Raw genomic sequence first — 144,179 nt, 5'->3', positions numbered from 1 at the left:
TCCCAATAGGGATGGCTGAACGAACCAGAGGTAACTCATTTCCGGGTATTAGGACTACAAGCTGGCTAGCTCTATGGAGGTAGAGGCTACAAATGAAGATTGCTCCTGGCTCCCTTTTCTAAATGGTAAAGAGAATCAGCTGCTTTTAAAAAATTGTGCATGTTCTCATAGCTCGCTAACGTTAGTTTGGCTGCAGTCCAATCACGTTAATTTACCCCTTCAGCTCTCGCGCCAGCCACTTTCCCTCGGGGGAATCCCTGTCGAAACCAGATGCAGTTTGATTGCCATCTTAAGTGGAGGTCCAATTCACAAACGTTGTCATCCCAAAGGGGTTCGATGGGGTTGAAGTCAGGGCTCTGTGCAGGCCAGTCAAGTTCTTCCACACCGATCTCGACAAACCATTTCTGTATGGACCTTGCTTTGTGCACGAGGACCTTTTTAAACTGTTGCCACAAAGTTGGAAGAACAGAATCGTCTAGAATGTCATTGTATGCTGTAGTGTTATAATTTCCCTTCACTGGGACTAAGGGGCCTAGCCCGAACCATGAAAAACTGCCCCAGACCATTATTCCTTCTCCACCAAACTTTACAGTTGGCACTATGCATTCAGGCAGGTAGCATTTTCCTGGCATCCGCCAAACCCAGATTCGTTCATCGGACTGCCAGATGGTGAAACGTGATTCATCACTCCAGAGAACGCGTTTCTACTGCTGCAGAGTCCAATGGCGGCGGGCTTTACATCACTCCAGCCCATGCTTGGCATTGCGCATGGTGATCTTAGGCTTGTGTGCGGCTGCTTGGCCATGGAAACCCATTTCATGAAGCTCCAGACGAACAGTTCTTGTGCTGACGTTGCTTCAAGAGGCAGTTTGGAACGGTAGTGAGTGTTGCAACCGAGGACAGATGATTTTTACACGCTACGCGCTTCAGCACTCGGCGGTCCCTTTCTGTGCGCTTGTGTGGCCTACCACTTCGCAGCTGAGCCGTTGTTGCTCCTAGACGTTTCCACTTCACAATAACAGCACTTACAGTTGACCGGGGCAGCTCTAGCAGGGCACAAATTTGACGAACTGACTTGTTGGAAAGGTGGCATCCTATGACGGTGCCACGTTGAAAGTCACTGAGCTCTTCAGTAAGGCCATTCTACTGCCAATGTTTGTCTATGGAGAATGCATTGCTGTGTGCTCGATTTTATACACTTTTTATTTCACCTTTATTTAACCAGGTAAGCCAGTTGAGAACAAGTTCTCATTTACAACTGCGACCTGGCCAAGATAAAGCAAAGCAGTGCGATAAAAACAACAACACTGTCACGGTTTCGGCCGAGGCTGCTCCTCCTCCTTGCTCGGGCAGGCTTCGGCGGTCGTCGTCCCCGGAGTACTAGCAGCCACCGTTGTATGTTATCGATGTTTGTTTGGTTTTGTCTTCCTTCCTTCCTTTTAGTGTTCATTATGTCCCCTATAAGTTTCTCGTTTTGTTTGTCGTGTGTTGTGTGTAATTGTTCCGCCTGTCATCAGGTGCCGTTGATTTTTGCTCCATTGTTTTGAGTACAGACGCACGATTTGCGTAATCTGTTTGTATTTTGGTGTTTTGCGCACTGTTGCGTAATCGCTCGCCTCCGGGTTAGTAGAGGCCCGTTAGTTTGTATTTTGTCGTAAAGTAAAGTCTGTTGGACGAAGCTTCTGTGTCCTGCGCCTGACTCCTACACCACATCCACATCAGCATCTGACAAACACAGAGTTACATATGGGGTAAAAAAACATAAAGTCAAAAAATACAACAGAAAATATATATACACAGTGTGTGCAAATGTAGCAAGTTATGGAGGTAAGGCAATAAATAGGCGATAGTGCAAAATAATTACAAATAGTATTAACACTGGAATGTTAGATGTGCAAGAGATTATGTGCAAATGGAGATACTGGGGTGCAAAAGAGCAAAATAAATAACAATATAGGGATGAGGTAGTTGGGTGGGCTAATTTCAGATGGGCTGTGTACAGGTGCAGTGATCGGTAAGGTGCTCTGACAACTGATGCTTAAAGTTAGTGAGGGAGATAAGAGTCTCCAGCTTCAGAGATTTTTGCAATTCGTTCCAGTCATTGGCAGCAGAGAACTGGAAGGAATGGCGGCCAAAGGAGGTGTTGGCTTTGGGAATGACCAGTGAGATATACCTGCTGGAGCGCAGACTACGGGTGGGTGCTGCTATGGTGACCAATGAGCTAAGATAAGGCGGGGATTTGCCTAGCAGTGATTTATAGATGGCCTGGAGCCAGTGGGTTTGACGACGAACATGTAGTGAGGACCAGCCAACAAGAGCGTACAGGTCACAGTGGTGGGTAGTGTATGGGGCTTTGGAGACAAAACGGATGGCACTGTGATAGACTACATCCAATTTGCTGAGTAGAGTGTTGGAGGCTATTTTGTAAATGACATCGCCGAAGTCAAGGATCGGTAGGATAGTCAGTTTTACGAGGGCATGTTTGGCAGCATGAGTGAAGGAGGCTTTGTTGCGAAATAGGAAGCCGATTCTAGATTTAACTTTGGATTGGAGATTCTTAATGTGAGTCTGGAAGGAGAGTTTACAGTCTAACCAGACACCTAGGTATTTGTAGTTGTCCACATACTCTAGGTCAGACCCGTCGAGAGTGGTGATTCTAGTCGGGTGGGCGGGTGCCAGCAGCGTTCGATTGAAGAGCATGCATTTAGTTTTACTAGTGTTTAAGAGCAGTTGGAGGCTACTGAAGGAGTGTTGTATGGCATTGAAGCTCGTTTGGAGGTTTGTTAACACAGTGTCCAATGAAGGGCCAGATGTATACAAAATGGTGTCGTCTGCGTAAAGGTGGATCTGAGAGTCACCAGCAGCAAGAGCGACATCATTGATATACACAGAGAAAAGAGTCGGCCCAAGAATTGAACCCTGTGGCACCCCCATAGAGACTGCCATAGGTCCAGACAACAGGCCCTCCGATTTGACACACTGAACTCTATCTGAGAAGCAGTTGGTGAACCAGGCGAGGCAGTCATTTGTGAAACCAAGGCTATTTAGTCTGCCAATAAGAATGCGGTAGTTGACAGAGTCGAAAGCCTTGGCCAGGTCGATGAAGACGGCTGCACAGTACTGTCTATTATCGATCGCGGTTATAATATCGTTTAGGACCTTGAGCGTGGCTGAAGTGCACCCATGACCAGCTCTGAAACCGGATTGCATAGCGGAGAAGGTACGGTGGGATTTGAAATGGTCGGTGATCTGTTTGTTAACTTGGCTTTCAAATACTTTCAAAAGGCAGGGCAGGATGGATATAGGTCTGTAACAGTTTGGATCTAGAGTGTCACCCCCTTTGAAGAGCGGGATGACCGCGGCAGCTTTCCAATCTCTGGGGATCTCAGACGTTACGAAAGAGAGGTTGAACAGACTAGTAATAGGGGTTGCGACAATTTTGGCGGCTAGTTTTAGAAAGAAAGGGTCCAGATTGTCTAGCCCAGCGGATTTGTAGGGGTCCAGATTTTGCAGCTCTTTCAGAACATCAGCTGTCTGAATTTGTGTGAAGGAGAAGCGGGAGGGGCATGGGCAAGTTGCAGCGGAGGGTGCAAAGTTGGTGGCCGGGGCAGTGGTAGCCAGGTGGAAAGCATGGCCAGCCATAGCAAAATGCTTGTTGAAATTCTTGATTATTGTAGATTTATCGGTGGTGATAGTGTTTCCTAGCCTCAGTGCAGTGGGCAGCTGGGAGGAAGTGCTCTTATTCTCCATGGACTTTACAGTGTCCCAAAACTTTTTGGAGTTAGTGCTACAGGATGCACATTTCTGTTTGAAAAAGTTAGCCTTTGCTTTCCTGACTGCTTGTGTATATTGGTTCCTAACTTCCCTGAAAAGTTGCATATCGCGGGGGCTATTTGATGCTAATGCAGTACGCCACAGGATGTTTTTGTGCTGGTCAAGGGCAGTCAAGTCTGAGGAGAACCAGGGGCTATATCTGTTCTTAGTTCTGTATTTTTTGAATGGGGCATGTTTATTTAAGATTGAGAGGAAATTACTTTTAAAGAACAACCAGGCATCCTCTACTGACGGAATGAGATCTATATCCATCCAGGATACCTGGGCCAGGTCAATTAGGAAGGCCTGCTCGCTAAAGTGTTTTAGGGAGTGTTTGACAGTGATGAGGGTTGTTCGTTTGACCGCGGACCCGTTACGGACGCAGGCAATAAGGCAGTGATTGCTGAGATCCTGGTTGAAGACAGCGGAGGTGTATTTAGAGGGTAAGTTAGTCAGGATGATATCTATGAGGGTACCCATGTTTACGGATGTAGGGTTGTACCTGGTAGGTTCGTTGATAATTTGCGTGAGATTGAGGGCATCTAGTTTGGATTGTAGGATGGCCGGGGTATTAAGCATATCCCAATTTAGGTCACCAAGCAGTACGAACTCTGAGGATAAATGGGGGGCAATCAATTCACATATGGTGTCCAGGGCACAGCTGGGGGCTGAGGGGGGTCTGTAGCAAGCGGCAACAGTGAGAGACTTATTTCTGGAAAGGTGGATTTGTAGAAGTAGAAGCTCAAACTTTTTGGGCACAGACCTGGATAGTATGATAGAGCTCTGCAGGCTATCTCTGCAGTAGATTGCAACTCCACCCCCTTTGGCAGTTCCATCTAGATGGAAAATGTTATAGTTGGGGATGGAAATTTCAGAATTTTTGGTGGCCTTCCTAAGCCAGGATTCAGACACTGCTAGAACATCAGGGTTGGCGGAGTGTGCTAACGCAGTGAATAACTCAAATTTAGGAAGTAGACTTCTGATATTTACATGCAGGAAACCAAGGCTTTTGCGATTACAGAAGTCAGCAAATGATAGCGCCTGGGGAGTAGGAGTGATACTGAGGGCTGCAGGGCCTGGGTTAGCCTCTACATCACCGGAGGAACAGAGGAGGACTAGAATAAGGATACGGCTAAAGGCTTTAAGAACTGGTCTTCTAGTGCATTGGGTACATAGAATAAAGGGGGCAGATTTCCGGGCGTTGTTGAAATGATTCAGGGCATTATGTACAGACAACGATATGGAAGGATATGAGTAAAGTGGAGGTAAACCTAAGCGTTGGGTAACAATGAAAGAGATAGCATCACTGGAGGCACCAATTGAGTCGGTCTCCACGTGTATGGGGGGTGGGACAAAGGAGCTATCTAAGGCAGGTTTAGCTGGGCTGGGGGATCTACAGTGAAATAGTACAATTAGAAATAACCAAAACAACAATAAGCTAACCATATTGAGATGGGAGAGAGGCATAAAGCAATCACAGGTGTAATTTGAGAGAGCTAAGACAACAGCTGGTAATGACGACACAGTTTGGGCTGAGGCTAAACATAAACAGGATGCGGTACCGTAAAAGGAACAGTCCAGCAGACATCAGCTGTATAGCTGAGTTATCATAAGGTCCGGTGAACAGCAATAGGATAGTTCGGAGGTAGTTCGGGGGCTGCTAAAGCACTAGCGAGCAAGAGGCCACGGCTAGCGTGTGCTAGCGGGCCGGGGCTAGCAGATGGAATCTTTGTGGTCGACGTCGTAATGGGAAGCCTGTTGTAACCACATCAGACGATTTCGTCGGCAGACCAGTCGTGTAGGATCGGCGGGGCTCTGTGTCAACACTAGGTGGTCCCGACCGGTTGACAGAGAGGAAGATAGCCGGGAGATGGGCCTAGCTCAGGATGATTAGCCAGACCACAACGTCCATGTTGTTGCAGCTAGCTGGTAGCGATGAATCCGGAGTTAAAGGTCCAGTGATTCAGTGATTCCGGCAGAAAAACTGATATGTTCTCGGTCGATAACGCGCTGTGCAGACAGGCCGAATAATAGTCCAGACTAGAGCTGGCTGGTGGGTGGTGCAGGCCACGGACAATGGTGAAAAACCGCTAACGGTAGCTGATAGCAAGTAGCTAGTTAGCTGGCTACTCCCGTCCGGTAGACCTAGAGGTAGATATGAGCCTGGCTCTAGGCTAGCTCGAGGCTAACTGGTGCTTGCATCGGGGGAAGTGGTGATTAGCCAGACAGCAACATCCATTCGGTTGCGGCTAGCTAGTTGCGATCCGGTGATTAATGTCCAGTGATTAAATTATTCCCGCAGAAAAATCCAATGTTCTGGGTGAAATACCGCTAACTGTGGCTAATAGCAAGTAGCTAGTTAGCTGGCTAGCTAGTTTCAACTGGAGATTCTAGATAAAAGGTAAGTCAATAATAGAATCCGTTCCACATTGAGTGAGGCAGGTTGCAGGAAAGTATATTTTGTAGAAGGATGAAAAGTCTGATAGGGAAATATGTACGAAAAATACAAAGAAACTGGGTATTTACAGGCTATTTACAGACACACGACAAAAACAGGACTGCACTACTATGCCATCTTGGGTACGTAAGTAACGGGTGTGGCTGAAATAACCAAAGCCACTAATTTGTATATATAGTGTATGGTGTCATTTCATGGGGCACTGAATAATACGGAGTGTTGCTGGACTTTTACTGTTGTCAAACAGCTTAAAATAAATGACTGGATACTATACGGTACAAATATAGCACTGTACAGGAAAAACGTTGTTTTCATCAGAATTCCAAAAGTTATTTGCGCCTTGTTCAGATGTCATGTTTCTCAACACTGATGTATCTACTCCAATGCCACTACTGTTCTGAGTTGCCAAACATCGGAGGTCGGCATTGGCTATTAATTCCCTGTGCACCTTCTATGGGACAGTATTATGTAATGACAATGCAAGTTGCTCCCTCTATGGAGCTTGAGTTTTTTATATATATGTCCTTTTCTGAGCGACTGAAAATGTATGATATCGAAAATGCACTACACAGCAAGGATTGCACTCTTTAATATTTCCTGCAAATAGGCCTACCCATTTGAAATACCTACCACTTCTCTCCGAATGGACCCTCCCCCATTCATCACGAGTCAATGTATTACTCCATTATTTAGAGTGGTATGCCTGAACCCTCCAAAATGTGCCTAATCTGACAAAACGCATTTCCTCACTTATTTTTACGTTAACCATTCCACTTACATGCTGCTCATCTGATTCAGTTTTCATAGAGCTTACGATTTCCTCATCTGATAAACCTCTACCACAACTTTCTGTCTCTAAGTGGTAGTATTCATTCCCAATATCTTGGGTTTGTGAGATTTGATTGAGCTGCACAACTGACACTTCCTCATACGAACTCTTGGCTACATGAGGATGAAAATCAGAAGCAGGTTCTTTTATCCTCAAAAGTTTGTACATGTTGCATATTAAGTTGACAGTCTGAGGGTCTTCTCTGAGCAGTTGACATTCCCTCATTTAAACTCTCCACAGGCAATACGTTTTGAACCTGAGCCTCACTTACATTCTCTGTTTGTACCATTTTGTTTATTTTCAGCTTGTTGTCACTAGTAATCGAATGTGTAAAAGGTGTTTTGTTTTTCTAACTGATATTCAACACAAAAACAGTCAATTCATTTATTGTTTTGGAATTAATATAACCTGCAGGATTAAATGTAGGCATTACAAGCAAGACCGAGTAATAACCAGCAGGCTGTTCGATACAGCCCCCCTGAAAAACTGAACATATTTGATGAGTACAACCCCAACTGAGTATTTTACACCCCAGTTTATTTGAGACAGGTAGTAACGTTTTTTTTAAAGATTTTTTTGTGTGTGTGGTCTAGCAATGACTAAAATACGAAGTCACGTGAATATGCTTTGGGCCCACATATTTACAAGATGTTTGGAGCAAGGCTGACAGTGACAACGTAACATTCTAAAATGGTATCTGTTTATGGTGCTGATATGCGTCTCACTGTTCAAATGTCAACATAAAGCTTCTTATGACCTAGCTTTTTGTTCAAACTCACCTGTTTTGTATTCTAGGGACTCTAGCGAGTAGTATGGACACACAATCAATCGTTTATTTTCCAGCACAGTGCTATATGGGTACTGTAAAGTGTCCAGTCACCCCACTTTAAGCTGTTTGACCACAGTAATAGTCCAGCAACACACCGTATTATTCAGTGTCCCATGATATGACATCATATATGGATTCTACAGACCCTCCTTAGTATTTCCTACAACACTTTTACTGTGGCACCTAGAATAGTTTTTGCTCTATAAGCCAATATGTATTCCATATACAGTGATTTGCATTGTGGCCAATGGAATGGGTGGAGTAAAAGGCCAGCAACACTCCGTAATATTCAGAGCCCGATGAAATGACACCATATATACATTCTACAGACCCTACTGAGTACTCCCCAGCCCACTTTTACATCAGCACAATGACTCCTTCTTCCTGTAGAGTGCTATATTTGTACCATATTGTCCAGGCACCCCATTTTAAGCAGTTAGACCACAGTAAAAGTCCAGCAACACTCCCTATGTCAAGGGGTGCTGAAGGTGGGTGTGGTGCATGAATCAAGCGCAGGACCCAGAAGCTCAGTCCAAAAGACTTTAGTGCAATAATCACGTAGAAAATAAGCACAATAAGCCCGAAGGCTAAATCACGGCGCACACAGGCGTCAAACAAACGGCGTACTAACATGTGCGAAAACCCTCTCCAAAACACTGGAGGGAAGTATGTAGCTCCAACACGAAAACAGAAGAGCAATCACACACAAAGACAAACACAACCAACGAGAACTAAATAGGACACTAACGAGGACTAACAAGACACAGGTGTACAACATAAAGACAAAACCAAACGAACATGAAACATCGATCGATGGCAGCTAGTACTCCGGGGACGACGACCGCCGAAGCCTGCCCGAACCAGGAGGAGGAGCAGCCTCGGCCGAAACCGTGACACCCTATGACCTAGCTTTTTGTTCTAACTCATCTGATTTGTATTCTATGGACTCTAGTGAGTAGACCTTATAATACTATTTATCTTATAAAAAGTAGTAATACTCTTTAGTTTAGATTTTTTCCCCCATGTAGTTACACATTTATTTCGTTACATTATTTTAACATTAGGCAAAAATGCAAAAAATATTTTGTATCCTAGACATAGCGTTTTACCGCAGACTTTTATTTTGAAGGCAAAATCCAAAAACCGGAAGACTTAATGTGGATAGGATCCAGCTAGTGTTGCTGTCATGACGATAATGTTAGGCTACATTCGGCTTGCTGATGCTGGAGGAAGGCTGGGCTCAGCATTAGCAAGCCGCACGTAGCACCCTGGACCAGAGCTACATCTTTAAGCCAATCACACTTCACAATGAACTACTATGTTGCCTAAAGTGTTACTGAAATCTCTTCTCCCTCTCTTTCTAACATCATGGACAGCGGTGGTATGGATGTGAACCAGGAGCTGACCAAGCTAAAGACTGAGATCCAAGACACCAGGGAGAAGATCCTAGCCATGCCTGAGATAGAGTCCAGTACCCGGGAGCAGCAGGAGCAGCAGGAGCAGCAGAAGCAGCAAGAGAGAGCAGGTGGACACCAGTGGAGGCAGGTGGAAACCAGTGGAGGCTGGTGGGAGGAGCTATAGGAGGACGGGCTCATTGTAATGGCTGGTATGTGATAAATGGAATGGAGTCAAACGTGGTTTCCATAGATTTGATGTGTTTGGTACCGTTCCATTGATTCCATTCCATTGATTCCATTCCAGCCATTACAATGAGCCCGTCCTCCAATAGCTCCTCCCACCAGCCTCCTCTGGTGGACACCATGACACAGGTCTTACAAAAATACAAGGGCCTCTGTGGACAACATTATGGTGAATGGATTATCAGTGCTGGACTGAAAAGGCGAAGCATGTCATCCAAACTGATTTCACTAGATTTCACTGTTGTTTCACAAGTGAAATAATGGTATGTGCAGTGTTCCGTCTGATTTAACAAGGCTACAAAAGACTGAGCTTATGATGCCAAATGTGTTCATCATTCAGTGAATTCATAGCCTGGCTGCTTTCGATTTAGTTACACACTGACTGCTTAATAAACAGTGTTTCCCAACTCCAACAGTGCACATTTCTGTTGCAGCCCCGGACAAGCAAACCTGATTCAACTTGTCAACTAATCAACTAATCATCAAGCCCTCAATGAGTTGAATCAGGTATTTTTGCCTGGGGCTACAACAAAAATGTGTGCTGTTGGTGGACTGGAGGACTGGAGTTGGGAACCACTGTAATATAGGGCAGTTAGAGAACAGAATTATCATGAATAACAGCTGATAAGAGGTGTTAAATAGTATATATTTTGCAGATTGTATGGTTGTATTTATGACATATTGTAGAAATAAACATTCTTATTGTGAAAATATTTGTTCTTCTCAGTCTTGTATGCTATCTGAAGTATTCGCTGATAACAATGATTGATAGACATACCAAAGCAAATTCCTAGACAGGCCTAGCCCATTGAAGTATCCTTATTGTTCAGGTGCTGTACTATATGCATAATGCCCGGAATTCACACCCATCCATATTTACAATGTGACGCTGGTGCCTTGTGTCATTTCTGTACAAATGGGGGTGGGGGCTGTGAAATTCGTCCCGGAATTGTTCATATTGTGATGTTACATTTTGGGACACCGTGGTCTTTGGAATATTTCAGTAAGATCTATTTAATACAGGATGGTACATGGCCTATATTGGTTCTGGGCAGTTGGCCAATAGTACAGCCTGCTTGTGTCCTATGATAAGGCTTCATAGAGCGCTAAATAATATTGGCAAACACAAAGCAGTCACCTGCAAGACAGAACAGTGCATATTAATCAGCGTTGTAATAATGTATTTCAGCCATTAAACCAGAGGGATGAACAGAATGTTACAGAAGGCAGGGGGATTATTTTGTTGGAACGGTTATAGAAGATCATGTCCCAGTCTTCATAGGATAATCAATACGTCACCGTTCTTTTGTATGAATTTACAGGACACACAGGATCAGGCTGAATTTGAAGTGTTGAGATGTTTCTGGTTGGATGTCAGTTTAGAACAGGACTACAGTATGTGCTTTAATCTGGTAGGAAAGTCTTGTTTCTGTTCTTTTGTAGGAGATAACATGTACCTGTTATGTTTTCTGTGCCATGGTGTGGGCAGTGGCATGTAGGTCCAGGCCCCTCAAATTCAACTCTGGACCTTGAAGCCAGTTCCACTCTTTTTATTTTCCCATATCTAATAAGGGACTGATTTAGACCTGGGACACCAGCAGGGTGCTACTCAGGTAGACAGGAGCCAGCAGGCTCCGGACCTCATTGGGTAAGAGTTGAATTCCGCTGTTCTAGGCTTTATATTATTTCCATGCTTTATTGTGTGAAATTTCACGTTTGTGTTTGGCCCCAAGGAGAGAGCCATCTGCACAGTGCAAAGTTCACCTTTGAACTCAGAAGTCTATAAAACATATATATTTATTGTAGTATGTAGGCCTATACAAAATATACAGTGCTATGAAAAAGTATTTGCCCCCTTTCTAATTTTCTCTACTTTTGCATATTTGTGATACTGAATGTTATCAGATCTTCAACCAAAACCTAATATTAGATAAAGGGAACATAAATGGACAAATAACACAACAATTACATACTTATTTCATTTATTTCATAAACAAAGTTATGCAACACCCAATTCCCCTGTGTGAAAAAGTAATTGCCCCCTTACACTCAATAACTGGTTGTGCCATTTTTAGCTGCAATGACTCCAACCAAATTGTTACTAACCCCGTGGCTTTAAACGTCTAGGGTGGATGGACATGAGACCCGTAACATAATTCATGCAAATTATAAGCGTGACATGGAACAATGAGAACAAAAACTACACGACAACCATAAACTACCGTCAAATATAAAAGGTTTATTTTTGAACACACAGTAAAGGTTTGGGAAAAAGGGCTGAGCAGGACCCAAGAAATGAAACAATAGTGTAAAACACCCCTAAACTGATCTTGCATGCCTCAAGAACTGCTAAGCTACTGCTAATCATACAAAAATTACAGTGGGTGGTCCGCTCAGGTCTAACTAGTGTTTTTAGACAGTTTTCTTCCTACGGGTAATGTACGCCCAAGGGCAACTTGCTTAAATTCCCCTTTTCCCAGAAACACACAAAGTTACCAAACAGATTAACCAGCAAATTAGTGAGTAAACAAAACACAGGACACCACAGTATCCATACTCACATACAGAAAATAGTCTCTACTAACAAACACAACTGACCGGCTTTTAAACAATGGGATGTGTGATTGAAAAACCAGAAACAGGTGGTGCAATGCAGAGGAATGTTCACTGATTGGTCCACCTTAGCAATCAGGAACATACAGGACACCTGTGATCAGGGCAGAAGGAGAGGAAAAACACAAAAAGACACAGGATACTTGTATCCGTAACACTCCCACCCTTAAAAGAGCAAACCACAATGGTTTGCGACACACGTACCATCACAACACCCAAAATTCAAAGATCAACAGCATCCTGACGGGATAACAAAAAAAAACTAGATCTTTAAACACGAGACAAAGCATCTGCCAACACATTATCCGACCCCTTTTTGTGGCGGATCTCCAAATTATAATTTTGCACTACAAGTGCCCAACGCATAAGGCGTTGGTTCTGGTTGTACATCCGGTGGAGAAAAACTAAGGGGTTATGGTCAGTATACACTATCACTGGTAATGCACTGGAACCAACATAAACTTCAAAGTACTGCAGAGCTAACAACAAAGCTAGAGCTTCTTGTTCAATGGTGGAATAGTTTGTCTGACATTTGTTAAATTTCCGTGAAAAATAACAGACAGGATGGTCCACTCCACTCTGGTCCTGCTGCAGTAGAACAGCACCAGCACCTCTGGCACTTGCATCTACCTCCAGTTTAAACGGTTGTTCAAAATCTGGCGCAGCAAGAACAGGAGTACTACATAAGAGTGCTTTAGCAGTGTTGAAAACAGTACGACAATCTTCAGACCATACAAATGTTCTCGCCGGACTGAGCAAATCCGTTAATGGAGCAACTACCGCAGAGACATTTTTACAGAAACTACGGTAGTAGCCAACCATCCCTAAAAAGCGGCGTAGCTCTCTTCTGGTGGTAGGTGCGGGAAATGCATTTATAGCGGAGACCTTGGCATCTACAGGGCGCACCTGACCATCAATCAATCAATCAATTTTATTTTATATAGCCCTTCTTACATCAGCTAATATCTCGAAGTGCTGTACAGAAACCCAGCCTAAAACCCCAAACAGCTAGTAATGCAGGTGTAGAAGCACGGTGGCTAGGAAAAACTCCCTAGAAAGGCAAAACCTAGGAAGAAACCTAGAGAGGAACCAGGCTATGAGGGGTGGCCAGTCCTCTTCTGGCTGTGCCGGGTGGAGATTATAACAGAACCATGCCAAGATGTTCAAAAATGTTCATAAGTGACAAGCATGGTCAAATAATAATCAGGAATAAATCTCAGTTGGCTTTTCATAGCCGATCATTAGAGTTTAAAACAGCAGGTCTGGGACAGGTAGGGGTTCCATAACCGCAGGCAGAACAGTTTAAACTGGAATAGCAGCAAGGCCAGGCGGACTGGGGATAGCAAGGAGTCACCACGGCCGGTAGTCCCGACGTATGGTCCTAGGGCTCAGGTCTCTCAGTTGGCTTTTCATAGCCGATCATTTAGAGTTGAAAACAGCAGGTCTGGGACAGGTAGGGGTTTCGTAGCCGCAGGCAGAACAGTTGAAACTGGAATAGCAGCAAGGCCAGGCGGACTGGGGGCAGCAGGGTGTCATCATGCCCGGTAGTCCTGACGTATGGTCCTAGGGCTCAGGTTCTCAGAGAGAAAGAGAGAACGAGAGAATTAGAGAGAGCATACTTAAATTCACACAGGACACTGGATAAGACAGGAGAAGTACTCCAGGTATAACCAACTAACCCCAGCCCCCCGACACATAAACTACTGCAGCATAAATACTGGAGGCTGAGACAGGAGCGGTCCGGAGACACTGTGGCCCCATCCGAAGAAACCCCCGGACAGGGCCAAACAGGAAGGATATAACCCCACCCACTCCGCCAAAGCACAGCCCCCGCACCACTAGAGGGATATCCCCAACCACCAACTTACAATCCTGAGACAAGGCCGAGTATAGCCCACAGAGGTCTCCACCACAGCACAAACCAAGGGGGGGGGGGCGCCAACCCAGACAGGAAGATCACGTCAGTAACTCAACCCACTCAAGTGACGCACCCCTCCCAGGGACGGCATGAAAGAGCACCAGCAGGCCAGTGACTCAGCCCCTGCAACAGGGTTAGAGGCAGAGAACCCCAGTGGAGAGGGGAACCGGCCCGGCAGAGACAGCAAGGGCTGTTCGTTGCTCCAGCCTTTCCGTTCACCTTCACACTCCTGGGCCAGACTACACTCAATCATATGACCTACTGAAGAGATAAGTCTTCAGTAAAGACTTAAAGGTTGAGACCGAGTCTGCGTCTCTCACATGGGTAGGCAGACTGTTCCATAAAAATGGAGATCTATAGGAGAAAGCCCTGCCTCCCGCTGTTTGCTTAGAAATTCTAGGGACAATTAGGAGGCCTGCGTCTTGTGACCGTAGCGTACGTATTGGTATGTACGGCAGGACCAACTCGGAAAGATAGGTAGGAGCAAGCCCATGTAACGCTTTATAGGTTAACAGTAAAACCTTGAAATCAGCCCTTGCCTTAACAGGAAGCCAGTGTAGGGAAGCTAGCACTGGAGTAATATGATCAAATTTCTTGGTTCTAGTCAGGATTCTAGCAGCCGTATTTAGCACTAACTGAAGTTTATTTAGTGCTTTATCCGGGTAGCCGGAAAATAGAGCATTGCAGTAGTCTAATCTAGAAGTAACAAATGCATGGATTAATTTTTCTGCATCATTTTTGGACAGAAAATTTCTGATTTTTGCAATGTTACGTAGATGGAAAAAAGCTGTCCTTGAAACAGTCTTGATATGTTCATCAAAAGAGAGATCAGGGTCAAGAGTAACGCCTAGGTCCTTCACAGTTTTATTTGAGACGACTTTACAACCATCAAGATGAATTGTCAGATTTAACAGAAGATCTCTTTGTTTCTTGGGACCTAGAACAAGCATCTCTGTTTTGTCCGAGTTTAAAAGTAAAAAGTTTTCAGCCATCCACTTCCTTATGTCTGAAACACAGGCTTCTAGCGAGGGCAATTTTGGGGCTTCACCATGCTTAATTGAAATGTACAGCTGTGTGTCATCCGCATAGCAGTGAAAGTTAACATTATGTTTTCGAATAACATCCCCAAGAGGTAAAATATATAGTGAAAACAATAGTGGTCCTAAAACGGAACCTTGAGGAACACCGAAATGTACAGTTGATTTGTCGGAGGACAGACCATTCACAGAGACAAACTGATATCTTTCCGACAGGTAGGATCTAAACCAGGCCAGAACTTGTCCGTGTAGACCAATTTGGGTTTCCAGTCTCTCCAAAAGAATGTGGTGATCGATGGTGTCAAAGGCAGCACTAAGGTCTAGTAGCACGAGGACAGATGCAGAGCCTCGGTCTGACGCCATTAAAAGGTCATTTACCACCTTCACAAGTGCAGTCTCAGTGCTATGATGGGGTCTAAAACCAGACTGAAGCATTTCGTATACATTGTTTGTCTTCAGAAAGGCAGTGAGTTGCTGCGCAACAGCTTTTTCTAAAATTTTTGAGAGGAATGGAAGATTCGATATAGGCCGATAGTTTTTTATATTTTCCGGGTCAAGGTTTGGCTTTTTCAAGAGAGGCTTTATCACTGCCACTTTTAGTGAGTTTGGTACACATCCGGTGGATAGAGAGCTGTTTATTATGTTCAACATAGGAGGGCCAAGCACAGGAAGCAGCTCCTTCAGCAGTTTAGTAGGAATAGGATCCAGTATGCAGCTTGAAGGTTTAGAGGCCATGATTATTTTCATCATTGTGTCAAGAGATATAGTATTAAAACACTTAAGTGTCTCTCCCGATCCCAGGCCCTCGCAGAGCTGTGCAGATCCAGGACAGCTAAGCCCTGGAGGAATACGCAGATTCAAAGAGGAGTCCGTAATTTGCTTTCTAATGGTCATGATCTTTTCCTCAAAGAAGTTCATGAATTTATCACTGCTGAAGTGAAAACCATCCTCTCTTGGGGAATGCTGCTTTTTAGTTAGCTTTGCAACAGTATCAAAAAGAAATTTTGGATTGTTCTTATTTTCCTCGATTAATTTGGAAAAGTAGGATGATCGAGCAGCAGTGAGGGCTCTTCGGTACTGCACGGTACTGTCTTTCCAAGCTAGTCGGAAGACTTCCAGTTTGGTGTGGCGCCATTTCCGTTCCAATTTCCTGGAAGCTTGCTTCAAAGCTCGGGTATTTTCTGTATACCAGGGAGCTAGTTTCTTATGACAAATGTTTTTCGTTTTTAGGGGTGCAACTGCATCTAGGGTATTGCGCAAGGTTAAATTTAGTTCCTCAGTTAAGTGGTTAACTGATTTTTGTCCTCTGACGTCCTTGGGTAGGCAGAAGGAGTCTGGAAGGGCATCAATGAATTTTTGTGTTGTCTGAGAATTTATAGCACGACTTTTGATGCTCCTTGGTTGGGGTCTGAGCAGATTATTTGTTGCGATTGCAAACGTAATAAAATGGTGGTCCGATAGTCCAGGATTTTGTGGAAAAACATTAAGATCTACAACATTTATTCCATGGGACAAAACTAGGTCCAGAGTATGACTGTGGCAGTGAGTAGGTCCAGAGACATGTTGGACAAAACCCACTGAGTCGATAATGGCTCCGAAGGACTTTTGGAGTGGGTCTGTGGACTTCTCCATGTGAATATTAAAATCACCAAAAATTAGAATATGATCTGCTATGACTACAAGGTCTGATAGGAATTCAGGAAACTCAGAGAGGAACGCTGTATATGGCCCAGGAGGCCTGTAAACAGTAGCTATAAAAAGTGATTGAGTAGGCTGCATAGATTTCATGACTAGAAGCTCGAAAGATGAAAACGTCATTTTTTTTTTTGTAAATTGAAATTTGCTATCGTAAATGTTAGCAACACCTCCGCCTTTGCGGGATGCACGGGGAATATGGTCACTAGTGTAACCAGGAGGTGAGGCCTCATTTAACACAGCAAATTCATCAGGCTTAAGCCATGTTTCAGTCAGGCCAATCACATCAAGATTATGATCAGTGATTAGTTCATTGACTATGACTGCCTTTGAAGTGAGGGATCTAACATTAAGTAACCCTATTTTGAGATGTGAGGTATCACGATCTCTTTCAATAATGGCAGGAATGGAGGAGGTCTTTATCCTAATAAGATTGCTAGGGTGAACACCACCATGTTTAGTTTTGCCCAACCTAGGTCGAGGCACAGACACAGTCTCAATGGGTATGGCTGAGCTGACTACACTGACTATGCTATTGGCAGACTCCACTAAGCTGGCAGGTTGGCTAACAGCCTGCTGCCTGGCCTGCACCCTATTTCACTGTGGGGCTAAAGGAGTTAGAGCCCTATCTATGTTGGTAGATAAGAGGAGAGCACCCCTCCAGCTAGGATGGAGTCCGTCACTCCTCAGCAGGTCAGGCTTGATCCTGTTTGTGGGTGAGTCCCAGAAAGAGGGCCAATTATCCACAAATGTTATCTTTTGGGAGGGGCAGAAAACAGTTTTCAACCAGCGATTAAGTGCTGAGACTCTGCTGTAGAGCTCGTCACTTCCCCTAACTGGGAGGGGGCCAGAGACAATTACTCGATGCCGACACATCTTTCTAGCTGATTTACACGCTGAAGCTATGTTGCACTTGGTGACCTCTGACTGTTTCATCCTAACATCGTTGGTGCCGACGTGGATAACAATATCTCTATACTCTCTACACTCGCCAGTTTTAGCTTTAGCCAGCACCATCTTTAGATTAGCCTTAACGTCGGTAGCCCTGCCCCCTGGTAAACAGTGTATGATCGCTGGGTGATTCGTTTTAAGTCTAATACTGCGGGTAATGGAGTCGCCAATGACTAGGGTTTTCAATTTGTCAGAGCTAATGGTGGGAGCCTTCGGCGTCTCAGACCCCGTAACGGGAGGAGTAGAGACTAGAGAAGACTCAGACTCAGACTCCGACTCGCTACATAATGGGGAAAACCGGTTGAAGGTTTCTGTCGGCTGAATGAGCGACACCGGTTGAGCATTCCAACAGTATTTCCCTCCAGAAGCCATGAGAAAGTTGTCCGGCTGCAGGGACTGTGCGGGGGGAGTTATACTAACGTTACTGTCTGTACTTACTGGTGGCACAGACGCTGTTTCTTCCTTTCCTACACTGATAATACTCTTGCCTAACGATTGCGTCTGAAGCTGGGCTTGTAGCACAGCTATTCTCGCCGTAAGGCGAGAATTCTCCTGTATATTATGAGTACAGCGACTGCAATTAAAAGACATCATGTTAATGTTACTACTTAGCTTCGGCTGTTGAAGATGTTGATGAGCCATGTCCAGATAAAGCGTCCGGAGTGAAAAAGTTGAATAAGGGAAAAAAGTTGCGATGGAAAAACGGAAAATAACGTAAAGTTGGCAGCTAAAACGCACAGGAAAATGACTCTTCTGTCTCGGGATAAACGTCCGGGGTGAAAAAGTTTAACGAAAAAAGATGAGTGAGGACAGAACTAAAAAGTTGGTAAATTTGTTGAACACAGAGATTGATTAAACGTTTATTAAAAGTAAAACGTGAATAGTTTGGCAGGTAGCCAAGTAGCAACAAACAGCAGAGCAGCACGGAGACAATGCGGAAGCGAGACGGAAGTCACGTGTCACTCACTAGATAGAACAAAATTCTTTTGTAGGAGATAACATGTACCTGTTATGTTTTCTGTGCCATGGTGTGGGCAGTGGCATGTAGGTCCAGGCCCCTCAAATTCAACTCTGGACCTTGAAGCCAGTTCCACTCTTTTTATTTTCCCATATCTAATAAGGGACTGATTTAGACCTGGGACACCAGCAGGGTGCTACTCAGGTAGACAGGAGCCAGCAGGCTCCGGACCTCATTGGGTAAGAGTTGAATTCCGCTGTTCTAGGCTTTATATTATTTCCATGCTTTATTGTGTGAAATTTCACGTTTGTGTTTGGCCCCAAGGAGAGAGCCATCTGCACAGTGCAAAGTTCACCTTTGAACTCAGAAGTCTATAAAACATATATATTTATTGTAGTATGTAGGCCTATACAAAATATACAGTGCTATGAAAAAGTATTTGCCCCCTTTCTAATTTTCTCTACTTTTGCATATTTGTGATACTGAATGTTATCAGATCTTCAACCAAAACCTAATATTAGATAAAGGGAACATAAATGGACAAATAACACAACAATTACATACTTATTTCATTTATTTCATAAACAAAGTTATGCAACACCCAATTCCCCTGTGTGAAAAAGTAATTGCCCCCTTACACTCAATAACTGGTTGTGCCATTTTTAGCTGCAATGACTCCAACCAAATTGTTACTAACCCCGTGGCTTTAAACGTCTAGGGTGGATGGACATGAGACCCGTAACATAATTCATGCAAATTATAAGCGTGACATGGAACAATGAGAACAAAAACTACACGACAACCATAAACTACCGTCAAATATAAAAGGTTTATTTTTGAACACACAGTAAAGGTTTGGGAAAAAGGGCTGAGCAGGACCCAAGAAATGAAACAATAGTGTAAAACACCCCTAAACTGATCTTGCATGCCTCAAGAACTGCTAAGCTACTGCTAATCATACAAAAATTACAGTGGGTGGTCCGCTCAGGTCTAACTAGTTTTTTAGACAGTTTTCTTCCTACGGGTAATGTACGCCCAAGGGCAACTTGCTTAAATTCCCCTTTTCCCAGAAACACACAAAGTTACCAAACAGATTAACCAGCAAATTAGTGAGTAAACAAAACACAGGACACCACAGTATCCATACTCACATACAGAAAATAGTCTCTACTAACAAACACAACTGACCGGCTTTTAAACAATGGGATGTGTGATTGAAAAACCAGAAACAGGTGGTGCAATGCAGAGGAATGTTCACTGATTGGTCCACCTTAGCAATCAGGAACATACAGGACACCTGTGATCAGGGCAGAAGGAGAGGAAAAACACAAAAAGACACAGGATACTTGTATCCGTAACACTCCCACCCTTAAAAGAGCAAACCACAATGGTTTGCGACACACGTACCATCACAACACCCAAAATTCAAAGATCAACAGCATCCTGACGGGATAACAAAAAAAAACTAGATCTTTAAACACGAGACAAAGCATCTGCCAACACATTATCCGACCCCTTTTTGTGGCGGATCTCCAAATTATAATTTTGCACTACAAGTGCCCAACGCATAAGGCGTTGGTTCTGGTTGTACATCCGGTGGAGAAAAACTAAGGGGTTATGGTCAGTATACACTATCACTGGTAATGCACTGGAACCAACATAAACTTCAAAGTACTGCAGAGCTAACAACAAAGCTAGAGCTTCTTGTTCAATGGTGGAATAGTTTGTCTGACATTTGTTAAATTTCCGTGAAAAATAACAGACAGGATGGTCCACTCCACTCTGGTCCTGCTGCAGTAGAACAGCACCAGCACCTCTGGCACTTGCATCTACCTCCAGTTTAAACGGTTGTTCAAAATCTGGCGCAGCAAGAACAGGAGTACTACATAAGAGTGCTTTAGCAGTGTTGAAAACAGTACGACAATCTTCAGACCATACAAATGTTCTCGCCGGACTGAGCAAATCCGTTAATGGAGCAACTACCGCAGAGACATTTTTACAGAAACTACGGTAGTAGCCAACCATCCCTAAAAAGCGGCGTAGCTCTCTTCTGGTGGTAGGTGCGGGAAATGCATTTATAGCGGAGACCTTGGCATCTACAGGGCGCACCTGACCATGGCCGACCTGTTTACCGAGATAAGTAACAGTGGCCTTCCCAAACTCGCACTTTGCTAAGTTCAGGGTTAGAGAAGCGGCTGCTAGACGTTCACACACTACCCTTAGAGTGTTAACATGATCAGACCACTCAGTTGAATAAATTACCAGATCATCAAGGTAAGCACTATAATTAGGAACTCCAGCCAGTACTGTGTTAACCAGGCGTTGGAAAGTGGCTGGTGCGTTCCGCATCCCAAATGCCATGACAGCATATTGTAGGAAGTGATCTGGGGTCACAAAGGCAGAGATGTCGGAGGAACGTGAGGTTAACGGCACCTGCCAGTAACCTTTTAGAAGATCTAGTTTGGTTACATAAGTAGCAGCACCAACAGTATCAATACAGTCATCCAATCTGGGTAACGGGAACGAGTCGGGCACTGTGACAGCATTGACCTTCCGAAAGTCCGTACATAATCTGGATGTACCATCAGGTTTAGGAACCAGAATGCACGGAGAACTCCAAGGACTTGAACTTGGCATAGCCAGGTTATTCTCCAGCAAATAACCGATCTCATCCCTCATTATCTTTCTTTTAGAGACGTTGACACGATAAGCATGTTGCTTGATAGGTGCAGCGTTTCCAACATTAATGTCATGTTCTAACACATTTGTGCATGTAGGAACATCATTAAAAAGACATGGAAAGCTGTGTAATAGTCTCACAATATCATCTGACTGTCCGTCCGTTAAATGAATCAGGCTTGAAGGGAGAGACAGCAGCATCTCTGAATTGGGCAACCTAGCACACTGCTGCTGAGTATTGCGCAACTCCAAACCATCTCCGTCCACATCAGTAACATGACCTCCCACTACAGCCGAAGCAGCAATAGAGACAGCCGACTCGGCCAGTTTCTCTGGACAGTCTATCTGAGTGACGGGTCTGGTGTGGTATGTCTTCAACATGTTAACGTGGCACACACGAGATTGGCGTTTTCTATCAGGAGTCTGTATCACGTAGTCAGTTTCACTTAGTTTCTTTTCAATTACATAAGGACCAGAGAAACGTGCTGACAATGACGCTCCTGGCACCGGCAACAATACAAGAACTTGGTCACCTGGCTGCAGTGAACGAGAAACAGCCTGAGTGTCATATTGTCGTTTAATCCGTCTCTGTGAGGAAGACAGCGCTTCCTTTGCTAGAGCACAGGCACCATGTAGGCGCTCACGAAAGCGACTAACGTAGTCCAACCCATTTTCTTTCACACACAACTCTTGTGATAAAAACTGATCCTTAAGGACTTTCATAGGTCCTCTCATGGTGTGTCCAAACACCAGTTCAGCTGGGCTGAACCCTAAGGATTCCTGTACTGTCTCACGGACAGCAAACAAAACTAGAGGAACTCCCTCATCCCAATCCTTCTCAGATTCCAAGCAATATTTACGGAGCATAGACTTCAGTGTCTGATGCCAACGTTCAAGCGCACCCTGAGACTCTGGGTGATATGCGCTTGACACATGGTGTGTAACTGACAAGGATTTTAACACTTGTTTGAAACGTTTAGAAAGAAAATTCGTACCCTGATCAGTTTGTATCACCTTAGGTAACCCAAAAGTTGAGAAGAAATTGATCAATGCTTTACTCATCACCGGAGCAGTAATCCTTCGCAGAAGAATGGCCTCTGGGTACCTGGTGGCCACACACATAATCGTCAACATAAACTGGTTACCAGATTTTGTCTTTGGTAATGGTCCAACACAATCAACCATCACATGTTCGAATGGTTCACCTATGGCCGGTATGGGACAAAGAGGCGCGGGGGAAATAACCTGGTTCGGTTTCCCAGTTACTTGACAGGTGTGGCAAGTCCGACAGAACTGAGCCACATCTTGTTTTAAACCAGGCCAAAAGAAATGTCGCAAAACTCGATCATAAGTCTTGGTGACTCCCAGATGTCCGGACCACTGGTGATCATGAGCGAGGGATAAAACATTTTGTCGAAAGGCTGTAGGAATCACTATTTGGTAAACAGCATTCCAATCTCCGCCAGCGTCAACATGGGATGTCCATTTACGCATGAGGAGATTACCATCAATGAAGTATGCCATGTTTTTCTTCTTTAGCTCCTCCTCTGAGACAACACTAGAAAAACATTTAGCCAGGCTAATGTCAACCTTTTGGTTAGCGATCAGCTGCTCACGAGTGACTGGTAACTGTATTGCCTCAGCAACAAGTTCCACATCCTTCTTCCTTTCTCTGGACTGTTGGTCAGACTGCACCAGCTTACCAGAGGTAGCACCCGAACTATCCTCTGGGTCACACTCTCTGAATAGAATCGTGTTCAACAAATCTATCACTTCACCCACTTGTCGTGCTTGAGCACGTGTGACAGCACAAGCGGGGAACACATCTGGATAACCCTGTGCCAGCTGATATAGAAACAAACCCCTCAAAAATGAACGGTTCATAACTGTGATCTGGGACTGGGACAGGGACTTTCAAACCACATTCACTATGAGGCCTCTGTCTTGATTCCGGCCTTACAACCGTACGAATCAGCCCAACACCCGTTGGCGGCCTGGCGTGCTGAGGCATCCCCTGTTTGTGTTCAAGCAGAATCAATCATTAACCATATGTCCCACCTTATGGCAATAGAAACAGTGACGCACATCTTTTGGGCGTGCTGGATGTACTGCTGGTTGACTAGGACTAAAAGTTAGCAACTCTGCGGCCCTGCTCTCCGTACGAGCCGAAAACACGCTCTTCTGCGTCAACACAAACTCGTCTGCCAATACAGATGATTCCGACAGTGAGGATACTTTCTGTTCGTTCAGATAAACTACAATGCGTTCGGGTAAGCAATTTTTAAACTCTTCTAACAAGATTAACTCCCGTAGAGAGTTAAAATCAGTTACCTTACTAGAGCTGTGCCATTTGTCAAACAGATTTCCTTTGTCTCTAGCCAACTCCACATAAGTCTGTGTAGAAGCCTTTTTATGAGACCTAAATCTCTGTCGATATGCCTCAGGAACAAGCTCATAGGCACGAAGAACAGTAGCTTTGACCACGTCATAAATCAAGCTGTCTTCAAGAGGTAGCGCTGCCAGAACCTCTTGGGCTTTACCTGTTAATTTACACTGAAGTAATAGGCACCATACCTCTTCGGGCCATTTCAATGCTACTGCTATACGTTCAAAAACACTGAAATAGGAATCAACCTCTGACTCCCTAAACACAGGTACCAAGGTGATCTGTCTACTAATATCAAAAGTAGCAGACGACACAGCTGGTGAGGACGGCTCACTAGCAGGCATAGTATGAGCAGAGACTATCCTCGCTGTTTCTGCCTCCAGTTCCATTTTACGCATCTCCAGTTCTTGATCAAGCCTACGCGTCTCCTGTTCTGCCTCTAGCTTACACGTCTCCTGTTCTGCCTCTAGCTTACGCGTCTCCTGTTCCATCTTACGCGTCTCCAGCTTGTCTAGCCTGATTTGTGCCCGCTCTTCCGCCTCCATTTGGAGCCGTGTCGAGCGGACATCCATCCTGGCATCACTGTCAGTCAGTGGGGAGAGTGGGTCAAAATGGGGAAATGTGGCTGGAGCCTTAGCCTCATCCTCAGACACCGATGGGCTTACAGGAGCAGCAACCATGGAACAGTGAGAACAAAAACTACACGACAACCATAAACTACTGTCAAATATAAAAGGTTTATTTTTGAACACACGGTAAAGGTTTGGGAAAAAGGGCTGAGCATCACACAACCACCACCATGCTTGACCTTTGTTATGATGTTCTTACTGTGGAATGCAGAGTTTGGTTTTCGCCAGGCATTACTGGAACCATGTCGTCCAAAAAGTTATACTTTTGAATCATCTGTCCATAGAACATCTTGATGATCATCCAGGTGCTTTTTGGCAAACTTGAGTCAACTTTTTGGACGAGATGGGTCCCATTATGCCTGGCAAAAACCAAACACTGCATTCCACATTAAGAACATCATACCAAAGGTCAAGCATGGTGGTGGTGGTGTGATGGTTTGGGGATGCTTTGCTGCCTCAGGACCTGGACGACTTGCCTTAATAGAAGGAACCATGAATTCAGCTCTGTATCAGAGAATTCTACAGGAGAATGTCAGACCATCCGTCTGTGAGCTGAAGCTGAAGCGCAGCTGGGTCATGCAGCAAGACAATGACCCAAAACACACAATCAAGTCTACATGAAAATTGCTAAAAAGCAACAAATTTGAAGTTTTGGAATGGCCTAGTCAAAGTCCAGACCTAATCCCAATTGAGATGTTGTGGCAGGATTTGAAACGAGCAGTTCATGCTTGAAAACCCACACATCACTGAGTTAAAGCAGTTCTGCATGGAAGAGTGGGCCAAAGTTCCTCCACAGCGACGTGAGAGACTGATCAACAACTACAGGAAGCATTTGGTTGGAGTCAATGCAGCTAATGGTGGCACAACCAGTTATTGAGTGTAAGGGGGCAATTACTTTTCACACAGGGGAATTGGGTGTTGCATAACTTTGTTTATGAAATAAATGAAATAAATATGTAATTGTTGTGTTATTTGTTCACTTATGTTCCCTTTATCTAATATTTGGTTTTGGTTGAAGATTGAACATTCAGTATCACAAATATGCAAAAGTAGAGACATTTTAAAAAGGGGCAAATACTTTTTCATGGCACTGTATTTATTGTTGTATGTAGGCTTATAAGAAACATGTAGTTATTGTAGTATGTAGGCCTATAAAAAATATATATTTATCGTTGTCACGTATACTCCCCCTCTGGCCTCTAGGTCACCAGGCTGCTCTTTATTACGCTCACCTGTCACCATCGTTACGCGCACCAGCGCCTCATCAGACTCACCTGGACTCCATCACCTTCCTGATTACCTCCCCTACATATGTCACTCCCTTTGGTTCCTTCCCTAGGCGTTATTGATTCTGTTACTCTGTTCCTGTCTGGACGCTACTCTTGTTTTGTTCCATGTTTATTTATCATTAAATGCACTCCCTGTACTTGCTTCCCGACTCCCAGCGTACATTGTTACAATTGTAGTATGTAGGCCTATAAAAAACATATATTTATTCTAGTATGTAGGCCTATTTTTTTTTTAAAAGCAAAAGGTGAAAAAAGCTGGGAAAGTGCATGTCCCTTTAAAAACACTTCAAATTAGTGGATTTGGCTATTTCAGCCACACCCGTTGCTGACAGGTGTATAACATCGAGCACACAGCCATGCAATCTCCATACACAAACATTGGCAGTAGAATGGCCCGTACTTAAGAGCTCAGTGACATTCAACGTGCCACCGTCATAGGATGCTACCTTTCCAACAAGTCAATCAGTCAAATGTGTGCCCTGCTAGAGCTGCCCCGGTCAACTGTCAGTGCTGTTATTGTGAGGTGGAAACTTCTAGGAGCAACAACGGCTCAGCGGCGAAGTGGTAGGCCACGCAAACTCACAGAACGGGACCGTTGAGTGCTGAAGCGCGTCCCGTGTAAAAATCGCCTGTTTCCATAGCCGAGCAGCCGCACACAAGCCTAAGATCACCATGCGCAATGCCAAGCGTTGGCTGGAGTGGTGTAAAGCTTGCCACCATTGGACTGTGGAGCAGTGGAAACACATTCTCTGGAGTGATGAATCACGCTTCACCATCTGACAGTCCGACAAACAAATCTGTGTTTGGCGGATGCCAGGAGAATGGTACCTGCCCGAATGGATAGAGACAACTGTAAAGTTTGGTGGAGGAGGAATAACAACTAAATCATTTAATGAATAATGTGGAAATTGAGCAAGTTGAGACTAAATTGCTTGGAGTAACCCTGGATCGTAAACTGTCATGGTCAAAACATATTGATACAACACTAGCTAGCTAGGATGGGGAGAAGTCTGTCTATAATAAAGCACTGCTCTGCATTCTTAACAGCACTATCAACAAGGCAGGTCCTACAGGCCCTAGTTTTGTCGCACCTGGACTACTGTTCAGTCGTGTGGTCAGGTGCCACAAAGAGGGACTTAGGAAAATTGCAATTGGCTCAGAACAGGGCAGCATGGCTGGCTCTTGGATGTACACAGAGAGCTAACATTAATAATATGCAAGTAAATCTCTCCTGGCTCCAAGAAGAGGAGAGATTGACTTCATCACTACTTGTATTTGTGAGAGGTATTTACATGTTGAATGCACTGTTTGAACTACTGGCACACAGCTCGGACACCCATGCATACCCCACAAGACATGCCACCAGAGGTCTCTTCACAGTCCCGAAATCAAGAACAGACTATGGGAGGCACACAGTACTACATAGAGCCATGACTACATTTAACTATATTCCACATCAAGTAACTCATGCCAGCAGTAAAATTTGATTTAAAAAACAGATAAAAACACACCTTATGGAACAGCGGGGACTGTGAAGCAACACAAACATAGACACATGAATACAAACACACGATAACATATGCATGTACACATGGATTTTGAGTTATAGATATGTGGTAGTAGAGTAGAGGCCTGAGGGCACACACTTAATATGTTGCGAAATCTGTTATGAATGTATTGTAATGTTTGAAAATGTATATCTGCCTTAATTTTGCTGGACCCCAGGAAGAGTAGCTGCTGTCTTGGCAGCAGCTAATGGGGTTCCATAATAAATACAAATACAAATGGTCTGGGACTGTTTTCATGGTTCGGGCTAGGCTCCTTAGTTCCAGTGAAGGGAAATCTTAATGCTATGGCATACAACGACATTCTATACGATTCTGTGCTTCCAACTTTGTGGCAACAGTTTTGGGAAGGCCCTTTCCTGTTTCAGCATAACAATGCCCCAGTGCACAAAGCGAGGTCAATACAGAAATGGTTTGTCGAGATCAGCGTGGAAGAACTTCACTGGCCTGAACAGAGCCCTGATCTCAACCCCATCGAACACCTTAGGGATGAATTGGAACGTCGACTGCGAGCTGTTATAGCAGCAAATGGGGGACCAATTCCATATTAATGCCAATGATTTTGGGATGAGCTGTTCGATGAGCAGGTGGCCATATACTTTTGGCTATGTAGTGTATGTTCCATCACTGGGTAATTATAGTTCTGACATCAATTAGGCTAAATTCTTCATCAATCAGTAAACATGTGGTATGGAAGGGGACCATTTGGCTAGCAATAGTCTTTAACGCTAAACTGCTCATTGAAGCTTATGTCATTAATTTATGCTTAGCCTAGGTAGTTTCCCTTGATCTCTAGACCTACTACTAGGTGTAGGGAGTGATGAGTGGGCCATTTCAAAACACTTGTAAGAAAAACATGAAGAAACGGAAGATTAAGATTATTTGTATTTATTTATTTCAGTTATTTTCTTTTTTTTGCAAAAGTTGACTGACACAAAATATACATTCACAATATAAAATTGTTCAGATTGCAACATTCAAGTTTAATTATCTGTTATAAAATGTATAACATAATGTAAACAATAGTATTAACATTGTACACGCCAAGAGTCTCGTTTCTCGCCAGTCTGTAAAGGTAGATGTCAAAACAACACATTTTACGCATCTGTGAACAATATCACAAGATTTTAAGCCACATCACATAAGGCTCTTAACAGAACAAAGTAACATTCTTAAAAGTCTCGTGGACATGCACTTCCACGTGTGCGGAGTGTCTGAATCTAGACAGTGTCATTGCGCCCGGAGCACATCGGCTCTCGGCATCGCTGTCTCAAGTGTCCCCACTACCGAGCGACGGTAAGCCGCATGGGCAGCCTTGCGCCCCCAAGCCCCGTCTGTCAGGTGCATCACAAATGAAGCACATCCTTTTCGGTTTCAAGATATTCTATAAGATTCATCTCACAGTCTTAGCTGATAGTACATCTCTCTTTATCCTTTCCCTGCCCACCGATCGCCTTCTCCTTTATGTACATCAAGTCACTGTGGACGCTCGGGCGCCGAGCTAATGGCGCCACGACGCCGTACGCGTCTCCATTGTTCTTCTTGTTCTTATTTTTCAGGGACTTACTGCGAAGCATGTCGCAGTACTGCACCGAGACCTTACGGTGGAGGTCCGGGCTCATCTCATTGGGTAGCTTGGCCATGGTGAATAGGGTCTGGAACATTTGGTCCACGTTGGTGTTGCGCTTGGCTGAGATCTCAAAGTATGCGCAGTGCTCGTCTCCCGCCACCAACTGCTCAATCTCTTCATTCTGCACCTCCCGGTAAAACTCCCGGTCGCCCTTGTTTCCGCAGATAACCAGAGGAACGTCAATCTTCTCCTTGGTCTTGTTTTTCAGGCACGACTTGGTCTCAACTATCTGTTGCTTGAGCCTCTGCACCTCCTGGAAAGAGTCTCTGTTGTCTATGCTGAATACCAGGATAAAGACATCACCTGAAGGGAAACAAGAGGAGCAACGCATTTAGTATCAGAGCTTCTAAGAAACACATTGACATAGGCTACAGTATTTCCATGCGTAATGGCACCTGTGGCGCGTTGTGCAGCCAATGCAAAATGCGCGCACAGTGCACACACCCTTGAGGTTACTAAAATGCACGACTGCAGATTGCTATTGGACATGCACGCTTTGAGTCGCAATAACTGGAGATGGAATATTTACCTGTCAGTATGGATAGTCTCCTCATAGCAGGGAACGGGTGGTTGCCTGAGGTATCCAATATGTCCAGTTGGTATACATCTCCCTTAATGCTATACAGTTTCCTGTGAAAGTCCTCGATGGTCGGCGTGTACTGCTCCTCATCGAATCTACCGTTCAGAAACCGGGACACGATGGCTGTTTTGCCCACCTTGGTGGATCCCAAAATCACCATCCTACAGCAATTCTTCGCCGGGATATCGAAATCGTTATCGGAAGGGGACGTTTTCTTGATCATGATTATAAAGTAGCCTAAACAGTTGCTTAGAGTGAGTCCAATGTGTGCGGACTCTTCGTTTCGTTTGATAGATTCAGCCAAAGTTGGATTCAACAGTAGGCTATCGTTCAGTATTTCTCAGTGCGCTCTGTTGCGTCTGTCTGAACTACGGAGAGCGCCGGATATTTAAGCTGAAAGCTGAGCCCTCCCTCTCAGGACGTCACGGTACTCAGTGCCTCATAGAGCAGAAGGTAAAATGTCATAGGTGCCCGCTGATGCATCAGTCAGTTCCAGTCGGAGTCTATGAGAACGGCTTTATCAACTAACTACCTTGGGGACTCGGACAGCTAAGCATTGTAGCTTAAAGCACATGAGAAAACGGAGATAAACAAAGCATGGACTCGACTATGACAGTTGGGTATCCGCATATTTATCTATATACAGTGGGGGAAAAAAGTATTTAGTCAGCCACCAATTGTGCAAGTTCTCCCACTTAAAAAGATGAGAGAGGCCTGTAATTTTCATCATAGGTACACGTCAACTATGACAGACAAAATAAGAAAAAAAAATCCAGAAAATCACATTGTAGGATTTTTAATGAATTTATTTGCAAATTATGGTGGAAAATAAGTATTTGGTCAATAACAAAAGTTTCTCAATACTTTGTTATATACCCTTTGTTGGCAATGACACAGGTCAAACGTTTTCTGTAAGTCTTCACAAGGTTTTCACACACTGTTGCTGGTATTTTGTCCCATTCCTCCATGCAGATCTCCTCTAGAGCAGTGATGTTTTGGGGCTGTCGCTGGGCAACACGGACTTTCAACTCCCTTCAAAGATTTTCTATGGGGTTGAGATCTGGAGACTGTCTAGGCCACTCCAGGACCTTGAAATGCTTCTTACGAAGCCACTCCTTCGTTGCCCGGGCGGTGTGTTTGGGATCATTGTCATGCTGAAAGACCCAGCCACGTTTCATCTTCAATGCCCTTGCTGATGGAAGGAGGTTTTCACTCAAAATCACACGATACATGGCCCCATTCATTCTTTCCTTTACACGGATCAGTCGTCCTGGTCCCTTTGCAGAAAAACAGCCCCAAAGCATGATGTTTCCACCCCCATGCTTCACAGTAGGTATGGTGTTCTTTGGATGCCACTCAGCATTCTTTGTCCTTCAAACACGACGAGTTGAGTTTTTACCAAAAAGTTATATTTTGGTTTCATCTGACCATATGACATTCTCCCAATCCTCTTCTGGATCATCCAAATGCACTCTAGCAAACTTCAGACGGGCCTGGACATGTACTGGCTTAAGCAGGGGGACACGTCTGGCACTGCAGGATTTGAGTCCCTGGCGGCGTAGTGTGTTACTGATGGTAGGCTTTGTTACTTTGGTCCCAGCTCTCTGCAGGTCATTCACTAGGTCCCCCTGTGTGGTTCTGGCTCACCGTTCTTGTGATCATTTTGACCCCACAGGGTGAGATCTTGCGTGGAGCCCCAGATCGAGGGAGATTATCAGTGGTCTTGTATGTCTTCCATTTCCTAATAATTGCTCCCACAGTTGATTTCTTCAAACCAAGCTGCTTACCTATTGCAGATTCAGTCTTCCCAGCCTGGTGCAGGTCTACAATTTTGTTTCTGGTGTCCTTTGACAGCTCTTTGGTCTTGGCCATCGTGGAGTTTGGAGTGTGACTGTTTGAGGTTGTGGACAGGTGTCTTTTATACTGATAACAAGTTCAAACAGGTGCCATTAATACAGGTAACGAGTGGAGGACAGAGGAGCCTCTTAAAGAAGAAGTTACAGGTCTGTGAGAGCCAGAAATCTTGCTTGTTTGTAGGTGACCAAATACTTATTTTCCACCATAATTTGCAAATAAATTCATTAAAAATCCTACAATGTGATTTTCTGGATTGTCTGTCATAGTTGACGTGTACCTATGATGAAAATTACAGGCCTCTCTCATCTTTTTAAGTGGGAGAACTTGCACAATTGGTGGCTGACTAAATACTTTTTTTCCCCACTGTATATTGTTAGTATTATTGTGTGTAATGCCCGCTTTCTGCAATAATACTTTGTTAATAAATTATAGTCTTTCCGTCATTTAGACTACTCTGTGACATTCTGTTTGGAATGATGTTGGACCTTGGACAACTTTAGTAATACTAAATCTACAGAACGGAAATGAGGACTTGTAGATAATGTGACTTAAAATAACCCTCTCCATACCAGGCATTTCCTATGCTTCAGAGCAGTGTGTCTACACAATCTGTCCTTTACCATTTAACTGTTTTAGGTCGTTTATTTGATTATGCACATTCAGACAGGTGGAAATTAAATTGTAATTCCAGACATTTCACTGAAGTAATTTAATTCAAGTGTAACAAAACGTAGCCTAGTGTTATTCAACAGTGCACTCAGTTGATTACTATTAAGTTAACACTAATACGTTTTGTTAAAGGGACATATTGATTTCCTTACCCTGTAAGTAGTCTATGGATAAGGTATGACAGCAATCCATGCTTGGGTTTTGTTTACCTGGCCACTGTTTCAAATGCTAACTGTTTAGCATTTGTGGCACAAATCCAATGCAAGTCAATGGTACCTATAATAGTATTTTCGGGCTTCATGTCCAATTCATCCTAAAAGTATCAACAAATGTAATAGCTCTTAATTCAAGGCACCAGTTGAAAGAAGCCTGTCATAAAAGTGGTGTTATGCACAGAGAACATGTATGTGTATTTACAATATCTACCAGAAGGGGGCACTCATGTTTTGACCCACACAGGGGCTTTGGCAAACACATGCTTTGTGTGATCATTAATCATAGAAGCAGTATTTAGAGATGGTTCCCTCAGTGTGTGACTGCATAATGCATAGCCGTTGTGTGCACACACACATCTGCATTCTTGTATATAGGGGGTGCTTATATTTGCATAAGTGTGAGGTGGAAATGTGTTTTTTGCATATCCCAACTCCCTCTGAGACTAGGGTCACAGCCAAGAATCAGCCATTGTTGACAGCAACCCTGGTGTAATTAGGGTTAAGTGCCTTACTCAAGGGCAGATCAACAGATTTTGTTTCACCTTGTCAGCTCAGGGATTCGAACTAGCAACCTTTCAGTTACCGGCCCAACATTCTAACTGCCCCCCAGTAAGCAAGCATGTACCTGTGTCCCCATGACTATTTAAACCTGCACCTGCTCAAGGAAATTGTGTACTAATGTTTGAAAACCCTATAATCATCGACTGACAGATTGCTATAACATATGATGTGGTTAGCTGATACGTAAAATAACTATCAAGGCATTGTAAGATCTGGCATGCGTCAGCAATGCCTGGGCAGAGGAACGCGCCCAAAGCATGGGCCAAATATACCCTCCTCTTTCCAAAATTCAAAATATGCGAACACCAAATCGTGATTGTCCAAATGATCAATGGTGAAAAAATCTGCACACCGGAACAAAGTTCTTTGTTAGTCGTAGCTACAATACCATCCTGTTACGTACGTCGGTCCACGAGATATTAGGTATAGGCTAATGGCAAGGCCCCCACATTTTTTTGAAACCCCTACCTGAGGTAGAACAAAACACAACCATGTTTTTTTCACATCTCTAATGTCTCCCATATATGAAATGGATGGTTGTGTAGAAATATTTTATGCAAAAGTGGTTCAATTGGTAGATATTGTGACACACCCCCTAAACTCAAAAAGTGCAGATTATGCCTGGCTCGAGAAGGGATGGGCCACATAAGCTCATGCAAGCCAATACTGCCGAAAATGTTGACTAGTGGAGTGAGCCTATCATGGACAGGTGTTTTTGATGATTGGTCACTAGCCTAGTAATCAGTATGTAACTTCAAGCCTCCCTGAGGTGGAGTGGGGTGAGAGGCAACCCCGCTGGCTGACTCACTGAAGTGGACTTCCAAGTGGGACGTGTGCCGGCATCGCAGAGAAACCCCTGGTGGGTTGTGAAACAGAGAAAAGCCAGAGGTACTGTGACCCAATGTACCCACGATCTGTTCGTGATGACTTACCCAGGGTCTCTCTGACCCTGAGCTTGGTGCACAGGGCTCTAAATCAGGCACGTCACTTGCGGAGGGATGGGGGTCATGACCAAATATGACAAAACAGGTCAATTTGACCCCCCCCCCCCCCATGATGAGTTTGATTGATTGAAAAAAAAATCCCCACTGTAAAGCGTCAGGCAGCTACTGGCTTAATGTGGCTTCGCACCAGAGTGCTCCTCAGTTCCTCATTTTATGATTTGTTTCCCCCCCCCCCCCGCTGCCAAATAGCTTTTGATTGTGCCCGGTCCCCAGAGGCAGACGGCCGGTTCGTGGTAAAGGGGAAAATAGTTGAGCACAGCTTGTAAGGAGAACGGGAAAAAGGAATTGAACCTCTCTTTCCCTGCAATTTATCCTCGCTTTCTCTTTTCATCGGTCTGCGATGTATTGCTCTGGTCTGCAGTAACAGCGCACTAACCGCTATCACTATTTCTCTTTGTGGTGTTTGCTGAGGAGAGGTAGCTACAGTGCATTCGGAAAGTATTCAGACCACTTCCCTTTTTTAAACATTTTGTTTGTTACAGCCTTATTCTAAAATCCTCACAATACTCCATAATGACAAAGCGAAAACAAGTTATACGGGGTTGCACATATAAAAAAATAAAAAAAACGGAAATATCACATGTACATAAGTATTCAAACTCTTTGATATGAGACTCGAAAATGAGCTCAGGTGCATCCTGTTTCCATTGATCATCCTTGAGATGTTTCTACAACTTGATTGGAGTCCATCTGTGGTAAATTCAATTGATTGGACATGATTTGGAAAGGCACACACCTGCCTATATATGATCCCACAGTTGACAGTGCATGTCAGAGCAAAAACCAAGCCATGAGGTCGAAGGAATTGTCCGTAGAGCTCAGAGACAAGATTGTGTCGAGGCACAGATCTGGGGAAGGGTACCAAAAATGTCTGCAGCATTGAAGGTCCCCAAGAACACAGTGGCCTCCATCATTCTTAAATGGAAGAAGTTTGGAACCATCAAGACCGGCCAAACTGTGCAATCGGGGGAGAAGGGCCTTGGTCACGAAGGTGACCAAGAACCTGATGGTCACGCTGACAGAGCTCTAGAGTTCCTCTGTGGAGATGGGAGAACCTTCCAGAAGGACAACCATCTCTGCAGTACTCCACCAATCAGGCCTTTATGGTAGAGTGACCAGACGGAAGCCACTCCTCAGTAAAAGGCACATGACAGCCCGCTTGGAGTTTGCCAAAAAGCACCTAAAGGACTCTCAGACCATGAGAAAGAAGATTCTCTGGTCTGATGAAACCAAGATTGAACTCTTTGGCCTGAATACCAAGCGTCACATCTGGAGGAAATCTGGCACCATCCCCACGGTGAAGCATGGTGGCAGCATCATGCTTTGGGGATGTTTTTCAGCGGCAGGGACTGGGAGACTAGTCAGGATCGAGGGAAAGATGAACGGAGCTAAGTACACAGAGATCCTTGATGAAAACCTGCTCCAGAGCGTTCAGGACCTTAGACTGGGGCGACGGTTCACCTTCCATTGCCAGAAATCCCATGCAGCCTTGTTTACAAACACCGGAATGTCAGATGTAACCTACAGCTCGATTAGGGTGACAGAAATCCTAATTATTTCATTTAATGATTTTTCAATTTGAGCGTCATTATTTCTATATAGCCTACACTTTCTCGTTCTGAACTAATAACAGGAGTGGGGTGGGTGTAGCTTCGTGACATTGATCGCGAGAGCAGCTGCTCACCGATTGGAAGGCTCCAACGTCTGACACTGCCAAAACATTAGACACTGCCAAAACATCCGGGTGTCTGCTATTACTGGTTAAGGCTTGATCTGATTGGATCTAGGCCTACATGTATAAAGATGGGGTGTGGTGGGGACTTTCTGAACTGTTAAAATATATTTTTTTATATACTTTTTAGCCAGTAGTTCTGAAAGTAGCGCTCATGAGCCGAAAGTGGTCCCCGAAAATTGCGTATTGTCACATATGTTCAGATATGTGCACCAAGTCATTGCTCGCTCTCTCGCACTTCTGTTTGTGCATCTTGCTAGATGTCATTCAAATGGCGAGGGGCTGAAGCTCATTGGCTGAAACTGGAATTGCTAGGGGGCTGGCCTACGTGGGGGAAAATATAGGGAAAATGGCGCAGCACAGCTTCCAGAAAAACAGTCGCTTTTAAACTAGGGATTTTGTGGCTAATTGAGGTAAGACAGTCATTCTGCTCATAGATTATGCAAGTATGAACTACACATTGACACATCCAGTCCAAAGTGGGAGGTTTAAAAAATATTTACTAGTTGCCAAAGTTCTGGAGCATGTCTTTAAAGGCTCAATGCCCCGTTTTTATATGAATATCAAATCATTTCTGGGTAACAACTAAGTACCTTAAGGTAATACTTTTCCAATAAAATTGACAAAAATAGCTTTTTAACAAAAAACAATTTCTCAAGCAAGAATTTTGCTAGGACTGTCTGGGAGTAGTCTGAGTGGGGAGGGGAAAACTTAAAACTAGCTGTTATTGGCAGAGAGGTTTGGAACTCTCTTTGTTGTTGGTCTATTAACCAATTTTCCGCCTGGTGATGTCACCAGGCAAGCCAAAACTCCCGCTCATTCAAACAGGCTGATTAGAAGGTCCTGTGTAGATTGCATTTTCAACCAGCAACTATCAGGAAATAACAATGATAAAAAAAGATTTAAAATGACACACTTTTACAGTGTTAGGGCTCTATTCAATCTGTAAAGTTAAAGCTTTACAGATTTCACAATATAAATTGAAAGTTAATTTCTGATTGAGCGTTTACAGTGAATGCAGTCTCCGCTAAAGCGGGAACATTGCCTTTAAATTTAAATCACGCTGTAAAGCTGAACTTCCGCAATGCGGATTCAATAGAGCCCTTAGTTTCATCAGCTGTTGTACAATATTAAACAAAACACAGGAAAAACAGAATTTGGGCCTTTAAGAGTAAGAACACAGATTAAAGTAATATATAAAATATTGGTATTTCAGTTGTGATTGGGGTATATTGACCAAATTATCAGGACATTTTGGATGTTTTTTCCCTTAAAAATGCACCAGAAACAACCCTCAAATTGCAATAAAATGTCACGCCCTTGTCTCTAAAGCAGGGCTGCCCAACCTCTTCCTGGAGATCTACTGTCCTGTAGGTTTTCAGTCCAACCCTAATTTAGCATATCTGATTCAGCTAGTTAAGGTCTTGTTGAGCAGCTAATAAGTAGAATCAGGTGTGTTAAATTAGGGTTGGACTGAAAACCCACAGGATGGTAGATCTCTAGGAAGAGGGTTGTGCAGCCCTGCTTTAAAGCAATACAGGCACATAGCAATGGAACACACTCAGTGCCAATGGCTCCAAGGAAACAGCAGAAGAAAGTAATCATGATGCATTATACATGTTTATTTAACACAATAGACTTTATATCTACTGTACAAATATGATATTGTGTGTGTGAGAGAGGCTGCAGAAGAGATATTCAAGCTAAATAAAAGATCAATTTACGATAGCACGGTGAAGGATTTCCAAGAAATGACAGTGAATGCAGACAAGACATGACACATTAAAATGGAGTTAAAAATAACTGTTATAACCGGTTAGGTAACGGTGGACACAGAGGGCCTTTACACAGAGCTAAGACAAAGGGATGAGATGGAACATCGACACAGAGAGAAGGAGAGAGGTGATCTCTAACACTGTAGGAGGGAACCAGGGCAGGAGACAGTGCCCAGACATGAAAGACAGGGTCCAATTTCCCACTGCTGCATCCATCCTTCACCTCACACCCTCGTTTTACATTACCAATACATTTACTTTCCCTGTGATTGTGAAAAAACGCAGGGAGCGAGACCATGAAACACACATATAAAAAATAATGGCTATTAGGCCATTTTAGTGTCAGATAACGATCTGTGATAGGGGAAGACAATGATGCAGATAACTGGTTACTGGTCCAGAGGCGACAGAGGAGAACAATGTGGAACACCAAAGCAAATAGAGGACTTCAAACAGCCGGGTTACAAAGGACTCTGGATGTGTGTGGGACTGAGAGAGAAGCAGAGGCAGGCAGGGGACACACAGCTTGGTGCATCAGCAGCTGCAGCCATGCTGGAGGATTGCTACACAGACAGTGATGGGAATACAACACTCATACTGGGAAGTTGCTCTGTACAAACATGGTTCCCACAAGCTGCAAAACATGGTGTCCAGAGTGCATGTTAAACCTATTAACATTGGCCAGCTGCTGGATGCAGGTGTGTTGTTCTGGTGTTTGAGACAGTTCTTTGTAAGCAGATGTCATTCTGTAAGTCACAGGGCTCTCCAACCCTTTTCCTGGGGAGCTACCCTCCTAGTTTTCACATCAACCCCAGTTTTAACTAACCTGATTCAGCTGATCAACCAGCTAATTATTAGAATCAGGTGCGCTAGATTAGGGTTGGAGTGAACAGGAAAAGGGTTGGAGAGCCCTGGTGTAAGACAACTTACACAATCAGTTTTGTAATGTTCAGCAGATGCCACTAGATTATAGTGTCTGCTATACCTTCTCTGCATTCACCTCTTCCAGACATGTTCAAACACCTTAAGGCCATTGGTTACGTGAACGTTCATGCATCTAGTAGTTTTTAGTGTCTAGTTCTAACCCCAAACAATGACTGAAGGCATGCTAGTATATATCTGGTAGTTTCTAGTGTGGTTATACCTTTTTGGTAGTTTTTAGGGTCTAGTTATACCTTCCCTGCACCCACACATCCCTTCCAGCCAGAACCCGAGACCATGACTCATGGCAGTGCTGCTGTTTCATCAATGTTTATTAAGGGTTTGCATAGCAACGAGTCTGACTGTGTGTGACTACCTGGTCACACTCGTAACCCAATGAACTAAATAACAAGCAGACTAGTAATAATATAACAATATCAATCAAGCAATCAATCTTGTAAGTGTGCTTAAGAGCGTCTGGGAGAGCCTTCATTAATCAGACTTCCTCAGTGTGATTGTAGACAGACTGGCTAACAAATGGTCTGGTATACTTGTTTCGGAGGTGTCGGAGGCGTAACTGTGTTGGAGCTGTCAAATCAGTGACCAGCTGCTGTTGTGGTCATTGTCACGGAAACCACACCTGTCCTTATATCCCACCCACGTAAGAAGTTCGGAACGACTCGGTGCATCCAATGGCAATGTCAACTCCCCCAGGGATCCAGTGCTGCACCGCAGGGGAACTACAGCTCTGTAAATGGTCAATTTTAAATGTACATTTTCTCCTCTCTTTCTCTCTCGCTCCCTCCCCATCTGTCACTCTCTCTTCCAGAGTGAGCCTGAATTGGCCACAGTAAAAGTCTCTCCATCCATACTTGAGATGAAAAAGCAGAAACATCTGTCTGACCACAGCCTCACATTGACCTAACTATATGACTTTGCCCTTTAATCAGTGGCCGCTTTACACAGGTCCATTTAAAACCTCTATGAGTAAGTGAGCTTCTCACCGATCCTAGCATTGGTAGGCTAAATATAAGCAACAAAGGTCTCTGGTCAAAAGTAGTGCATTAAATAGGAGATATGGTGCTATATAAAACATATACTTCGTTTTTAATGGAGAGGGTATGTGGATCAACAACACAGAACACTGACACAGAACACAAGACAGACAAGCGATGAAACATCAGTTAAGAGAGTTATGGGATCAGATCTGTATTTACAGTTTCATTAAGATACATGGGAATCTGCAAACATAGCCATGCAGAAGATTTTATGGAATGATTGTCATCGGCTTTTGAGATAATAGCTACACGCTAGCTACGTAAACTCTCAGAATATTGTTGGACTAAATAGTGTGAAATATGAAAACTACAGAGCATTCAATGGGCCCTTTAAAAGCTGAAAATGATTGATCCAGCCCTTGCTTTGTTAGGACTTGCTATTAAAATACTGCAAGCAGGGATCAAAGTTTTTAAAAAAGAGAAGTAGAATATCTTGGAATTGGGCCAGGAGGAAGACTGTGTACTTGATCTTTGCAAGAAAGGCAAAAACACCCCCAATCCCCTCTCTCTCTCTCTCTAGCCCACCCTCTCGTGCTCTGTGTAGCAGGCTGACGTGGTGTGGCCTGGTAGTCAGTCTGGTAGTCTCTGATCTGTAGATATGATCCTTGGACAAACACAGTCCGTCCTTCCTCTTTATTTGTGCTTGCAGCACTGTGCTCTCTGTCGATAGATGTCCTCTGTGAAAGGTCTGCAAAAACCAGAGAAAAAAAACACATAAATGGGGGAAGAGCATATTATGGCCCCTCCACCGTACCAACCCGTGCATGGAGCCCTGTGTGTGTCTGTAAAATGTGTCCCTCATCCTGCCTGTTATCCATTGATGTACAGTTTTCTGCACCATTGAGCCTCCCTCTAAAGCCACGTCCTGTACAAAAAGCTGACTGCTGGGACACTCTCCCTCTCTCCCTCCCTACCAATGGACTGGCAATAGGTAGGTGGAGACTGGAGAGGGATATGTTTTGAGTGGGAAAGACAGGGGCAGGTACAGTAAACAGAGCTACCTATTTTTTTTACTAGTCTGTAAAGGAGTGGGAGGAGGTAGGACATCAAATATTGAGGGATGTTTGGGATGAAAGTTGAGCTTGCAAATGTATGTTAACAACAATGCTTATTTAAATTCAATGTGATAACACAAATATCTGTGAACGCCTTGAGAGGGAATGCAATGGGTTTTTCTAGATTTTTACTATTTTCTATATTGTAGAATAATAGTGAAGACATCACAACTATGAAATAACATATATGGATAGTATTGCATAGTATCTACAGATTGTAAGTTAAAGATAGGCCACACTTAATGGCGGAAGAGAAGACTGTGTGTGGGTTGAACCCTTTACCTCTCACCATCCTCCCCTATTACATTTTACATTTGAGTCATTTAGCAGACACTCTTATCCAGAGCGACTTACAGTTAGTGAGTTATTTTACATTATTTTATTTTTTTTAATACCCCCGTGGGATTCGAACACACAACCCTGGCGTTACAAACGCCATGCTCTACCAACTGAACATCCCTGCCGGCCATTCCCTCCCCTACCCTGGACGACGCTGGGCCAATTGTGCGCTGCCCCATGGGTCTCCCGGTCGCGGCCGGCTACGACAGAGCCTGGATTCGAACCAGGATCTCTAGTGGCACAGCGCCACTCGGCAGGCCTTAATGATGCGCTCGGAAAGAAAACACACTTGTTTACTTTATTCTCACCTCCCCCTCTTCTCTCTCAACTACCCCTCTCCCTCCTCTCACCAAGATTAAGGTCTACGAAGTAGTTATAATGAACTGAGAAGAAAATAATTCCTTTAATTCCCTCTCTCTCTCTCTCGCTCCCCCCTCTCTTTCTGCTCGCTCCCTCTCTCACTAAGATAACATTTAAGAACATGTGTGGGGGAGTTTGATAACAAGAGAGACAGGAAGACAAATCTTTCCATCCCAACTTTTCTCTTTATCCTCACTCAGCAATCCTTTCATGTGTGCCGCACAAGGGAGTGTGGATTTGTATGGGCTTGATGTGACTCAGCCCTCATAGACAGACCTTGGTCTACTAACAGTGTAAGAACTGTTAGAGAAACACTTCTGTCACTCGTAACTCTAAACTGTGACTGTAAAGTTAAACTTCTGTCATTGTAAGCATTGAGGACAAACCCCATAGGGAGGCTAGATTTAAATCACATCGATCTGATGCAACACATGCTAAGAAACAACCAAACTTAACAAGGCCAAGGCCAATCAAGGAGATCAACATGTAACTTCTTATCATTTAGCACAGTGATTCTCAACTGGTTTTGCTTCGGGACCCAAATTGAACTAGGTTGTTTCGTGGAAAATAATTGCCAAAATATGGAAAATAATTTGTTATGCTATGTTGATAGTAAATGTAGCAATTATATGACAAGAGAACAACATCCCCACCTCTTTCATTGTCAATAATACAATTTTGCTCATACTCTTGATGAACATTTTTAATAAACTCACTGGCTTGAGACCACAAAATCAACCAAAATAGTGCTGCTAATAGCGCTATATTGAAAATACTGTGATTGAAGAAACACTTTTCTAATATTAAATTATTAAAAAATGTAAGTTCATTTTAATTTCTACACACTTTCTACCTGGTTTAAGTTGTTTAAGTTCAGACTGGATTATTTCTTCACCAGATGTTTTTATAATAATTTTTTACTCAAGACACCCGCGACCCATTCAAAAATGTGGGTCGCGACCCACCACTTGAGAATCGCTGATTTAGCAGACGCTCTTATTCAGAGCGACTTACAGGAGCAATTAGGGTTAAGTGCCTTGCTCAAGGGCACATTGACAGATTTTTCAACTAGTCGGCTCGGGGGATTTGAACCAGAGACCTTTCCATTACTGGCCCAACACTCTTAACTAGGCTACCTGCCGCCCTGTACGTGTTAGTCCATTTAACTGGATGTGATCTGATAGTGTCTGCATTGACGCAGCCAGCTTTGTTCAACGCCTCTCAAGGCTACTAACCCCATTCACCGCTGAGACAGAAGAGTGTGATAAGATCTCTGCAGTGAACAGAAAGGAAACAAGACAGATGCTTACCCCTCAAAGATGATGGCCACTTGGTATGAGATGGCTACCACTGCTGTCAGCACCAACCCCACCGGACTGGCATTCCTGGAGGAGGGAGAGGAGCATTATAATATGTTTCACAGTATGTATATTTATTCATAAAGTAAATATATTATTCCACTGGAAAATGATACAATCTGATTATGTAGATGATACTTTAATGATAATAGCTGATTATATAAAGTGTTTTTAAAGGGGGAGTGTGAATGTATGGAGTTGTAGGATCATTGGGACGACAAACAACAGGACATGATCAGGCTGGATTCAAGCCCTGTGTTTTGTAGTCGGATGTCAATTTCAGGTGCTTGTGAGATGGGCAATTATAGTAATTATAGAGGATATGGACAAAGCTGAAAGAAATCGTAACGAGCTGGACAACAAGAGAGGAAGTGAGAGAGACATACAGCGAGATAGAGATTGAGAGAGAGAGTTACTAGGGCTTACATATCCTCTATTTATAAGATACAGTGGGGGAAAAAAGTAGTTAGTCAGCCACCAATTGTGCAAGTTCTCCCACTTAAAAAGATGAGAGATGCCTGTAATTTTCATCATAGGTACACGTCAACTATGACAGACAAATTGAGAAGACAAAAATCCAGAAAATCACATTGTAGGATTTTTAATGAATTTATTTGCAAATTATGGTGGAAAATAAGTATTTGGTCACCTACAAACAAGCAAGATTTCTCGCTCTCACAGACCTGTAACTTCTTCTTTAAGAGGCTCCTCTGTCCTCCACTCGTTACCTGTATTAATGGCACCTGTTTGAACTTGTTATCAGTATAAAAGACACCTGTCCACAACCTCAAACAGTCACACTCCAAACTCCACTATGGCCAAGACCAAAGAGCTGTCAAAGGACACCAGAAACAAAATTGTAGACCTGCACCAGGCTGGGAAGACTGAATCTGCAATAGGTAAGCAGCTTGGTTTGAAGAAATCAACTGTGGGAGCAATTATTAGGAAATGGAAGACATACAAGACCACTGATAATCTCCCTCGATCTGGGGCTCCACGCAAGATCTCACCCCGTGGGGTCAAAATGATCACAAGAACGGTGAGCAAAAATCCCAGAACCACACGGGGGGACCTAGTGAATGACCTGCAGAGAGCTGGGACCAAAGTAATAAAGCCTACCATCAGTAACACACTACGCCGCCAGGGACTCAAATCCTGCAGTGCCAGACGTGTCCCCCTGCTTAAGCCAGTACATGTCCAGGCCCGTCTGAAGTTTGCTAGAGTGCATTTGGATGATCCAGAAGAGGATTGGGAGAATGTCATATGGTCAGATGAAACCAAAATATTACTTTTTGGTAAAAACTCAACTCGTCGTGTTTGGAGGACAAAGAATGCTGAGTTGCATCCAAAGAACACCATACCTACTGTGAAGCATGGGGGTGGAAACATCATGCTTTGGGGCTGTTTTTCTGCAAAGGGACCAGGACGACTGATCCGTGTAAAGGAAAGAATGAATGGGGCCATGTATCGTGAGATTTTGAGTGAAAACCTCCTTCCATCAGCAAGGGCATTGAAGATGAAACGTGGCTGGGTCTTTTAGCATGACAATGATCCCAAACACACCGCCCGGGCAACGAAGGAGTGGCTTCGTAAGAAGCATTTCAAGGTCCTGAAGTGGCCTAGCCAGTCTACAGATCTCAACCCCATAGAAAATCTTTGGAGGGAGTTGAAAGTCTGTGTTGCCCAGCGACAGCCCCAAAACATCACTGCTCTAGAGGAGATCTGCATGGAGGAATGGGCCAAAATACCAGCAACAGTGTGTGAAAACCTTGTGAAGACTTACAGAAAACGTTTGACCTGTGTCATTGCCAACAAAGGGTATATAACAAAGTATTGAGAAACTTTTGTTATTGACCAAATACTTATTTTCCACCATAATTTGCAAATAAATTCATTAAAAATCCTACAATGTGATTTTCTGGATTTTATTTCCTCATTTTGTCTGTCATAGTTGACGTCTACCTATGATGAAAATTACAGGCCTCTCTCATCTTTTTAAGTGGGAGAACTTGCCCAATTGGTGGCTGACTAAATACTTTTCCCCCCCACTGTATCTACAGGGCCTCCCGTAGGTCAGTTGGTAGAGCATGGCGCTTGCAACGCCAGGGTTGTGGGTTCGATTCCCACGGGGGGCCAGTATGAAAAATGTATGCACTCACTTAACTGTAAGTCGCTCTGGATAAGCGCGTCTGCTAAATGACTAAAATGTAATATCTTTTGACCTGGTTTGGGAACAACCGAATACTTTTTTTCCGCACGAGCAATTACTAAGGAAGCAAATGACCACTCCGCTTTCAGATGGAGTCTGGCCATGCTTCCTGTGTACTCTATTAGGCACTAATCACACTCATATTGTGCAGCAGTAGCATTTACAGTGAGGTATGAGATATGGAAGGCTTTTGGGAATGAAATGGAAGAAGCACACACACACACACACGCTGTCTAACTTCTCTTGACGTGGTTCAAGGTCTGGTGGGGGCTAAACGAAACATGGGCATTGTTGGTCAAAGTGCCTTTTTGCATTGTATTTTATTCAGAGACAACTGTACTTTTTACTGTAGAGCCCCCAGTCCCGCTCAACCTGCCTCTTATAGCTCATTTGTCCCACCCCCCACACACGCGGAGACCGGCTCAATCGGTGCCTCCAGTGATACTATCTCTTTCATCGTTACCCAACGCTTAGGTTTACCTCCACTGTACTCATATCCTTCCCTATCCTCGTCTGTACATAATGCCCTGAATCTATTCTACAACTCCCGGAAATCTGCCCCTTTTATTCTCTGTACCCAACGCACTAGAAGACCAGTTCTTAAAGCCTTTAGCCGTATCCTTATTCTATTCCTCCTCTGTTCCTCTGGTGATGTAGAGGTTAACCCAGGCCCTGTAGCCCCCAGTATCACTCCTACTCCCCAAGCGCTATCATTTGTTGACTTAATAATAATAATAATAATAATATGCCATTTAGCAGACGCTTTTATCCAAAGCGACTTACAGTCATGCGTGCATAAATTTTTTGTGTATGGGTGGTCCCGGGGATCGAACCCACTACCTTGGCGTTACAAGCGCCGTGCTCTACCAGCTGAGCTACAGAGGACTTATGTAACCGCAAAAGCCTTGGTTTCTTGCATGTTAACATCAGAAGCCTCCTCCCTAAGTTTGAGTTATTCTCTGCGTTAGCACACTCCGCCAACCCTGATGTTCTAGCAGTGTCTGAATCCTGGCTTAGGAAGGCCACCAAAGATTCAGACATTTCCATTCCCAACTACAACGTTTTCCGTCTAGATAGAACTGCCAAAGGGGGCGGAGTTGCAATCTACTGTAGAGATAGCCTGCAGAGCTCTATCATACTATCCAGGTCTGTGCCCAAACAGTTTGAGCTTCTACTTCTAAAAATCCACCTTTCCAGAAATAAGTCTCTCACTGTTGCCGCTTGCTACAGACCCCCCTTAGCTGTGCCCTGGACACATTTACATTTTAGTCATTTAGCAGACGCTCTTATCCAGAGCGACTTACAGTTAGTGAGTGCATACATTTTCATACTGGCCCCCCGTGGGAAACGAACCCACAACCCTGGCGTTGCAAGCGCCATGCTCTACCAACTGAGCTACACTGAGATCGCCAGAGATTGGAAAGCTGCCGCAGTCATCCCCCTCTTCAAAGGGGATGACACTCTAGATCCAAACTGTTACAGACCTATATCCATCCTGCCCTGCCTTTCGAAAGTATTTGAAAGCCAAGTTAACAAACAGATCACCAACCATTTCGAATCACACCGTACCTTCTCCGCTATGCAATCTGGTTTCCGAGCTGGTCATGGGTGCACCTCAGCCACGCTCAAGGTCCTAAACGATATTATAACCGCGATCGATAAAAGACAGTACTGTGCACCCGTCTTCATTGACCTGGCCAAGGCTTTTGACTCCGTCAATCACCGCATTCTTATTGCCCGTTTCCCACGGGGGGCCAGTATGAAAAAAACAAAAAAACTAACGTATGCATTCACTAACTGTAAGTCGCTCTGGATAAGAGCGTCTTTTAAATTACTGAAATGTAAATGTAATGTTAATACTAAATTGTATTTATTTTGCACTATGGCCGATTTATTGCCTTACCTCCATAACTTACTACATTTGCACACACTGTATATAGATTTTCTATTGTATTATTGACTGTATGTTTTGTTTATCCCATGTGTAACTCTGTGTTGTTGTTGTTTTTATCGCACTGCTTTGCTTTTACAATTGTAAGACACAGCGTCACCATGAGTAATCCAGCCTAACCAAAACAGCTGTCATCATTTATCAAGTGTTATGCTTCTGTGGAAAGTCTGTACTCATTATTTTGCAGTGGGTATAAAACATAGCTAAAAGTTTGAACAAAAGGTGAAATAAAGGTGAAGTTTAAGGGATACTTCAGGATTTTGGCAATGAGGCCCTTTACCTACTTCCCCAGAGTCAAATGAACTAGTGGATACCACATTCATTATACAGATCAAATAAATATGCCTCTATTCTTTGCAGCTGACAAAACCCACTCGCTAATATGGGTCACTAACTATAGTTTGACATCCCCATTGCCCTACATCCCACACTGTCCTACATTACATGGGCCGTGAATTGGCCGTGCAGAGCCAGACACGTAAAGTACTGTAACTAGAGCTTTTCACTGACTCAGAACAACAGCATGTGTCAGACTCACCCAGTCTGGATGTGACTAAATGGCACACAACATGGCCTGCATATTCGTATGAGCTGTTTGTCGGGCCTCTACAACAGACTGTGGTTACATGTCAAATGACATTCCCTATAGTGTACTACTTTTAGACTATCGCCTTATGTGACTTTGGTCAAAAGTAGTGAACTTTTATAGAGAATAAGGTGTACTGGTGTGTATACAATCTTTAGACAACTTTTGCCTTTTGTTGTCATATCATACAGTCAGAGTTATGGTCAAAGTTGGCTAAAACACATATGAATCATAATACCCATAAAACCTAGTGGTCAAACAAGGAAATGGTTCCAATCGTTTTTCCACCATTCATTTATCCCATAGGGGATTTTAGAAACACTTAAAATAAGGGCTGTGTTTCATGTAGGCTTACCTTTGCGTGACGTTTTGATAACCGTGAAAATCTCTCTAGGAAAAGGTGACTTTTATCAATATATTCACCTGTATTTACCCCCCAAACATGAAACGCTAATTAGCTGCTAATGTGGCTATCATAAAGAACTACAAATGCCATGATGATCTGGACGATACTACAAAATTGAAGCAAGGGTAAGAATCTCTGGATTAACTAATGTTAGCTAAATTTAGTAATGAATAAATTGGCTACATTTCTTTAAATTGACAATTCTGTGAACTGTCTTGAGCAAGTTTTAAATTGACACAATGCCTGTTAGCAAAGGTATCAGCTAGAGATTATGTGCAGGAGCTTGCAGGGATTTGTAGTCTTGCATGATGTCTACTTTGATGCTAATTATCATTTTCTGATCTGAGAGTAAATAGAGCCGAATATATTGAAGTCACCTTGTCCTTGTCCAAGAGAGATTTACATGGTTATCAAAATGTTGCCAGGGTAAGCCTTATTTAAGTCTTTCTAAACTTCCCAATGGGAAAAATGAATGGTGGAAAAACGATTGAAACCATTTCGCTGTTTGACTGCTAGGTTTTATGGGTATTATGACACTGTGGGGCTCTATTCAAATAAAATGTTTAGCAGATGTTATTGCGGGTGTAGCGAACTTCTAGTGTTCCCAGATCCAACAGCTAAGTAATATCTAACAATACACAGCAATAGACACAAATCTAAAAGTAAAAGAAAGGAATGAAGAAATATGGAAATATTAGGACAAGCAATATCGGAGTCCGGAGTATAAATATACAGTGCCTTTGGAAACTATTCAGACCCCTTGACTTTTTCCACATTTTGTTAGGTTACTGCCTTATTCTAAAATGGATTAAATCGTTTTTTTCCCCACATCAATCTACACAAAATACCCCATAATGACAAAGCAAAAACTGGTTTTTAGAAATTTTAACGGAAATATGACATTTACATAAGTATTCAGACCCTTTACACAGTACTTTGTTGAAGCACCTTTGGAAGCGATTACAGCCTCGAGTCTTCTTGGGTATGACGCTACAAGCTTGGCACACCTGTATTTGGGGAGTTTCTTCCATCCTCTCAAGCTCTGTCAGGTTGGATGGGGAGCGTTGCTAAACAACTATTTTCAGGTCTCTCCTTAGATGTTCGATTGGATTCAAGTCCAGGCTCTGGCTGGGCCACTCAAAGACATTCAGAGACTTGTCCCGATGCCACTCCTGCGTTGCCTTGGCTGTGTGCTTAGGGTCATTGTCCTGTTGGAAGGTGAACCTTCGCCCCAGTCTGAGGTCCTGAGCACTCTGGAGCAGGTTTCCATCAAGAAACTCTCTGTACTTTGCTCCGTTCATCTTTGCCTTGATCCTGACTAGTCTCCCAGTCCGTGCCGCTGAAAAACATCCCCACAGCATGATGCTGCCACCACCATGCTTCACCGTACGGATGGTGCCAGGTTTCCTCCAGACTTGACGCTTGGCATTCAGGCCAAAGAGTTCAATCTTGGTTTCATCAGACCAAGGAATCTTGTTTCTCATGGTCTGAGAGTCTTTAGGTGCCTTTTGGCAAACTCCAAGCGGGCTGTCATGTGCCTTTTACTGAGGAGTGGCTTCCGTCTGGCCACTGTACCATAAAGGCCTAATTGGTGGAGTGCTGCAGAGATGGATGTCCTTCTGGAATGTTCTCCCATCTCCACAGGGGAACTCTAGAGCTCAGCGTGACCATCAGGTTCTTGGTCACCTTCCTGACCAAGGCCCTTCTCCCCCGATTGCTCAATTTGGCCAGGCGGCCAGCTCTAGGAAGAGTCTTGGTGGTTCCAAACTTCTTCCAATTAAGAATGATGGAAGCCACTGTGTTCTTGGGGACCTTTAATGCTGCAGAAATGTTTTGGTACCCTCGACACAATCCTGTCTCGGAGCTCTGCGGACAATTCCTTCGACCTCATGGCTTGGTTTTTGCTCTGACATGCACTGTCAACCCTGGGACCTTATATAGACAGATGTGTGCCTTTCCAAATCATGTCCAATCAGTTGAATTTACCACAGGATGATCAATGGAAACAGGATGCACCTGAGCTAAATTCCGAGTCTCATAGCACAGGGTCTGAATACTTATGTAAATAAGGTATCTGTTTTTTATTAAAAATAAATTAGCAAAAATTCTAATAACCCGTTTTCGCTTTGTCATTATAGGGTTATGTTTGTAGATTGTTGAACAAATTGTTTATATAATCCATTTTAGAATAAGGCTGAAACGTAACAAAATGTGAAAAAAGTAGAGGGGTCTGAATACATACACTGCCAGTCAAAAGTTTGGACACACCTACTCATTCAAGGGTTTTTCTTTATTTTTACTATTTTTTACATTGTAGAATAATAGTGAAGAAATCAAAACTATGAAATAACACATATGTAATCATGTAGTAACCAAAAAAGTGTTAAACAAATCAAAATTAATTTTATATTTCAGATTCTTCAAATAGTCACCCTTTGCCTTGATGACAGCTTTGCACACTCTTGGCATTCGCTCAACCAGCTTCATGCCTTCTTAAAAGTTAATTTTTGGAATTGATTTCCTTCTTAATGTGTTTGAGCCAATCAGATGTGTTGTGACAAGGTTGGGGGGGGGGGGGTATACAGCAGATAGCCCTATTTGGTACAAGACCAAGTCCATATTTTGGTAATTACTTTAAGACATGAAGGTCAGTCAATACGGAACATTTCAAGAACTTTGAAAGTTTTATCAAGTGCAGTCGCAAAAAAATCAAGTGCTATGATTAAACTGGCTCTCATGAGGACCACCACAGTAATAGAAGACCCAGAGTTACCTCTGCTGCAGAGGATAAGTTCATTAGAGTTACCAGCCTCCGAAATTGCAGCCCAAATAAATGCTTTACAGAGTTCAAGTAAAAGACACATCTCAACATCAACTGTTCAGAGTAGACTGTGTGAATCAGGCCGTCATGGTTGAATTGCTGCAAAAAAAACTACTACTAAAGGACACCAATAAGAAGAAGAGACTTGCTTGGCCCAAGACACACAAGCAATGGACATTAGACAGGTGGAAATGTGTCCTTTGGTCTGGAGTCCAAATTGGAGATTTATGGTTCCAACCGCCGTGGTTTGTGAGAAAAGCATTCCAGGTGAAGCTGGTTGAGAGAATGCCAAGAGTGTGCAAAGCTGTCATCAAGGCAAAGGGTGGCTATTTGAAGAATCTCAAATATAACATATATTAGTTTAACACTTTTTTGGTTACTACATGATTCCATATGTGTTATTTCATAGTTTTGATGTCTTCACTATTATTCTATAATGTAGAAAATAGTAAAAAAAATAAAGGAAAACCCTGGAATGATGGGATGGTGTTCTTGGGGTTGTACTCATCCTTCTTCTTCCTCCAAACACGGCGAGTGGAGTTTAGACCAAAAAACTATATTTTTGTCTCATCAGACCACATGACCTTCTCCCATTCCTCCTCTGGATCATCCAGATGGTCATTGGCAAACTTCAGACGGGACATGCGCTGGCTTGAGCAGGGGGACCTTGCGTGCGCTGCAGGATTTTAATCCATGACGGCGTAGTGTGTTACTAATGGTTTTCTTTGAGACTGTGGTCCCAGCTCTCTTCAGGTCATTGACCAGGTCCTGCCGTGTAGTTCTGGGCTGATCCCTCACCTTCCTCATGATCATTGATGCCCCACGAGGTGAGATCTTGCATGGAGCCCCAGACCGACGGTGATTGACCGTCATCTTGAACTTCTTCCATTTTCTAATAATTGCGCCAACAGTTGTTGCCGTCTCACTAAGCTGCTTGCCTATTGTCCTGTAGCCCATCCCAGCCTTGTTCAGGTCTACAATTTTATCCCTGATGTCCTTACACAGCTCTCTGGTCTTGGCCATTGTGGAGAGGTTGGAGTCTGCTTGATTGAGTGTGTGGACCAGAGCATATGAGCGGAGTGGAGCGGTGAGAATCTCAGCTCCTCGCTCACGGAGCTGTTCACCCCTCCGCTCAAAGCCACATCAGGCCAGTCCGCTCATTATCGCTCAGCGCTCAACGCAGTTTACATCGCGCTCCACTCAAATCGCCCCCCGCTCACTCCAAAAAAGGAACAAAATCTGCATGTATTTCACTTTTAGCTTAAACCACAGCCTTACTTTATCTCCCCGAATTTGTTGCATACAGACTCATCTCGGATTATCCATTCTGTCTTGAAACGGGGATCTAACACTGACGCTAAAAAGAGACGTTAATCAGTATAGTATATTCCATAGCGAATTGACACGTTGTTTGCCAATGTTTCTGCAAAAGCTGCGATGCCCATTGGAAGTGCAGCGTGAGTGTAATCGGTGAGCAGGGATTTGATTTCTGTGACAGCAGGGAGGATCATCCCCAGGTTCCCCAGCTCCTTCTGCATTTTGTCTGTGAGGTCTGCTAGTGGTGTCAGCACACTGACAAGGTGCGTCAGCTGCCGTACTTGATTCAGGGTGATGTTAGCAACATTAGACTTGAGTTTGTTTTGCCATAATGGGTCTTTTTGGAACAACCAGATGAACGACTGAATCATCCGCAGCTGGCTGCTCCATCGAATGCCGCAGGCATTTGTGGGGCGGACACCTAATTGGTCGGTTGCCTCTGTGCTCTTGCGTACACTTTTCACCAGGTGCCCGACTTTCACTAACAGCCTATTAATGTTGTCGTGCTTGTTAACAGCGTTTTTGATCGCCAGCTGAAGCATGTGAATGGGGCATCTCAGATGTAAATTTGACAAAGTAAAGTACTGATTTATCATAGTTTCTTGGGGGGGGGTGTAGCCCGGTTAAGCTGCGCTGGCGAAGTGTTGCATCCCTTCGCGTTCTCCTTTACTCAGCGGTTCAAAGTCCATGAAAATCATTTCAAAAAATGCTACATCCAGCTCTCTTTTTCTCTCCCTTGTTATGGTTGGGCCTTTGCGTGCAGTGAATAAACTTTTGAATTCCTCAACCCTTTTCTCTTGTTGCTGCTGCTGCTCCTCTCGCTCTATAAAATACAAATTCATGGACGACACAAATTAAATTAAACAGATGGATTCTGGGTCAGGCTTGAGCATGCTTCAGACTCGTGGTGTGAGCGAGCGAAATTGGAGCGGGACATAGGGCGACGCTCCGTCCTTTTAAAAATGGCGCTCTGCGCTCTGTTCAAAATCCGTCCGCTCACGCTCCACGCTCGCTCCCGCTCCACTCCGCTCATATGCTCTGGTGTGGACAGGTGTCTTTTATACAGGTAACAAGTTCAAACAGGTGCAGTTAATACAGGTAATGAGTGGAGAACAGGAGGGCTTCTTAAAGAAAAACTAACAGGTCTGTGAGAGCCGGAATTCTTACTGGTTGGTAGGTGATCAAATACTTATGTCATGCAATAAAATGCAAATTAATTACTTAAAAATCATACAATGTGATTTTCTGGATTTTTTTTGTGATTACGTCTCTCACAGTTGAAGTGTACCTATGATAAACATTACAGACCTCTACATGATTTGTAAGTAGGAAAACCTGCAAAACCGGCAGTGTATCAAATACTTGTTCTCCCCACTGTATTTATAAATATACAGTGAGGGAAAAAAGTATTTGATCCCCTGCTGATTTTGTACGTTTGCGCACTGACAAAGAAATGATCAGTCTATAATTTTAATGGTAGGTTTATTTGAACAGTGAGAGACAGAATAACAACAAAAACATCCAGAAAAATGCATGTCAAAAATGTTATAAATTGATTTGCATTTTAATGAGGGAATTAAGTATTTCACCCCCTCTCAATCAGAAAGATTTCTGGCTCCCAGGTGTCTTTTATACAGGTAACAAACTGAGATTAGGAGCACACTCTTAAAGGGAGTGCTCCTAATCTCAGATTGTTACCTGTATAAAAGACACCTGTCCACAGAAGCAATAAATCAATCAGATTCCAAACTCTCCACCATGGCCAAGACCAAAGAGCTCTCCAAGGATGTCAGGGATTGTAGACCTACACAAGGCTGGAATGGGCTACAAGACCATCGCCAAGCAGCTTGGGAAGAAGGTGACAACAGTTGGTGCGATTATTTGCAAATGGAAGATACACAAAATAACTGTCAATCTCCCTCGGCCTGGGGCTCCATGCAAGATCTCACCTCGTGGAGTTGATATGATCATGAGAACGGTGAGGAATCAGCCCAGAACTACATGGGAGGATCTTGTCAATGATCTCAAGGCAGCTGGGACCATAGTCACCAAGAAAACAATTGGTAACACACTACGCCGCGAAGGACACAACACTTTCACCCAGTTCTCCTCTGAATCATTCAGATGTTCATTGGCAAACTTCAGACGGGCCTGTATATGTGCTTTCTTGAGCAGGGGGACCTTGCGGGCACTGCAGGATTTTAGTCCTTCACGGCGTAGTGTGTTACCAATTGTTTTCTTGGTGACTATGGTCCCAGCTGCCTTGAGATCATTGACAAGATCCCCCGTGTAGTTCTGGGCTGATTCCTCACCGTTCTCATGATCATTGCAACTCCACGAGGTGAGATCTGGCATGGAGCCCCAGGCCAAGGGAGATTGACAGTTATTTTGTGTTTCTTCCATTTGCGAATAATCGCACCAACTGTTGTCACCTTCTCACCAAGCTGCTTGCCGATGGTCTTGTAGCCCATTCCAGCCTTGTGTAGGTCTACAATCTTGTCCCTGACATCCTTGGAGAGCTCTTTGGTCTTGGCCATGGTGGAGAGTTTGGAATCTGATTGAGATTGATTGCTTCTGTGGACAGGTGTCTTTTATACAGGTAACAAGCTGAGATTAGGAGCACTCCCTTTAAGAGTGTGCTCCTAGTCTCAGTTTGTTACCTGTATAAAAGACACCTGGGAGCCAGAAATCTTTCTGATTGAGAGGGTGATCAAATATTTTTTCCCTCATTAAAAAATGCAAATCAATTTATAAAATTTTTGACATGGGTTTTTCTGGATTTTGTTGTTGTTATTCTGTCTCTCACTGTTCAAATAAACCTACCATTAAAATTATAGACTGATAATTTCTTTGTCAGTGGGCAAACGTACAAAATCAGCAGGGGATCAAATACTTTTTTTCCCTCACTGTAATTGTGTGTGTGGGGTACAGAGATGAGGTAGTCGTTCAAAAATCATGTTAAACACTATTATTGCACACCGGACCCTGAACAGCTTCTACCAAGACATAAGACTGCTAAATAGTTATTTAAATTGTTAACGAACAGCTACCCGGACTATCTGCATTGACCCTTTTTGCACTAACTCTTTTGACTCATCACATACGCTGCTGCTACTGTTTATTATCTATCCTGTTGCCTAGTCACTTTACCCCTACCTACAGTATACGTACATATCTAAACACAATTACCTTGTACCCCTGGACATCGACTCGGTATTGGTACCCCGTGTATATAGCCATCCCCTAGCATATTATCTAGGTTTTATTTTGGTCTTAAATCCCCTAAATGTAGGTTTTATTTTGGTCTTAAATCCCCTAGTATATCATCTAGGTTTTATTTAGGTCTCAAATCCCACAGGTAGCCCTTCCATTCACGTCTCAATCCCTCTGTTACCGTCTCCTCCTTCCTAACCGCTCCTCTCTCTCCTGTGGTCGTCCTGGAGCCCTGACGTTGCTATCCTAGCCAGCTGTCCCTGACTGTGGCCTTTCTCCCTGCCTGCCTGCCTGCATGGTGGATGGACAAGTATTGAACAGAATGGAGAATAGGTCCTTATTGAGCGTTAGCATGAGTCACTCAGCCAGCAATCTGGTCTGCAGCGACAACACAGACAACCTGTCGCCCTGTTCCCTCGCCCAAATCTCATTGACCTACTTTCTGCTGTTCAATTTGTGATGACTCCACTTTCCCTAGGTGACGGCCATTGTGTGTGTGGGGGAGCTGTGTGTGTGGGGTGGGGGGGGGGTTCAAGTGTTTGCACTCGCTTTTCTGTAGTGATAGTACATGTGAGTGCAAAGGCGTTTGTTAGATTAGCTCTTGTTCTGAATTTTGAATCTATATTCTTTGTCATTTTGCCACAATAAGTTCAGTATGTTTTGCAAAATGGGTAACTTCAGTAGGTTGTGAAGCAAAACAGAGGACCAAAACAATTCCCAAGTAGTCACCAGCTATGAACGTTTGAACATCTTGGAGAAAAATCTGGCCTTAATGGCCATGTACTGTTATAATCTCCACCCGGCACAGCCAGAAAGGGACTGGCCATCCCTCAGACCCTGGTTCCTCTCTAGGCTTCTTCCTATGTTTCTGCCTTTCTAGGGAGTTTTTCCTATCCACCATGTTTCTACATCTGCATTGCTTGCTGTTTGGGGTTTCTGTATAGCACTCTGCTGATGTAAATTTATTTATAGATTAATTTGGTTGATTGATTGATTGGTTCTCATACAGTTATTCTGAATTCACCTCTGTGTGTGTGTGTGTGGGCGTACACATGAATTTGCAGTTAGTGAGTATGTGAGGATATGCGAACTGTATATGCATACACGTTTGTTGTATTCAAGAGGTGGGTGGCTTGGTCACATGTCATCGGACAAAAAGTTTCCTTCAGGTGTGTCGTGGTCACCTTGACCCAAGAATCCAAACCTCCTACTCATTTACCCACTGACTTTCATTCACTCTCATCATCTCTCCCTCTTATTTTGTCTCCACCTCTCTCCTGGCCCAGAACAGGACGGCGGGAATGAAATTAACATTGATCCCACTGCTCCAATTAAGAAAAGTAATCAGATAACAGGAGATATAAAGATGAATGGAACTCAATTAAATACAGAGGAGGGATCCTCTCTTGGGTGAGAACTAGCCTGGTTGCATCTGCCGGCCTGGTTGCATCTGCCGGCCTGGTTACATATGCCGGCCTGGTTACATCTGCCGGCCTGCTTACATCTGCTACAGTGGCAGCCATACCAGGCCAGGTCCTTTACCGTCTAAAGCAATAATAATGTATCCTTTCGTAACGGAAAGAACATTGTACATCGTTTGTTATCCAACCCACATACTGTATATGTAATGCATTGCCTAGAAGTACAGAGATACAACTTTGAAAATGGAGAAGGACAAAAAGTAATCCTCTTTTCCTATAGGTGGGAATGAGAACATCTATTGTCATGTCCTCACAGCGATGACCCCAAAGTTACACGAGAGATAAAGGATTACCTTTTTTTAACCTTACATCACATCACAAATGTCATATTTCTCTGGGCGGAGATTGGGGAAAAGGGTTGAACATCAACAGGAAGAGCGATTTCAAATGGTCACACCCATATTAATCAGGCCACACCTCACACCACCCACCAAATGGGAGAAAATTCCCTTCAAAGGCTGTTGAAGAACGGTGTGCACCGTTTTGGGGAAACGTGTTGTTCAGTACAAACCGACACGCAACGTAGCAAAACGTTGAGGCGAATTGAATTGCTTCACGATATCCACCATTGTTCATGTACCCAAGAAACCGAAGGTAACTGAACTAAATGACTTTCGCCCCGAGGACTCACTTCTGTCATCATGAAGTGCTTTGAGGGGCTAGTTAAGGAGCATATCACCTCCACCTTACCCGACATCCTGTAACCACTGCAATTTGCGTACCCGCCCCAATAGATCCACGGGTGATGCAATCCCCATCGCACTGCCCTATCCCATCTGGACAAGAGGAATACCTATGTAAGAATGCTGTTCATTGATGACATCTCAGCCTTCAACACCATAGTACCCTCCAAGCTCATCATTAAGCTTGGGGCCCCGGGTCTGAATCCCGCCCTGTGCGACTGGGTCCTGGACTTCCTGACGTGCCGCCCTCAGATGGTGAAGGGAGGCAACAACACCTCCACTATGCTGATCCTCAACACAGGGGCCCCACAAGGGTACGTGCTCAGCCCCCTCCTGTATTCCCTGTTCACCCATGACTGCGTGGCCATGCACGCCTCCAACTCAATCATCAAGTTTGCAGACGACACAACAGAGGTAGGCCTGATTACCAACAATGATGAGATAGCCTACAGGGAGGAGTTGAGGGCCCTGGCGGAGTGGTGCCAGGAAAATAACCTCTCTCTCAACGTCAACAAAATTAAGGAGCTAAGACAGCAGAGGGAGCACGCCCCTATCAACATTGACGTGGCCGCAGTGGAGAAGGTGAAAAGCTTCAAGTTCCTCTGCATACACCTCACTGACAATCTGAAAGGGTCCACCCACACAGACAGTGTGGTGAAGAAGGTGCAACAGCGCCTCTTCAACCTCAGGAGGCTGAAGAAATTCGGCTTGGCCACTAAGACCCTCACAAACCTTTACAGATGCACCTTTGAGAGCATCCTGTCAGGCTGTATCACCACCTGGTACGGCAACTGCACCGTCAGCAACCGCAGGGCTCTCCAGAGGGTGGTGCGGTCAGCCCAACGCATCACCGGGAGCACACTGCCTGCCCTTCAGGACATCTACAGCACCCGGTGTCACAGGAAGGCCAAGAAGATCATCAAGGACCTCAACCACCTGAGCCACAGCCAGTTTACCCCGCTATTATCCAGAAGGCGAGGTCAGTACAGGTGCATTAAAGCTGGGACCGAGAGACTGAAAAACAGCTTCCTTCTCAAGGCCATCAGACTGTTCAATAGCCATCAGTAGCCGGCCTCCGCCCAGTACCCTGCCCTGAACTTAGTCACTGTCACTAGCCAACTACCACCCGGTTACTCATCCCTGCGCCTTAGAGGCTGCTGCCCTATGTACAGTTGAAGTCGGAAGTTTACATACACTTAGGTTGGAGTCATTAAAACTTGTTTTTCAACCACTCCACACATTTCTTGTTAACAAACTATAGTTTTGGCAAGTCGGTTAGGACATCTACTTTGTGCATGACACAAGTAATTTTTCCAACAATTGTTTACAGACAGATTATTTCACTTATAATTCACTGTATCACAATTCCAGTGGGTCAGAAGTTTACATACACTAAGTTGACTGTGCCTTTGAAAAGCTTGGAAAATTCCAGAAAATGATGTCATGGCTTTAGAAGCTTCTGATAGGCTAATTTACATCATTTGAGTCAATTGGAGGTGTACCTGTCGATGTATGTCACGCCCTGGCCTTGAGAGGCCTGTTGTCTTTAGTTGGTTTGGTTAGAATTTCTATGTTTAGGATCTAGATGTGTAATTCTAGGTTTGGCCGGGTGTGATTCCCAATCAGAGGCAGCTGTCGCTCGTTGTCTCTGATTGGGGATCATACTTAAGTAGCCTGTTTGCCTACCTTAGTTGTGGGATCTTGTTCCGTGTTAGGCTTGTATGTGTTTAGCCTGAGGACTTCACGTTACGTTGTTTCTTGTTTTGTTTATGTTTATTGAGTTTAATAAACATGTTTGCATATCACGCTGCACCTTGGTCTGACCCGTCTCTCAACGATCATGACAATGTATTTCAAGGCCTACCTTCAAACGAAATCAAAAGAAATTAGCCAAGATCTCAGAAAAAATTGTACACCTCCACAAGTCTGGTTCATCCTTGGGAGCAATTTCCAAACGCCTGAAGGTACCACGTTCATCTCTACAAACAATAGTACGCAAGTATAAACACCATGGGACCACGCAGCCGTCATACCACTCAGGAAGGAGACGTTCTGTCTCCTAGAGATGAACGTACTTTGGTGCAAAAAGTGCAAATCAATCCCAGAACAACAGCAAAGGACCTTGTGAAGATGCTGGAGGAGACAGGTACAAAAGTATCTATATCCACAGTAAAACAAGTCCTATATCGACATAACCTGAAAGGCCACTCAGCAAGGAAGAAGCCACTGCTCCAAAACCGCCATAAAAAAGCCAGACTACGGTTTGCAACTGCACATGGGGACAAAGATTGTACTTTTTGGAGAAATGTCCTCTGGTCTGATGAAACAAAAATAGAACTGTTTGGCCATAATGACCATCGTTATGTTTGGAGGAAAAAGGGGGTAGCTTGCAGGCCGAAGAACACCATCCCAACCGTGAAGCACTGGGGTGGCAGCATCATGCTGTGGGGGTGCTTTGCTGCAGGAGGGACTGGTGCACTTCACAAAATAGATGGCATCATGAGGAAGGAAAATTATGTGGATATATTGAAGCAACATCTCAAGACATCAGTCAGGAAGTTAAAGCTTGGTCGCAAATGGGTCTCCCAAATGGACAATGACCCCAAGTATACATCCAAAGTTGTGGAAAAATGGCTTAAGGACAACAAAGTCAAGGTATTGGAGTGGCCATCACAAAGCCTTGGCCTCAATCCTATAGAAAATATATGGTCAGAATTGAAAAAGCGTGTGCGAGCAACGAGGCCTACAAACCTGACTCTGTTACACCTGCTCTGTCAGGAGGAATGGGTCAAAATTCACGCAACTTATTGTGCAAATCTTATGGAAAGCTACCCGAAACGTTTGACCCAACTTAAACAATTTAAAGGCAATGCCACCAAATACTAATTGAGTGTATGTAAACTCCTGACCCACTGGGAATGTGATGAAAGAAATAAAAGCTGAAATAATTCATTCTCTCTACTATTATTCTGACATTTCACATTCTGGTGATTCTAACTGACCTAAGTCAGGGAATTTTTACTAGGATTAAATGTCAGGAATTGTGAAAAACTGAGTTTAAATGTATTTGGCTAAGGTGTATGTAAACTTCCGACTTCAACTGTACATAGACATGGAACACTGGTCTCTTTAATAATGTTTACGTACTGTTTTACCCATTTCATATGTAATACTGTATTCTAGTCAAGGCCAGCCTATTAAACTATTGCTGTACATATACTATTCTATCCACGTATTCTTCACATATACTATATATTCTATTCACATACTGTCCATAATGTCTATACATCCCATCACACACATACTGTGTGTATATATATATATATATATATATATATATATATGAGGGGAAAAAAGTATTTGATCCCCTGCTGATTTTGTATGTTTGCCCACTGACAAAGAAATGATCAGTCTATAATTTTAATGGTAGGTTTATTTGAACAGTGAGAGACAGAATAACAAAACAAAAATCCAGAAAAACGCATGTCAAAAATGTAATAAATTGATTTGCATTTTAATGACGGAAATAAGTATCTGCAAAACATTACTTAGTACTTGGTGGCAAAACCCTTGTTGGCAATCACAGAGGTCAGACGTTTCTTGTAGTTGGCCACCAGGTTTGCACACATCTCAGGATGGATTTTGTCCGATGCCTCTTTGCAGATCTTCTCCAAGTCATTAAGGTTTCAAGGCTGACATTTGGCAACTCAAACCTTCAGCTCCCTCCACAGATTTTCTATGGGTTAAGGTCTGGAGACTGGCTAGGCCACTCCAGGACCTTAATGTGCTTCTTCTTGAGCCACTCCTTTGTTGCCTTGGCCGTGTGTTTTGGGTCAATGTCATGCTGGAATACCCATCCACAAACCATTTTCAATGCCCTGGCTGAGGGAAGGAGGTTCTCACCCAAGATTTGATGGTACATGGCCCCGTCCATCGTCCCTTTGATGCGGTGAAGTTGTCCTGTCCCCTTAGCAGAAAAACACCCCCAAAGCATAATGTTTCCACCTCCATGTTTGACGGTGGGGATGGTGTTCTTGGGGTCATAGGCAGCATTCCTCCTCCTCCAAAGACGGCGAGTTGAGTCGATGCCAAAGAGCTCCATTTTGGTCTCATCTGACCGCAACACTTTCACCCAGTTCTCCTCTGAATCATTCAGATGTTCATTGGCAAACTTCAGACGGGCCTGTATATGTGCTTTCTTGAGCAGGGGGACCTTGCGGGCACTGCAGGATTTTAGTCCTTCACGGCGTAGTGTGTTACCAATTGTTTTCTTGGTGACTATGGTCCCAGCTGCCTTGAGATCATTGACAAGATCCCCCGTGTAGTTCTGGGCTGATTCCTCACCGTTCTCATGATCATTGCAACTCCACGAGGTGAGATCTGGCATGGAGCCCCAGGCCAAGGGAGATTGACAGTTATTTTGTGTTTCTTCCATTTGCGAATAATCGCACCAACTGTTGTCACCTTCTCACCAAGCTGCTTGCCGATGGTCTTGTAGCCCATTCCAGCCTTGTGTAGGTCTACAATCTTGTCCCTGACATCCTTGGAGAGCTCTTTGGTCTTGGCCATGGTGGAGAGTTTGGAATCTGATTGAGATTGATTGCTTCTGTGGACAGGTGTCTTTTATACAGGTAACAAGCTGAGATTAGGAGCACTCCCTTTAAGAGTGTGCTCCTAGTCTCAGTTTGTTACCTGTATAAAAGACACCTGGGAGCCAGAAATCTTTCTGATTGAGAGGGTGATCAAATATTTTTTCCCTCATTAAAAAATGCAAATCAATTTATAAAATTTTTGACATGGGTTTTTCTGGATTTTGTTGTTATTCTGTCTCTCACTGTTCAAATAAACCTACCATTAAAATTATAGACTGATAATTTCTTTGTCAGTGGGCAAACGTACAAAATCAGCAGGGGATCAAATACTTTTTTCCCTCACTGTAATTGTGTGTGTGGGGTACAGAGATGAGGTAGTCGTTCAAAAATCATGTTAAACACTATTATTGCACACCGGACCCTGAACAGCTTCTACCAAGACATAAGACTGCTAAATAGTTATTTAAATTGTTAACGAACAGCTACCCGGACTATCTGCATTGACCCTTTTTGCACTAACTCTTTTGACTCATCACATACGCTGCTGCTACTGTTTATTATCTATCCTGTTGCCTAGTCACTTTACCCTTACCTACAGTATACGTACATATCTAAACACAATTACCTTGTACCCCTGGACATCGACTCGGTATTGGTACCCCATGTATATAGCCATCCCCTAGCATATTATCTAGGTTTTATTTTGGTCTTAAATCCCCTAAATGTAGGTTTTATTTTGGTCTTAAATCCCCTAGTATATCATCTAGGTTTTATTTAGGTCTCAAATCCCACAGGTAGCCCTTCCATTCACGTCTCAATCCCTCTGTTACCGTCTCCTCCTTCCTAACCGCTCCTCTCTCTCCTGTGGTCGTCCTGGAGCCCTGACGTTGCTATCATAGCCAGCTGTCCCTGACTGTGGCCTTTCTCCCTGCCTGCCTGCCTGCATGGTGGATGGACAAGTATTGAACAGAATGGAGAATAGGTCCTTATTGAGCGTTAGCATGAGTCACTCAGCCAGCGATCTGGTCTGCAGCGACAACACAGACAACCTGTCGCCCTGTTCCCTCGCCCGAATCTCATTGACCTACTTTCTGCTGTTCAATTTGTGATGACTCCACTTTCCCTAGGTGACGGCCATTGTGTGTGTGGGGGAGCTGTGTGTGTGGGGTGGTGGGGGGGTTCAAGTGTTTGCACTCGCTTTTCTGTAGTGATAGTACATGTGAGTGCAAAGGCGTTTGTTAGATTAGCTCTTGTTCTGAATTTTGAATCTATATTCTTTGTCATTTTGCCACAATAAGTTCAGTATGTTTTGCAAAATGGGTAACTTCAGTAGGTTGTGAAGCAAAACAGAGGACCAAAACAATTCCCAAGTAGTCACCAGCTATGAACGTTTGAACATCTTGGAGAAAAGTGAAGTTGTCCTGTCCCCTTAGCAGAAAAACACCCCCAAAGCATAATGTTTCCACCTCCATGTTTGACGGTGGGGATGGTGTTCTTGGGGTCATAGGCAGCATTCCTCCTCCTCCAAAGACGGCGAGTTGAGTCGATGCCAAAGAGCTCCATTTTGGTCTCATCTGACCGCAACACTTTCACCCAGTTCTCCTCTGAATCATTCAGATGTTCATTGGCAAACTTCAGACGGGCCTGTATATGTGCTTTCTTGAGCAGGGGGACCTTGCGGACGCTGCAGGATTTCAGTATTCCTCCTCCTCCAAACACGGCGAGTTGAGTTGATGCCAAAGAGCTCAATTTTGGTCTCATCTGACCCCAAGAACACCATCCCCACCGTCAAACATGGAGGTTTGGGGGTGTTTTTCTGCTAAGGGGACAGGACAACTTCACCGCATAAAGGGACGATGGACAGGGCCATATACCGTCAAATCTTGGGTGAGAACCTCCTTCCCTCAGCCAGGGCATTGAAAATGGGTCGTGGATGGGTATTCCAGCATGACAATGACCCAAAACACACGGCCAAGGCAACAAAGGAGTGGCTCAAGAAGAAGCACATTAAGGTCCTGGAGTGGCCTAGCCAGTCTCCAGACCTTAATCCCATAGAAAATCTGTGGAGGGAGCTGAAGGTTTGAGTTGCCAAACGTCAGCCTCGAAACATTAATGACTTGGAGAAGATCTGCAAAGAGGAGTGGGACAAAACCCCTCCTGAGATGTGTGCAAACCTGGTGGCCAACTACAAGAAACGTCTGACCTCTGTGATTGCCAACAAGGGTTTTGCCACCAAGTACTAAGTCATGTTTTGCAGATGGGTCAAATACTTATTTCCCTCATTAAAATGCAAATCAATTTATAACATTTTTGACATGCGTTTTTCTGGATTTTTTTGTTGTTATTCTTTCTCTCACTGTTCAAATAAACCTACCATTAAAATTATAGACTGATCATGTCTTTGTCAGTGGGCAAACATACAAAATCAGCAGGGGATCAAATACTTTTTTCCCTCACTGTATCTGTAAGGTCCCTCAGTCGAGCAGTGCATTTCAAACAGATTCAACCACAAAGACCAGGGAGGTTTACTAATGCCTTGCAAAGAAGAGCACCTATTGGTAGATGGGTAAAACAAATTAAGAAAGCAGACATTGAATATTCCTTGGAGCATGGTGAAGTTATTAATTACACTTTGGATTGTGTATCAATACATCCAGTCACTACAAAGATACAGGCATCCTTCCTAACTCAGTTGCCGGAGAGGAAGGAAACCGCTCTGGGATTTCACCATGAGGCCAATGGTTACTTTAAAACAGTTACAGAGTTGAATGGTTGTGATAGCAGAAAACTGAGGATGGATCATCAACATTGTAGTTACTCCATAATACTAACCTAATTGACAGTGTGAAAAGAAGGAAGACTGTACAGAATACAAATATTCCAAAACATGCATCCTGTTTGCAACAAGGTACTAAAGTAATACTGCAAAAACTGCAGAGGAAAACCTGGTTCAGTCTGCTTTCCACCAGACACTGGGAGAGGAATTCACCTTTCAGCAGGACAATAACCTAAAACACAAGGCCAAATCTACACTGGAGTTGCTTACCAAGAAGACAGTGAATGTTCCTGAGTGGCCGAGTTACTTTTTAAAACTTAAATCTACTTTAAAATCTATGGCAAGACCTGAAGATGGTTGTCTATCAATGATCAAGAACCATTTGACAGAGCTCGAAACATTTTGAAAATAATAATGGGCAAATGTTGCACAATCCAGGTGTGGAAAGCTCTTAGAAACTTATCCAGAAAGATTCATAGCTGTAATCGCTGCCAAAGGTGCTTCTACAAAGTATTCACTCAGGGGTGTGAATACTTACGTAAATTAGATATTTCTGTATTTCCTTTTCAATAAATTTGCAAACATTTCTAAAAACATGTTTTCACTTTTCATTATGGGGTATTGTGTGTATATGGGTGAGAGAAAAAAAGCAATTTAATCAATTTTGAATTCAGGCTGTAACACAACAAAATGTGGAATAAGTCTTTCTGAAGGCACTTCGGAAGGTATTCAGACCCCTTGACTTTTTCCACATTTTGTTACGTTACAGCCTTATTCTAACATGGATTAAATACATAAAATCCTCAGCAATCTACACACAATACCCCATAATGACAAAGCGAAAACAGGTTTTTAGAAATGTTTGCAAATGTATTAAAAATAAAAAACAGAAATACCTTATTTACATAAGTATTCAGACCCTTTGCTATGAGACTCAAAATTGAGCTCAGGTGCATCCTGTTTCCATTGATCATCCTTAAGATGTTTCTACAACTTGATTGGTGTCCACCTGTGGTAAATTCTATTGATTGGACATGATTTGGAAAGGCACACACAGTTGACAGTGCACGTCAGAGCAAAAACTAAGCCATGAGGTCGAAGGAATTGTCCGTAGAGCTCAGAGACAAGATTGTGTCGAGGCACAGATCTAGGGAAAGGTACGAAAAATGTCTGCAGCATTGAAAGTACCCAAGAACACAGTGGCCTCCATCATTCTTAAATGGAAGAAGTTTGGAACTACCAAGACTCTTCCTAGAGCTGGCCGCCCGGCCAAACTGAGCAATCGGGGGAGAAGGGCCTTGGTCAGGAAGGTAACCAAGAACCCGATGGTCACGCTGACAGAGCTCTAGAGTTCCTCTGTGGAGATGGGAGAACTTTCCAGAAGGACAACCATCTCTGCAGTACTCCACCAATCAGGCCTTTATGGTAGAGTGGCCAGACGGAAGCCACTCCTCAGTAAAAGGCACATGACAGCCTGCTTGGAGTTTGCCAAAAGGCACCTAAAGACTCTCAGAAACATTATTAGAAACAAGATTCTCTGGTCTGATGAAATCAAGATTGAACTCTTTGGCCTGAATGCCAAGCGTCACGTCTAGAGGAAACCTGGCACCATCCCCATGGAGAAGCATGGTGGTTGCAGCATCATGCTGTGGGGATGTTTTTCAGCGGCACGGACTGGGAGACTAGTCAGGATTGACAAAGATGAATGGAGCAAAGTACAGAGAGATCCTTGATGAAAACCTGCTCCAGAGCGCTCAGGACCTCAGACTGGGGCGAAGGTTCACTTTCCAACAGGACAATGACCCTAAGCACACAGCCAAGACAACGCAGGAGTGGCTTCGGGACAAGTCTCTGAATGTCCTTGAGAGGCCCAGCCAGAGCCCAGACTTGAACCCAATCGAACATATTTGGAGAGGCCTGTAAATAGTGACGCTCCCCATCCAACCTGACAGAGTTTGAGAGGATCTGCAGAGAAGAATGGAAGAAACTCCCCAAATACAGGTGTGCCAAGCTTTCTGCGTCATACCCAAGAAGACTCGATGATGTAATCGCTGGCAAAGGTGCTTCAACAAAGTACTGAGGAAAGGGTCTGAATACTTATGTAAATGTAGTATTTCCGTTTTTTCTTTTTAATAAATTAGCAAATATTTCTAAAAACCTGTTTTTGCTTTGTCATTATGGGGTATTGTGTGTAGATTGATGAATAAGGCTGTAACGTAACAAAATGTGGAAAAAGTGAAGGGGTCTGAATATCCTTCCTGCAGAGTCAGGGAGGATATTAGGAGTGGGAGGGAAAAGGAGAGAGAGGAGAAGGAGGTGTGAAGGATGTTATACGGTGATGATGGCGAGAGTGTATTTGGGGTTGACAAACACAGGTGGACGGTTTCCAGGTGCTGGTGAATGAGGGAGAGCCAGATGTATATGGAGAGCAGGTAAAGTGATAAGGCCTACTCGTGACAATACTGCATCAGTCTCAATGTATCTGCTCATCTCCTTCAGGTCATGGGATGTAGGGATGGACGGAGGTAGAGTAAGTGGATGTGTGTGTGTTTGTGAGGAGGGGGGGGGGGGGGGGTGCAGTTGGGTGTGTGTGTGTGGAGGGGCACCATGCACCTGTTAAGAATGATCCTAGGAGATGCCTGTTATGAAGCTTCATAACTGTAGAACGGTCATGTCACGTTATGAAATGAATGAACATGCAGTAATGCAATATATGCAGTACTGTATCAGTCTGCATCATTGATGCAATGGTACAGTGCTATAGGTTGTGTGACTAAACAGCCTTTCGAATCCAGTATCTGACCACTGAGCTACATGTGCACCTCACGTGCATGTGGGGGTCACCAGTTCATATATGAGTGGCCGGCACACCTCATGGTCCGACTGTAGCACTTTCATCACTGGAGGGGGGGGGTTGCTGGAACGGCACATGGGCGATACTACTGCCTAGCAGCTCAATCCATTTGAAAATGGAGGGAAAGAGAGGGAGTGCAGGGGGAGAAGTAAGGAAGAAAGGGAACTACAGGAAAGAAGGATAATAGTTTGTAGCGATAGGCTACTCTCTCCTGCTGTGTCTGCCCAGCAACAGCGCCAAGCCACTCACCAGTGGTTTGGTCACTGTTGTCATGGAGACCAAACACACATACAAACACACAGTTTTCCGCTCTTGAAGGAGAAGTGATTCGAAACTCGTAAACAGTAATACACGGAGAGTGACGTTTGACATGTGCCCGTCATCATTCACCAGCTCCTAAATGTACATCTAATCGAGTCTTTATTTATAAAGATTAGAAGCAATTCCCTCAAGGTTTTGAATCCCTATGTTTAATCATCTACCGAAATGCAAATTGTTTCTTTCCTGCAGGTAGAGTTTTTTGTGTCCTGCACGGACACTCTGAAATAACATCCTAATGACAGGAGAACAAACCGTTTATCGCATCATCAAACTAATTCCATCTAATGAGAGTACAGGACAGTGTGCAGGAACGAACGACAGCGGAAAGAGCAAGAGCAGAGACTATGTTGTATTTTAGGCTGAGAGTGCAGGCTGATTTGGAGCTGCAGTCTAGGTTACCAACTGAGCCCTAGTACACACGGAGACCTCCATTAGGGGTAATTTTGGCCTTCCTGCTCTGGCTCTTGAGTGGAGAAGATGTTGCTTCCTGTACAATTTTCATACATTTACATCTGATTCAATTAGCAGATGCTCTTATCCAGCGACTTACAGTAGTGAGTGCATACATTTTCATACTGGTCCCCCGTGGGAATCAAACCGACAATCCTGCCTTTGCAAGCGCCATGCTCTACCAACTGAGCTACACAGGACTACACCTGGGGCTGCATAGCAAATGGCCCAGGAACACAAGGACAATGCTTGAGGGCCAGTCAGCCCTTCTCCCATCAAGAGGAAAGAAATGTCTCTCTCACCTGGTTAATGCCTTGTAACTTAAGCTTATACCTTGTATGTGAAGCATTCATTTTACAATGTCATTAAATTGGTATTACAAGCATACCAATGCCATTAAATACTTGCATTTAGTAGTCAACTCTCAGCCCTTTCTTGATAGCCTATTTCTGTAACTCAACAATAGTCCTGCTTGCATATTGCTAACTCATCTTTATGGAGTCAGATAAACGTTTGAATACACTTTGTTCATATTAATTCCATAGTCTTATTACAGATTGCAAGTGAGATATATACACTTTATATACAAAATGTATGTGGACGGCCCTTCAAATTAGTGGATTCGGCTATTTCAGCCACACCTGTTGCTAACAGGTGTATCAAATCAAATCAAACAACGGCTCAGCCACGAAGTGGTAGGCCACACAAGCTCACAGAACGGGACCGCTGAGTGCTGAAGCGCGTAAAAAACGTCTGTCCTCAGTTGTAACACCCACTGCCGAGTTCCAAACTGCTTCTGGAAGCAACGTCAGCACAATAACTCTTTGTCAGAAGCTTAATGAAATGGGTTTCCATGACCGAGCAGCCTAAGCCTCAAGCCTAAGATCACCATGCGCAATGCCAAGCGTCGGCTGGAGTGGTGTAAAGATCGCCGCCATTGGACTCTGGAGCAGTGGAAATGCGTTCTCTGGAGTGATGAATCATGCTTCACCACCTGGCAGTCCGACGGACTAATCTGAGTTTGGCAGATGCCAGGAGAACGCTACCTGCCCCAAAGGATAGTGCCAACTGTAAAGTTTGGTGGAGGAGGAATACTGGTCTGGAGCTGTTTTTCATGGTTCAGGCTAGGCCCCTTAGATCCAGGGAAGGGAAATCTTAACGCTACAGCATACAATGACATTCTAGTCGATTCTGTGCTTCCAACGTTGTGGCAACAGTTTGGGGAAGGTCCGTTCCTGTATCAGCATGACAATAATAATAATAATAATAATAATAATAATATAATAATTTGCCATTTAGCAGACGCTTTTATCCAAAGCGACTTACAGTCATGTGTGCATACATTTTTACGTATGGGTGGTCCCGGGGATCGAACCCACTATCCTGGCGTTACATGCGCCATGCTCTACCAATTGAGCTACAGAGGACCACAATGCCCCCGTGCACAAAGTGAGGTCCATACAGAAATGGTTCGTCAAGATCGGTGTGGAAGAACTAGACTGCCCTGCACAGAGCCCTGACCTCAACCCCATCGAACACCTTTGGGATGAATTGGAAAGCCGACTGCGAGCCAGGCCTAATCGCCCAAAATCAGTGCCCGAGCTCACTAATGCTCTTGTGGCTGAATGGAAGCAAGTCCCCGCAGCAATGTTCCAACATCTAGTGGAACGCTTTCCCAGAAGAGTGGAGGCTGTTAGAGCAGCAAAGGGGGGACCAACTCCATACTAATGCCCATGATTTTGGAATGAGATGTTCAGGTGTCCACATACTTCTGATCATGTAGTGTATATTATACATATATGATGAATATTACTTCACTACAAAGTGAAGTGCTGTCATTATGTCTGGCCAATCAGACAGTGTCAGTGAGTTTGGGATAGACAGGCTGAGACAGGAGAATTATGGGTGTTCAGCTAGCCACAAACAAACCAACGCACACACCTAGCACGCACACGCACAGATAAACATATACTCAAATTCTCTCTCTCTCTGTCTCTCTCTCTCTCTCTCTCTGTCTCTCTCTCTCTCTCTATCTCTCTCTCTCTCTCTATCTCTCTCTCTCTCTCTCTCAAACACATGCACACACACAAAAATACTTACATGAGTGCGATACCCAGGTAGTTGGCAGTGCTGCCCCAGTACATAGGGTTCTCAGTTACATTAAAGGGGAAACCTGTCACCTTCTTTTCCATCAGGATCCCAAAATAGTCACCTGGAAGAAACACACATACATAACAAGATATTCAATACATCTCACTACAGGTGACTAGATACATTACCCACCCCTACCCTCACAAGGCACACTGCATTAATGTCATTATGTCCAAGAGAAGTGATCATTCATTTATAAAAAAAATCTGGGGGGGAGGGGAGTGTAGATCAGCTTTAATATTGCAGATAGATAGTGGCTTCTATCAATCTAATTGTCTGCATAATTTCCAATCCCCCATATACACTGAACAAAAATATAAACGCAACATGTAAAGTGTTGGTCCCATGTTTCATGAGCTGAAAAAAGATACCAAAAAGTTTGCGCACAAATTTGTTACATTCCTGTTAGTGAGCATTTCTGCTTTGCCAAGATAATCCATCCACCTGACAGGTGTGGCATATCAAGAAGTTGATTAAACAACCGTATCATTACACAGGTGCACCTTGTGCTGGGGACAATAAAAAGCCACTATAAAATGTGCAGTTTTGTCACGCAACACAATGCCACAGACGTCTCAAGTTTTGAAGGAGTGTGCAATTGGCATGCTGACTGCAGGAATGTCCACCAGAGCTGTTGCCAGAGAATTGAATGTTCATTTCTCTACCATAAGCCGCCTCCAATGTCGTTTTAGAGAATTTGGCAGTAGGTCCAACCGGCATCACAACTGCAGACCACGTGAAACCACCCCAGCCCAGGACCTCCACATCCGGCTTCTTCACCTGCGGGAACGTACGAGACCAGCCACCTGGACAGCTGATGAAACTGAGGAGTATTTCTGTAATATAGTCCTTTTGTGGGGGAAAACTCATTCCAATTGGCTGGGCCTGGCTCCTCAGTGGGTGGGCCAGGCTCCCAAGTGGGTGGGTCTATGCCCTCCCAGGCCCACCCAAGGCTGCGCCCTTGCCCAGTCATGTGAAATCCATAGATTAGGGACTAATTAATTTATTTGAATTGACTGATTTCCTTATATGAACTTCAACTAAGTAAAACATTGAAATTGTTGCATGTAGCGTTTATATTTTTGTTCAGTATTTTTTTTGTAAATATATTTTGTACAAATATATTATTTTAAATACTGTATATATATATTTTTAAAATATATGTTCCTTCTTTATTATTTTCCACTAACCCTACCACCCTTCCCCTAATTGGAGTAAACAAATTAAATATATGTTCCTTCTTTATTATTTTCCACTAACCCTACCACTCCTCCCCTAATTGGAGTAAACTAATTAAATATATGTTCCTTCTTTGTTATTTTCCACTAACCCTACCACCCCTCCCCTAATTGGAGTAAACTAATTAAATATATGTTCCTTCTTTATTATTTTCCACTAACCCTACCACCCCTCCCCTAATTGGAGTAAACTAATGGACAACAATACTTAGGTTTCTACTTATAAATACTATATACATTTTTTGTTTGTTTTTAGTCCCAGCCTTCAGCTACACTCAACCCCTCCCTTCTATCTCTGAAATTTTGATTTCTAGCTGCCATACACGTATTTTCCACTGGGCTGTTTCACAAAAGTTCTGAACCTTTCTTTTCTCATAGTTTCTACAGATTGTAAATTAAAGATAAATATTTTTGCTAAGAGTAGTATTATATTATTGATCGATTGACTATGACTTTTCAAATCACCCAACAGTGCTTTTTGCAGAGTTAGCTACAAATAAATGTTTAATAATTTTTTGCCATTACTGAACCTGCGACCAAAAACAAGCTACATATGGGCAGTACCAAAACAAGTGATCTAATGATTCTGTCTCTTTTCAGCAAAATCTGCAGAGGTTGGTGGTTGTATCCCCTGTATATACAGTGGGGAGAACAAGTATTTGATACACTGCCGATTTTGCAGGTTTTCCTACTTACAAAGCATGTAGAGGTCTGTAATTTTTATCATAGGTACACTTCAACTGTGAGAGACGGAATCTAAAACAAAAATCCAGAAAATCACATTGTATGATTTTTAAGTAATACATTTACATTTTATTGCATGACATAAGTATTTGATCACCTAACAACCAGTAAGAAATCCAGCTCTCACAGACCTGTTAGTTTTTCTTTAAGAAGCCCTCCTGTTCTCCACTCATTACCTGTATTAACTGCACCTGTTTGAACTCGTTACCTGTATAAAAGACACCTGTCCACACACTCAACCAAACAGACTCCAACCTCTCCACAATGGCCAAGACCAGAGAGCTGTGTAAGGACATCAGGGATAAAATTGTAGACCTGCACAAGGCTGGGATGGGCTACAGGACAATAGGCAAGCAGCTTGGTGAGAAGGCAATAACTGTTGGCACAATTATTAGAAAATGGAAGAAGTTCAAGATGACGGGCAATCACCCTCGGTCTGGGGCTCCATTCAAGATCTCACCTCGTGGGGCATCAATGATCATGAGGAAGGTGAGGGATCAGCCCAGAACTACACAGCAGGACCTGGTCAATGACCTGAAGAGTGCTGGGACCACAGTCTCAAAGAAAACCATTAGTAACACACTACGCCGTCATGGATTAAAATCCTGCAGCACACGCAAGGTCCCCCTGCTCAAGCCAGCGCATGTCCAGGCCCGTCTGAAGTTTGCCAATGACCATCTGGATGATCCCGAGGAGGAATGGGAGAAGGTCATGTGGTCTGATGAGACAAAAATAGAGCTTTTTAGTCTAAACTCCACTCGCCGTGTTTGGAGGAAGAAGAAGGATGAGTACAACCCCAAGAACCCCATCCCAACCGTGAAGCATGGATGTGGAAACATCATTCTTTGGGGATGCTTTTCTGCAAAGGGGACAGGACGACTGCACCGTATTTTTGGGGCGTATTTTTGGGGCGTATTTTTTTGCACCGTATTGAGGGGAGGATGGATGGGGCCATGTATCGCGAGATCTTGGCCAACAACCTCCTTCCCTCAGTAAGAGCATTGAAGATGGGTCGTGGCAGGGTCTTCCAGCATGACAACGACTTGAAACACACAGCCAGGGCAACTAAGGAGTGGCTCCGTAAAAATAATCTCAAGGTCCTGGAGTGGCCTAGCCAGTCTCCAGACCTGAACCCAATAGAAAATCTTTGGAGGGAGCTGAAAGTCCGTATTGCCCAGCGACAGCCCCGAAACCTGAAGGATCTGGAGAAGGTCTGTATGGAGTGGGCCAAAATCCCTGCTGCAGTGTGTGCAAACCTGGTCAAGACCTACAGGAAACATATGATCTCTGTAATTGCAAACAAAGGTTTCTGTACCAAATATTAAGTTCTGCTTTTCTGATGTATCAAATACTTATGTCATGCAATAAAATGCAAATTAATTACTTAAAAATCATACATTTTGATTTTCTGGATTTTTGTTTTAGATTCCGTCTCTCACAGTTGAAGTGTACCTATGATAAAAATTACAGACCTCTACATGCTTTGTAAGTAGGAAAACCTGCAAAATCGGCAGTGTATCAAATACTTGTTCTCCCCACTGTATGTCTCACATGCAGTTAACAAAAATATATGGAAATGTCTGCTCTATCCAAAGTTACAACCAACTGATTGCAGCATTACCACAAAAATGGAGGAGGCAAGTGGAAAGGGGAGAAGGTTAGATTCCGTCTCTCACAGTTGAAGTGTACTTATGATAAAAATTACAGACCTCTACATGCTTTGTAAGTAGGAAAACCTGCAAAATCGGCAGTGTATCAAATACTTGTTCTCCCCACTGTAACTCCACAAGTTCTATTTATATAATTTACAAAGATTATACAGTTTTTAAAAAAATATCATCAATTTGTATATTTGAGTTTAACCATAATATTTGTTCTAATATTTATTCTGTCTTTTCGGGTGGATTAAACTGAAATTGCAACCAGCTGTCTATGGCTTGTTTTAAAAATAGCTATATTTTGTAGAGAGGTTGTAATCTGAATGAAGGGAAAAAGGCCATTCTTGAACACCGGGTGAGCCATCCTTGCTAATCTGCTAGAGAACCAGTTCGGATTTAAGTATAGTTTTTGTATGACTGAAACCTTTAGTGAGAGGTCCAATGCATGAATACTTAATATTTTATGCCCTCCGAATTCATATTAATTATATAAATAGGCCAGTTTAATTTTGTCTGGTTTGGGTTCCAAAGAAAGTGGAATATTTATTTGCTCATATACAGTGGGGGAAAAGTATTTAGTCAGCCACCAATTGTGCAAGTTCTCCCACTTAAAAAGATGAGAGAGGCCTGTAATTTTCATCATAGGTACACGTCAACTATGACAGACAAAATGAGAAGAAAAAAATCCAGAAAATATGAATTTTTTATGAATTTATTTGCAAATTATGGTGGAAAATAAGTATTTGGTCAATAACAAAAGTTTCTCAATACTTTGTTATATACCCTTTGTTGGCAATGACACAGGTCAAACGTTTTCTGTAAGTCTTCACAAGGTTTTCACACACTGTTGCTGGTATTTTGGCCCATTCCTCCATGCAGATCTCCTCTAGAGCAGTGATGTTTTGGGGCTGTCGCTGGGCAACACGGACTTTCAACTCCCTCCAAAGATTTTCTATGGGGTTGAGATCTGGAGACTGGCTAGGCCACTCCAGGACCTTGAAATGCTTCTTACGAAGCCACTCCTTCGTTGCCCGGGCGGTGTGTTTGGGATCATTGTCATGCTGAAAGACCCAGCCACGTTTCATCTTCAATGCCCTTGCTGATGGAAGGAGGTTTTCACTCAAAATCTCACGATACATGGCCCCATTCATTCTTTCCTTTACACGGATCAGTCGTCCTGGTCCCTTTGCAGAAAAACAGCCCCAACGCAAGATATTTCCACCCCCATGCTTCACAGTAGGTATGGTGTTCTTTGGACGCAACTCAGCATTCTTTGTCCTCTAAACAGTTTTTTACCAAAAAGTTATATTTTGGTTTCATCTGACCATATGACATTCTCCCAATCCTCTTCTGGATCATCCAAATGCACTCTAGCAAACTTCAGACGGGCCTGGACATGTACTGGCTTAAGCAGGGGGACACGTCTGGCACTGTAGGATTTGAGTCCCTGGCGGCGTAGTGTGTTACTGATGGTAGGCTTTGTTACTTTGGTCCCAGCTCTCTGCAGGTCATTCACTAGGTCCCCCCGTGTGGTTCTGGGATTTTTGCTCACCGTTCTTGTGATAATTTTGACCCCACGGGGTGAGATCTTGCGTGGAGCCCCAGATCGAGGGAGATTATCAGTGGTCTTGTATGTCTTCCATTTCCTAATAATTGCTCCCACAGTTGATTTCTTCAAACCAAGCTGCTTATCTATTGCAGATGCAGTCTTCCCAGCCTGGTGCAGGTCTACAATTTTGTTTCTGGTGTCCTTTGACAGCTCTTTGGTCTTGGCCATAGTGGAGTTTGGAGTGTGACTGTTTGAGGTTGTGGACAGGTGTCTTTTATACTGATAACAAGTTCAAACAGGTGCCATTAATACAGGTAACGAGTGGAGGACAGAGGAGCCTCTTAAAGAAGAAGTTACAGGTCTGTGAGAGCCAGAAATCTTGCTTGTTTGTAGGTGACCAAATACTTATTTTCCACCATAATTTGCAAATAAATTCATTAAAAAGTGATCATTGACACAGGTACATATATTTTATGAACATAACAGTAGAGTATATGTCGACATTTCTATCAGGGTGCTAATGGCTAAAGATTTTGGCTAGGTGGATGGTTGTAGATGGAGGCAGGTGGAGGGAATGTAGGAGTGAGGCTGGTGGCAGGAGTCTCTGATCTGGGGCATATCTCAGTGAGCACCTGGCTGCCGACTGCATAACCTGCCAGTGGGAGCTCTCCCACCATACACAGACTACACAAAAATACACTATTGTGGTTGGTTTTGGGAACATCTCTGAATTGTTGCATCAGGGTGCAGAGGGGTATACTATGAAGCTAGCTAGATCTGTTCAGGATTTTCTAAAGCTAGCCAGCTTCACATTCCAACTCAGGCTTCATCCATGTTACGAAGGTGGATATTGATCCTGCACCTCCCGCGAACTCCAACCAGTGTTGCAGCTGTATAGCACAACGAGTTGAACGTCAAACTCTTCATTGAGACAATGCTGGAACAGCAATCTAGGGGCAAATAAGTTACATATTTTAATTTTTTCCTAAATCAAAATGAAAGACAAATTATCCTGAAAATTCAGGCTATGGTGGTTAATAAGCTATTATAAACTGGGTGGTTCGAGCCCTGCATGCTGATTGGCTTAAAGATGTGGTATATCAGACCAGATACTGTACCATGGGTATGACAAAACATTTATTTTTACTGCTCTAATTACGTTAATGGTGTCTTATCAACGAACAGGCACCCTTTTTTCCAATCAGATTGATCAAATAATGGTCATACAAAAATGCCATTGCTAAATCTGCAGTTTGATATGTATTTTAATATTAATATTTTTAACACAAAATAACATTTGATTAATAAAATATTGAAATCAGTTGTCTTCCTCAAATGAAAGGGATGATGATGTAATTTTTGCGAGAGGGAGAGAATCTGATTTCTGGCTAAAAGGTGAGCCACCTTCGTGGCAACAGTTATCCCGAGTTGAACTCTGAATTTAGTTTACCTCGCCAACTCCTCTATTCCGCTTTGTAGTATACCCCCCAGCTGTTTGGTAGGTGAAAGGTGGAGGATGGAAGTTAAGCTAAAGTAAGGTGTAGGCTGAGGCATAGCTCAGTGTAACTGGAGAACCTGCACGGCTTCGACTGCAGTGTGAGTTCTTTCCCATACAAACATCTCTCTTTCTCGCTCTCTCAAAGCAAAACACACAAATTGAACTTTTCTAATTCACAGAGATGGCCATTTTCATTTTCTCTTTAAATGGCAAACATAAGAAGAGGCAAGTAAATACATTTTTTTTATACAATGGGTTACATTATGTAGTCTGTTAAATGGCAAAGTGTGATAGACTTACATCAACAAATCTTTGCTGAATAGAAACCTGGCTTTTTGGGCGTCATAACAAAACCATGGTAAGCTACATTTACTGTCCTTGCATCACTTTAAAAGAGAATTATCTTTTTCAATTTGGTTAGGAAACTTCAAACCCGGATTTGTTGACAAATGACCAAAGCCACTGAAGGAGGGCTTCTTTACAGTACACTCAATTATTTAGGGACCTCAAGCCCCCCCACCAAACTCATGTGCCTCTGCTTCATGTATTCTTTGAGTCTTGGAAATAACGGTCTCTGACATTCAAAAAAACAATGACACTCAGCATTCACATGATGGTTACAGGTGAAACATATACAGATGTTGAGATGTTTCTACAACTTGACTGGAGTCCACCTGTGGTAAATTCAATTGATTGGACATGATTTGGAAAGGCACACACCGGTCTATATAAGGTCCCACAGTTGACAGTGCATGTCAGAGCAAAAACCAAGCCATGAGATTGAAGGAATTGACCGTAGAGCTCTGAGACAGGATTGTGTCGAGGCACAGATCTGGGGAAGGGTACCAAAAAATGTCTGCAGCATAGAAGGTCCCCAAGAACACAGTGGCCTCCATTATTCTTAAACGGAAGAAGTTTGGAACCACCAAGACTCTTCCTAGAGCTAGCCGCACAGCCAAACTGAGCAATCTGGGGAGAAAGGCCTTGGTCAGGGAGGAGACCAAGAACCCGATGGTCAATCTGACAGAGTTCTTCTGTGGAAATGGGAGAATCTTCCAGAAGGACAACCATCTCTGCAGCACTCCACCAAAGGGGCCTTTATGGTACAGTGGCCAGACGGAAGCCACTCCTCAGTAAAAGGCACATGACAGCCCGCTTGGAGTTTGCCAAAAGGCACCTAAAGACTCTCAGACCATTAGAAACAAGATTCTCTGGTCTGACGAAACCAAAATTGAACTCTTTGGCCTGAATGCCAAGCCTCACGTCTGGAGGAAACCTGGCACCATCCCTACGATGAAGCATGGTGGTGGTAGCATCATGCTGTGGGGATGTCTTTCAGCGGCAGGGACTGGGAGACTAGTCAGGATCGAGGGAAAGCTGAACGGAGCAAAGTACAGAGAGATCCTTGATGAAAACCTGCGCTCAGGACCTCAGACTAGGGCGAAGGTTAAACACACAGACAAGACAACGCAGGAGTGGCTTCGGGACAAGTCTCTGAATGTCCTTGAGTGGCCCAGCCAGAGCCCGGACTTGAACCTGATCGAACATCTCTGAAGAGACCTGATAATAGCTGTGCAGCGACGCTCCCCATCCAACCTGACAAAACTTGAGGATCTGCAGAGAAGAATGGGAGAAACCCACCAAATACAGGTGTGCCAAGCTTGTAGCGTCATACCCAAGAAAACTCGAGGCTGTAATCGCTGCCAAAGGTGCTTCAACAAAGTCTTGAGTAAAGGGTCTGAATACTTATGTAAATGTGATATTTAAGGTTATTTTGAATAAATTCTAAAAAATTCTAAAAACCTGTTTTATCTTTGTCATTATGGGGTATTGTATGTAGATAGAATAAGGCTGTAACGTAACAAAAGTCAAGGGGTCTGAATACTTTCCTAATGCATTGTAAGTAGTAAGCTCATGTTCTCTGTCTACCTGATAGATAAAGAGAGTTTCAGAGAAAAACATGAACACTAGAGCTGGGGAATATGGACAAAAACCCATAGAACGATACGTTTATAACAGTAATGTGCACCTCCGTGACTTATTTATATTACCCTTAAAACTACTACTACTTTGAATGTCATAGCTTTCAACATACCCGTTAGCAATTGACCATATTAGCAGACCTCTTTCATTTCAAACATCACATTTCTGTATAGGTAATTATTTATATTTACTGATATCCTCGGTAAGTGGTCGGTTCGGTCAGCACGATCATTTTCTGTTGATCATCCCCACTCTTATGAAAACAATATCGAACTGTGTAGCTGCACGCACCCAACATTACCTTTTTAGAGGCTTGGAGGCCCCACAAACACTTTCTCTCTTCGGAATCACCTCAAACACACTCCTCAGGTGTTTACCTCCCCTCATGTCAATTGGGATGTTATTCCTCCTTGTCTACCCACCTAAAATCCACCTTCACCCGTTATGAGGATAAACACTAACTTCATAAACAGCAATCATTGTTCACGTTGCTGCTCCACAGCCAATGGGCTTAGTTTACTATAGAAGGTATGGCACTGTAGTTAATTCTAAATCACAGTTACCCACTCACACCTTATGGCAGTAAACACAAGTAGCTGCTGCATGATTCGATTATTCCAAGCGTAATGTTTACACCTTTATCTTCTTTCAGGCCCTATTGAAGCCCAGGAGCATCAAAACATTGTGGGACTCAGAGTGAATCAACATTGATTTATAGTTATTTTCAAAAAAGCTCACAGGCAGGGAGAAAGAGGAACCTGAGCAATAGGAAAAACTTAAACAACAACAATAGGCCTTAGGAGGACAACAGATTGAGAGTAAACAGATGCTGAGTAAGCAGCTGAGCCCTATGGATGTTTCATACCAAATCATAACAATGCATAAATCATAGGGCAGCATGTAGCCTAGCGCTAAAGAGTGTTGGGCCAGTAACCGAAAAGTCGCTGGTTCGAATCCCTGAGCCGATTAGGTGAAAAATCTATTGATGTTCCCCTGAGCAAGGCACTTAACCCTAATTGCTCCTTTAAATCGATTTGGATAAGAGCATCTGCTAAATGTCTAAAATGTTTTAAAAAGATATAGTACATACCAGACTGATTACCCTATCATCAATGTTTCGGTGTAGCGACTTTTCATGAAGCTCGCGTGATCAGTCTGGCTCTCAAAGCAGATGGTGAGGGGGTCGACCTTGAAAACAAGCCCAGCTGGGGTCATATTCTGATATTTGTTCGTTGTTGATACGAGTGTGTTTGTTTGCGCAGTTGGACTTAAAATGTAGGATAATGGGGCTGGTAGTCTGATCGGCCATACCTTGCAACAGTACTAAAATGGCAGAATAGGGAATGATAAATAGAAGATAGTGAAGGGTTTGACCTTGAAAAGACGTACAGCTGGTGATATTCAGATTTCTGTTCATTGTTGATATGAGTGTTTGTTTGCGTCGGTGAAATTAAAATAAAGGGTACTGGGGTTGGTAGTCCGGTAGGCCATACTTTACAGCAGATTATGTATGTATTATCTACAGTATATACAGTCGTGGTCAAAAGTTTTGAGAATTACACAAGCATTGGTCTTCACAAAGTTTGCTGCTTCAGGGTTTTTAGATATTTTTGTCAGATGATACTATGTTATACTGAAGTATAATTACAAGCATTCCATAAGTGTCAAAGGCTTTTATTGACAATTACATTAGGTTTATGCAAAGAGTCAATATTTGCAGTGTTGACCCTTCTTTTTCAAGACCTCTGCAATCCACCCTGGAATGCTGTCAATTAACTTCTGGGCCACATCCTGACTGATGGCAACCCATTCTTGCATAATCAATGCTTGGAGTTTGTCAGAATTTCTGGGGTTTTGTTTGTCCACTCGCCTCTTGAGGATCGACCACAAGTTCTCAATGGGATTAAGGTCTGGGGACCATTCATGGTCTCAGTTTCCTGGCCATGGACCCAAAATGTCGATGTTTTGTTCCCCGAGCCACTTAGTTATCACTTTTGCCTTATGGCAAGGTGCTCCATCATGCTGGAAAAGGCATTGGTCGTCACCAAACTGTTCTTGGATGGTTGGGAGAAGTTGCTCTCGGAGGATGTGTTGGTACCATTCTTTATTCATGGCTGTGTTCTTAGGCAAAATTGTGAGTGAGCCCACTCTCTTGGCTGAGAAGCAACCCCACACATGAATGTTCTCAGGATGCTTTTCTGTTGGCATAACACAGGACTGATAGTAGTGCTCACCTTGTCTTCTCCGGACAAGCTTTTTTCCGGATGCCCCAAACAATCAGAAAGGGGATTCATCAGAGAAAATGACTACCCCAGCCCTCAGCAGTAAAATCCCTGTACCCTGAACATGACCTGTACGTCAAGGCGGAGAAATGTCTGTTCTTTCAAAAGTCTTTCTCCTTCCTAGGGCACCGCCTGTCCCCGTCAGGGGTGGAGATGGAGATTGACCGCATTTCGGCCTTGCGTAATTGGCCGACTCCAACCACGGTTAAGGAGGTGCAGCGATTCTTAGGGTTTGCCAACTACTACCGGAGGTTTATCTGGGGCTTTGGTCAGGTAGCTGATCCCATTACCTCCTTGCTGAAGGGGGGACAGGTGCGACTGCAGTGGTCAGCCGAGGCGGACAGGGCGTTTGGTCACCTGAAGGACCTGTTTACCTCGGCTCCAGTGCTGGCTCATCCGGATTCCTCCTTAGCATTCACGGTAGAGGTAGACGCATCCGAGGCTGGGATAGGAGCTGTACTGTCTCAGCGCTCGGGTACGCCACCAAAACTCCACCCCTGTGCTTTCTTTTCGAAGAAGCTCAGCCCGGCGGAGCGCAACTATGATGTGGGGGACCGGGAGCTGTTAGCTGTGGTTAAAGCTCTGAAAGTGTGGAGGCATTGGCTTGAGGGGGCTAAACACCCTTTTCTCATTTTGACTGACCACCGCAATCTGGAGTACATCCGGGCGGCGAGGAGATTGAACCCTCGCCAGGCAAGGTGCGCCATGTTTTTCACTCGTTTTGTGTTCACCCTTTCATACAGACCAGGTTCCCAGAATGCTAAGGCAGATGCCCTGTCCCGACTGTATGACACAGAGGAGAGGTCCATTGAGCCCACTCCCATACTTCCGGCGTCGTGTCTGGTGGCACCGGTGGTGTGAGAGGTTGACGCGGACATCGAGCGGGCGTTACGTACAGAGCCCACTCCCCCCCAGTGTCCAGAGGGTCGTATGTACGTGCCGTTAGAGGTCTGCGATCGATTGATCTATTGGGCCCACTTTAGCCAAGGACGTGAGGGTTTATGTTTCCTCCTGCTCGGTGTGCGCTCAGTGTAAGGCACCTAGATACCTGCCCAGAGGTAAATTACAAACCCTACCCGTTCCACAACGGCCGTGGTCCCACCTATCGGTGGCTTTTGTTACGGACCTTCCCCCGTCTCAAGGGAACACCACAATCCTGGTCTTGTGGATTGGTTTTCTAAGTCCTGCCGTCTAAAAGAGTAAACCAGGATGTGGGTAGGTTTCTGCGGTCCTATTGCCAGGACCGGCCGGGGGAGTGGTCGGTTTTCATCCCCTGGGCAGAGATGGCCCAAAATTCCCTCCGCCACTCCTCCACTAACCTTTCTCCATTTCAGTGTGTATTAGGTTATCAGCCGGTCCTGGCACCATGGAATCAGAGCCAGATCGAGGCACCTGCGGTGGATGAATGGTTTCAGCGCTCGGAGGAGACCTGGAACGCTGGCCATGTATGCCTGCAATGGGCCATCAGGCGACAAAAGGCGAGCACCGACCGCCACCGCAGTGAGGCGTATGCTCCGGGGGACCGGGTCTGGCTCTCGACCCGAAACCTGCCCTTTGTCTGCCCCGCCGGAAGCTGGGTCGGCGGTTTGTGGAGCCATTTAAAGTCCTGAGGATATTGAACGAGGTTTGTTATAGGTTAAAGCTTCCTCCTGAGTATCGTATTAACCCCTCGTTCCATGTCTCTCTCCTCAGACCGGTGGTAGCTGGTCCACTCCAGGAGTCTAAGATACGGGAGGTTCCTCCGCCCCCACTGGACATCGAGGGGGCACCGGCGTACTCGGTCCGTTCCATCCTGGATTTGAGGCGTCGGGTGGGGGGCCTGCAGTATCTCGTGGAGTGGGAGGGTTACGGTCCGGAGGAACGGTGCTGGGTCCCTAGGAGGGACATCCTCGATCCCTCCATGTTGAGGGATTTCCACTGTCGTCATCCGACTTGCCCTGCGCCGCGTCCTCCTGGCCGTCCCCGAGGCCAGTGTCGGCGCACGGCTGGAGCCGCGCGTCAAGGGGGGTGTACTGTAACGGATTCAGCCGAGGCTGCTCCTCCTACTTGCTCGGGCAGGCTTCGGTGTTCGTCGTCACCGGAGTACTAGCTGCCACCGATCTATGTTTCTGTGTTATACTTGTTTTGTCTTCATTGTACACACCTGGTTCCCATTATGTCTATGTTTTATTTCCTATTTAACCCTCTGGCTCCCACTGTGTTGTGTGCGTGTTTGTTCATGTTTGGTTGTCGTCTGGTGAGCGGGTTTGTTCCTCCCTGCATGGAGGTTATGTTATTTACGTTACCTACGAGTAAAGTACGTTTTCGATTAGCTCTGTGTCCTGCGCCTGACTTCGTCCTACCGCATCACACTGACTGCCTGACAAGATCAGGGTTGGGTTATAAAAAAATATACTTTGAACATCCCACGGAGCACTATTAAATCCATTATTAAAAAATTGAAAGAATATGGCACAAAAACATGTCAAGAGAGGGCCGCCCACCAAAACTCACGGACCAGGCAAGGACGGCATTAATCAGAGAGGCAACAAAGAGACCAAAGATAACCCTTTGGAGTATCTGTCCATAGGACCACTTTAAGCCGTACACTCCACAGAGCTGGGCTCTGAGACTAAAATTGAGCTTTTTGGCCATCAAAGAAAATGTCTGGCGCAAACCCAACACCTCTCATCACCCCAATAACACCATCCTGCTGTGGGGATGTTTTTCCATCGGCAGGGCCTGGCAAACTGGTCAGAATTGAAGGAATGATGGATGGCGCTAAATACAGGGAAATTCTTGAGGGAAACCGGTTTCAGTCTTCCAGAGATTTGAGACTGGGACGGAGGTTCACCTTCCAGCAGGACAATGACCCTAAGCATACTGCTAAAGCAACACTTGAGTGGTTTAAGGGGAAACATTTAAATGTCTTGGAATGGCCTAGTCAAAGCCCAGACCTCAATCCAATTGAGAATGTGTGTTATGAATTAAAGATTGCTGTACACCAGCGGAACCCATCCAACTTGAAGGAGCTGGAGCAGTTTTGCCTTGAAGAATGGGCAGAAATTCCAGTGGCTAGATGTGCCAAGCTTATAAAGACATACCACAAGAGACTTGCAGCTGTAATTTCTGCAAAAGGTGGCTCTACAAAGTATTGACTTTGGGGGGGTGAATAGTTATGCACGCTCAAATGTCCTGTTTTTTTTGTCTTATTTCTTGTTTGTTTCACAAGAAAATGTATTTTACATCTTCAAAGTGGTAGGCATGTTGTGTAAATAAAATGATACAAACCCCCCCAAATAAATCAATTTTAATTCCAGGTTGTAAGGTAACAAAATAGGAAAAATGCCAAGGGGGGTGAATACTTTCACAAGCTACTGTACAGCTTATTCAAGACTGTCTCAAAATACAACACTGCCCCTTTAAGACATCAAAAAAGCTGTTTACCTGACTCGCTTTTCAAAGATGGCTAGAAATGCACACATTCTGTGCTCTTGTTGGAAGCAACCACTCCCCCATTGTTGACTCGAAATTAGCTATAACTGGGCTAATAACTCACTAACTAGCAAACGATATGAACAAATGTGCTTAAGTGGCTACATGGAGCTCGCGCTTTGATCTCAAAACAAGCACATCTACTCACGACAGCTAACACTGAAGCCTAAACACAGTCCAGTTCAAAGTGAATGGCACAGACACCATATATGGCAATGGCTATTTGAATATAGGCCTACTGCAACTCTGATTGGTTATGGTGCACCGGTCATGCTCCCAGGTGATTTTATGATAACTACTGTAAATATTGATCACATTCCTTGTGTATGGTCATATATTTCAATACACTGAATGTTGATATTGTGAACCTATGTTATATATTTTTATCTCCTGTTTCTGGAAGTGATGTCACTGAGTGCTGCCCCTATATATAGGACCTTCCACTCCCACCTGGGATATGGATGCCTGATGAAGACCTAAGGGTCGAAACATTATAATAAAATCACCTGGGAGCATGATCAGTATTGTGCAGCGTTTTCCTTTATATTTTTCATGAATTCACCTACAACTCCAGCACCTGCTAAACATACCTGGATGGGCGCATGTTCTTCAGCTTTTGTTCATGCAATAGAATCCTACTCCAATGCGCTCTGCCTACAAGACAATCTCTTGCAAAGTTAGTTTTGTTTCAGTATGTTACATTGAAAGTGGCTAATACTGAGTTAATTCGATCACAATTCCAACAGTTGAGCGAAACGTTGATAGTGTTAACTAAAGGGGATAACTCTAGAAAGTTGAGTTAAGTTCAATCTAGTGCTTCTCTGCGCAGGCTGATATTTATTCTGCGCGGCAGTGCGAGGGGAGCTGCATGCCCACGGCTTAGAGGGAATATTGGTAGTAGGTGCCAGGCACAAGAACTACAACGCTGCTGGGTATTTCACGCTCAACAGTTTACTGTGTGTATCAAGAATGGTCCACCACCCAAAGGACAGCATTGGAGTCAAGATGGGCCCTGTGGAATGCTTTGAGTGCAAAAGGGGGTGCGACTCAATATAAGAAAGGTGTTCCTAATGTTTTGTACACTCAGTGTATATGTATCAAAAGAAACTCCCACACACTGCACTTTCTAAGTCTCACGTATTTACTGTGCTAACGTTTCAACCGTTCTGCCTTCATCACAGCATTTGCACAAACGTTAGCACAATAAAAACAAATGAAATACTTTTAATTCAAACTAATGAAAAACAAATTTAAGAAACTTAATATGACTATAATATATTCTGAAAAGCAGTGGAGTGAAACTTTAAGACCCACCCAGGAAGGTCCCAGTGAATCCGAGAGCCAGGAAGCTGGTGACCACCAAGATAGAGCCCAGGGCCATGAGAGCTGCCCCCGCGTAGAACACCTCTGGGCTGGCCATCACCTCCCACCTCGCCTGGGCCTTCATCGCCACGGTCATACTGGAGAGAGGGAAGGGGCGTGGGGGAGGAGAAGGTGGTGGGAGGGGAGGATTGAGGGATAGGAAGAGAAAGGTGGAATAGATGGGGAGAGGTAAAGGTGCAGATGGAGAGGAGGAAAAGAGGAGATGAAAGAACATAGAGAATAGAAGGGAGAAGAGAGAAGGAGAGGAAGAATATAGGAGCAGGGGAGGAAGAACAGAGGAGAAGAGGGAAAGGGGAGATAAGGTTAGAAATAAGCAGGCAGGCAGCATTGTTTTTGTTAACAATCATACATATTAAACAGGAGAGATGATTCAACATGTATGCCAATGAAGTACACAAAGCTGGCCTAGTTTCTTAAGGTCAACGCATTACTGAAATGAAACGTGGGGAAATGTTTTGTTGAGAAGAGCAAACACAAACTATTTAAACTATTTATCTGATAATGATGGCGAAAAGTAAACTTTCCCAGGGATTTAGATTGAAAAACACAGATACTGTGTATACTCTAAGCCCTCTGCACGTAATACCCATAACATGTTTAGAGTTTCATGATAAATGATCAGGGAACACCAGCGATATAACGGAGAAAGATATTGATTTCATTTTATTTATACTGTAAAACTTTGAAGGACTCCCAACTTAACCCATGATCTGATAGGAAAAGTTTCCCATGACTTTATTTGGTTGTGATTTCTTTGCTGTTGTCATGGACACTATGCAACAAGCTCTCACAGTCTCTCTTCAGAATTATACCTTCATCCACTTTTTCCAAACAAGAGATTTCGAAGTGCTCCAAACGTCAAAGTTAAACTTTAAGTTTAGGCACTCATTCTGAATGGTTAAGGTAAGGGTTAAGGTTTGGAATATGGTTAAAACAAAAAATGTAAAAGCAGTGTCCATGACTGGGATCATAGGATTACGCCCATCCACCACCCCCATCCACAACGCCCTAGCAAAACCCAAGCCTATTTGATAGTAATAGCGCTCACTGTTGCCCCTATTGACCAGTTTTGAATGCATTTCCCGACATCCTCAGGACATGGATAGCCACCAAATTCGATGTCAATCTTGAACGATCTCCCTGAGTTTATGTTAACCAGACAGAATTTAAAGTTGACATTCATTTTTGTAGTTATTTTCACACACACAACAACAAAAAATATGTTGCACATTCAACTGGTGCAAAACTAATGAACAATGACCAATGAAAATGACAGTACCAGAGAATTACAAAAACAGTGAGTCACTCCTCCCCTCCCATCTCATTTCAGCTGCCACAGTGGGTCTTCAGTGTTCCTACCAGGTCACCAGCACCCACACACAATGCCTGGTAGTCTGCCGTTGAAGTTGAATGTAATGCTACAGAAATGTGCGAATCACAACAAAGACCCTCCTGCCAGCTTTCCTAACTGTCACAGTTGAGTGTAGAAGTGGTGTGGAATCAAGCGCAGGACACACAGAGGCTTCGTACTGACGTCTTTAGTGAAGACAAAAAGAACAAGCCATACACGGCTACATACAACCTGGCAGGCAAGCGAACTTTACGCACACCGGGCCGTACCCCTCCCACTCCACGAGATATTGGAGACCCCCCATCCGGCGTCTCAAATCTAGGATGGACCGAACAGTGTACGCCGGAGCCCCCTCGATGTCCAGCGGGGGCGGAGGAGTCTCTTCTATCTCATAGTCCTGGAGTGGACCAGCTACCACCGGCCTGAGGAGAGACACATGGAACGAGGGGTTAATATTCTTGTAATCAATTGGCAGTTGTAATCTGTAACACACCTTGTTCAATCTCCTCAGGACTTTAAAAGGCCCCACAAACCGCCGACCCAGCTTCCGGCAGGGCAGGCAGAGGGGCAGGTTTCTGGTCGAGAGCCAGACTCGATCTCCAGGTGCGTACACTGGCCCCTCACTGCGGTGGAGATCGGCGCTCGTCTTATGTCGACGGATGGCTCGCTGCAGATGGATGTGTGCAGCGTTCCACGTCTCCTCCGAGCGCCGCACCCACTCATCCACCGCAGGGGCCTCGATCTGGCTCTGATGCCAAGGTGCCAGAGCCGGCTGGTACCCTAACACACACTGGAAAGGAGTTAGTTTAGTGGAGGAGTGGCGGAGAGAGTTATGTGCCATCTCGGCCCAGGGAACATACCTCGCCCACTCCTCCGGCCGGCCCTGGCAATACGACCTCAGAAACCTACCCACATCCTGGTTGACACGTTCGACCTGCCCATTACTCTCCGGGTGGTAACCCGAGGTAAGGCTCACCGAAACCCCCAAACGCTCCATAAACGCTCTCCAGACTCTGGAGGTAAACTGGGGGCCTCGATCAGACACTATATCCTCGGGTACCCCGTAATGCCGGAAGACGTGGGTGAATAGAGCCTCAGCGGTCTGTAGGGCAGTAGGAAGACCCGGCATGGGAAGGAGACGAAAGGCCTTCGAGAACCGATCCACAACGACCAGGATGGTGGTATTCCCCTGTGAGGGGGGAAGGTCTGTAACAAAATCCACCGAGAGGTGAGACCAGGGTCGTTGTGGAACGGGCAGGGGTTGTAGCTTACCCCTGGGCAAGTGTCTGGGCGCCTTACACTGGGCACACACCGAGCAGGAGGAGACATAAATCCTCACATCCCTGGCTAACATTGGCCACCAGTACTTTGTGCTAAGGCAGTGCACTGTCCGGCCAATACCTGGATGCCCAAAGGAGGGTGACGTGTGAGCCTAATAAATGAGTCGATCCCGGACCTCGAGCGGGACGTACGTCCGTTCAACCGGACACTGTGGAGGGCTAGGGTCGGTGCGTAACGCCCACTCGATCTCCGTATCGACCTCCCACACCACCGGTGCCACCAGACAAGACTCAGGTAGTATGGGAGTGGGCTCAACGGACCTCTCCTCTGTGTCATACCGCCGAGACAGGGCGTCTGCCTTCCCGTTCTGGGACCCAGGGATGTAAGTGATCTTAAACACGAACCGGGCTAGAAACATAGTCCACCGAGCCTGGCGAGGATTTAGTCTCCTAGCTGCCCGAATGTATTCCAGGTTACGGTGGTCAGTCAAAATGAGAAAAGGGTATTGAGCCCCCTCAAGCCAATGCCTCCACACCTTTAGGGCCTGTACCACGGCTAACAGCTCCCTGTCCCCTACGTCATAATTTCGCTCCGCCGGACTGAGCTTTTTCGAGTAAAAAGCACAGGGGCGGAGTTTAGGTGGTGTGCCGGACCGTTGCGAGAGTACGGCCCCGATACCGGCTTCTGACGCGTCCACCTCCACTTGGACTGGTAAAGCGGGATCCGGATGCGCCAGCACCGGAGCCGAAGTAAACAGGTCCTTCAGTCTCCCAAAAGCCCTGTTCGCCTCCGCTGACCACCGCAAGCGCACCGGACACCCCTTCAGAAGGGACGTTATGGGAGCTGCCACCTGCCCAAAACCCCGGATAAACCTCCGGTAGTAATTCGCAAAGCCCAAGAACTGCTGCACCTCTTTCACTGTGGTTGGGGTTTGCCAATTACGCACGGCTGACACACGGTCAACCTCCATCTTCACCCCTGACGCGGACAACTGATAACCCAAAAAGGAGACGAATTCCTGGAAGAACAGACATTTCTCTGCCTTGACATACAGGTCATGCTCCAACAGCCTCCTCAACACTCGGCGCACCAGGGCTACATGCTCGGCTCGGGTAGTACTGTACACTAGAATATCGTCTATGTACATGACCACTCCCTGCCCCTGCATGTCCCGAAAGATCTCATCCACAAAGGATTGGAAGACTGATGGAGCATTCATTAACCCGTATGGCATGACGAGATCCTCGTAATGACCCGAGGTAGTACTAAATGCTGTCTTCCATTCATCGCCCTCTCTAATGCGCACCAAGTTGTATGCGCTCCTGAGGTCCAATTTTGTGAAGAACCGTGCCCCGTGTAATGACTCCGTCATAGTCGCAATCAGAGGGAGTGGATAACTATATTTCACAGTAATCTGATTGAGACCGCGGTAATCGATACACGGGCGCAAACCTCCATCTTTTTTCTTCACAAAAAAGAAGCTCGAGGACGCAGGGGAAGTGGAGGTCCGTATGTATCCCTGTCTCAGAGACTCAGCAATGTATGTCTCCATTGCCCTCTTCTCCTCTTGTGACAAAGGATACACATGGCTCCGTGGGAGCGCAGCTCCTGCCTGGAGGTCTATCGCACAATCCCCCCGTCTATGAGGTGGCAATCGCGCCGCCCTCGCCTTGCTAAACACGAGTGCTAAATCCTCATACTCGGAGGGGAACATGCATTGCGGGCATTTGGTTTGGACTCTCCACCGAGGTCGCCCCTACGGAAAAACCCAGACTTAGCCCCACACACTGGGCAGACCACCCCTTAAGAGCCTTCTCTCGCCACGAAATGGTAGGATCGTGAGTAATCAACCAGGGAAGCCCCAGCACCACCGGATACGCAGGAAAGTCAATCAGGTATAGCTGAATCGTCTCCTCATGACCCCCCTGCGTCTCCATCCTAAGTGGCACTGTGACCTCCCTGATCAACCCGGATCCTAACGGACGGCTATCTAGGGCATGTACAGGGAAGGGATTATTAACCGGTAGGAGAGGGATCCCTAACTCTATACAACATTTACGATCTACAAAATTCCCAGCTGCGCCTGAATCTACTAGTGCCTTATGCTGGGAACGAGGTGCAACCTGTGGAAAACAAACAGGTATGGTTATGTGCACGACAGAAAGCTCTGGGTAAGTGGGGCGCCTACTCACCTGGGAGGACTCCCCAATGTGTGGCCTGCTGTCTCTTCCTCCAGGAGACCCTCCCCAGCACCTAGCCGCGGTGTGCCCTCCACGGCCACAGTTGGTGCAGGGGACGGCCCCCCTCGGGCTCCTTCTCCTCCGTTCTCTAGCGCCAGCACCCCCGAGCTCCATAGGACTCGGCTCGGAGGTGCTGGAGGGTGGAATGGGCGACCCCCACCCAGGACGTCCGCGGGTGGCGAGCAGGGTGTCTAGCCGAATGGCCATGTCAACCAATTGGTCAAACGAAAGAGTGGTGTCCCTGCACGCCAACTCGCTACGGACGTCCTCCCTGAGGCTGCAGCGGAAGTGATCTATGAGGGCCCGCTCATTCCACCCTGCATCTGCCGCTAGAGTCCGGAACTACAGTGCAAACTCTTGAGCGCTCCTCATCCCCTGCCGGAGGTAGAATAGACGCTCCCCCGCCGCCTTCCCCTCAGGTGGATGGTCGAACACTGCCCGGAAGCGGCGGGAGAACTCCGCATAGGTGATCGTTGCGGCATCTATCCTCCTCCATTCGGCGTTGGCCCACTCCAACGCCTTGCCGGTGAGACAGGAGATGAGGGCGGAAACGCTCTCGTTTCCCGAGGGCACCGGGTGTACGGTGGCAAGGTAGAGTTCGATTTGCAACAGGAAACCCTGACACCAGGCCGCGGTGCCGTCGTACGCCCTCGGGAGCGAGAGCCGAATCCCACTGGGTTCCGGAAGTTGGACAGGTGGACTGACCGATGGTGATGGTGTGGTAGGTGTGGGCGTGGGTACCCCGCTGGCCTCCCATCGATGGAGGGTGTTCATCACCCTATCCAGAGCGTGCCCGATCTGGTTGATCCTGTCCTCCTGTCCACGAAGGCGCTCCTCAATAATCTCGGTAGGTGCGGCTGCTCCTGCTGATTCCATAGTAAAGGTGTGTAATTCTGTCACAGTTGAGTGTAGAAGTGGTGTGGAATCAAGCGCAGGACACACAGAGGCTTCGTACTGACTTCTTTAGTGAAGACAAAAAGAACAAGCCAAACACGGCTACATACAACCTGGCAGGCAAGCGAACTTTACGCACACCGGTAAAGTACATACAAAGGCACAAAAGTGCGGAGCTCTCTACTACACCGAACAGAGAGACAAAAACGAACTAGCATACCACAGTGACAACGAACAATTACACACAACACATGACAAAACTCAAGAGAACTTATAGGACGCATAATGAACACTAACAAGGAACAGGTGTAACAAAACAGACAACCAATCAAACATCGAAACATAGAACGGTGGCAGCTAGTTCTCCGGAGACGACGACCGCCGAAGCCTGCCCGAACAAGGAGAAGGAGCAGCCTCGGCCGAAACCATGACAGTACCCCCCCCCTTGATGCGCGGCTCCAGCCGTGCGCCGACCCCGGCCTCGAGGACGACCAGGAAGACGCGGAGCAGGGCGTGTGGGATGACCACGATGGAACTCGGTCAGAAGAGACGGGTCTAGGATGTCCCTCCTCGGCACCCAGCACCGCTCCTCCGGGCCGTACCCCTCCCACTCCACGAGATATTGGAGACCCCCCATCCGGCGTCTCGAATTTAGGATGGACCGGCCGAAACCGTGACACTAACCTAGTTTTCTTCTAATACCAACCACGTTTCCCCTTCTGGTCTGGCACAGTCTTCCATACATAATGTACACATACACAAACAAAAGCTATGAGCGCACACACATACAGGTCAGTACTCTACGCTGACCTTTTTTTTACAAAGAGCCCGTGTGCGCCTAAGTTGAAAAATGTAGGCACACACAAAGAAATTGAGGAGCACAGTAAAACATATTTTGGAGCATATGCGACTAAAATGGTCGCACTGTAGAGCCCTGCAGGTAACTGCCAAAATAAAGGAAACACTTCAGTAAATGAAGGATACAAAGTTAATTGAAAGCAGGTTCCTGAGTTTACTAAGCAATTAACATAACTCTCTGGTAAGGTTAATTGAGAAGATAAGTTACAGACACGTTGCTAAGGTAACTGCCAAAATAAAATAAACACTTGAGTAAATGAGGGATACAAAGTATATTGAAAGCAGGTGCTTCCACAAAGGTGTGGTTTCTGAGTTAATTAAGCAATTAACATCCCCTCATGCTTAGCGTCATGTATAAAAATGCCCAGTTGCCCATTATTTTGGCTACCATGGCTAGAAGAGATCTCAGTGACTTTGAAAGAGGGGTCTCAAAGGAGTATAGGGGGTTTAAGGGGTGTGTGTGTGTCTCAGTCACCAGATCTCAACCCAATTGAACACTTTTAGGAGATTCTGGAGCTGCGCCTGAGACAGCGTTTTCCACCATCATCAACAAAACACCAAATGATGGAATCCCTTGTGGAGGAATGGTGTCGCATCCCTCCAATAGAGTTCCAGACACTTATAGAGTCTATGCCAAGGCGCATTGAAGCTGTTCTGGCAACTTGTGGTGGCCCAACGCCCTATTAAGACACTTTATGTTGGTGCTTCAACATTAAACACTTTATGTTTGCTCAAAAGGCTGAAAACAGGTAATTGTTTTCCAACTTTGGCCCTGATAAAAAGCTTTGTGAATGGACCGCCTGTAGGTGTGGAATGGAGGGCACTAAGAAACGGAAGGAATGACGAATCTCCAGATTCATAGAGAAGAGTCAGCCGGGGTGTTGCTTCAATCTCCTCTTTTCTAGGTCTCTGGAAGACTATGTCAGCTTGGAGCCATTATGAATAAAAAAGCTAATTAAACCCACTCCAAACCACTTAGAACACAGGCAGAGACAAGACATCAGACAAGACAACACATACTGTATGAGTCCTCATCGACACAGCAAGTTTTCACTCTTACTATTACACAGCTATAGAACACAACAGACATGATCAATAACAAGACAATCCAAGCAAATTATTTAACTGAAAAGGGACCTGTTTTCGTGCAGTGTATTGATTTTCATCGCAACTGTTTTTGTTCTTGAAGAAAATATCAGAGCTGGCATATTTTACTAATAATAATTGTGGGCTATTCTACCTACACCATATACACTGAGTGTACAAAACACACCCCTTTTGCCCTCAGAACAGCCTCAATTGCAATAAAATGCAAATTAATTACTTAAAAATCATACAATGTGATTTTTTTGGATTTTTGTTTTAGATTCCGTCTCTCACAGTTGAAGTGTACCTATTATAAAAAAAATTACAGACCTCTACATGCTTTGTAAGTAGGAAAACCTGCAAAATCGGCAGTGCATCAAATACTTGTTCTCCCCACTGTATCTTGAAAACTTGATGACAGTGATATTACTAATTTCACAAACTGGATGTGGTGAGCCTGGTTTCACTCTAATTCAATGTTTATCCCATTTTACTTGTCAGGTTCACAACTCTAACTGGCTGAATGGCGGGGACACCGATGACAAAGTCACACCATAGGCCCTACGCCATAACATGGGCACCAGCAGAGGTTCAGGTATAGGCTGTGACATCAGAGAAAACCACTCACAAAAACAGCTGTCCACAGTTCGTCATTACAGGAGGGAAAAGAGGGACCATTCAAGAGAGACAGGCTGTAACAATTCACCCCAATTTCACCTGCGATTTTGACGATGGTTGTTGCCTTATGGCGACGTGAGAGAGAGGCCATTTCTGTTGATGTCGGTCAGTGGGTGGTGTTGTTTAATAGGACAAATCTCACAATTGGAGAGTTGGTCAGTAGGACAAAACTCTCTGAATTGCAGAGGACCACCCACGCACACCGATGATGTGGGTCAAACTGAGTGTTGTGATTGGTCATGACGCGTTCTGGCTTTCCGTGCTTAGAGATATAATTTATCCTAAAATGTTTTACTGTGTGAAATAAAAAGAGACTTGAGTGCCTTGCAAAAGTATCCAGACCCCTTGGATTTCTTCACATTATATTGTGTTACAAAGTGGGATGAAAATGGCTTTGTCATTTTTTTACCAACAATATACACAAAATACTCTGTAATGTCAAAGTGGAAATAAAATTAAATAAATAAAATATAATCGTTGCATAAGTTATGAGCCCATTTGTTTAAGCGAGCCTAAATTAGTTCAGGAGTACAGTTTGGCTTAACAAATCACATAAGAAGTTACATGGACTGGGGGTTGACATGATCATTAAATTACTAACTCTTCCTCTGATATCTGTAAGGTCCCTCAGTGAAGTATTGAACTTCAAGCACAGATTCAACTATACCGAACAAAAATATAAAACGCAACATGCAACAATTCTAAAGATTTTACTGAGTTAAAATGTATATAAGAAAACCAATCAATTGAAATAAATAAATTAGGAATTCTATGGATTTCACATGACTGGGAATACAGATATGCATCTGTTGGTCACAGATACATAAAAAAAAGTAGGGGCGTGGATCAGAAAACCAGTCAGTATCTGGTGTGACCACCATTTGCCTAAGGCAGCGCGACACATCTCCTTTGCATATAGTTGATCAGGTTGTTGATTTTGACCTGTGGAATGTTGTCCCAGTCCTCTTCAATGGCTGTGCAAAGTTGCTGGATATTGATGGGAACTGGAACACACTGTCGTACACGTCAATCCAGAGCATCCCTAACATGCTCAATGGGTGACATGTCTGGTGAGCATGAAGACCATGGAAGAACTGGGACATTTTCAGCATTCAGGAATTGTGTACAGATCCTTGCGACATCGCACCCTGCATTATCATGCTGAAACATGAGGTGACGGCGGGGAGGAATGGCACAGCAATGGGCCTTAGGATCTCGTCACGTTATCTCTATGCATTCAAATGAAATGCCATCGACAAAATGTAATTGTGTTCATTGTAAGTAGCTTATGCCTGCCCAAACCATAACCCCACCGCCACCCTGGGGCACTCTGTTCACAGCGTTGACATCAGCAAACCGCTCGCCATACACGGTCTGCGGTTCTGAGGCCGGTTGGATGTCCTGCCAAATTCTCTAAAACGACGTTGGAGGCGGCTTATGGTAGAGAAATTAACATTCAATTCTCTGGCAACAGCTCTGGTGGACATTCCTACAGTCAGCATGCCAATTGCACGCTCCCTCAAAACTTGAGACATTTGTGTTTGACAAAACTGTATATTTTAGAGTGGCCTTTTATTGTCCCCAGCACAAGGTGCACCTGTGTAATGATCATGCTGTTTAATCAGCTTCTTGATATGCCACACCTGTCAGGTGGATGGATTATCTTGGCAAAGGAGAAACGCTCACTAACAGGGATGTAAACAAATCTGTGCACAAAATTTGAGAGAAATAAGCTTTTTGTGCGTACGGAATATTTCTGGGATCTTCTATTTCAACTCATGAAACATGGGACCAACACTTTACATGTTGCGTTTATATTTTTGTTCAGTGTACAAAGACCAGGGAGCTTTTCGAAAGCCTCATAAAGAAGGGCAGTGATTGGTAGATAGGTAACAACAACAAATCAGACATTGAATATCTCTTTAAGCATGGTTTAGTTAATAAGTATGCTGTGCATTATGTATTAAACCACCCAGACACCCCAAAGATACAGTCGTCCTTCTGAACTGAGCTGCTGGAAAGGAATGAAACTGCTCTGGGATGTTACCATGAGGCCATTGGTGATTTTAAAACAGCTACAGAGTTCAATGGCTGTGATGGGAGAGAACTGAGGATGATCAACAACATTGTAATGACTCCACAATAATGACCTAAATGACAGTGAAAAGAAGAACACAAATATACAAAATGTAAATATTCCAAAACATGCAAAGTAATAATGCAAAAACAAATATGGCAAAATAATACTTTTTTTGGGCCTAAATGCAAAGCCCTATGTTTGGGGAGTAACTGCCTCATTATGTTCAAGCACGGTGGTGGCTGCATCATGTTATGGGTATGCTTGACATTGGCAAATACTGAGGAGTTTTTCAGGATAAAAATAAACGGGATAGGGCTAAGCACAGGCAAAATCCTAGAGCAAAACCTACTTCAGTCTGCTTTACACCAGACACTGGGAGGGGAATTCACCTTTCAACAGGATATTAACCTACAACACACAGCTAAATCTACACTGGAGTTGCTTACCAAGAAGACAGTGAATATTCCTGAGTGGCAGTTTTGACTTAAATCTGCTTGAGATACTTTGGCAAGACTTGGAAATGGCTGTCTAGCCATGATCCCCAACACCTTGACAGAGCTTGAAGAATTTTGAAAAGAATAATAGGCTAATATTCCACAATCCAGGTGTCCAAAGCTCTTAGAGACTTATTACCCAGAAAGACTCACAGCTGTAATCGCTGCCAAAGGAGTTTAACATGTATGGACTCAGGGACCTGAATACTTATGCAACGATTATATTGTATTTATTACATATTTATTAATCTAATATATATATATATATATATATATATATATATATATATATATATATATATATATATATATATATAGTTTTTCTTCCACTTTGACAGAGTATTTTGCGTAGATTGTTAACAAAAAAATGACAATTACATCCATTTTAATCCCACTTTGTAACACAAAATGTGAAGGCATCCAAGGGGTCTGAATACTTTTGTAAGGCACTCAATACTTTTACAAGGCACTCTCACAGCTTGAGAGACTCCTGTCACTTGGTTGACTGAATAGGGTCTCCTAAGGCACAGAAAGTTGTCATGGTACCTTAGGTGATAAACATGACAGATTTGCTTAAGAGAATGAGTCATCATACTGCAACAATATGTGATAGTTAAAAAGTTAGACCTGATTATAACAGCATCTTGAAGCAGCATCTGAAAGAAACTGGGATGTCGAGAAGGTGAGTAGTGATTTTTATCCCCCTGACATTGAGATACATGCAGTACTTTCAACGGTTCAAGAGAACCTTCCATTTTTCGGTCCCATCATGAGAGACTGAGAGCGAGCATAGCCTGTCTATTGACGTGAACGAACAGTGGAGATTGAGGAAAAAGAACCGCTATCCCATGAAGGAAGGGATTCATTGATTGCTTTATTGATTTATCGTTTCACTTGCGTCAAATGCTTCCTGTTAGTTGGAGAAATACAGACGCCATAATGGCCAGGAGAGGCTGAGTTAGTTTGGGGAGAATAGCTTCTCTTTGATGAGGACAGCAGGGTTTTCATTTAGACACAGAACACTGTTGCTACTGGGGGCTGGATGGCTCATAATAATGGCCGGAACAGAGCAAACGGAATGGCATCAAACATTACCACGAAAACATTACCATTACTAGGAAAACCAAAGTTCCAAAGGCTGGGTCTAATATTGTGTATAAGAGGTCATACAATAAGTTTTGTAGTGATTCCTGTGTTGTTGATGTAAATAATATATGTTGGTCCGTGGTGTGTAATGAGGATCAAACAGACACTGCAGTTGACACATTTCTGAAATTGCTTATTCCAGTTACTAATAAGCATGCACCCATTAAGAAAATGACTGTAAAAACAGTTAAGTCCCTGTGGATTGATGAGGAATTGAAAAATGGTATGGTTGAGAGGGATAAGGCAAAAGGAATGGCAAATAAGTCTGGCTGCACAACCGATTGGCAAACGTATTGCAAATTGAGAAGTCATGTGACTAAACTAAATAAAAAGAATAAGAAACTACACTATGAAACAAAGATAAATGACAAAGAATGATAGTAAAAAGTTTGGAGCACCTTAAATGACATTTTGGGAAAGAATGCAATCATTCATTGAATCAGATGGCTCATTCATCACAAAACCAACTGATATTGCCAACTACTTTAATTATTTTTTCATTGGCAAGATTAGCAAATTTAGGCATGACATGCCAGCAACAATTGCTGACACTACACATCCAAGTATATCTGACCAAATTATGAAAGGCAAACGTTGTAATTTTGAATTCCGTAAAGTGAGTGTGGAAGAGGTGAAATAAATATTGTTGTCTATCAACAATGACAAGCCACCTGGGTCTGACAACTTGGATGGAAAATTACTGAGGATAATAGCGGACGATATTGCCAGTCCTATTTGCCATATTTTCAATTTAAGCCTACTAGAATGTGTGTGACCCCAGGCTTGGAGGGAAGCAAAAGTCATTCCGCTACCTAAGAACAGTACAACCCCTTTACTTGCTCAAATAGCCAACCAATTAGCCTGTTACCAACCCTTAGTAAACTATTGGAAAAAATGGTGTTTGACCAGATACAATGCTATTTTACAGTAAACAAATTGACAACAAGCTTTCAGCATGCTTATAGAGAAGGACATTCAACAAGCACAGCACTTACACAAATGACTGATGATTGGCTGAGAGAAATGTATGATAAAAATATTGTGGGGGCTGTTTTGTTAGACTTCAGTGCGGCTTTTGACATTATCGATCAGTCTGCTGCTGGAAAAACGTAAGTGTTAAGGCTTTACTCCACCTGCTATATTGTGAATACAGAGTTACCTGTCTAACAGAATTCAGAGGGTGTTCTTTAATGGAAGCCACTCCAACATAATCCAGGTAGGATCAGGAATTCCCAGGGCAGCTGTCTAGGCCCATTACTTTTTTCAATCTTTACTAATGACATGTCACTGGCTTTGAGTAAAGCCAGTGTGTCTATGTATGCGGATGACTCAACACTATATATGTCAGCTACTACAGCGACTGAAATGACTGCAAAACTTAAAAAAGAGTTGCACTTAGTTTCAGAGTGGGTGGCAAGGAATAAGTTAGTCCTAAATATTTCTAAAACTAAAAGCATTGTATTTGGAATAAATCATTCACTAAACTCCAAACCTCAATTAAATTTTGTAATAAATATTGTGGAGATTGAGCAAGTTGAGGTGACTAAACTGCTTGGAGCAACCCTGGATTTTAGACTGTCATGGTCAAAATATATTGATACAACAGTAGCTAAGATGGGGAGAAGTCTGTCCATAACAAAGCACTGCTCTACCTTCTTAACAGCACTATCAACAAGGCAGGTCCTACAGGCTCTAGATTGATCGCACCTGGACTACTGTTCAGTCGTGTGGTCAGGCGCCACAAAGAGGGCAATTGGCTCAAAACAGGGCAGCACGGCTGGCCCTTGGATGTACACAAACATTAATAATATGCATGTCAATCTCTCCTGGCTCAAAGTGGAGGAGAGATTGACTTCATCACTGCTTGTGTTTGTGAGAGGTGATGACGTTCAAAGCACTGAGCTGTCTGTCTGAACGACTGGCACACAGCCCAGACACCCATGCATACCCCACAAGACATGCCACCAGAGGTCTCTTCACAGTCCCCAAGTCCAGAACAGACTATGGGAGGTGCACAGTACTCCATAGAGCCATTGCTACATGGAACTCTATTCCAGATCAGGTAACTGATGCAAGATTTTAAAAACAGATAAAAACACACCTTATGGAACAGCGGGCACTGTGAAGCAACACAAACATAGGCACATACACATGCATAAACACACGATAACATACGCACTATACACACACGTACCCATGGATTCTGTGTTGTAGAAATGTGGTAGTGGAGTAGGGGCCTGAGGGCACACATAGTGTGCTGTGAAATCTGTTATGAATGTATTGTAATGTTTTTTTAAATGTATAACTGCCTTAATTTTGCTGGACCCCAGGAAGAGTAGCTGCTCCCTTGGATCCATAATAAATACAAATACAAATACCACGAGCCCATCCTCCCCAATTAAGGTGCCACCAACCTCATGTGGTGGGATGTGATTATTCAACCTCATATGATGTTAAGGGCTTCAGAAAAAAATGACAAAACACTATCAAACACTGAAGCATCTACAAACATTATTATAACCAAAGCCTCTATACAACTATTACCACAATTGCTTCTTATAACCAGACCCTTGAATAGCTTAATTTAATCATTTAAGACAGCTATACCTGTATACACTATTCAGAGAGGTGGATTGAGGGGGGGGGGGGGGTTACTGGTTTATTGCGGTCCACATTGGAAGCACAAAGACCAATCAGGTTTCTCTGTGTTATAAATGTGACGTAGTGTTGTATCGTTGCACATGCACAGATAGACGCACAAGCACACACATGTTGAATTATACGGTGCATTCGGGAAGTATTCAGACCCCTTCCCCTTTTCCACATTTTGTTACCATACAGCCTTATTCTAAAATGGATTAAATGACATTTAATCTACACACAATACCCCATTATGACAAAGCCAAAAACAGGTTTTTAGACATTTTTGCAAATGTATTAAAAATAGAAAACAGAAATACCTTATTTACGTAAGTATTCAGACCCTTTGCTATGAGACTCAAAATTGAGCTCAGGTGCATCCTGTTCCCATTGATCATCCTTGAGATGTTTCTACAACTTGATTGGTGTCCACCTGTGGTAAATTGATTGGACATGATTTGGAAAGGCACACACCTGCCTATATAAGGTCCCACAGTTGACAGTGCATGTCAGAGCAAAAACCAAGCCATGAGGTCGAAGGCATTGTCCGTAGAGCTCTGAGACAGGATTCTGTCAAGGCACAGATCTGGGGAAGGGTTCCAAAAAATGGGAGAAACTCCCCAAATACAGGTGTGCCAAGCTTGTAGCGTCAAATCCAAGAAGTCTCAAGGTTGTAAATCGCTGCCAAAGGTGCTTCAACAAAGTACTGAGTAAAGGGTCTAAAAAACAGTTTTTGCTTTGTCATTATGGGGTATTGTGTGTAGATTAATGAGGGGGAAAAACGATTTAATCCATTTTAGAAAAAGTCAAGGGGCCTGAATACTTTCCGAACGCAGTGTAAATGCTTATAAAAACTTGAGAGCACTCTCTCTATGGTGCCAGTACGGTACAAAGGCTCCCTCATCCTCACTTGAGCTTTTAGGGCTCATAAACGGGTGTAGATCTCTCCATCTATTCCTTCTTTTTCTATCCCTCTTCACAAGTACTAATAATTCAGACACTTCAAGTGAGTCATCATCAAGGGAGTCGAAGGCTAGAACTCTTAGATAATTATAGTGCTGTTCATAGGCATTGATGAGCTTTTATTTTATGTATCTAATTTAGTCCTACCTCATCCCTAAAGGTTAGAGGGAACAATTATTCACAAATGTTTTCATTAAAAAATGCTAATTTATGAAGTTCTCCAAGGCTCTGTCTGTGCTATTATTGTTGACTTGTGCCCACAGGGAGGAGGTGAGAAAATAGCTGTGGCGTCGTGGGCACAGCATTTAGAAAATTAGCATGGCATTCACACAATTATTCACAATCTTGTTGTGTGTGTGTGTGCGTGCGCGTGCATGCGTGTTTATGTTCATATACTGTAAGCTGTGCATGTCCGTGGTCATTGTGAATGTAGACAAACTAACATTCTAACTCTAGGATACTCAGAGCTCAGACGCACCATGCTGGGACAGAAGGGTTATGCCAGTGACAGACTAAGCCATGAGGTGAGCTGGCGAGTGAGTATATTGTGCAATAGAAGAGGTCAGGTCACGCTGCTCTAACTAAAGGATTTAACACACTGAACGCACTACACCGTCTGTCAATCTCTGTTCATTCAGTGCGTCAGAGGTGAAGGCAGGTTACAAACAAATGCAAAAAAGCTGCGTTCCTCCTCCCTTCTATTTCCCACACCTCTGAGAGCTCAATTTATAAATGTATATTATATATATATTTATATTCACACATTTAATTTATGTCTACATGTGCTGCCAGCCAGGGAGAGATGGAGGGTGGAGGCTTGAAATTGAAACTGTCAGATGACTTGGTGTCGGGTACTTGCTGAGTACGTCTTTCAAAACCAGCTCTGCCTAACAGGAAAAGGGGCACACCCTCCACCCCTACCCCTACTCACCCCCCACGACCAGGTTAGTGCAAGGACAGTCTTTGGGTGGGAAAGCCATTCATTCCAGGAAACTATAAGTAACTTATGCAACATTTAGTTCCACTAAGGTGTGAGGTAAAAATGGGCCTGTCTGTCTAAACTGATGGACTAAGTCAGACAAGTATCTCTCTATGAATGGAAAGTTGTGGATTACTCCCCATAAACAGGAAAATACCAGCAGCAGTAAACTGTTGGTCATACTGTCCAAATATGGAGAGGAGCTGAGAGCTCCATTCATTTCAATGAAAGTTGTATATTTTCCAAAGAGCATTTTCCACATCAATCATAATAGACATCTATGCAGATTCTTTGGAATAAAGGAATAGACAAAGGAAAATCCCTAGAAGTCTCTACACTTTGTGCCAATACTATGTTTCATGTGACACTTGATAAAGACAGATATGGTATTAGCTATAACTTAAGATCACTTTGTCTCGGGAGCCACAGCCTTGAGCCACACTTGTACTACAACATATTTCAGAAATATACAGTGATTTAGAACTAAAATGTGCATCACCATGACAGAAAATCGTCAGCAGTTACAGGTCTCCACTACAAAAAGTTACTGTAGTAAAGCCTTCAGCCATAAGACTGACCATATGGTGGATTTGACACGACTGGTCACAGTGGAAATTGAAGTGATCTACTACTACACACACAAATGCACAAACGAACGCAAGTAAACCCACCCCCCACCGGTCTTTAAAGAAAACAAGGAGGATAGCAAAGTGCGTGACAGAGAGACAGAGGAGGAGAGGAGAAAAGAGGGGAAGAGAGAGCGAGAGAGAGATAAAGAGCGAGAGAGAGAGAGAGAGAGAGAGAGACTAGAGATGGGCACCAACCTGTGGCTGCGGTAGACGTTGAGGAGGATGATGAGGATGCCTAGGCAGTAGCAGGCCAGATAGGGACCCCCAAACAGTCTGGTCAGACCTCTCGTACGATGCTCCCAACGCGCCACCTGGAACACACGACACAAGTGTCATTTCACAAGTAAAGTGCCTTTTTGGTCGTGTAATTTTGTCAAAATAACCATTTATTTCACAAAATTTCAACATTCTGTTATAAAAAACATATGTTCAACTTAATAACAAATATGTTTTCCCATCTCCAGAGATTAAATAAAAAATGACTATAAAAAGGTGACAATTAAAGTGACTGGGTTGTCTCTAACAGGGTTGACAATGTCATGTAACAGGGTTGACAATGTCATCTTAAATCAGCCACAACTTCCCTTGTGACACGGGGAATGGAAGCTTGTTGTGTGCAACAGGGAGGGGCAATTGAATGCAAACAAGAACATGTGAACTTGTTAAAACATTTCCTATCTATGGGCAACAGGTTTGACGTGTTCTGCTCGACACACTCAGTTTTCTACCACAAAACATAAAATAAATGAATATCTTCAGAAATGACTTTGTCAAAGCAAAACAATAACTCGGGCTTAACAATTACAGTGCCTTCAGAAAGTATTGGTACCCCTTGACTTATTACGCATTTTCTAGAGTTATAGCCTGAATTCAAAAACATGTTTTTTGAAATTTTTATTGGATCTAAATCTAAATTGGAATCATTTTTTTGTACTTAAGTATATTCTAAGTATATTAGATCAAGTGCAAAACAAATATACTTCGAAATACAACTTAAGTACATTTTATGTACGTATATTTCTCATAAATTAGAACTATACTAAAATGTATTTGATTTAGAATTCCTCTATTTTCTTTACAAAAAAAAGTGTATTTATAATGTGTTTCAAGTACACTTCTACTCATTAACCACATTAGCTATTATACTTAGCCATGTAAAGGTTACCTTGATTGACCAAGGCATCTTCTCAGCCAATGTTAACATGCAATTTACAAATAACACTCTTGAGAACTATGCACCATTGGCATTTCACACTTTAGTTGTTCACATTACGGTAATAAATTAACATTTCAATAAAATGTGTAATGCATAATATGTAATGTGTAATTAAAAGTACAACATTATTAAGTTTGAAAATGAACATCAAAACATTTCAATAAGCTAAATATTAGGAACAATATCATATTATAAATAAAAACTTCAACTCCAGAAAAGGATGCTGGGGGAAAATGCAAATGTTTGTGATCATTCATTTTTGAAAGTACAGTGAGGGAAAAAAGTATTTGATCCCCTGCTGATTTTGGACGTTTGCCAAATGACAAAGAAATGATCAGTCTATAATTTTAATGGTAGGTTTATTTGAACAGTGAGAGACAGAATAACAACAAAAAAATGCAGAAAAACGCATGTCAAAAATGTTATACAGTGGGGGAAAAATTTATTTAGTCAGCCACCAATTGTGCAAGTTCTCCCACTTAAAAAGATGAGAGAGGCCTGTAATTTTCATCATAGGTACACGTCAACTATGACAGACAAAATGAGAAAAAAATATCCAGAAAGTCACATTGTAGGATTTTTTATGAATTTATTTGCAAATTATGGTGGAAAATAAGTATTTGGTCAATAACAAAAGTTTCTCAATACTTTGTTATATACCCTTTGTTGGCAATGACACAGGTCAAACGTTTTCTGTAAGTCTTCACAAGGTTTTCACACACTGTTGCTGGTATTTTGGCCCATTCCTCCATGCAGATCTCCTCTAGAGCAGTGATGTTTTGGGGCTGTCGCTGGGCAACACGGACTTTCAACTCCCTCTAAAGATTTTCTATGGGGTTGAGATCCTTTACACGGATCAGTCGTCCTGGTCCCTTTGCAGAAAAACAGCCCCAAAGCATGATGTTTCCACCCCCATGCTTCACAGTATGTATGGTGTTCTTTTGATGAAACTCAGCATTCTTTGTCCTCCAAACACGACGAGTTGAGTTTTTACCAAAAAGTTCTATTTTGGTTTCATCTGACCATATGACATTCTCCAATCCTCTTCTGGATCATCCAAAAGCACTCTAGCAAACTTCAGACGGGCCTGGACATGTACTGGCTTAAGCAGGGGGACACGTCTGGCACTGCAGGATTTGAGTCCCTGGCGGCGTAGTGTGTTACTGATGGTAGGCTTTGTTACTTTGGTCCCAGCTCTCTGCAGGTCATTCACTAGGTCCCCCCGTGTGGTTCTGGGATTTTTGCTCACCGTTCTTGTGATCATTTTGACCCCATGGGGTGAGATCTTGCGTGGAGCCCCAGATCGAGGGAGATTATCAGTGGTCTTGTATGTCTTCCATTTCCTAAATAATTGATCCCACAGTTGATTTCTTCAAACCAAGCTGCTTACCTATTGCAGATTCAGTCTTCCCAGCCTGGTGCAGGTCTACAATTTTGTTTCTGATGTCCTTTGACAGCTCTTTGGTCTTGGCCATAGTGGAGTTTGGAGTGTGACTGTTTGAGGTTGTGGACAGGTGTCTTTTATACTGATAACAAGTTCAAAACAGGTGCCATTAATACAGGTAATGAGTGGAGGACAGAGGAGCCTCTTAAAGAAGAAGTTACAGGTCTGTGAGAGCCAGAAATCTTGCTTGTTTGTAGGTGACCAAATACTTATTTTCCACCATAATTTGCAAATAAATTCATAAAAAATCCTACAATGTGATTTTTGGGGAAAAAAATCTCAATTTGTCTGTCATAGTTGACGTGTACCTATGATGAAAATTACAGGCCTCTCTCATCTTTTTAAGTGGGAGAACTTGCACAATTGGTGGCTGACTAAATACTTTTTTCCCCCACTGTAAATTGATTTGCATTTTAATGAGGGAAATAAGTATTTGACCCCTCTGTAAAACATGACTTAGTACTTGGTGGCAAAACCCTTGTTGGCAATCACAGATATCAGACGTTTCTTGTAGTTGGCCACCAGGTTTGCACACATCTCAGGAGGGATTTTGTCCCACTCCTCTCTGCAGATCTTCTCCAAGTCATTAAGGTTTCGAGGCTGACGTTTGGCAACTCGAACGTTCAGCTCCCTCCACAGATTTCCTATGGGATTAAGGTCTGGAGACTGGCTAGGCCACTCCAGAACCTTAATGTGCTTCTTCTTGAGCCACTCTGTTGCCTTGGCCGTGTGTTTTGGGTCATTGTCATGCTGGAAAACCCATCCACGACCCATTTTCAATGCCCTGGCTGAGGGAGGTTCTCATCCAAGATTTGACGGTACATGGCCCCGTCCATCGTCCCTTTGATTCGGTGAAGTTGTCCTGTGCCCTTAGCAGAAAAACACCCCCAAAGCATAATGTTTCCACCTCCATGTTTGACGGTGGGGATGGTGTTCTTGGGGTCATAGGCAGCATTCCTCCTCCTCCAAACACGGCGAGTTGAGTTGATGCCAAAGAGCTCGATTTTGGTCTCATCTGACCACAACACTTTCACCCAGTTCTCCTCTGAATCATTCAGATGTTCATTGGCAAACTTCAGATGGGCATGTATATGTGCTTTCTTGAGCAGGGGGACCTTGCGGGCGCTGCAGGATTTCAGTCCTTTGCGGCGTAGTGTATTACCAATTGTTTTCTTGATGACTATGGTCCCAGCTGCCTTGAAATCATTGGCAAGATCCTCCCGTGTAGTTCTGGGCTGATTCCTCACCGTTCTCATGATCATTGCAACTCCACGAGGTGAGATTTTGCATGGAGCCCCAGGCCGAGGGAGACTGACAGTTCTTTTGTGTTTCTTCCATTTGCGAATAATCGCACCAACTGTTGTCACCTTCTCACCAAGGTGCTTGGCGATGGTCTTGTAGCCCATTCCAGCCTTGTGTAGGTCTACATTCTTGTCCCTGACATCCTTGGAGAGCTATTTGGTCTTGGCCATGGTGGAGAGTTTGGAATCTGATTGATTGATTGCTTCTGTGGACAGGTGTCTTTTATACAGGTAACAAGCTGAGATTAGGAGCACTCCCTTTAAGAGTGTGCTCCTAATCTCAGCTCGTTACCTGTATAAAAGACACCTGGGAGCCAGAAATCTTTCTGATTGAGAGGGGGTCAAATACTTATTTCCCTCATTAAAATGCAAATCAATTAATACAATTTTTGAAATGCGTTTTCCTGGATGTTTTTGTTGTTATTCTGTCTCTCAGTGTTCAAATAAACCTACCATTAAAATTATAGACACATCATTTCTTTGTCAGTGGGCAAACATACAAAATCAGCAGGGGATCAAATACTTTTTTCCCCTCACTGTATGCTTCAAATATATTCTGTGGACATTTAAGTTAAATATGAAAAAGTATACTCTCATGAAGCATGTTCCTCAGCTGTGCAATAAACAATCGTTATCATTGTCAACTTTCTCTGCACTCTTCTGAACAGGTATTCAGAAAGCACTTAAACTCATTATTGGCACTGAAACTACAGTGCCTTGCAAAAGTATTCATACCCCTTGGATTTATTCACATTTTGTTGTTACAAAGTGGGATTAAAATGGATAGAATTATCTTTTTTTGTCAACAATCTGCACAAAATATTATAATGTGAAAGTGGAAAATGTATATTTTTGTAAAAAAAATGTTTTAGATTGATAGAAATTAAATAACTAAAATATAGTAATGTATAAGTATTCAGCTCCCTGAATCAATACATGCTAGAAAAAATGTTGGCAGCGATTACAGTGGTGAGTCTTCTTGGGTAAGTCTCTAAGAGCTTTACACACCTGGATTGTGCCCTTTATTCTTAAAAAAATTATTCAAGCTCTGTCAAGATGTTGATGCTCATGGCTGCACAGCAATGATTTAAGTTAAAACTGTAACTTGGCCACTCAGGAACATCCACTGTCTTCTTGGTAAGCAACTCCAGTGTATATTTGGCCTTGTGCTGTAGGTTATTGTCCTGCTGAAAGGTGAATTTGTCTCCCAGTGTCTGTTGGAAAGCAGACTGAACCAGGTTTTCCTCTAGGATTTTGCATGTGCTTAGCTCTATTCTGTTTCTTTTCATCCCAAAAAAACTCCCTAGTCCTTGCCGATGTCAAGCATACACATAACATGATGCAGCCACCACAATGCTTGAAAATATGAAGAGTGGTACTCAGTGATGTGTTGTGCTGGATTGTTTGGTAAAAATTTGACATTATGGGGTATTGTGTTTAGGCACAACATCTCAGGATGTAACACAACAAAAACCTGAAAAAGTTAACGGATGTGAATACTTTCTGAAGGCACTGTATGTTGAAAACTTGGGGAAATGTTGAGTTTAAGTGGGTTAAAATATTCCTAGAAGTCGGACAAACATGACATGATTTAGTTTCGTTAGAGCGTACTTTAGATGTATGTGATCCAACGGTTAAATTGAGTGTTTTATCAAAACGAACACACATATTGTCACAAGGACATAAAAGGCACTCACTATTGTTCGTGGAACAAACCACAACACAGATGTCAGCATGCTATTATTACACTATGGACCGCTCAACCCTATTCAATCACAAAAGGTAACCAGGTTCACATTCAGTCTATTATATAAATAAATATAAATATTGAGTTGCGACACACAATTAATTTTCTCCTTTCCCACTTCTGATAACCAGGTCATGTCTGGCAGACATATCAGTGTGGATGTCGGATCACCACCTCAAGCTGAACCTCGGCAAGACGGAGCTGCTCTTCCTCCCGAGGAAGGACTGCCTGCTCCATGATCTCGCCATCACGCTTGACAACTCCATTGTGTCCTCCTCCCAGAGTGCAAAGAACCTTGGCGTGACCCTGGACAACACCCTGTCGTTCTCCACTAACATCAAAGCGGTGACCCGATCCTGCAGGTTCATGCTCTACAACATTCGCAGAGTACGACCCTACCTTCCACAGAAAGTGGCACAGGTCCTAATCCAGGCACTTGTCATCTCCCGTCTGGATTACTGCAACTTGATGTTGGCTGGGCTCCCTGCCTGTGCCATTAAACCCATGCAACTTATCCAGAATGCTGCAGCCCGTCTGGTGTTCAACCTTCCCAAGTTCTCTCACGTCACCCCGCTCTTCCGCACACTCCACTGGCTTCCAGTTGAAGCTTGCATCTACTACAAAACCATGGTGCTTGCCTACGGAGCTGTGAGGGGAACAGCACCTCCTTACCTTCAGGCTCTGATCAGTCCCTACACCCAAACGAGGGCACTACGTTCATCCACCTCTGGCCTGCTAGCCCCCCTACCTCTACAGAAGCACAGTTCCCGCTCAGCCCAGTCAAAGCTATTCGCTGCTCTGGCACCCCAATGGTGAAACAAGCTCCCCCACGACGCCAGGACAGTAGAGTCACTGACCACCTTCCAGAGACACTTGAAACCCTACCTCTTTAAGGAATACATGGGATAGGATAATAATTATTATTCTACCCCCCCTTTACTATCATTGTCTTTTGTCTAAACTAACACCTGACTTATTTCACCTGCTAGCACTGACTTGTTTAAAGAAATGTACTTAATGTGATCGAGATGTAGTTGTCCCTGATTGCACTGACTTTGCTCACAGCTGCTTGTTTGAAGAAGTGTACTTACTGTGATCAAGATGTGGTTGTCCCACTGGCTATCCTAAGTTGAATGCACCAATTTGTAAATCGCTCATGCCATTATCATTTGATTGTGTGATTGGTTCCATCTGTCAAACACTTGATGTTTTCTTCCATCCTCATCATCAGATGTCACACATTCTAAATTCCACTCTAAATGTCCACATACATTCGATTTATCCCTCCCCTATAATTTGAAATCCTCTCTTCATTTCTCCATAGTAACACCAAGCTTTTAGAAACTTGAGAGCACTCGCTCTATGGTGCCAGTATAGTACAAAGGGTCCTCATCCACGCTTGCACTTTTAAGGCTCAGAAACGGGTCTCTCCATCTATCCTGTCTGTCTCTATTCTGACTGTCTCCATCCTGGCTGTCTCCATCTTGGCTGTCTCCATCCTGGCTGTCTCCATCCTGGCTGTTTCTATCCCTCCTCTGCTCTCTCTTTCCTTTCTAATGCAGCGTTCATCAATTATCTGTAGCATCACTGTGGCCTTATCACATGTAGAATATATGAAATCATTAAATAAGATGATTATAAAATGAAAAAAATATATAGAATGACAAAGCTGTAAAACATTATCCTAAATATAAACCATCAATTTTGTGAATACCATTGGTGTTTAATATGAGGGTTTCAGCATTAATATTTATATACTGTGCCAATATGTATTTGTTGTCAATGTTATGGTGTCAAACTGGTGGCAGTTGGGAAAAAAGTCAATAGTTGGAAGAGTTGCAGAGTTAATTGAAAATAATTCCATTGTTGATTAGATGCGTTTTGCATTAATTAGGCTATTTTCTCTTGATTATTATTATTTTTTTTTTTGTCATTTAGCAGACATTCTTATCCAGAGCAACTTACAGGAGCAATTAGGGTTAAGTGCCTTGCTCAAGGGCACATCGACAGATTTTTCACCTAGTCGGCTCGGGGATTAGAACCAGCGACCTTTCTGTTACTGGCACAATGCTCTTAACCACTAAGCTACCTGCCGCCCTGAACCATATGGTCTATCTACTAGAAACTAATGGGCAATATGGACACTGATATAATGAATTAATAATATATATGAATACAATTTTTATTCAAGTATAAATTACCAAAGTTACAATAGATTTAATTTCCAAAATGACTGAAGACTTTGGTAAATTACCGGTAGCTTTGCAACTCTAGTTAGTGGAACGACAACACCTCTCCCACACCACATGTCCTTGCAAGAATTACCTTAATACCAGTAGACAGCATTTTTGCTCTGTTAGCAAAATTAAAGGCTTTTAAAAGATCCACACATTTGTGAATCATTGCATAGTGTGCCACACTATGTGCAATATGGTTTAGATGAGAAGCTCCTGTGTTGTTTGAATAGCTATCCTTATTTTGTTTGTCTTTATACTATGGTGTTTACGGTATAATAGCTGCACTCACACATGAAGAAGGAATGTGACTTTGTGTCTCTCTCTCTCTCTCTCTCTCTCTCTCTCTCTCTCTCTCTCTCTCTCTCTCTCTCTCTCTCTCTCTCTCTCTCTCTCTCTCTCTCTCTCTCTCTCTCTCTCTCTCTCTCTCTCTCTCTCTCTCTCTCTCTCTCTCTCTCTCTCTCTCTCTCTCTCTCTCTCTCTCTCTCTCTCTCTCTCTCTCTCTCTCTCTCTCTCTCTCTCTCTCTCTCTCTCTCTCTCTCTCTCTCTCTCTCTCTCTCTCTCTCTCTCTCTCTCTCTCTCTCTCTCTCTCTCTCTCTCTCTCTCTCTCTCTCTCTCTCTCTCTCTCTCTCTCTCTCTCTCTCTCGAGATGGTCAGTCCATATTCATTGGGTTTATGAAGGTCAGGTTGAGGTGGTCAGAGAAGGCATGGCCATTCAGTTTATAATGATCAGGTTGAGGTGGTCAGAGAGAGCATGGTCATTGGGTTGAGATGGTCAGTCCATATTCATTGGGTTTATGACGGTCAGGTTGAGGTGCATATGCAATTTGGTTTATCTGTGTGACTATTCTTACTCTTTCTCTAAAAGCATTTTGTCCATGTTTTTCTAATGAAAAATAAACAATGACTCTTTGTTCAATGGGTGCACCATGCCTCAATCAAAGTTACAGACCAGATGCTACAGTAGCCATAATGCCCATACTTAGATTTTGTATTTGACAATGTGGTTTTTGCTGAGTGAACTATGGCTCCAATTCTGGTGGGAATAGACTCATCTCATCTCTCGGCTATGGCTCCACGTGCAGGAAGGAGTAAGACGTGAATGCGAGATGTTAACTCGAGGCATTACAGAGTATTTACGATATGATACCATACGATACTTTATTGTGGATTTGCATAGAAATGTATTTTTGGCACCCTTCTTCCTTTAACTGTATACTGCGCTTACAGTGCGAAAGTCTACACCCCATCAACTTTTTTCACGTTGTTGCGTTACAAAATTAGATTTAATTGTAAAATGTCATTGATCTACACAAAACACTCCATAATGTCAAAGTGAAAAGAAAGTTCTACATATTAACACAAATGTAATAACTAAAATATAGATGTTGCGTAAGTATTCAGCCCTTTTGTTTAGGCAAGCCTAAATTAGTTCAGAAGTAAAATGTTGCTTAACAAATCACATAGTTATATGGACTCACTATGTGTGAAATAATTGGGGTTGACATTTTTTTATGACTCCCCTTCCTCTGTCCCCCATACATACATCTGTAAGGTCCCTCAGTCAAGTATTGAATTTCAAGCACAGATTCAACTTCAAAGACCAGGGAGCTTTTCGAAAGCCTCATGAAAAAGGGCAGTGATTGGTGGATGGCTAAGAATAACAAATCAGACATTGAATATATCTTTAAGCATGGTCAAGTTAATAATTATCCTGTGGATGATGTATTAAACCACCCAGAAACATCAAAGATGCAGTCGTCGTTCTGAACTGAGCTGCAGGACAGGAAGGAAACTGCTTAGGGATGTCACCATGAGGCCATTCTTGTTCAATAGCTGTTATGGGAGAAAACTGAGGATGGCTCAACAACATTGTAGTGACTCCACAATAATGACCTAAATGACAGCATGAAAAGAAGAGTCAAAACATGCATACAGTGCCTTCAGAAATTATTCACATCCCTTGACTTTTTCCACATTTTGTTGTATTTCAAAGTGGAATTAAAATAGATTAAATTTTTTGTCAACGATCTACACTAAATACTCTGGAAGAAAACTTCAAACATTTGCAAAATAATTATGAAAAATACAACACTAATATATCTTGATTAGATAAGTATTCAACCCCCTGAGTCAATTCATATTAGAATCACTATTGGCAGCCATTTTCAAGTCTTGCCATAGATTTTCAAGCCAATTTAAGTCAGAACTGTAACTAGGCCACTCAGGAACATTCAATGTCGTCTTGGTAAGCAACTCCAGTGTAGATTTGGCCTTGTGGTTTAGGTTATTGTCTTGCTGAAAGGTGAATTTGTCGCCCAGTGTCTGTTGGAAAGCAGACAACCAGGTTTTTCACTAGGAGTTTGCCTATTCCGTTTCTTTTTATCATAAAAAACTCCATAGTCGTAGTTTAAGGCACTACATTGCAATGTTGCAGCGTCACTACAGCCTGGGGTTCGATCCCAGTGTCATTACCGGCCGTGACCGGGAGTCCCATAGGGCGGCGCACAATTGGCCCAGCGTCGTCCGGGTTAGGGGAGGGTTTGGCCAGGGGGGCTTTACTTGGCTCATCGCGCTCTAGCAACTCCTTGTGGCGGGCTGGGCGCCTGAAGGCTGACTTCGGTCGTCAGTTGAACGTTGTTTCCTCCGACACATTGGTGCAGCTGGCTTCCAGGTTAAGTGAGCGGGTGTTAAAAAGCCTGTTTTGGAGGGTCATGTTTCGGAGGACACATGACTCGACCGTCGCCTCTCCTGAGCCCGTTGGGGAGTTGCAGCGATGAGACAACATCGTAATCACGAAATTGGGGAGAATACATTTTTTTTTACAAAAACTCCCTAGTCCTTGCCGATGACAAGCATACCCATAACATGATGCAGCCACCACCATGCTTGAAAATATGAAGAGTGGTACTCAGTGATGTGTTGTGTTGGATTTGCCCCAAACATAATGCTTTGTATTCAGGACATAAAGTTTATTTCTTTGCCACATTATTTGCAGTTTTTCTTTAGAGTCTTATTGCAAACAAGATGTATGTTTTGAAATATTTTTATTCTGTACAGTCTTTCTTATTTTCACTCTGTCAATTAGGTAAGTATTGTGGAGTAACTACAATATTGTTGAACATGAGTCCACTTTGACAATATGGGGTATTGGTTGTAGGCCAGTGACAAAAAAAAATATTACTCTATTTAATACATTTTAAATTCAGGCTGTCACACAACAAAATGTGGGAAAAAGTAAATGGTTGTAAATACTTTCTGAAGGCACTGTATGTATGCAATAAGGCACTAAAGTAATACTGCAAAAAAAACACAGCAAAGAAATACACTTTTTGGCCTAAATGCAAAGCCTTATATTTGCGGCAAATCCAACACAACACATCCCTGAGTAACTGCCTACTTAATTTCAAGCATGGTAGTGGCTGCATCATGGTATGGATATGCTTGACATCGACAAAGACTGGGGAGTTTTTCAGGATGAAAAGACATGGGATGGTGAATACTTACAGTGAGGGAAAAAAGTATTTGATCCCCTGCTGATTTTGTACGTTTGCCCACTGACAAAGACATGATCAGTCTATAATTGTAATGGTAGGTTTATTTGAACAGTGAGAGACAGAATAACAACAAAAAAATCCAGAAAAACACATTTCAAAAATGTTATAAATTGATTTGCATTTTAATGAAGGAAATAAGTATTTGACCACTCTGCAAAACATGACTTAGTACTTGGTGGCAAAACCCTTGTTGGCAATCACAGAGGTCAGACGTTTCTTGTAGTTGGCCACCAGGTTTGCACACATCTCAGGAGGGATTTTGTTCCACTCCTCTTTGCAGATCTTCTCCAAGTCATTAAGGTTTCGAGGCTGACGTTTGGCAACTCGGACTTTCAGCTCCCTCCACAGATTTTCTATGTGATTAAGGTCTGGAGACTGGCTAGGCCACTCCAGGACCTTAATGTGCTTCTTCTTGAGCCACTCCTTTGTTGCCTTGGCCGTGTGTTTTGGGTCATTGTCATGCTGGAATACCCATCCACGACCCATTTTCAATGCCCTGGCTGAGGGAAGGAGGTTCTCACCCAAGATTTGACAGTACATGGCCCCATCTATCATCCCTTTGATGCAGTGAAGTTGTCCTTTCCCCTTAGCAGAAAAACACCCCCAAAGCATAATGTTTCCACCTCCATGACGGTGGGGATGGTGTTCTTGGGGTCATAGGCAGCATTCCTCCTCCTCCAAAGAAGGCGAGTTGAGTTGATGCCAAAGAGCTCGATTTGTTGTTGTTATTCTGTCTCTCACTGTTCAAATAAACCTACCAGTAAAATTATAGACTGATCATTTTGTCAGTGGGCAAACGTACAAAATCAGCAGGGGATCAAATACTTTTTTCCCTCACTGCATGCTCTATGACAGACGGTACTATAAATACAAAGGTAGATCAAAGCATTACCACACTATGTGAATGCATTCTGTGCCAGCACCCTTCACAGATTCAATCAAGGCTTAGGTAACAGCCTGGACAGGCCACTCCATCCAGTTACTTACAACGGATGTAATTCTGACAACAAGGTCCTGGCTCGCCTCTGATATGATGCATTAGGAGCTCTTAAATGTGTGTTTGTGGGCTATACTACAGAGGTACTGAGTGTCTTAGTGGGTGCAGGCTCAGTCCCCTGGGGCCCGGTTCTCTGACAGGGCCCTAGAACCAGCCTAATCACCACATGCCCCGTATTAATGCACGGCCGCGCGCCGTCCCTGTCCCCAGCCCAGGGAAACAGAGGGAACAGAACATGCTCTAATGACATGCATAACAGGATACACATTAGAACTCCCCCCTAGATGCACAGTTGATATATAGTGTTAACTAAACAACCAAAGACAATACCATTACTGTTTTGTCTGTATAAAAAGCGATGCTACTACCTTCTCCCCGTCAAGGTGAACCTCATCTATATCACACCGTGACCTTTGTTCCACTAGACATTTCTATTTTAGTCATTTAGCAGATGCTCTTATCCAGAGCAGTTTACAGGAACAATTAGGGTTAAGTGCCTTGCTCAAGGGCACAGACAGATTTTTCCGCTAGTCGGTTCAGGGATTCGAACTAGCGACCTTTCGGTTACTGGCCCAACGCCCTTAACCACTAGGCTACCTATGCTACGCAGCCCTCACTAGTCAAAGACTTGGGAAAAATAATAAATGTACACTGCATAGTTTATAATTGTCTGGGCCATAGATAAAATGGTCATGAAACACACACACACACACACACAGACAGAGAGAGAGAGCCTTGAGAGCGAGAGCACCTTGAGAGAGAGAGAGCCTTGAGAGCGAGAGCGCCTTGAGAGCGAGAGCACCTTGAGACAGAGAGCCTTGAGAGAGAGAGAGCCTTGACCTTATCCCCACTCGACAACACAGAAGGACTGAATGCAAACCGTTGTCTGTGCTCCTACATTATGACTCCACTGGCTATCCTGAAAAATAATCAGCTATGGAGACAAGCACTATAATATTTGTGTAGGGGATAGAGACTATCAATCTGTAATCCATCCATAATCCTTTTAAAATCAAGAGTGAAATCATGAATCTAAAGCATTTTAATTATCCATATAAGTAATGCAGATTCTCACAATCGGCGATCACTTATTGAATCAATGAACAGATAGGATGGGCATTGAGGCGAACTGTCACGCCCTGACATAGAGTTTGCTAGTTGGTTTGGTCAGGGTGTGAGTATCTATGTAATGTGTATATCTATGTGTAGATCTAGTAAGTTTAGATCTATGTTGGCCGGGTGTGGTTCCCAATCAGAGGCAACTGTCGATCGTTGTCTCTGATTGGGGATCATACTTAGGTAGCCATTTTGCCTGCCTATGTTGTGGGATCTTGACTCTTGTTTGTGTGTAGCCATTGTGAGCCTCACGTTACGTTGGTTGTTTTGTCGTGTGTTAACTGAGTTAATAAACATGTATGCATTCCACACTGCACCTTGGTCCAATCCTGTACTCAACGAGCGTGACACGAAAATACTGCATCTGGTCTTTAACATTAGCTTGTTTATCCAGGTGAGTTCCTAATTCATAGGAAACCCTTAAAAACTGGTCTAGCTCTAAACCCACTGCATCTGGTTGTAGGATATATGAATGTTATGTAAAAATGCATACAGTGCATTGGTGATGGACGGACGTGATTAAGTTTGACATCTCGGTCATGGAGAAATTAATATGGGTGAACTTGGGTGAATAGAAAACAAAGTTGAGTTAAGGTTAATTCTGATTTGTGTCAGAAACTCGAGCTAAGCAGGCAGCTTTAATCCCTATGATCATCAGTTAGATAGAAACATGGAGATCTAACTATTTCTTTCAGCTCAATGACCTTAACTCCTGAGGACACCTAGTGAGAGGGAGATGTTGAGGACATATGCTCGAAAATCCCAGAGCTGTAGCAACAGCACTAGGTCTGGGGATCCTGTGAGATTATTTTGGCCATTTTGAAATGGGAGGAAGAACAAGCTCTCCAGACAACACAATTTTTTTTTTTTTTATAATTTTTTTTTTTTTGCAGGCAATGCAGACGCTATATAGCTAGGAAAATTTTAGCCACAGCCAGTCAGTGGTGCATGCAAACTACTCACTTACGAAATACATTCATTGAAAATATCCTCTGTGAGCTCCATCTAGCTAGCTACTAATTGTGTCCGGTGGGGATGTTCACGCCAGGGCAAATAGGGATAAAGCTCTGGAGGCTGGATTTCCATCGCGAGTGCGCATCCCATTTCAATGCTCGTATTACCAGCAGACGTGTACAGTGAGGGAAAAAAAGTATTTGATCCCCTGCTGATTTTGTACGTTTTCCCACTGACAAAGAAATGATCAGTCTATAATTTTAATGGTAGGTTTATTTGAACAGTGAGAGACAGAATAACAATAAAAAAATCCAGAAAAACGCATGTCAAAAATGTTATAAATTGATTTGCATTTTAATGAGGGAAATAAGTATTTGACCCTCTCTCAATCAGAAAGATTTCTGTCTCCCAGGTGTCTTTTATACAGGTAACAAACTGAGATTAGTGGGTGTGCTCCTAATGGGTGTGCTCCTAATCTCAGCTTGTTACCTGTATAAAAGACACCTGTCCACAGAAGCAATCAATCAATCAGATTCCAAACTCTCCACCATGGCCAAGACCAAAGAGCTCTCCAAGGATGTCAGGGACAAGATTGTAGACCTACACAAGGCTGGAATGGGCTACAAGATCATCACCAAGCAGCTTGGTGAAAAGGTGACAACAGTTGGTGCGATTATTTGCAAATGGATACAAAAGAAACACAAAAGAACTGTCAATCTCCCTCGGCCTGGGGCTCCATGCAAGATCTCACCTCGTGGAGTTGCAATGATCATGAGAATGGTGAAGAATCAGCCCAGAACTACACGGGAGGATCTTGTCAATGATCTTAAGGCAGCTGGGACCATAGTCACCAAGAAAACAATTGGTAACACACTACGCCGTGAAGGACTGAAATCCTGCAGTGCCCGCAAGGTCCCCCTGCTCAAGAAAGCACATATACAGGGCCGTCTGAAGTTTGCCAATGAACATCTGAATGATTCAGAGGAGAACTGGGTGAAAGTGTTGTGGTCAGATGAGACCAAAATGGAGCTCTTTGGCATCAACTCAACTTGCCGTGTTTGGAGGAGGAGGAATACTGCCTATGACCCCAAGAACACCATCCCCACCGTCAAACATGGAGGTGGAAACATTATGCTTTGGGGGTGTTTTTCTGCTAAGGGGACAGGACAACTTCACTGCATCAAAGGGACGATGGACGGGGCCATGTACCGTCAAATCTTGGGTGAGAACCTCCTTCCCTCAGCCAGGGAATTGACAATGGGTCGTGGATGGGTATTCCAGCATGACAATGACCCAAAACACAGGCCAAGGCAACAAAGGAGTGGCTCAAGAAGAAGCACATTAAGGTCCTGGAGTGGCCTAGCCAGTCTCCAGACCTTAATCCCATAGAAAATCCGTGGAGGGAGCTGAAGGTTCGAGTTGCCAAACATCAGCCTCGAAACCTTAATGACTTGGAGAATATCTGCAAAAAGGAGTGGAACAAAATCTCTCCTGAGATGTGTGCAAACCTGGTGGCCAACTACAAGAAACGTCTGACCTCTGTGATTGCCAACAAGGGTTTTGCCACCAAGTACTAAGTCATGTTTTGCAGAGGGGTCAAATACTTATTTCCCTCATTAAAATGCAAATCAATTTATAACATTTTTGACATGCGTTCTTCTGGATTTTTTTGTTGTTATTCTGTCTTTCACTGTTCAAATAAACCTACCATTAAAATTATAGACTGATCATGTCTTTGTCAGTGGGCAAACATACAAAATCAGCAGGGGATCAAATACTTTTTTCCCTCACTGTATGTCGGAACATTGTTAATGTGGGAGGTTGTTCATCTATTGATGAACAGATCCACTTGGTAACCATGTCAGCTATTTGCTATGTTCCGACATGACACTAGCTCAATAAGGAGTCCTTCAGGGTTAGGATGGTGCATGTGTGTGTAGGGTTTTTTCTGCATAGGAAAGTATTGGGCAGACCGCCTAAGGATGTTTTTCGGGCCGCCTAAGTTCCAACAGTGAAAAACTAAACAAAAACGTATTATTATTTTTTTATTACATTTTAAATTAATTTTGGAATGGAAAAATTGTTTAAGTGTTATCTTAAACGACTTAAACCAGATATAAAGTATGTCCAAAAGATAATGGACCTATATATATTTTTTATAATACATACTTGAGAACTAACAATCACTGAAATAGAAGCTAGACAAAAACTAATTCAGTAGTATTGATTTGGTTGTAATGTTTGTGAATAAAAACATAGAATGTATAGAATTGCAGGAATATAGCTAAAAAAACTGCTTAATTTATTTCAGCTCCATGGTAAAATGTGTAGAATTGCAGGAAATGAGCTTTAAAACTGCAAAAGTTCTCTAACCTCCATGATTTAATTTTGGGAATTGCAGGAAATTGGCTGTAAAACACAAAAATGATCTTAGCCCGCAAGATGGGGGCCTCAAAAATGTTCTTGTCCACGCCGACGGGCTGACCACGCTCATTGCCACGCCCCCGCCACGCCCACCACTTAAGCCCCTTTTTGATCAAGAAAAAAACCTGTGGGTGTGTGTGTGTGTGCGCATGAGTTCGTGTGTGTGCGCATGTGTGGCTGGGTTCGGAGGTAGCTGCAAAAAATTTGTACACACATACACATGCTCCATAGCTGTCGTATCTAAAGGAACGCTAACATCCTAGCTAATACATTAGGCTAAATATAACTAATTACGTTTTAGCTGTAAGACAACAAGATCATGGTGGCCCAATTATATGCAAAGGGCTGTATAGTGTGGCTGCGCATTATAATATATTTTTGTGATTGTGATCGCTGCAACATATCTGCGATTGCTGCATCCATTTTTGGACTGTTAAATTAATGGTATATTAATGGTATTGATTATTGCAGAATATAACTTATAAATGCCTTGTGAGTTTAGATCAATTGTTGTATCCCATAAGAACCCAAAATATAAGCTTGTTTTACCCCATGTAAATAGTTAAATTGTAAACAAACACTGTATAGCCTCAAAACATGGTTAAAACTATAATTTTGATCTCATGGATAGTCAGTCCTTGCATTCATAGCTCTGTCTATGAATTTGAGAGTGATTACATTTCTCCAGCCCCATCCCTCAGCTATTTACCAAAACACTGGCGGGGTGGTCCCTTTCTTGTTGTTTGAACTGCAGATTGCCCCATTAAATTCAACAATAATCTAAACAATGTCCCTGGTCCACTTGACAGTCTGAAGTAGTTACAAAGTAACCTTGGCACTAATACAACGAATAGACTGTTACATCGGCAGCCAATAGAAAGACATGGAGTAGCTACCATCTAAGATGAAGAGTTGCTCAATGTCTCTTTTACAGTGAAAACTCTGAATTCAAACTATTCATTCAGATGAGCACAGGTGGAACCTTGAAGACCAGGCGATTACATGTGAGGCTTCAAGCAGAATCCCCATCATGTTTCTCTTCAATTTTGTTTGACATTTTTTTGCTTCCCTCGCCCTTCTCCCCCCCTCTATTTCCCTTCTTTCCACTGAAATGAAAAGTAATCTTACTTCCTTTCTATTCCCCCCGTCAAACCCACCATGTCATTCTTCATTATTTCTTCGTATTTTTGACCTGCCCACATTTTCATTTAGTCTCCCTGCTAGCCTTTTATCATATTGTGCTTCTCCTCTTATCTCTTCACCCCCGCACCCCTCCTTTTTAAATCCTTTGTCAGCTAGTTCTCCTAAGCTCCTCTCTTTCTTGCTGACTCATGCTCTGGCTGATTGTTTTGGGCTATGGCGCATAAGGCCTACTCAGGCACTCTATAAGACATCCGATGGGGGAAAAAGGGTCCTTATGTAACTAGGCCCTGCTGGCTAATTGGCTGGCTGGCGTGGCACCCATTCTACCCAAGTGGCTACTTCCATCTCTGGGCCTGAGAGGCTGCTTATTCAAATGGAGATAGGAGTGAGGCACCTGTGGTGGTAGTAAGGTGGATGGGAGAGAGGTTTGACTGCAGTTTTTCGTCAACATTGTTTTTCGTCAACACCCATTGATAACTCCAATGCTATCACCGCCGCCCACCACTTTACATCGAGCCTCCTCATTCACCTTATAGAATGAGTGAAAACTGTCATGTCAAAAACTCCACAAGGGTGTGTATGCTATTGTGCTAGTGAGGTGTTGGACGCTGTGTGGGTGAAAAGGCATGCTGTACCAGAATGTATGTTGCTTTTTCAGCAATTACTGTATAAATGTAGAGGGTCCTTTAGGGTGATTTAATGTTTTTCTTTCATTGGTTGTGCAGGAGCCTTGTGCAGCATGTGCAGGAACCATATGTAGCATGTGCAGTAGCAGTTCATGCTTCAACTTGATGGTAGAAGCTGTACTTCAACTTGGTGGGAGAAGCTGTACTTCAACTTGGTGGGAGAAGCTGTGCTGTTACTGTATGGCAGCGTTTCCCAAACTCGGTCCTGGGGACCCCAAGGGGTGCATGTTTTGGTTTTTGCCCTAGTACTACACAGATGATTCAAAGAATGTACATATTACCTCAATTACCTCTACTAACCGGTACCCCCGCACATTGACTCTGTACCGGTACCCCCTGTATACTGCTGCTCTTTTTTTTACTGATCTATTTTTTACTTAACACTTTTTTTCTTAAAACTGCATTGTTGGTTAAGGGCTTGTAAGTAAGCATTTCACTGTAAGGTCTACTACACCTGTTGTATTCGGCGCATGTGGCAAATACAATTTTATTTCATTTTATTTGATGATTAGTTGATTATTTGAATCAGCTGGGTAGTGCTGGGGCAAAAACCAAAACGTGCACCCCTTCGGTTCCCGAGGACCGAGTTTGGGAAACCCTGCTGTACGGTCAGTGTAGAAAGTCCTTTTGGGGCAAAGGGCAACATTGTCTAATGCTAGGTTGTGAATCTAGCTTTGTTGACACTGTAACCCGAGTGTAATCAGTAAAAGTATTGAGTAATCTGGTTGACGTTAGCGCCGCCAGCTAGCCGCAGAGTCAGAGAGATGAGACAAGAAGAGGGACAGGCTGACCCTGCCTCAATGTCAACATGGCTGACTGAGCACACTGCAGAGGAATGTGAGCTAGTTCTACATTAAAGGGCAGGGTGGGCATAGCTAAAAGACACACAGAACGGTCCTAAAGACAAGTTAAAGTCGGAAGTTTACATACACTTAGGTTGGAGTCATTAAAACTTGTTTTTCAACCACTCCACAAATTTCTTGTTAACAAACTATAGTTTTGGCAAGTCGGTTAGGACATCTACTTTGTGCAAGACACAAGTAATCTTTCCAACAATGTTTACATACAGATTATTTCACTTATAATTCACTGTATCACAATTCCAGAAGTTTACATACATACGCTAAGTTGACTGTGCCTTTAAACACCTTGGAAAATTCCAGAAAATGATGTCATGGCTTTAGAAGCTTTTGATAGGCTAATTGACATCATTTGAGTCAATTGGAGGTGTACCTGTGGATGTATTTCAAGGCCTACCTTCAAACTCAGTGCCTCTTTGCTTTACATCATGGGAAAATCAAAAGAAAATCAGCCAAGAAAAAAAATTGTAGACCTCCACAAGTCTGGTTCAACCTTGGGAGCAATTTCCAAACGCCTGAAGGTACCACGTTCATCTGTACAAACAATAGTAAGCAAGTCTAAACATCATGGGACCACGCAGCTGTCATACCGCTCAGGAAGGAGATGCGTTCTGTCTCCTAGAGATGAATGTACTTTGGTACGAAAAGTGCAAATCAATGCCAGAACAACATCAAAGGACCTTGTGAAGATGCTGGTGGAAACAGGTACAAAAGTATCTATATCCACAGTAAACGAGTGCTATATCGACATAACCTGAAAGGCCGCTCAGCAAGGAAGAAGCCACTGCTCCAAAACTGCCATAAAAAAGCCAGACTACGGTTTGCAACTGCACATTGGGACAAAGATCGTACTTTTTGGAGAAATGTCCTCTGGTCTGATGAAACAAAAATAAACTGTTTGGCCATAATGACCATCGTTGTTTTTGGAAGAAAAAGTATGGACAATGACCCCAAGCATACTTCCAAAGTTGTGGCAAAATGGCTTAAGGACAACAAAGTAAAGGTATTGGAGTGGCCATCACAAAGCCCTGACCTCAATCCTATTGAACATTTGTGGGCAGAACTGAAAAAGCGTGTGCGAGCAAGGAGGCATACAAACCTGACTCAGTTACACCAGCTCTGTCAGGAGGAATGGGCCAAAATTCACCAAACTTACTGTGGAAAGCTTGTGGAAGGCTACCCGAAACGTTTGACCCAAGTTAAATAATTTAAAGGCAATGCTACCAAATACTAACTGAGTGTATGTAAACTTCTGACCCACTGGGAATGTGATGAAAAAAATAAAACCTGAAATAAATCATTCTCTCTACTATTATTCTGACATTTCACATTCTTAAAATAAAGTGGTGATCCTAACTGACCTAAGACAGGGAATTTTTACTAGGATTAAATATCAGGAATTGTGAAAAATTTAGTTTAAATGTATTTGGCAAAGGTGTATGTAAACTTCCAACTTCAACTGTAGGTAAGATGTTTGTGAAAAAAAGCTCTACCCTTTTCTCCAAAATTATATTAAAGATCTCTTGAATAGCCTCTCTGTCTGAGTTTTCATTTTCCTCTTTCTCGCAGCCCCACTAGAATGCTTTTAGGTTATTCTTACACAGAGAGTGAGGACACATGTGCTGTACCGATTCAATAGAATTCTATACTTCTAAGGCTGTTCTCTCACAGTCTGAGCCTTTAGAGTTGGTCGATATTTCTCTACCCCTTTGTCTTCCTTAGTCTCTCCTTATGGTGAGTGTTTCTCTGACTTTGTTTCTTGTGTTGAGTTTCTGAACAACAACAGATCTGAATGACTGGCAAAAAAAGATCTGAGTGACCCATAAAAAAAAACAGACGAACTGGAAAAAGGCTGCAAACTTCAGAGACCACCAGGTCTTGGTGTTGCTAGCCCGAAACTCTCTACTCTAATATTAGAATAATACCATTGGTTGCTACAAAACAGAAATGCCTATAAAATATGACTGCTTTCATGACATTTAGTGTGCCAAGCGTTATTGTTATCAACCAATTGATGGGGGAAATCACTCAAAGTCAATATTGTTTTGGTGTTTCAATATTACATTTGAGTCTAAAAGATAAAGTGTTATATAATCAACTGATAATGCATGTTAAGGGCTTGCATTTACATAACCAGCCCAGATAAAAGTGTCATGTTGTCCTTGTAACTGCAAAACCTGGGGCAGATACTCTGTCTCTGCAACTGTGTGGAAGGAATGCCCTTAAAAACAGATTATTTATTTCACCATGTTATCCAACACTGATTGCTTTGATATGTGAAAAGGAATTGTGAAATAAATATTGGTCACAGTAAATTACAGCAGCGACAAATGTGGAGTGAGTCCGGAACAGAACGTGCTAATATGGTGGAAAAACGGGTTTGTGTACAGCATTACCCATGAGGCTCCTTGTTTTCTCCCAAAGCCACGAGGCGACACAAAACAACATAACACAACCCACTGTGCAGAGTGTTGCTAAGATACAACACATGACAGACAGACAGACAGACAGAGAGAGAGAAAGAGAGAGGGACAGAGAGAGACGGCGAGAGAGAGACAGAGAGAGAGAGAGAGAGAGAGACAGAGAGAGACAGAGAGAGAGAGACGGCGAGAGAGAGACAGAGAGAGACAGAGAGAGAGACGGCGAGAGAGAGAGAGACAGAGAGAGAGACAGAGAGAGACAGATAGAGATAGACAGAGACAGAGAGAAAGACAGAGTGGGGAGAAGAGAGGGTTGGGAGAAATCGAGGGAGAAGGACAGAGCGAAGAGAGGAGGGGAAGGGCGGGAGAAACAGGCGAGTAACAGAGAGAAGATGGGAGAGGCTTTTAACTAGATGGTATACAGAAACAGTGTTGTGGGAGAGGCTTTTAACTAGATGGTATACAGAATCAGTGTTGTGGGAGAGGCTTTTAACTAGATGGTATACAGAATCAGTGTTGTGAGAGAGGCTTTTAACTAGATGGTATACATAATCAGTGTTGTAGTACTCGAGACCAGTGTCGGACAGTGAAGGCTCATCATTTGTTCCCGAGACTAGCCGAGACCAGTGGAGTAAAAAACTAATAATTATCAGCTTCCATTCAGTCAGAGCATAAAACTGCTTCGTCAGGCCAGATATATACACTCCTTTCTTGAAACATGATCTTAACAGCCTTTATATCTATTATTGACATATTTGCACAGTGGCTAACCTACACTGCTCAAAAAAATTAAGGAAACACTAAAATAACACATCCTAGATCTGAATGAATGAAATAATCTTATTAAATACTTAGTTGAATGTGCTGACAACAAAATCACACAAATATTATCAATGGATATCAAATTGATCAACCCATAGAGGTCTGGATTTGGAGTCACCCTCAAAATTAAAGTGGAAAACCACACTACAGGCTGATCCAACTTTGATGTAATGTCCTTAAAACAAAATGAGGCTCAGTAGTGTGTGTGGCCTCCACGTGCTTGTATGACCTTCCTACAACGCCTGGGCATGCTCCTGATGAGGTGGCGGATGGTCTCCTGAGGGATCTCCTCCCAGACCTGGACTAAAGCATCCGCCAACTCCTGGACAGTCTGTGGTGCAACGTGGCGTTGGTGGAGCGAGACATGATGTCCCAGATGTGCTCAATTGGATTCAGGTCTGGGGAACGGGCGGGCCAGTCCATAGCATCAATGCCTTCCTCTTGCAGGAACTGCTGACACACTTCAGCCACATGAGGTCTAGCATTGTCTTGCATTAGGAGGAACCCAGGGCCAACCGCACCAGCATATGGTCTCACAAGGGGTCTGAGGATCTCATCTCGGTACCTAATGGCAGTCAGGCTACCTCTGGCGAGCACATGGAGGGCTGTGCGGCCCCCCAAAGAAATGCCACCCCACACCATGACTGACCCACCGCCAAACCAGTCACGCTGGAGGATGTTGCAGGCAGCAGAACGTTCTCCACGGCGTCTCCAGACTCTGTCACGTCTGTCACGTGCTCAGTGTGAACCTGCTTTCATCTGTGAAGAGCACAGGGCGCCAGTGGCGAATTTGCCAATCTTGGTGTTCTCTGGCAAATGCCAAACGTCCTGCACGGTGTTGGGCTGTAAGCACAACCCCCACCTGTGGACGTCGGGCCCTCATACCACCCTCATGGAGTCTGTTTCTGACCGTTTGAGCAGACACATGCACATTTGTGGCTGCTGGAGGTCATTTTGCAGGGCTCTGGCAGTGCTCCTCCTGCTCCTCCTTGCACAAAGGCGGAGGTAGCAGTCCTGCTGCTGGGTTGTTGCCCTCCTACGGCCTCCTCCACATCTCCTGATGTACTGGCCTGTCTCCTGGTAGCGCCTCCATGCTCTGGACGATACGCTGACAGACACAGCAAACCTTCTTGCCACAGCTCACATTGATGTGCCATCCTGGATGAGCTGCACTACCTGAGCCACTTGTGTGGGTTGTAGACTCCGTCTCATGCTACCACTAGAGTGAAAGCACCGCCAGCATTCAAAAGTGACCAAAAAATCAGCCAGGAAGCATAGGAACTGAGAAGTGGTCTGTGGTCACCACCTGCAAAACCAGTCCTTTATTGGGGGGTGTCTTGCTAATTGCCTATAATTTCCACCTGTTGTCTATTCCATTTGCACAACAGCATGTGAAATGTATTGTCAATCAGTGTTGCTTCCTAAGTGGACAGTTTGATTTCACAGAAGTGTGATTGACTTGGAGTTACATTGTGTTGTTTAAGTGTTCCCTTAATTTTTTTGAGCAGTGTATATTCCTTCAGTGTGTGACAGGTTTGTGATTCTGAAAGGACAGCAACCGTAAAACCAGCGCACTCATGTAGGAGAGTGCACATTTTGTAAAACACAAAGGGCCAGTGGTGTAGTGGAGGGTATACGCCGGTATAAGCCATATACCCACTTTTTTGGGGGCCAGAGAAGTGTTGTAATAAATAGCAAACTTCAGATCCAGTCTGAGCAGGGCACACACAACAATTCAGAGATAAATTGGAGGATAGCCAACATGATGAGGATTTATGGATAAGAACAAGATCATTTGTATTTGTCAATTGGCAGCCAAGCATCGATCATCGTCACAACTAGCCTATATGAATAATACCCTCGATATTTATAGGAAATTAGCATCAAGCTCATCACCGTGCACTTTCACCACCTTGTGAGGTTCATCATCATTTATTTAATCTGAAGACTGATATACTGTTTATGCTTTCCAACGTAATAGGAGGACAACACAACAACGCGTGACTCCCAACTCTATTCATATTTGCTTATAAAAGTGTTTCAGCCGCAATTTGTCACATAATCTCATTAATCGACAAAATAATTATCCACCCTCGTCTAGCCTATTTTGCGTTGTCGACATTTAGGAACATTTACTGACAATTTGCTGTTTCCATGGCGCTGTTGTGCTTTTTTTCACGAGTCAGGTAATTCATCCGCATAAAATAGTTGGATGGAAACATGGTAACTAAGAGGCGGAAAAGAGGAGTGAGGATAAAAATAATGGTCAGAGGAAAGTGAGAGAGGACAGATAAAAAAAGAGGCAGGGTAACATAAAGGAAGACAGAGCAGAGGAGTAATGCGTCATCCACTCATTTCATCCGGCAGCATCCTTCTCCTGTTAAGATGACAGAGAGGAGTATGACTCTTTAAGAAAGGGTTTCAGTGTCAAGACCAGGAGAGCTTTTGAAGAGAACAAACCCCTCAAAAGAGAATAAGACCCAGGCTTCGCTCTCTCTCCCTCTCTCTCTCTCAGAAAATCATTGATAAGACATCATAATATATGCTCTGATGAAAGTCTTGTGACAGAAAGCTTAGCCTAATTAAATGAAATGTGTGCATTGATCCTGAGTGTGCGGAGACTTTATTCCATTACAGTATTACTCTTCATCTCCTGCACCTCAGCTTTAATCAGGTGTGAGGCACATTCTCCTAACTTATTCTCTCCTATTGCAACATGATACAGAGGTAAAAACAAAAGACAAGGGACATAAAAACCCAATCATAGGTTCACGTAAGGAAATAAGTAAACTGAAATAAATTCATTAGGCCCTAATCTATGGATTTCACATGACTGGGCAGGGGCACAGTGGTCTGCAGTTGTGAGGCTGTCACGATCGTCGTTAGATGAAGCGGACCAAGGCGCAGCGTGGTAAGCGTACATTTTATTTAATTAACGTAACACACACAAACAAAAACAACAAACCAAACGATACGTGAAGTCCTAGGTTAACACCAAAACAAACCATACGGAACAAGATCCCACAATGACTAGTGCCAAACATGCTGCCTAAGTATGGTCCCCAATCAGAGACAACGAGAAACAGCTGCCTCTGATTGGGAACCACCCTGGCCAACATAGATCTACATGATCTAGATCAACAACATAGAAAATACAACATAGACACTACACACCCTGGCTCAACATTTAAAAGAGTCCCCAGAGCCAGGGCGTGACAGGTCAGTTGGAAGTACTGCCAAATTCTCTAAAACGACGTTGGAGGCGGCTTATGCTAGAGAAATGAACATTCAATTCTCTGGCAACAGCTCTTGTGGACATTCCTGCAGTCAGCATGCCAATTGCACGCTCCCTCAAAACTTGAGACATCTGTGGCATTGTGTTCTGTTACAAAACTGCACATTTCAGAGTGGCCTTTTAATGTCCCCAGCACAACGTGCACCTGTGTAATGATCATGCTGTTTAATCAGCTTCTTGATATGCCACACCTGTCAGGTGGATGGATTATCTTGGCAAAGGAGAAATGCTCACTAACAGGGATGTAAACAGATTTGTGCACAAAATTTGAGAGAAATAAGCTTTTTATGCTTATGGAACATTTCTGGGATCTTTTATTTCAGCTCATGAAACATGGGACCAACACTTTACATGTTGCGTGTATATTTTTGTTCAGTGTAGTTTCTTTAAGAAATAAGTGGCACTCCGCCTAACCGTGATAACTCTTTGAAACACGCACGCACACACACACACACCTATTACGGCGGTGCGGCTGGGGGGGAGGTCTCACCTTCCATTCACAGTAACCCTAACCCTCTGGTAGAGAGACAAGATAAAGGAGCTCAACGTGCTGCTTTGATGAGCTAAGCCAAAACATCAGCTTTGATGTGGTACGCCAAGAATATCACAACCCTGAATAGTACAACTGCTGCTCAGAAAACTGAGGACCAGCCAGACCATTCTCCCAGCTGTTGGTGGTAGGGACAGGGGGTGGGGAAGGAGAGGGCCTTGTATGTACACATGGTGCACCCTGCACAGTGTAAAAAGGTCAGCCATCAGTGATAGCTAGGTGGGGTTGGGTACGTCCTGACTTCGCTAGAGAGCGAGAGTGTGTGTGAGCCCATGAGTTTACATGTGTGTTCTGTGCTTGTATATCATGTTTTTATTTATGTGTATTGGTGCATCTTCATGCATCTGTAAAGTATATTCAGATACACAAGGGGTGTCCAGAAGAAAACATCTCTCCATGTCTTGGTTTCAGGGGGGAACACAGCGTTCTGTGCTCACCCTCGTTAGTCGTTATGCAACGAGCACCGCCGTGCAGGACGACAAGGCTCCAGAAGTCTCGCAGTATGATACAAGGATCACAGTGTTACTGTACCTTCGCTTTTCTGCCCCCGCCCACCCCATGATTAACAGAGAGGCACAAGTGTTCCCTGGCTGGATAGACTCGCACACACACAGGCATGCACGCAAAAATGTGGACACACACACACAAACGTCACCCTCACCCTGAGAGACTCCTCTGTCTCTGAGCCTGTGTCACAGTGGGCCATGGTGGATAGATAACATGACATAGCAATCAGGATTGGTGAAAGGATGGAGATTTCTCAAGACAGCTTGTACCCAAAGCCATGTAAATACACAGATCAGGATGTACCATTACGAGGAAGAGAAGGAGCTTGCTCAATAGAACTCACTACATGCTCTTTATTTGTCTCTGTACCTTAAATCTTAGGACATTTTAACCAGGCTATTAATTGGGGAATATGACTCGCAATGCATTTTACCCTGCTACCTCAGTTCCTATCACCTGCAGGGAACAGAGGAAAATATAAGATGTACTTGGAGAGGTAAAGACGGAGGGGAGAAAAGTGATGGAAAAGGTCTCTCTCTGCTAAGCAACGCTGGAGATTATTCAGTGAGGCAGTGGAAGGCCATTCAGTCAATGGGCCATGAGGGGTTCTATTTGCGTGTGCATTTGGACATACGTCTCTACAGTACCATATGTATAGCATAGATTAGCGAGCGTCAGAGGGCAACCCAGACTACACAGGCAAACACGCAGGACCCCAGTGACCTGAATTCCCTATGAATCACTCTCTCCCTCCCTATCTCTCTCTTTATCCTTCTTTCTCTCTCGCTCGCTCTTTCCCCTTCTCAGCCAACTGTAGAAAAGCTCTTGAGAAAGAGGGAGTAAAATGAGGAGGAGGAAGATACCAAACGAGGTAATATGGGCGGAAAAGAGAAAAACTAAAATAGGGGAAAGTACCGGTGACACCAAAGATCCTAAATTAATAGATGGAGCCCGTGTTTTCCACAACACAATACCAAACAGGCCAACACATTATGAATAATAATTTCTACACCTCAGCAACCATTATCTACAGTTAAGGATGATGAAGCCGTCACCTCAGTACAATGGAGAGAGGTGTTGTCTGAATTCAACATGTGGGAATCTTGAGACTTCATAGCTTTTTTTTTTTGGAGGTGATGGAAAAATTGGGAGGTTTCATATCTTGAATTATTTAAGGTTATGTACACTTTTAAGCCAGTAGATCTGAAATCAGTGCTCAAGAGGAAAAACGGGTCCCTGAAAATTGGGTACTATGTCATATATGTGTAGTATGTCATTGGGCCTCATTCACCAATCTCTACCTAATAATTTTCTAAACTTTGTTCTTAATAAACTCCCTAAGAAAAGTCTACGTCGGATTCATGACACGTTCTTAAACAACAGAATTGTTCGCACCTGTGTTCTTAGGATTAATGAATCCCACGTCTTCGTAATTGAAAGTGTGTGCAAGTTGTTCCTAATTAGCATAAGAAAACACCTGCAAATTCCCATATAAGGACATGACACTTCAGGGCCGTGTGCAAGAAAAGTTGGAGAATGTCCAAAAGACGCACAGACGGTGGTGGTCCACCGATCACCAAACGAAAAAGGAACGTCAGTAATTCTGAAATATAAATTCTACTGCAACAGGTAAATGCCAAACGAGGCATAATATTTAGTAGTGTTTCCAGTGGTTTTAAAGCCACCAACAAAATGGAGGCATGGACGGAGATCACGGATTCCGTGAACTCTGTTTCTGGACAACGTCGCTCAATTGAAGATGTAAAAAAGAAATGGTTTGACTTAAAATCAGAAACCAAAAAATCCATTGGCAAACATAAGAGACATATGCTGACCACTGGAGGGGGGCATGCAGGCCCTGAGTTATCTGAGATTGACCAGCGCATCGGGGCCATTATTGGTGAGAAGGCACTCTCAGGTGTGCCATCAGCGGAGCAACTGGACACTGACCAGGGCCCTATATCAACAGCTTCATATCCTCCAAGGCCATCTCCCACCAGTGAATCAGAGTCTGCAAGTCTTTCTGAATTTATACAATTTCATGCCATAATTTAACTGAAAGCAACGGTGAAACCATTGGAAAGGAATTTTACACCAGTTTGTCAAATCAAATGTGGGCCTATGTGACTGTGAATGAGTCCTCACCTGAATTCCTAGTTTATTCAGTTTGAAATCCTATTGCTTCTGCAGTAGGCCTATATTGAACAAACTGAAACATTACTTTCAGTATCATTTTTGTTATTTACAGATCTCCAATCCAGGCAACCCCTCTGTGAAGAGGAACCTGACACCATTCTGCCTTCCTGCAGTATGCCTGCCTCTGTACGAGCCCCCAGGTCCCGTCCAACTGCATGTGTCATCTCCGATGCGGTCTTGGATAACCAGGAGCGGATTGTGCAAAGTCTCGGTGAAATCGCTTCTACTCTGGCCACAATATCAGAAACACTCAAAGACAAACACACATTAAAATATATAAAGAACGCGCACTGAAACCTCTGTCATTTCATGTGTTTAATTTGTGGTATTTAAAGGACAAAACAAATCAAAAACGAGAAATGATTTGTTGTCTGACTTCCACGCCAAGTCTGTTGTCTGGTCCCAGCAATGGGTCAGGACGCACATCCTGGTGTGGTGGCTGAAGTGGAAGTGGAACACCACGCTTCATAGCGATGTCGTGTAACACACAACAGGCCATGATTATTCTGCAAACCTAAAAACGGTGTAAAGATGATCAAAAGCTAGAAAAACTAAATGAAATGAATTGTTGGAATTAGATTATTCTACAACATGTTCTCCATTTTTCAAACCTGAATAAACAAGTAGTCCTACTCACCTTATCTGGCTTGTAAAGCAGCTTACCACCTGCTGTGTCCAAGCACATCCAGCGTCCCTTCAGAATACCAATGGTTTGCTCAATGGTGGAGCGGGTGCGTGCGTGGCTATAAGAGGCCTCTTGGTGCGTCTGAGGGTTTGTTAGTGGCGTCATTAGCCAGGGCGCAAGGGCATACCCCGATCTCCTCATGAAACAAGGCATTAATTAAGAACCCCACTTTTTGAAACCAACAATTGGAATTTGAAATTACTGAACGATGCTTACCAATGAGCCATGCGTCTCCAGCAGCTCCTTGTTCCAGGCGCATTCCCACAGAACTGTTCTGCAAAATATAAGAGTCATGTGCACCTCCTGGGAAGCGGGAGACCACGTTCAAGAGATGGTTGTCGGAGTCGCAGATGACTTGTACATTGAGTGATATTGCTTGCGGTTGAGGTATGGGAATGGGTCTGGTGAGGGTGCCTTAATGCGCACGTGAGTGCAGTCTATTGCCCCGATTACGTTGTGCAGACCCGCAATAGAGTAGAACCCTCTCTTGGCCGGCAGCTGTTGCGCCGTGTAGGGGAAGAAAATATATTGTGTGGCCAGTTGATTTATTCCATCCACAACTCGTGGGAAAGCGCAGCTGATGGATGGCTGTGATATGCCCCACCCGGTCTGCTAACTCCCGCTGAAATGTCCCAGTGGCTAAAAATCCCAAGGTGGAGAGTACCTGCACATGAGGTGGTACGGGATTGGACTGTTGGGTATGGCTTCGCAGCGCTGGCTCCAAAGTATCACACAGCTCCATTAAAACGTGTCTTGGAAGCCTAAACCGTCCGATCAAGTACTCGTCAGTCTCTGCAAATAAATCAACGTGATCCTCAAAGATGCGTTCCCTTCTCAGAGCACGCTCGGCAATGTCGTCAAGCAGCAGTAGATGTGCCATTTTTATAGCACGCCTGATGTGCAGAAACAGGCCCATTTTGGCCCTATAAATAGCGTGACCAATCACCACATAATGCAGGATTTAATCAGCTCAATTGCTGATGTAAATTGCAGTGTTAGTGTTTCTTTGCATACTATGATTTTCTTTTCAACAAACGATCAGAAATACATTACACTAAAATACTATCATTGTAATGTAGAATTAAATGAAACGCAGTAACCAATTATTTGGAGCAAACTGTCATCACTCAAATGTGCGTAAGAATGCTCTTGAGTGTGCGTGGATTTTGTTCTTAGCTAAATGAGAAAACATTAGTGAATGTCAGAATCTTCGTAAAAAGTGCGTAAGTGGGGTTTAAGAACACATTACTTCGTAAGAACGGTTGGTGAATGAGGCCCATTGTTCTTAAGCCCTGCAGCATGTGCACATGGAAAAATGTTTTTTTTTTTTTTTTACTCCGTGGTATTCATGTGCTTGGGCCCATCCTGCAACCTCATTGGACCTGATCCCACCTCCCACTTTTACCTTGCAACCTCATTGGACATGATCCAACCTGCCAATCAACACTGCCCTTCAGGTAAGGTTCCTGTAGGCTACTGATGGTCGGATCAGACTATGGCAAAATATAATAAAATCAGATAGATTTCATAGGATGACAAATATAGGCTAAAAGGAATGCTTTGTTCAAAGAATATATTACCCATCTTTTTCACAAGGCTAGATGCCACAACCGCCAGTGAACAAAAACAATCATCCTCAAAATAATTTACCTGTTCCAATAGATATTGATGCATGCAGCTATTGAAATGCGATTTCTATAGGAAGAGTAGCTGCTGCTTTAGTAGTAGCTAATGGGGATCCTAATAAACTACTAAATACTATGAAAAGGGCTTACCTAGAAAAACTTCCAAAAGGATTCCAAAAGGACTAATGATTGCTGAGGCGCGAAGGCCCACCTGAACTCAAATCAAATCAAATTGTATTTGCCACATGCGCCGAATACAACAGGTGTAGACATTACAGTGAAATGCTTATTTACAAGCCCTTAACCAACAATGCAGTTGTTTTTTTTAAATAAAAAAGTAAAATAAAAAAGTGTTAAGTAAAAGAAAGCGAGCGTTGTCAATGTGATAATGTAATTTTGGATAATGGAAAATGTATACTTCTTTGTTTGGATCAAACACCCATCTCCTTGCAAGTCGTGTAGCCTATAGATTATAGATAAGCTATACGTGATTATGATCACCGGGGATAATCAATAGCTGCAGTGTTTTGGACTACCATCATTTGAATAGCCGTTGTGAGGACAAAAGGAGACTATGGAATTATTTATTTGGATGGTTCATATTAGAGAGCTAGTTGTAAAGAGCTAGTAACATAAGCATTTCACTGCCCCCGCTATAATATCTGTTAAACTGTATACGCGACCAATAAACTTTGATTTTAAATATGTACTGTTGGGGGTACTCGAGGACCGGAGTCGGGAAACACTGCTCTCTAGTTATTTGATAAATAGAATTACGCCAGAACAGCCACTAAACATGAATTTGAATGTGATGGTCCGTTCTATGAATTATATTTCTATGCATTGGCTACTCATTACTCATCAATATTAATTTGAATGGAAATAATGTCTGTTCTATTAATGTTACTTCTATGCTTTGATTACTCACCACGTTCCAGAAGAAAGGGTTGAAGATGATGGCGATGACAGCAACACAGAACCTGGGGTCATAGATGTCTATGTGCTTCAGAATCTCCTCCATTACTGACATGTCCACCTGACAGACATAGAAACAGAGAAATGTCAGAAGCACAGAAATAGAATTCTAATTCTATGTTCAGACGATATGTCAAAGTTCAAAAGACAGTTTCACTTTGACCTTTGGAGTTTTTAACTGATGAGTGCCTAGAGAGGTTTTCTTTCAGTATATGAACAGAGATGTAGGCCTATTCTAGAAGAGAAAATTAACTGTAGATATTTTAATTTGGTCAGAGTATTAAATAATGACTGATAACTGATTTTAATGTGACTGATATGGCTTAAGTGATACGTTTTGGATATCATTCACGGCTTTATGCAGTATATTTATAGGGCGGCAGGTAGCTTAGCGGTTAGAGCATTGGGTCGATGTGCCCTTGGGCAAGGCCTTTAACCCTAATTTGCTCCAGGGGCGCCGTACTACTAAACCCTGTAAAACACATTTCACTGCACCTATCCGGTGTATGTGACAATAAAATATTTGTTATTTTTTTTATTGCAAACCCAAGACCCTTGCACGACTCAGTAGTGACACAATGTCCACCTCCAACTCAAACATGAACCCACGTCTCTGCTTGTTTGAGATTCCCCACACTGTGAGGCATAGCGCATTCTTTACCTGATACTTGTTGCTTTTAGATATGTCTTTGAAATGGGCTTGGACTGGGGGAGGAGAGGGGCCATGGTTCAGTAACGTTTAGAGTTCCATTACCACAAGGCAAAAGCTTTATGTTTCATTTTGAGAAGAGCTTTTGACACCCACACACATAGACACAATGACCTAGCCTGCAAAGAAAGATCGGCAAACCACTTGAACTGGTCATGTCCTAGTCTACTCTTTGGTGATACTGACTTGAGTAGCCTACAGTACATCAGTTTACCATGTGTACCCACTGGCACGTGTTACTGGGTTTGACTGTCTGTCAAACACCTGCTATAATTTGTATAATAAATGTAGCCTACATTTCCAACATGCTCTAAGCAGGTGGGCTAATACTTCACTTCAAGGTCTGCTTATAACCAAACCATTATCAGATATTTCTTATCCACTTATTTCTAGATATCACTTGTTATTCAGTAACAAGATCCGAAACCATTGTATTATGAAGGACAGTAGGCTAATCCTTTGTTAATCATGTAAGAGGCTAGGTAGGCTATGTTCTAGGCAGTTTATAAGTAGACCTTACTGGCTAAAGTACAGGCTGGTCTCATAGGCTAGACGTAACATCTTAAATGAAAATCCAGGACACTCAAATTAGTATGACATGTTACGTTTGGTATGGTTACAAAAGACAGAAGGTTGGGGTGAGCGTATAACGCGAACGTCAGGAGGGTGGTTGGTCGGGGTGGATGGGTGAGGGTATAATGCGAACGTCTAGCAACCCAAAGGTTTTGTGTTCGAATCTCATCACGGACAACTTTAGCATTTTAGCTAATTAGCAACTACTTACTACTTTTTAGCTACTTTTCAACTACTTAGCATGTTAGCTAACTTTTCCCCTAACCCTAACCTTAACCCCTAACCCATAGCATAGCTAATGTTAGCCACCTAGCTAACATTAGCATTAGCCACAACAAATTGGAATTCGTAACATAGAGGGTAGTGCATACAGCCCAGTACATCACTGGGGCCAAGCTTCCTGACATCCAGGACCTATATACTAGGCGGTGTCAGAGGAAGGTCCAAAAAATTGTCAAAGACTCCAGTCACCCAAGTCATAGACTGTTCTCTCTGCTACCGCACAGCAAATGGTACTGGAGAGCCAAGTCTAGGTCCAAAAGGCTCCTTAACAGCTTCTACCCCCAAGCCATAAGACTGCTGATCAAATGGCCACCTGGACTATTTACATTGTTTCTACGCTGCTGCTACTCGCTGTTTATTATCTATGCATAGTCACTTTACCCCTACCTATGTGTACAAATTACCTCGACTAACCTGTACCCCCGCACATTGACTCTGTACCGGTACCCCCTGTATATAGCCTCGTTATTGTTATTTTATTGTGTTACTTTTTTTTACAAATATTTTCTTAACTCTATTTCTTGAACTGCATTGTTGGTTACGGGGTTGTAAGTAAGTATTTCACAGTAAGGTCTACACCTGTTGTATTCGGCACATTTGACAAATACGTTTTTATTTGATCATACGTATTGCAAATTTGTACCATATTGTACGAATTGCAATTTAGAACATATCACGTTACCTTTAATACCTACCACACCAAACATAATATACGATACTAATTTGAGTGTCCCCGATTTACTATGTTATGTCTACCCCTGAGTCCAGGTTGCAAAGTGATACCCAGAGACTTTCCAGCCATGCAGGCTCCAGCAGCATTCAGAAGCAGTAGGCTACAATATGATTTGTGTGATCTGTCAGACCCACAACTCTCTTTCCAGCAGCTTGACTCTACTCTACACCATGGCGACACCGTAGCCTACTACCTAAAAGTGTTATGCATTGCGTTGTGTTGTTAAGAAGCCAACTCGGTCACATCTCACAGACACTCACGGAATGCAACACTGCGCAGTGTTCACTGCACATTGTCGCTGTCATAGATAATAATGGTCGATGTCACGTTATAGCGGTTGTGTGGCAATTAATTCGTTTCGATACATTCTTTGTCTAAAGCTTGACGTTTGAAAGATTTGATCCTGAGACAACAAAACAACGATTGTTGTAGAGTAGACCATCCCAATTGTTACGCTCTCTGAATGTCATGCGCACAATCGAGTGCCATATTTATCAACCACTCACTCGTGTACCTTACTGTAATCCACGTTATTCAGCCCTCCGCAACAATCCAGCACGGGATTTCTCTCGTCGGCAACGCCGCTCATACACACACCACCGTAGAAAGAACGACTGACTGAAAACGTGAATGCTTTATATGTGCTGATAGCAACGCATTTCACAATAACTGACCCAAATGTATGACAACATCTTAACCAAGATTAGTGGTAGTAGAACAGATTCGACAGCCAACTCGAACCTACTGAAGCCGACAGCGCGGTGTTTTCTGGGTAACGTGGTTCAAAGGTCATCATCATTGAGTAACGAAAGACAGAACCGCGCGACACAACCAGGTAGGCCATATATCTACCAGAATCACTGTTTCAATGACCAACCTTTTAGTATGAAACCCATTGTTCTGTAGACAGACACAATGTAACACTTTGCTGTATAACTCGCATTGATATTACTAAAAACATTATCTGGATCTCACTACTGCCATCTAGCCATCTGCCATTAGTGCTCGCAGGAAAAATCAACAGGCTTTGACACTACATGCATTTAAAGTAGACAGTGAATCATGATTAGATCTGAATGGGCAAACAGAGGATGAATGGGACCACAATGGAAATAAGTCTCTGACTTTATTTTGCTATCCTGGTCACTTTAAAAAAATGAATGTACTGTATATGTAATTTTTTAACTGGCAAATAAAAATCAATCAATCAATGATGGATAAATGAATAAATGTATTGATATTTATATGATTACATTAAGAAATCAACAGAGGCATGATCCCATAGCTCTTAGCCTGACTACACACACTCAATTCTTCCACTGCTCTGTCATTTGCTACGTGGGCGTGGCGTAGGGTTTGGCCAGAGCAAGGAGTCTGGGTAGCCAGGGAACATGTCACTGATTGTCTCACCATCCCCCATCTGACCCCCTGATACTGAACTGGCAGTTAACCATTCACGGTACGATCAGGACATAGAAGCACATGTCATGGCATCGAGGGATTCAAAATGACACGACAACATGGAGTGACTGGGATCTAAACATGTGGGGACAAGAAGTTTCAAGTTTTAATGTCACGTGCACAAGTACAGTGAAATGCCTTTCTTGCAAGCTCCAAATAATATGACATTCAGTAGCATAGCAACAGTATATTTATCACTCTGGTAAAGTCATCTTTATTTTATTCCTAATGGCCCGGAACAAGCAGAAACATGCATCTCTCAGAGAACAATGGGTAAACATGCTGGATGAAAGCTTATCTGATACCTTCAATTGGTTCCCGTGAACTCCTCTCTCTCTGCTCATCATCATGGTCCCGATTCCGACCCGAGTTGAGTGTGCGTAAATGGAACATAATTTTTTATGCACTTTTCTTTCTATCCCTATTCTGACCTTGAACATAAGCATGAAAATAGCATGCTATTCACCCACTATTCGTTTGAGTTTGAGCTCAAATAAATGAAGGAGTGGCGTATTCTGACCTTGACTGAATTCCCTCATAATGCCATCACCTTTACGCGCGAGGAAACCATGAATAAGGTCAAGTGAACCTGCTGGTTCCAAGTGGAAAAAGCATATACTTTATTTTTTCTGATAGAAATAACAGCATTCTCCATGCACTGTAATTTATATATTGTTAAGATCTATTGATAAGACCTAGGTAAATAAGTAATCTGATTGGAGAAGGGGATTGTAAATACACATAGCAATTGTTTTAGATGATTTCTCCTTATGATCCCTGGAGACGAATGTGAAACCAGCCATATGGAAGTAAACTGAAAATCATATCAACATGAGATGTATTGCGGCCCCTTTTCATTATGGAACGCAGACCACATGCAGCAGTTTAAACTTGGAGCCTGGCGCACAATTCACAACGACTGGACCATTGTCATGTTCCATGATTAGTGAGAATTAGGGTAGATTTGTAGGATTATTGTTCAACCCCTATTGTACACTTCTTTCCACCTTCCAATATTTTATGGATTGAAGTTGAATATGACTACTTTCAGGATGAATCAAACCACTAATTTTTTATTCATCAATATATTTTGTGCGTAAAGACTCTCCAAACCGTTTTTAAAAATGTATTTATACAGACTTTCCTAACCCCAAAATGTGCCTAAATAATCTACAAAATCATAGTATTTTTAAATGTACCAGTTGGTGCTGAAATGGAGATAAATATGCATAGATGGCTTTCTTTCATTGATCCCTATATTATGACCCCGTTATCTTGATGTATTCTATTGAGTCTGTAGACAAATGTCTAATTAAAGGTACACCGTATTTAAAGGGATGGTTTAAGATAAATGTATTGAAAACCCCATTGAATGAAAACTCCACGAGAAAATCGGTTGGCCAGTAAGTGCAGGGTTGTCAAAAACATACGAACAACTTACAGACGCACACAAACAATGACTACATCTCATCTGCCCAGGCCCGCATGCTCACACCCCCATCCCTACTGCCTGCATTATTGTTTGTCACTTGGCCTTATATTGTATCAATTTGTTTTTCTCAGTTGCCCATGCTATTTCAATATTAAATAATTATATTTTTCCATTGTGTTAATCAGTTGAATTCCACGTTTTTAGTGGGAGGGTTTTCAGCGGTTGAATGACATTTATTCAGAGCGTGCAAGGTAGCCACACATGCAGAGCATGTTACGTGACTGAAAAAGGTCTGAATGCCAAATACTGAGAAGTGCGTAGGAAGGAGTGCGTAGGAAAGTAATACATTTCTAAGTTGGGATCGGGCCCCATGTGCGGAGAACTAAGGATGACCCATTTGGGTCATATTTGCTAGGTTGTGTGACCGTACCTTCATGTCAACAGATGCCCCATTCTCATGACAATTTACCCTGGAATGCAAGTAGACGAGAGCAGTGTACTGTGAACATCATCAGCAGTATATAGTTGGGTAGAAGGGCTGAGTTGTGTATCAAGACAACCTACAGTCCATTCGGAAAGTATTCAGACCCCTTCATTTTTTCCACATTTTGTTACGTTACAGCCTTATTCTAAAATTGATTCAATTGTCCCCCCCCCCCCCCCCCCATCAATCTACACACAATACCCCATAATGACAAAGCAAAAACAGGTTTTTAGAAATGTTTGCTAATTTATAAAAATACAAAACGGAAAATTACACATTTACATAAGTATTCAGACCCTTTACTCAGTACTTTGTTGAAGCACCTTTGGCAGCGATTACAGCCTCGAGTGTTCTTGGGTATGACGCTAAAAGCTTGGCACACCTGTATTTGGGGAGTTTCTCCCATTCTTCTCTGCAGATCCTCTCAAGCTCTGTCAGGTTGGATAGGGAGTGTCCCTGCTCAGCTATTTTCAGATCTCTCCAGAGATGTTCGATTGTGTTCAAGTCCGGGCTCTGGCTGGGCCACTCAAGGACATTCAGAGACATGTCCCGAAGCCACTCCTGCGTTGTCTTGGCTGTGTGCTTAGGGTCGTTGTCCTGTTGGAAGGTGAACCTTCGCCCCAGTCTGAAGTCCTGAACGCTCTGGAGCAGGTTTTCATCAAGGATCTCTCTATACTTTGCTCCATTCATCTTTCCCTCGATCCAGACTCCCAGTCCCTTCCATTAAAAAATATAGCACAGCATGATGCTGCCACCACCATGCTTCACCGTAGGGATGGTATTTGACAGGTGATGAGCGGTGCCAGGTTTCCTCCAGACATGACGCTTGGCATTCAGGCCAAAGAGTTCAATCTTGGTTTCATCAGACCAGAGAATCTTGTTTCTCATGGTCTGAGAGTCCTTGTGGTGCCTTTTGGCAAACTCCAAGCGGGCTGTCATGTGCCGTTTACTGAGGAGTGGCTTCCGTCTGGCCACTCTACCATAAAGACCTGACTGGTGGAGTGCTGCAGAGATGGTTGTCCTTCTGGAAGGTTCTCCCATCTCCACAGAGGAACTCTGGAGCGCTGTCAGAGTGACCATTGGGTTCTTGGTCACTTCCCTGACCAAGGCCCTTCTCCCCCGATTGCTCAGTTTAGCCGGGCGACCAGCTCTAGAAAGAGTCTTGGGACCTTCAATGCTGCATAAATTTTTTGGTACCCTTCCCCAGATGTGCCTCGACAAAATCCTGCCTCGGAGCTCTACAGACAATTCCTTCAACCTCATGGCTTGGTTTTTGCACTGAAATGCACTGTCAACTGTGGGAACTTACAGTATATAGACAGGTATGTGCCTTTCCAAATCATGTCCAATCAATTTAATTTACCACAGGTGGACTCCAATCAAGTTGTAGAAACATCTCAAGGATGATCAATGGAAACAGGATGCACCTGAGCTCAATTTTGAGTCTCATGGCAAAAGGTCTTTTTTATTTTTTATACATTTGCTAAAATGTCTAAAACCCTTTTTTTTTGGCTTAATCATTATCGGGTATTGTGTGTAGATTGATGAGGGAAAAAAGTAATTTAATCAATTTTAGAATAAGACTGTAACATAACAAAATGTGGAAAAAGTGAAGTGGTCTTAATACTTTCCGAATGCACTGTAGGTAAGTCCCAGAGGCTAAATAATACAGTATACAATCATAGAAGGTAAGCCATTTACCAAACGCTTTTATCCAAAGCAACTTACAGTCATGCGTGCATACATTTTTTTTAACGTATGGGTGGCTCCAGCGGAAATCGAACCCACAACCATTGGCGTTGCAAGTGCCATTCACTACAGACTGAGCCACACAGGACCACAAACGTCAACAGGCTTTGACACTATATGCATTGACAGTAGGTGTAGACAGGATGAGATATGGATAGGCACAGAGGATGATGATAAAAGAATGAACTGATTTTCCCTGGACGATTACGTTAAGAATGCAACAGAGCCGTGATCCCATATCTCTAGCCAAAGCCCTGTAACGTTACTGATTGTCTCACCATCCCCCATCTGACGCCATGCTGATACTAAAGTCAGTTAGCCATTTACGGTATGATCTTCTTAATCATCTTCAGGGATCATCTGGCCAGAGCACACTGACTAACCACAGGGGATGTCATTAGGACAGTCTTCCACTTCCTCTTCCTCCGTTTACCTCAACTCACCTTTCCAGCATTACTGACTGAGTGTTCACTCATCAACATCTTCAAGGTTTTCTGAGGTAACTGCCTCCTACATGTTCTTTCTTTTCACCTGAGAAAGTATCCTATAGCACATCCTGTTTGATGAGTGGGGAAATGTTTCTCAGAGCACACTTCTATCAACACCTTCCATTATTACATTCGTATACAGTGGCTACGAAAGTGTTCACCCCCCTTGGCA

General features: G+C 43.5%; 2 protein-coding genes across 5 annotated transcripts; both read right to left on the bottom strand.

Annotated features, from left to right (window-relative positions):
- Positions 1-28,237: 28,237 nt before the first annotated feature.
- LOC311103887 (dexamethasone-induced Ras-related protein 1-like) lies at positions 28,238-29,860 on the bottom strand. The gene is made up of 2 exons (XM_084145518.1): positions 29,449-29,860; positions 28,238-29,222 (listed from the first exon to the last, which is right to left on the bottom strand). The coding sequence occupies exons 1-2, from the start codon at positions 29,720-29,722 to the stop codon at positions 28,696-28,698; spliced, it is 801 nt and encodes a 266-aa protein (XP_084001644.1). The 5' UTR covers positions 29,723-29,860; the 3' UTR covers positions 28,238-28,695.
- Positions 29,861-39,321: 9,461 nt separating this feature from the next.
- pemt (phosphatidylethanolamine N-methyltransferase) lies at positions 39,322-139,156 on the bottom strand. 4 transcript variants are annotated; one of them, XM_084154756.1, is made up of 8 exons: positions 138,908-139,156; positions 136,050-136,157; positions 103,538-103,653; positions 87,632-87,796; positions 85,955-86,100; positions 70,164-70,275; positions 42,356-42,430; positions 39,322-39,979 (listed from the first exon to the last, which is right to left on the bottom strand). In XM_084154756.1, exons 1-8 carry the CDS (start codon positions 138,980-138,982, stop codon positions 39,925-39,927), a joined length of 852 nt encoding a protein of 283 aa, XP_084010882.1. In that variant the 5' UTR covers positions 138,983-139,156; the 3' UTR covers positions 39,322-39,924. The 4 variants fall into 4 exon arrangements, with proteins under 4 accessions (XP_084010882.1, XP_084010884.1, XP_084010883.1 ...); XM_084154758.1 differs by having other exon boundaries at positions 138,913-139,143; XM_084154757.1 differs by having other exon boundaries at positions 138,900-138,986.
- Positions 139,157-144,179: the final 5,023 nt, after the last annotated feature.

Source organism: Coregonus lavaretus, assembly GCF_964263955.1.
Source record: "Coregonus lavaretus genome assembly, chromosome: 1".
Taxonomy (NCBI): domain Eukaryota; kingdom Metazoa; phylum Chordata; class Actinopteri; order Salmoniformes; family Salmonidae; genus Coregonus; species Coregonus lavaretus.
Note: the sequence above shows the minus strand (reverse complement) of the source record. Positions and strands in the feature narration are given on the sequence as shown.

Coding starts and splice junctions, on each gene's coding strand:
- LOC311103887 (XM_084145518.1), bottom strand. CDS start 29,722: ATGATCAAGAAAACGTCCCCTTCCGATAACGATTTCGATATCCCGGCG. Junction 29,223..29,448: donor GAGACTATCCATACTGACAG/GTAAATATTCCA, acceptor GTTTCCCTTCAG/GTGATGTCTTTATCCTGGTA.
- pemt (XM_084154756.1), bottom strand. CDS start 138,982: ATGAGCGGCGTTGCCGACGAGAGAAATCCCGTGCTGGATTGTTGCGGA. Junction 87,797..103,537: donor AACGTCTACCGCAGCCACAG/GTTGGTGCCCAT, acceptor GTCTCTCCTCAG/GCCGGTGGTAGCTGGTCCAC. Junction 70,276..85,954: donor ATTCACTGGGACCTTCCTGG/GTGGGTCTTAAA, acceptor TGTTTCTTCCAG/GTGACTATTTTGGGATCCTG.